Genomic DNA, 121896 nt, shown 5'->3' with positions numbered 1-121896 from the left:
TGGAAGGGGGAGCTATCATGTGTTATTAAAAGTAGTTTTTAAGCAACTTAGTGAGACCTTGTCTCAAAACAAAATAACAAAGACAACAACCCCCGCCACCACCAAAAAAAAAAAAAAAAAAAAAACAGGGCTGGGGAAGTAGTTCAGTTCTGGGTACCAGAGGGAGGGAAAAAAAGTTTTACACATAGCTAATGAATATTCTTCAAAATTACAGAGTTTTAAAGAACCTATTTTCTATCTTACAGGATCCCCACAAATCCCTTAATGTCTTAGCAGTATCTTTTGACCAAATGCAACAGCCTTTCCCTAAAATGTGATCAATTTACTGTTTTTCAGGATTCAAGATGCTTCTTAAAACTCGACCACTTACTAACTTCTTAAGCAAACACTTCCTCTCCAGATGGCCAGTTACCAAGATATTTTATTATGAAAAATTTCAAACACAAAAATAGATAATAGCATAATAAACCCAGGCTTCAATGGTTATTATCAACAGATGACACACAACTAGCTAATATTCTTTCATCTAAAAACCTCATCCCTAGATTCTTTGAAACAATTCCTAAATCAATCATTCTAAGACAGTTTTAACCACAAAATGGTTACCTAAACTCAAGGGGATCTTTTCCTGAAGCTACATTTCCCACATGCCCCTGAAAAGTATTACAGGGAAAATTTCCTTTGATAATTGAGCTAGAAGAGTGGACAAGGATTCTAAATCGGCATGCTTCTACCGAGGCTTAATATTATATGTAGGATTGGCAGAGGACAGGTTGTCTTTTGCTATATTAGTTCTCTTAAATTCTTAGCTATTATTATAACTGGAAATAAAATGGACTAAAACAGTCTGAGATTTAGGAAAGTCTAAATGGTAGTTCATGTCCTACCCTCCCCAATGGACTATTGTTATTCATGGATATTTTATTTGAGTGTCTGGTGTTCACATTTTTTTAAACCACCATGATTTGTTTATACAATTTCCAAAGCTTATTAAAAAGGTTATGCTTTGATTGTAGGCTCCAAGGAAATAAAAGATGTTTTAAATTCACAAGTCTCGAATTACAACAGATTCAATATTTTCATCTTCTCTTGATCAAGACTAAAGCCATAATTAGTTCTGAGAATAAATATATACAGCATGAAAATGAATTTCAATACCTTTTCCTTATAATGGAAATTATCCAGCTTTCTACATTTAGTGTGGACAGATTTATATCAGGAAGGGGATAAAAGTAAAGGATCCCAAACAAACCACAGCGCTTTTATATCTCCTGTTCCCAAAAAGTCCTAAGAGATGAAATTTGGTTACCAGTAAAGACCATTTTGTAACATCCAGGGAAACTAAAGAAGTAACATTGGAAAAAAAGCAGCCCATGACTGTTTCTGCTACATACTGATTAAAATGTCAACTTTGCATTTAATTACCAGAAAAGTTACTTGTGTTTTATCTGGCAGCTGCCTCTATTAACTATTGCAGACTTCTGCTGCAGTACAGGTTATTCTCAACCCACAACAGGAGGCCAGAGCTCACTCCTTCATTATTACTTGGAGAAGATGTATTATGATACATGTTATCATTTGAATATGAGGTGTCCCCCAATAGGCTCATGTGATAGACAATGCAGGAATATTCAGAAATGAAATTATTATGAGAGCTGTAGTCTAATCGGTGGATTAATCCATTAGGTGGATTAATAATTTCAAAGGCCTCATGTATTAGGTGGTAACAACTATAAGTAGATTGGGTGTGACTAAAGGAAGTTGGTCTCTGGGGGCAAGCCTGTAGGGATTTTATCTTGTCCCACAGGCTCCTCCCTGTCTCTCTCTGCTTCCTGGCTACCATGAGGTGAGCAGGATTTTTTTCACCATGTCTTTCTGCCATGATGCTCTGCCTCAATTTGGGCCAAGAGTCTGCTGACCATGGACTCAACCTCTAAAGTCATGAGCACAAAATAAACTTGTTTTCCTCTAAAGTTGTTCTTGTCAGGTTTTTGTTCACAGTGAAAAAAGCTAACACAAAACTAAGCAAAGGGAATCATATGGTTTTAAAAACCATAAATACTGTAGATTCATTTGATAACAATTAGGCCAATCTAGTACACATGTTGATTTCAGAGTTAAGATAATAACAGTCATCTAATTAAATTGCATCAATAATGAAATTTTTTATTTTATTAATTTTTTAAAATATGACAGTGGGATGCATTACAATTCATATTAAACCAAGAGACCCTGCGTCTAACAGAAGAAAAAGTAGGCCCTAATCTTCATCATGTCAGATTAGGCCTCAACTTCCTTAATAATAGTCCTATAGTGCAAGAATTAAAATCAAGAGTCAATAAATGGGATGGTTTGAAACTAAAAAGTCTCTTTTCAGCAAGAGAACCAATCTGTGAGGTGAACAGTGAGCCTACATCTAGGGAGCAAACTTTTATGCCTCACCTATCAGAGCACTAATCTCTAGGGCATATAAATAACCCAAAACCTTAACACCAAAAACCCAAATAACCCAATCAATAAATGGGCCAAGGACCTGAACAGACACTTCTCAGAAGAGAATATACAATCAACAAATAAAAAAAAATGATCATCATCTCTAGCAATTAGACAAATGCAAATAAAAACTAAGATTTCATCTCACTCCTGTCAGAATAGCAGCTATCATGAAGACAAACAACAGTAAGTGTTGGCAAAAATTTTGGGGAAAAGGTATACTCATACATTGCTGGTGGGACTGCAAATTGGTGCAGCCAATATGGAAAGCTGTATGGAGATTCCTTGGAAATCTGGGAATGGAACCACCATTTGACCTAGCTATCCCTCTCCTCGGCCTATACCCAAAGGTCTTAAAAACAGCATACTACAGGGACACAGCCACATCAATGTTTATAGCAGCACAATTCACAATAGCTAAACTGTGGAACCAACCTACATGCCCTTCAGTAGATGAACCAATGATGAAATTTAAGGCAAGGCAGCCACCTAAACCTTTGAAACAAAAACAAACAACTGGAAAGTTAAGGCAGAAGTGCTCGACTCAAAATCAAACACCAGACTCACATTCTCAAGAAAGACTAAAATCTTCTAAAACACCTCTTATACACTACTTAGTGAACCACTGACAGTTCAAAATAAAAGAAATTACTAGCTATACTTCAGAAATGTTAGCACATTGAAAAACGTTGGGAGAGCATTTGCTCCATGCTCGTAAGCTTGACTAAAACCTTTACACAAAACAATTTGTAGACTACACAAATTGAAAACCCACAAGATTAGCCGAGAAGCTTAAACATTAAAACATACACAGAGCAGACTATTGTAAAGATTGGTGCCCTGTCATCCATCTTTCTTTACTAAAGTTGTCACATGCCTACTTTTAGAGCAAGGCCTAAAGATCAAGGATACAAAACCAAAAAATTCAACCAATACCATGACTGATATGAAGCAGAAACCTTTAACTAGTACACTGGCTTATTTAGGATTCAGTAATATCAATCATCATAAGAATAGGACATTGAAGACAGAATCTCTTCTTGGCAATAGATTCCACTCTAGTACTAGTGAAGCACCTCAAGCCCTAATGCCTCAAATGGTTATTTTGCTGAGGTGCAGCTTTACGGGTCAAAGACAGACTGATTCACAAGCAAAAATTAACCTTTAAAGATGATGATATTTGTAAATAGGTTTTGTGGCAACCAAAGAAAACTTTAAATATCTGTGAGGTAAGATATACCAAAGCATTTTGGATGAAGTAGCCCTAAGAGAAGAATTGATCAATACAGATTTTGTGGCTTTTACACAGATGGAGGAAAGCAAAAAAGACTGATGAAACGTGTCTCACACAAAGTCAGAGAAAAGCTAGTCTTTGCAAGATAATCTAAAAACAAAAACTGGAAGATATGAAAACTATTAGAAGTACAGGACAATGAGAAAGCAATTCTACATGAAAGTTCCATTGGGGAGTTATAGTTTTTTTTGGAGGTTGGGTGGGGGTTTACCGGGGATTGAACACAGGAGCAGCTTAAAGCTACATCCCCAGCCATTTTTATTTTGAGACAGGGTCTCATTAAGTTGCTTAGGGCCTCAGTAAGTTGCTGGGGCTGACCTTGAACTTGTGTCTTCCTGTCTCAGCCTCCTTATAAGCATGTACCATACCACACTGAACTACAGATTTATTTAAAACCAGAAAAACAATTTAAAAATATACATTCCCAAGAGAAAAGAACTAGACAGTATGCACTGCAATGACCTGATATTAAATAACATTTCAAGTGGCCCTGCAACTGCACCCCACCAGCCCAAACTATAATTTCACATTCTTTGCAACTAAAATGCCAGAGGAAAACATGTTGAAACAATCAAATGTCTGGTACACTCTTCACTGTCATGAAAAAGAAAAAAAAAACACTCATTTTGGTAATTTTTAATGCTCATTTTTATTTACTGCTAACTGTGCAAAGGACACCAATTCAATACTGTGCAGTAAAACAGTTACATAAATCCAATATTAAACAATAACACATGAGAGAAATCTAAAGCAGAGCACCATGTGCCTTCAAAACTGATTAACATCACAGAACACAACTCAGGTCAGATTAAATTCTTAAGAAACCTGAAGAGCTCTCTCATTTAATACTAAGATTTTCAGAAACAAAAACTCTTGGGTTTGCCGTTTTACTTTCTAGAAAGTCGAAATTATTCCAATTTTGAACAGTTTTGTCTGAACCAAGGTATTAATATTAATATGTATGATACTTGTACCAAGGTTAATAGTTTGTACGATTACTCCTTTTATCAATTGGCACCATCAGCTAATACAAAGGTGACAAGCTGGCTGACAGGAAAACATCTGAATACAATGAACTATGCTCAACATGGGGCTAGTTGTACATCCATCTGGATTTCCTTATTCACAGCCCAAAGTAGTATTCCTTTAGAGGAATATTTTAAATCAAAAGATAAAATAATCTTAAAGACGGATACAAGAATGATGACTTTTACCACCTACATCACTTAAACAGTATCATAAAACACTCTTTGAAAACCAAACAGCAAGAAAACGGCAGTGCAATATTCTTCATATTGCTGCATCTTACATATTCTGAGGTACATAATGAGAAGCTGAAGAAGGTGAAGCAATATAGCCAACCGGCCCAGGATTTATAGCACCATGAATTTGAGAACCACCATATGCTATACCAACTGGATGCCAGGAGGCAACATAGGAATGATCTGGCACAACAGGAAGGCAGGAATCAAAACCTGGCAAAGGAGGCTGGCCATAGGGATCTGACATTACTGGATAACAGACTGCTCCACGAGGGATAGATCCAGGGTCAATATTCAGAAAAGTACCTGAAACAAAGAATGCATATAGTATGCTTTATATACAAAAATCCACTACAGCAGAACTCCAGTTATAAATGGTCTTTGTAATTTTATATTGATTTTATTTATTAATTTATTTTTATACAGTGTTAAGAACTGAACCCAGTGCCTAATACATTCTAGGCAATCACTCTGCCAATGACCTATAGCCCTAGCCCATAAATGGGTGGTATTAGAGGTGAAAAATATATTTAGTATAAGAAAGTTCACAGGAACTGTAGCAGGAGCATGTCAAATATAAACAATAGTGTCTGGGGCTGGGTTGTGGCTCAGTGGTAGTGCCCGCCCTTGCCTAGTATGTGTGAGGTACTAGGTTTGATCCTCAGCATCATATTAAAAAAATGGTATCATTTTTAAAACGACAGCTACCAAAAATTTATTCAAAACATTTCAAATAAAAAATTATACATACATTTAAAATGTGTCAAATCTATTCTTTCTGTAGATAGTGTTCTGGGATGATTTAAGTGTCAACAAGCTAAATACATAAACATTCTCTAGCATCCTTCCAGCTCTTATAAGAAGTGGTCATAATTAAATTTCCCAGCAGTTTTCCAGTATAATACGAATCATCTAAATAATCATTTTGTACCAATTTAGCAATGAAAAATGCAGGTGTCTGTACAGTCTGATGTATACTTAAAGGTATAATACTGAAGATCATTCTAAAAGTATCTTCTCATAAATGTTTTTTGGGATCCTAATATTATTTTACAACACTTCTGCTACTACACATCAGTTTCAGTGGAAATAGACAATGCTGCTCTGATCTTGCTACAGTGACTATACCTATGAGATACAAAGGAATCTAATTCCTTTGGTTATCTTAGCCTATTCTGTGAAATAAAGACTGCCACTGCCTCATGGTTTACTATAATTAAAAATAACCTTATAAAAGGTACATTGCACAAAAATGCAATGAAGAATGACATTTTTAAATAACTATGGGTCATATCACATCAACACACATAATGATAAGATTCTCTGGGACTAATCACATTTCAAAACGAAAAATATGCTTTATAAGGGAGAGAAAAGGAAATTAGCATTCCTAATATACACCAAACAGTATATGAACACATAAGGTGTTTATTAGTTCTTAGAACCCTGACAAGTTAGATATTTCCCATGATACAGAAAATCAGGCTTAGGGAGGTTAGGTAACTTAGAAGAGATCACAGCCACTGAGTAGCAGTGCTGGGATGTGAAACACATCTGGTAGGTTAGTTCACATCACTTCTCTACAGAGGTAGAGAAATTATTCTGATTCTGTCCAAGAAGGGTAGTCCAAAGATCCTAAATCCCCCTAAAATGCCTCCTTATCTGTATTATACTCTGAGCTCACACAGCGACTATACTTATGGTCTAACACAGTGGTTCTTAAACTTTTAGGTCTCAGGGACCCCTTATGCTTTTAAAAACTTGAGAACCCCAAACAGCTTTTTTATGTGGACTATAGCTATTGATATTTACTGTATTAGGAATTTAAATGAGAACATTTTAAATTATATATGAATGTGTAAAAATAAACTCATTACATGTTAACAAATAAGTTTGTCTAAAAAATAAGTACTTTCCCCAAAAAAACTTGCCAACAAAAAAAAAATGTAAGAGTGTCATTGTTCTGTACTTGTTCAAATTTCTAATGTATGGCTTAATAGATGACAGCTGGGTTCTCATATGCACTTCTGTATTTAATCTATTGCTATGTTGTCTTAGTTGAAGTATATGAAGAAGTCTGTCCTCACACAGACACGTAGGTAGAAAAGAGAAGTCCTTTAATGACAAGACTTCAGGTAATTATAGATATTCTTTGATGCCTCACCAAAACTATACTAAGGGGTAGTTTCTCAAAGATCACTGGCAATGTGGACTTTTCATACTGTTACATTAAAATTCACTGTTTTATCTTGCACTTTGGATAGCTCTTTTACAAAATAAGGCATGAGTAACATCATGAGTTAGTAATTGGGAAACTTTTACTTCACATGGTTATATTGGTCTCCCAAATGTGGATGTATTTCATTATACAATTTTGAAACTGCATTCACTAATAACTCCACTTATTAACAGAGTTGTAATTCCTGGAAAGCTGTTGAGCTTATGATAGCAGACCCAGGTTCTCTAATTTTTATTGGAAAGTTGGAATTTTCTTTGACAACAAATATTACCATGTTGTTTTTTCTTTAGTCATAGTCTGACTTTGTTCATTTGAGAAAATGTTGGGCAGATCAATCAAGTACCAACAGTCATAATTTGTCTGTCAGCTTTTCAAGTAAAAAGAACGTTCCATTAAAAAAATGTTAGCTGGGGGCTGGGTATGTAGTTCAGCAGCAGAATGACTGCCCAGCATGTGTGAGGCCCTGAGTTCTATCTCTAGAACCTCAAAAAAAAAAAAAAAGTAAGCTAGTTCAGCTAGTAACTCAATAGCACAAGCATCTTTTCCTTACTCGAATCAGCATACTTCGTTCAGTATGCACAGTGTTTTATAAGTAGTTCCCATTTTATCACAAAGACTATTAAATACAAAAGCAAAAAAGTTAGTAAAAATAACACCTTTGACCAAAACAAGAGAAAATTAGTACTTTTGTATAAATTGTATGGCAGTCAGAAGATACTGATCACTAGCAGAATTTGGTGCTAGTTATTTAGTTTGTGATTAGGTGCCAGCAATTTTACCCACCACTGATTTTTGCACCCTGAATGCAAATGTAATGCAATAAGACAAATAAAATCTTAGTATTGCTATTTTTGGCATCATGAATCCCTTGAAAGGTCCAGGGACCTCAAGGGGTCCACATATCCTACTTTCATAACTGCTGGTCTAGGTATATAGCTCCAATGAAACATCTAAAAGATTATAATTAAATTGTACACAATAAAATCCCATTATCTTTCTTGCAGGCAATCCCATTACAGACTCACCATGTGTTGATGCTTCTATGTGTGTACCACTTGCTCTCCCTACCTCACTGTAAAAGTGAGGAGCAGTTTGGTCTACCAGAGAAGGTGGTTCACAATACATTGGATAATTCTCTACATAAAGCTGCTGCTGTTGCATCTGTGGCGCACAGACCATGGAGTGCCAGTAGTTGTGGTGATAGCACTGGAGCAAGAAAGGGCAACAACAAGAAGAAATTTTACTATTCCCTTTTCTTAAAGTATTTTAGTTCATCACTTTAAAAAATGTGCCCATTTCCAGGTGGGGTAAGATTTGATATTTAGAAAATTTGTTCTCTTCTAGAACTAAGATTTTTGCAGTATCTCTTACCTCATATGTGGACCTATGAATTATAGAAAAGCTTGCTAAGGAAATCAGAGATATACAAAAATCTGAATACAAAGATTCAGATTCTTTTGTAGCATTATTTTAAAAAGCATTAATCATTGAATAACTTAAGTATTTAACAATAAGGTGCTGGGTGAATAAATTATTAGATGTTCATAAAGGAGTACTATACAGCAAAAAAGTCATGCTATTAAATATTTAAACACAAAGTTACTCATCTTAAATTAAACAATTAAAATTTTATATAGCATAATCTCTATTTTGTAACATAAAAATTAGAAAACTGTAAGGAAATGTTTCAAAATTCACAGTGGTTATAACAGGTAATGTTAGTTTTTTTATACCTCAGTATTTTCCAGATGTATTGTCATGAACATTACTATTTTTGAAAGTATTAAAGCATCTATTCTGCATTTCCTGGTATTCTCATGTTGTAAAAAGCAGGAAAATATTTTTTTTTCTGAGATACAGTCTCCCTATGTTGCCTAGGCTGCCTTGAACCCCATGGGCTCAAGTTATCCTTCCACCTCAGCTTCCCCAGAAGCTAAAACATAGGTGTGTATCATTGTGCTCATTGGGAAGAATATTTTCAAATGCCTCAGTCTTGCAGGACAGATAACAAGTTTCCACATGTGACCATAAAAAATATAATTAAAGGACAAGTAATTTATCAATTCTTAAAACTACATTTAGGGAAAAAAGTCTCAAAGGGTGGAAAAAACCACTATGCCATTCTTAATTTAGATGTATAATATGTATAAAGTTGTAAGGAAATCAGTGATAAAGAATATGAACTATATGAGAATCATCCAGGAGACTATATATTATTATTGTCTGCCAAATCTTAAGATGTCTTTTCAGAAAAATATGTCCTTTCAATAAACACACCATCTTGTTGTATCAGAAATAAAGTGTGTTTTATTATGATTGCTGTATGTATATAGGTGACTGTATGACCAGTGTGATTCTGCAATCTGTACAATTAAAAAAATGAGAAATTATACCCCAATGATACAATTGTATGAATTGCCAAGATCATTGTAATGTCATGTGTAGATAATAAAAAAAAATAAAATAAAATAAAGTACATCTGTAAAAATAAATAAATAAATAAAGTGTGTTTCAGGGGAAAATGATCCCTAAAGGAAAAAAATAAAAAGGAGCTCTCACCTCAAATCAGGGACACCTTCCAGTGATAAGACTTTTATCAGTACCCACCTTTATAACCCAGCAGAGTGGTGAAAACCAGTTTTTGACAAATATGTATGAATATATGAGTGTTTTTGGTTTTTAAAGTTCAAGTATCTGATTTTTCAAAACAGATATTTTGAATATAGAATTTATCAAAGCAATTTAAACATGACACTTACCTGCAATCCCAGATTGAAATAGTACTGCAAAACTTTTGTATCTAAAATGAAAAAGTTCTAATTTAGTGATAGATTGACATAAGCAATTAGAACTATCATTTAAAAGCTTTTCTCCTTGAGCATCATTAAAGTAGATATAAATGTATTCATTTGTAGTCAACTGTAGTCAATTATAGTCCACACTGACATAACCGTCAATTCTATCTCATAATAAGTGAACATTTACCTAAGACCATTTTTCTGATACAAGGTTTAATTACCAAATACAAATTATATTTGTATTCTTAATATTAGATACATGCTACAGGAATGCCATTCTGTATTTAAGAAGAAACAAAGTGACAAAATTTCTCCAGACATTATAGTACTTTTATTTCACAAATGAACAAAACTAGATGTATTGAGGAAGAGAGAATGTTAACATTCTGTGTGTTTTGCTACAATCCTGGGAACATGCTAAATATACTATTCTTACACTCTAACTGTATCTCCAAATATATTTTTACTGATTGACCTGACAGATAATTTCAGTTTATCCATAAAATGACATATTATTCAGCAACAGAAAAGAATGAAGTACTGATACATGCTATACAACATGGATAAACTTTGAAAACATTAAGGGAAAAAAGCCAGGCACAAAAGACTACATATTGTTATATTACATTTACATGAAATATTATAATAGGCAAAGCTATGGAAACAAAAAGTAGGCAGGGCCAGGAGGAATGGGGAGAAACTACTAATGGGGGCAGAGTGTCTTTTGGGGGTTAATAAGAAGTTAGAAGAATGCATGCAGAAAGAATGAATGCAATCATCACACAGAAAAGAGAAGTACAAATCTAGGTGCAGAGTTCACAGAAGAATCAAAGATTGGAATGAAGTAGACATGAGATAGTAGAAAGTCATAATTGTCATAGCTAACCCGTTGAACTTCACAGAAACTGAAGAATCACTGAAGGGTTCTGAACTAGGAAGAGATGCAAAGTGATACAGATACCAGATAAGTGAGAAGCTAATTAAATTGTTCAGGGATGAAGTCATAAAGGCATGACCTAGGATGGAGACAGTGGATAATTTTTAAAACATACTAGAAAAAGGAAAAGACAATTTTTTAATAAATCAGCCAAGGTTAACACACCACACAAAAATCAACCGCATTTTTTGTGTATTAGAGGGACAAAATTGGAAAATGAAAGTTTAATCTATCTACTACAACACCAAAACCTTAAATATATAGGACTACTTTTAACAAAAGATGTTATAAAAGATTGCTATATCAAAAAGATTGTTTAGAAACCAAAGAAGGTCTAAATAGATTACTATGATATTATGGTTCATGGATTCAAAGTGGCAATAAAATGGCAATTCTCCCCAAACTGAGTAATCCCAAATGACCAAGTGTTTTAGGGAGGTAGGGAAAGACATGGGGTAAAAACTGTCAGTCAAGGGGCTGGGATTGTGACTCAGTGGTAGAGCGCTCGCCTAGCACGAGCGGGACCCGGGTTCGATCCTCAGCACCACATAAAAAATAAAGGTATTGTGTCCATCTACACCTAAAAAATAAATATTAAAAAAAACTGTCAGTCAAATGGAAATGCAAATGACTCTGAATACCTAAAAAAGTGTTAGATAACTTACAGATAATTTATTATAAAAATTGTGTGGTACTAGCATAAGGATTGAAAAATAGATCAATTATTCAGACACAGACCAGCACTCTAAATAGTCATTTGATTTTTGGCCAAAACCAATGTGAAACAATGAGGAAGGTAAAATCTTTTTCATAAAGGTACTGCTAGAATACTGAAAAGTCAGCCATAAGGTAAAAAAAAAAATAAACTGACCTCAACCTCCATCTCACACCATAAATAAAAATTAATTTGAGATAATTACAGACCTAAACACAAAACTGAAAGCAAAATTTTTAGAGGAAAACATAGCAGAATATCTTGTGGGTGCGCAAAAATATCTTAGGTTAAAGAAAGCAAAGTGGATTTTATTACAATTAAAACTAAGGCTCACCAAAATACACCATGAAGAAAATAGTTAAGCCTAAGAAAGAAGAAAATATTCACAAAACATACCTGACAAAAGACTACTCAAATGGATCTCCACATGCAAAAAAAAAAAAAATCTATACAAAGACCTTATACTCTTCACAAAAATTGACTCAAAATGGATCCAGAAATGTAAATTAAAAACACAAAAGTATAAAACTCCTAGAAGATAACTCCTAGGAGAAAATCTAAATGACCTGATTTGGTGACGACTTTCAGAAACAAATGGCCTGGTTAGGTGATGACTTTTCAGATACAACACCATAGGCATGATCTACAAAAGAAGTAATTGATAAAGTGAACTTCATTACAATTTAAAACATCTGTGAAAGATGCCATCAAAAGAAATGAAAAGATAAGCCACAGACTGGAAGAAAAAATATGTGCAAAAAACATATCTGAATAAATGTTATCCAAAATACACAAAATTCTTAAAATTCAACTATAAGAAAACAACCTGATTTCAATATGAGCCAAAGACCTTAAAATATACCATATGAAAGAAGATATACAGATGGCAAAAGTACACCTGAAAAGATGCTCTATATCATATGCTCTAAGGGAAATGCAAATTAAAGTAATGAGATGCCATTCCACACCTATTAGAATGGCCAACATCCAGAACACTGGTAATGCCAGTGCTGATATGAATATGAAGCAGTAGGAATTCTCATTAATTGTTGGTGGGAATGCAAAAGGATAGTCACTTTTGGGCTGGGATTGTGGCTCAGCAGTAGAGCGCTCGCCTAGCATGGGCAAGACCCAGGTTTGATCCTCAGCATCACATAAAAATAAAAAGGAATTGTGTTGTGTTCGTGTACACCTAAAAAATAAATATTAAAAAAAAGAATAGTCACTTTTGGAAGATAGTTTGGCAGTTTCTTACAAAACTAAATATACTTTTACCATCTGACCCAGCAATCATGGTTCTTGGTATTTACTCAAAAACTGAAAATACTTCCAAACAAAATGTTGCCCTAGGATGTTTAAAGCGGCTTTACTTATTAATTGTCCAAATGTAGAAGCTACCAAGATATCCTTTACAGGGTAAATGGATATATAAACTGTGGTACCTCCAGACAATGGATTATTATTCAGTGTTCAAACAAAATGAGCTAAGAAGCCATAAAAATACATGGAGGAACCTTCAATACATATCACTGAGTGAAAGAAGGCAATCTGAAAGTGTTACATTCTATATGATCACAATTATATGGCCTTCTGAAAAAAGCAATATTATGAAGACAATAAAACGATCAGTGATTGCCAGAGGCTGGGGGAGGTGGTATGATTACATGGAGTACAGAGGTGTTTTATTAGTTAAAAAACAAAAACAAAGAGTGTGCTGGGAGCAGTGGTGCACGTCTGTAATCTCAGAGGCTCAGGAGGCTGAGACAGGAGGACAGAGAGTTCAAAGCCAGCCTCAGCAAAAGCAAAGCAGTAAATAACTCAGTAAGACCCTGTGTCTAAATAAAATACAAAATAGGGCTGGGGAGATGGCTCAGTCAGTAGTCCAATGACCCGAATTCAATCCCCAGTAACAACAACAAAACCAACTTATGTGTAATACTGTAATGGAGGAAATGTATTATATATTTGTCCAAACCAACATGTATAACAGCAAGTGTAAACTCTAAAGAAAACTATGAATACATCTTTGAAGGACAATAATGTGTTAATGTAGTTGCAACAATTATAACAAATGTACCAGTCTGGTGTGAGGATGTTGATAATATAGTAGGCTATGCACACTTGAAGATAGGAGGTATATGGAAAATTGCTGTACCTTCCTCTAAATTATGCTGTAAACAGAAAACTGCTCTACAAAATGGTCTGTTTTATTTTTTAAAGTAGTGAGGAGTGAACTCAGAGGTGTTCTATCACTGAGTTACATTCCTAGTCCTTTTATTATTTTTTTCTTTTAAGACAGGATCTCACTAAGTTGACAATGTTAGCTTCCAACTTGTGATCCTCCTGCCTCATCCTCCTGTAGCTAAGATTACAGATGTGCTCTACCAAGGTTGGGTGTGGAGGTTGGGGGTGGGATTAAAGTGTCCTCATTAATCACAATACTTAAGATAAAAGCAAGTGACAGCACTGATGTTTGTGAGGATAAGAAATTCTTGTGCTAGTGGGAGTTCAAAATAGTACAGCTTTGGCAAAATGTTTGGCAATTTCTTATAAAAGTAAACACAAATTTCTATGATCCAGCAATTCCACTGCTAGGTATTTGTTCAAAGGAAATGAAAACATTTATTCACAAAGACTTGAGCAAGAAAGTCTTTATTTGTAACAGCTTCAAATTGGAAATAGCCGAGATGTAAATCAACAGGAAAATGGATCAACTTTGGAATACTGATACAATGAACTATTGATCAGCAATAAAAGAAAATGGACTATCAATATATGCAGCATGGTTAAATATCAAAAACATTATGCTGAGTTTAAGAAGCTTACTATAAATACTATATACTCTATTGATGGAATTTTAAAACATACAAAACTAATCTACGGTAGAAAAAAAATCAGAACAGTGGCTGGCTTTGGGGGAAAATAGGGAGGGGCCCCAGGAAAGACATAAGAAAACACAGTGGGATGGTAATTTTTTGGGGGGGACACTGGAGCTTGAACCCACAGGTGATTTACCACTCAGTCACATCCCCAGAATTTTAGTTATTTTTTTTAATAGGATCTTGCTAAATTGCTGAGATTGGTCTTAAATGTCCAATCCCCCTGCCTCAGCCTCTCGAGTCACTGGGATAACAGGCGTGTGTCACCATGCCCAGCTTAATGATAATGTTTAATACCTTGAATGGGATTTAGGTAACACAGGTGCGTGCATTGTTTTGATTATAATCGATGCATAACTGTACATATTTATGAGGTATAACATGATATCCCATGTTGACACATGTATACATTACGTAATGATCTAATCAGAGTATTAAGCATATTCATCATCACAAACGTTTAACATTTCTTTGTGGTGAAACATTCAAAATATTTTCTTCTAGTCATTTTGAAATATACATTATTAACTATAGTAACCCTACTATGCAAATGGAATACCAGACATATTCCTCATATCCAACTATAATTTTGTACCCACTGACCAATCTTTACCCCATCCTCCTCTCCCCTCTACCCTTCCCAGCCTCCAATAATCACTCTTCTACTCAGTACTTCCATAAGATCAGTTTAAGATTCCAAATGAGTGAGATCAGGTGATATTTGTGTGCCTAACTTATTTCACTGAACATAATGTCCTCCAGGTTCATCCATGTTGCTACAAATGACAGGGTTTTATCCTTTTTACAGGTGAACAGCATTCCATTTTGGAAATTTATACCACATGTTCTTTACCTATTCTGGGAAGGTCTATTGATATCTATATAATTTTTTTCAATTCATAAAGATAAGATGGAGGGTTGGGGTTGGAGCTTCGTGACAGAGTGTTTGCCAAGCATGTGTGAGGCACTGGGTTTGATTCTTAGCACCACATAAAAATAATTAAAATAAATGTTTGTCAACAACTAAAAAATTTTTTTAAAAGATGGATTAATCAATTGACAGGGAGATAAATGGAGGGCAAGATGAACAAACATGTGACAAAGCTAGATAAACATTAAAGACAGAATCTTGATGATGAATATGTTACTACGCATTTGAAAATTCAACTACAAAAGCTGGGATGTGACTTAGTGGTAAGAGTGCTTGTCTGGCATGTCTGAGACTCTCGGTTTGATCCCCACCACTCTAAAAATTAAAAAAAAAAACTCTGATGTATGCTTGAATATTTTCATAATAATATGCTGAAAAAATGAAAATCAGCATTATGTGGTGACATCTTGGACACAGAGGGGGAAGAAGGGAGAGAGAATATAGAAATCAGGGTTTAGATATTGGGTAAATTAGATGGAAATTTAAGAAAATAAGAAGAATCAATATTTTGTGTGGCCTGGAATAAGAAAGGGAGATAAGATGAGGAATTTTATCACAGACATTTAAGTTTGAAATGGAAGTCTAAAAAGCTACAGGAAATACCTTGAAAGCAGCTGGAAAACAAGCTAACTGAAACTTTTGAGACTAATGCACAATTTGGGAATCACTACATAGACACAATGAAGTTTTAAGGTAGGGGAAAAAAACAGAATGGAGTTGGAGACAATTTTGATGATTGCCTTAAGGGCTAGGGAAAAACTCACAACAGAGTAGATAAGCAGCTAGAAAAAATCAAGAGAATGCTAAGCCAAAAATATAAGCAAGCTGCAAATCACCAACAAGTATAATTTTCCAGCAACTATAATTCTCTTGAGTAAGTACTGACAAATGGAGAGGTAACAAAAAACTTCCCATGGAAAATTACTCTTTAGAAACAGGAACACATAGCTGAAATCCAAGGCAGATCAGACCCTTAAGAGCCCTATTCAAAATTCAGTTGCACTCAAGATTGCAATAATTTCATAAGTTTATGCAAAGAATTTATAAGGAAAAATTCTGATACCAACTCCTGCTTTTCAAGAAAAATAACTGAGAAAAGCAAAGCTACTCATTTGAGAAACTTCAGGAGAGACAGGTTGCTACTAAAACAAACAAAAAACATCATGAGTTGTTGAAATGAACTACCCATTTATTATACAGAAGATATTCTCAGCTTTTAATTTATAATTGATCCTTTCCTTAATCAATTACCCAGCATTATGCTCTCAAGTCAATTTCCATTTGGTTCCCCACCCCATAGGTCAACCAAAGATAGCTCTTAAAAATTGCTCAGACATAAATAAACTTATACAAGTCTCAAAATCTACTTACCTTGAGGCAGATCACTGCCACTTGGATCACAGGAATAGGGTGGAGGTGGAGGTGGTAAGTTTGAAGCCTCCCCCATTTCAAGAGCAGAAGCAGGAAGTGGTAGTGGTGGTGGTGGAAGAGAGGACCCAGCAGCAGGAACAGAATGGTATGGATAGGATGGTGCTGCAATCACTAACAAACGAAACAAAGTGTCAGTGCACAAGAGTAACATCTTAAAAGTAATAGTTCATCTTCTGCTTTTCTTATTTCCTGAATATGATCAAAGAATTCTTAACTCATAGTTTGACTTAAAAACAAAAAGCTGGAAGGTTACTTAGCTTTATACCCAACACAAATTTAAAGATGTTTTCAGCAATCTGTCAGTCAAAATTACAAGATGTAGAAGTTCAGAAGAGACAGATTAAACAGCACAGATTAGAGATTTCAGAGTTTTCAGTTATGTCTGAAGAATTCTACTGGTAAGCATCTGAGGAATATTGGTAACTACAGCTTACCACAGTTTAATCTCTAAGGAGGGACAAAAATCTGAAACAAAGCAGGATATATGCAATATTTTATCCTTTCAACATTTCATGCTTGTTAAAACAGCTTAAAAACAATGCTCATTTATGACTTATAATTTTTGATATGTGAAATGAAAATATAATGCTTAAATATTCATCCTCTATTACGATAAAGGAAAAATTATGGTTCCAACATAGCAAAAACATACATACACATGTATAATATGCCAAAATAAATTTGTTCATTTTTTGATAAATGATCAATTAAACTAATTATTTTTGCCAAATTGGGAAATTCAAGTACCAAATTTCATTGCTGGATTACTGACACTATCATCTTAGCCCTAAGAGTATAGAAAGTTTCACTGCATCATTCAATAAAGGATTGAATATTTGGGTTCAAGTAGCCTGAGGTTAGTATAGGAACAATTTATGCAAGTTTATTATTTTGGTAATTTAGTAAGAACTAATCCACACTGTTTTCATTCAGTGACAAATACTAGTAACATACTCATCTGTACTTTTTACAAAGCTACAGGCTAATAGTAATAAGAGATTGTGTCTTAGGATGATCTAAAACTTGATGAAACAATTTTGGGGGGTGATAAAACAATTCTGTCTTCATTGTGGTGGCAATTATACAACTTTATGCATTTATCAAAAACTCACAGAACTGAGCATCAAAACAAGAATTTTACTGTATCTCAATTAAACAGTAAATTTTAAAATTTGCTCAATTATTTTAGAATTTTGACATATGATTAGAAATCTCCACTTTTGGGAAAAGAATTTAATTTTCAGAATATCCCCTAGTGCTCTAAATCTATGAACCAACCAAAAAATGGCTTATCCAAAAAAAAAAAAAAAAACACCTTTATTCCTTTAAAACTAGCACTCAAAACAAACCACACCATCTCTTTAAAAAAAAAAAAAGCAGCATGGAGTACTCAGTTGGAAAATAGCAGGCCAGTAGACAGAGGTAGTTTAATATATTCTCATAGGCCTAAATCAACAGTAAAAGAAATTTGAAGGTTACTGTCTGTACAGTAAGCCCTTTAAGAAAAAGGCTTTTGTTTTCAATTGCTCTAGAAATGCATAAGCATGACATCCTCAGACTTTGAGCTCCATAAGCTTAACAGGTATAATTCAAGGGATGGCTCCAGAAAAAGAGAAGTACTGTTTTCTCTGATATTAGTAGAAATCAACATAGGGCATTTTGCCCATCCATGTAGCTTTGGCTGCTTCAGGACATTTCAGAAGGGAATATAAATATATACAGTAAGGCTCCACTTCTCTAGAGATCAAAGAACAGGGCCAAGACTAAGGTATGGTGAGGTGCTCCAGCACAAAATTTAAGGGGTCACCAAAACTAATGCAAAAAAAAAAAATGACTGAAACATATTTGGGGTAAAAATTCAAACCTCATTCTCTATACACTATTGTGTGACACCTTTCTATGTGGGTACAAATATTCTGTGTTGTCCTATACCATAACTGCTAGCCACGTGTGGCTTTGAGCACTTAGCATGAAGCTTAAGTGACTGAAGAACTAAATATTTTATTGAATTGCAACTAATTTAAATTACCACATGTGATTGCCTTGCTTGACAGCATAGCAATAAGTTGCTGAGGCTGGACTCCAACTTGAGATCTTCCTGCCTCAGCCCCCCAAATAGAGGGGCTGGGATTATAGGCAGTCCCCACTATGCCTGGCCTCGTTTTTCTAGCTAGTATATATATTAGATCGGGCTCTTTATAGTTTGTCATTACTAAAATGATTGTCTTCTTTTTCTAAATCTTTCCCGAGTATTGTAGCCTCATGTGTTTTTCTAATTCTGACTTCTGTTATTCTTTAACATTCTGTAGTATTTTGTTAATTTCTTTACCTCATTTTGACTGTTACAATTTTAAGTTTGCCGAGCTTAATTTCTGGCATACTTTTGCCATCTGCAGGGATATTCATCTTTTTCTTTTCTATCAGGGATTGATTGAGCCCAGGGGCACTTAACCACCAAGTCATATCCCCAGACCTTTTATTTTGTGTGTGAAGGTTACCAGGGAGTGAACTCGGGCACTTGACCACTGAGCCATATCCCCAGCTCTCTTCTATATTTTATTTAGAGATATGGTCTCACTGAGTTGCTTAGTGCCTTGCCTTTGAACTCATTATCCTCCCGTCTTAGCCTTCCAAGCCACTGGTACTACAGGCATGTGTCACCACGCCTGGCAGGGATGTTATTCTAATATTTCTTAACATATCTTTGTATACCATTTTACCTTAATGCTTTTCTTTTTTTAGTTATATGCAAAATTAATTTTCATGAAATTTTACAATTGGGGAATAGTCTTCTGACTTCATTAAGCTCTGTTTTGTGGAGTATTCAAAATATAACTGGTTTCTAGGATTCCTTGGTTCTGTCCTCCCCAATTTTAGTCTGGACCTGGTCTTCTCCCCATCATGATCAATTCTGAATCCACTCCCAGAAACTTCTCCTCAGTGAGAAACAATACCCTAAAAGGGAGCACTGCAAGGTCAGGTCTGAGGGGCTAAACTGCTTTCTAAACCTTTCGGTTCTTCTATCAAGTGGCTCACACAGTCTCCTACTATTAGAAAGATCAAATCCCTTCCCAGTTTTAGCTACTTATTCCTAATTGGCCACTCTAATTTCTTTTGGGGTTATTCTATTCTTCAGTCTATATAACATCCTCAGTGCTTCAAGCTTCTTGCTCCCACACAAATCTGAGAGTATTCAAAAGTCCTGTGCTGATAGTTTCTCCCTACCTACTTCAATTTGAGGGTTTGTGTGGATACCATATCATCTAGTTTTGTTGCAGATTTTGTTTGTAGGTTTTTACTTGAGGACTCAGAAAAGCTATGCTGTTGTTGCCATGACCTTCTCAGAATTCTGAGAATTTTAATTTATATTAAATCATTCCCATTCCACAACTACTTCATGAATTAGTACTATCCATACTCCCAAGCACATAGATAAAAAAGGTTTAGTAACATGATCAAAATTACACACCTAATAAGCTGCAAAACTGGGATTTTAACCTAGATTCTTAAAATCTAGAGCCTAATATTCTTTATTATGATATTTATAGGAACATAATTCATTACACAGGAATGTATTTTATAGCAAACTTTTTAGAAATTTATCCAATAAAGTGAGAAACATAATAAAACAACTCAAAGTTTTAGAAACTAGTACAATTCTTCTAAGTAGTCAGCAGCATATGATAGGCACAGAATCTTACTGGAGCCAATTGAAACCCTAACTCTTAAATCTCATGGATTCCTGAATAGCACCACAAACTTAATAAGTTAAAATTCAAGATATTATAAAATTATCCTATCTAATAGCTAGAATACTCGTATGTACATGTTTATGAATAGGAAAAGAGCTTTCAAAGTAAGCAAACACTAAAAACCTACCTGATCTACCTCCTGTAGGTGGAGATACAAATAGAGGCTGAATAACATTCTGTGAGGAAACTGGCGAGGTATTACTAGCTTGATTAGCTGCTGTACAGTTAGATAAGACTGCAGCTGGAACATTATTGGCACAGGAAGCTGCAACTGCTGCAGAATTTCCCATCATCTGTAAGTATGGAAGAAAGTTCAGAATTCTTAAGTTTGGCTTCTTTAACAGCATTGGTTTCTTATCTGAACCTACATTATAGGAAATATTTTGTTTTGATAAGTAAAACACTGAAAAGTCAAACTTTGTATAAACCCTATATAGAAAGGTTACTTCTTTTAGAAGACACGTTATTTTGAAAGCTTTTTAATTTTGTTTTCCTGAGAAGGTAAACAAAATGATTCAATGAAACTTCAATGAAAAATTTCCTTCAAACTCCTGTCCTCCATATACTTAGTTGCCTTCTTCCCAACCAGCTCACTTCTGTGTTTCCTGCCAATCATTCCAGAGATTTATAATGCATATATGCATACACATTTCCCCACATAAACACTTTTTAAATATAAAAGGTGCTTTGCATTTTTTTAACTTCAAGACTTCATGAGATTGCAATTTTTGCTGTTTAGGAAAAAGCTCCTCAAGAGAACAGGTTACTTTCTCATAGCATCTATTACAGGGATGAGCATGAAGAGGTAATCAATGGTAACAGACTCCTCTTAAATACCGTCCTCATTGGCAGCCTCTATTTCAGAAACTTACCACTAACTGCAAGAGTGCCTGCTACCCACTCTGTTCCTCTGAAATTGCATTCAAAATCATCAGTGGTCTCTATGGCAAACTCTAGTAGACTCTCGTTAATCTTTATGTTGTTTGACCTCTTGGCAGCAAGTGACACTTGACTGTTCCTCAAAATTCTTCCCTCTTCAGAACTTCTACAATATGGAAGCATAATATGCTTTTCTTCCATCCTTGACTATTCATTTTCTATTCATTTTCTAAATTTTGTGAACAGCAGGCTCTGTTCTAGATTCTCAATCTCTTCCTTTTCCCAGACAATCCTATTCACTCTTTGATTTCAGCTTCCTTTCTTTATGCTGACTTTGAATTCCAGAGGACAGCCTTACATTTAAGTTTCAGTAAAACAAAGATAACTTTGTTAGGTAATTTAATATTAACACATTCATTATGTAAGAGTTTCATGGTAAAGTACGAGTAGTTTAACATGAACACATAGAACAGTGTCTGGAATACCATAGATGTTTAATCAATTTGTTGAATGAATTTATGAATCACTGTGCCAGGTGCCACAAGATTAAAATACTATTTAAAGAAACACAAGCAGATGCTTAGAAGTATGATGAAGGTAAAGAAAGAGAACTCATTTCCTCTATTCAGACCATGTAAATGAATGCTTGCTAACACTAAGAGATTACCTTCTGGGGGTAGCTGTATGAGGTAACTGTATCCTGAGGAGACAAAGAACATGGTCTTCTGTCCTGAAGAGACTTTAATGAATACAGAAATATAGTTGAACAAAGAGAAATCCAGAAGCCAACACATTAATAAAATATCTGCTTTGTTTCAATCTTTAAAACTAAATGAAAGTGATATGTCCTGAAATCATTCAAGTTTTCAAGTGACTACTAAGACAATGGTCCAAAAGGTATCACTCTGGTGACTGCTGTACTACCTATCCTCATCACAACCAACCAGTCCTCATGGATTGAAACACCTTCTTAGTAAGTCTTTCTTGCCCTAAAAGCTTCAAACACCAATAACAGTTTTCCTAAAAGAAAGCCTTTTATCTGAATATGTAGTTTGGGACAAGGATAGGTTCAGTGCTTGTTTAGCTACATCCTAATTAAGCAGGATGTTAACAGAGTAAGGATTCAAATACTATTTCCCTGTGGCCCAAGACCTTGTTTTTGTGAAAGTAAAGATCGTTTAAAAAGGCTTAGACTTATGCATAACAGATTACTGTGGCAGCAAAAATATAGCAGCAAAAATTACTTATAGGGCTGGGGATGTGGCTCAAGCGATAGCGCGCTCGCCTGGCATGCGTGCAGCCCAAGTTCGATACTCAGCACCACATACAGACAAAGATGTTGTGTCTGCCAAATACTAAAAAATAAATATTATAAAAAAAATTACTTATAAATTTGCTTTGGATTTGGGGGCTGGGAGTGGAACCTCTTATGAGATTCAAAGCTCTAGGGGCATATGATGAATTCAGAACAAAAAGGAACATGGAAAAAGTGAAATTAAAGGAACAATGAAGTGTCCCTTCCTGTCACCCATAATGATAAGATTTTTATTTACCTTTTCATTTGGATGGCTATTTCAAGAGATGGTATTGAAAGTATACTCAATATGAGAATAATAATAATGGGGTAGGGAAAACACTATTTTTCTAACAAGGGCAAAGTAGGGGAAGGAACAAGAAAGGGAAAATAATTATGCATCAGAATTTTCTTCTAATTTCTAAGATGTATAGAAAACTTAACAGTAAAACAAAAGTTTTAGTACCTGAAGATTCCAAGGTTAAAATTAATCATAATTAGATAATAGAAAATAATTATTCCAGTTCTCTTGGGTACATGGTAGGAATGCCTTTCTAGGTTCCATCTAAAATTAGGTATGGCCACGTGAGTTATTTGACCAATGAAATATGAGCAGAAATGTTAACAGTCAATGTTCAATTTCTGTATCTTTTGTCCTGCTGAACTGTGAAAGTATGAGCCCATCACTCCAGATCCCTGAGTGACAATGATGAACAGAAGGCCATAACCACCCTGCACTGGACATATAACATTAGCAAGGACAACTTTTCCTATGTGCAGTCAACTGAGTCTTTGGTGGGGCGGGTGGAAGAGTGTTAATGCAGCAAAACCTGAAACAGAAACTGGTAAGTAGAAGTAGGGTGCTGCCATAACAAAAACCTAACTGGGAAGGAGATAATGATTGGTGAAATGAGTTAGAAATGCAAATGTTAGTATGTTTTGATTATTATCAGCAGTTTAGCAAGGTCTTTTCAGAGATGTATGTAGGAAAAAGTTGGCAGTGTGTAGAAAGGAATGATAGTGAATAGACTAAACAGTCCTTGCATCTAGGGACTCATAAGATTGAAGAAAGCATGTTTCAACCCTAAACTATATAATATAAATGCTTTGGATGATGAAGACCAGTTAAAACTCAGCTTTGCAGCATTAAATAAAATCACTGTTAAAATCTTTGAGTGCATTAAGATGCCTCAAAGCAAGTGTTCAACTAGGGATATAATCTGTGTACTTAGACAAAACACCTCATGAAAAAGTGTCCAAAGGTATGTCCCTTCCATCAATCCTTGATGAGCTCAATGTACTTGCAATCAAGTAGAAAGAACTCAGGGATAAGAAACCAAAGAATTATAGCAAATCTAAGTCGTATATCTATAAAAAATGGAATTGTTAGTATAGCTTTTGGTACCAGAAACATAGGAATCAAAGAGGATCCAAATAAATTCAACTCAGAGCCAAAGAAACCATGAGCCAGGACTAAAACCATTCAAGGGAAATAAAACTCCTTGAGCCCCTATCTTCTCTATGAAGCAGGCTGAGAAAGTCACTCAGTTACCAAGGAAGGATTATCCTCCAGTGGCTACTTCAAATATGGCCAATAATAATAAATCAGAGAATAGTCCCTATGTGCAGCATGGTAGCCCTCACAATGTGTACCCATATAAATCTCAGAATTGCTACAGACCATTAACCATGTTTCTTATACTTTCCCCCTTTCTGAGTAGTAAGAACTTCACTGTAATTTTTACACTATCCCACCACTGTAAATTTGGGAGAGGGGTGTTAAACTTGGTGGTTTTGGGTTCAGGCCTCAAGATCAAGAGGAACTGTACCTGGACCCAATATATAGAATCTTACACATTACCCAGAAATCCTGTGCTTTGAGTTTGATTACACTGAATAGGACTTTTTAGGTTGTCTCTTTTGGGGTAGAAGTCAGTATTTTCCCTGCAGGAGGAAAATACATTTTTAAGTTGAATGTTGTAGTTCTTAGTGCTGTCGAAATATTTCCAAATTTTTGCCTTCCAGGCACACAGAGATTAGACTCTTTAGTGAGACCTTCTGCGGTCAACAAAATGAAAAAAGAAAGTAATGCGTCATCTCCAGTGAAAGCTTTAAGACCCAATGCACCATTTATCACCTTTTATTTCCTGCTTTGGCAAAAATGGATGGAGCATCCACAGCCGGAATACCTGAGCAAACCTTCCTATAGACCTTCGCTGGATATGTAGCATAATCAGAAAGTATACTTGCTAATAATATTGGAATTTAAAGCCCATTTTGATAAAAAAAATCATAATAAAATCTTCTAAATGATCATCACTACCAATGTTAGAATGTCCTCTCATACCACTTCATAAGGGATAGATCTAACCAGAATTAATTTCATAAAAGTGGTATGATGTTAGATGTATTACTTAATTTCTATGCTTCAATTTCATCTACAAAATGAGAATATAATTAATTGCCTCATAGGGCTATTCTGATTTAAATAATTTATATATATAGTTCTTAGAACAGTGGCCTAATACATAGTGGATATGAGTTTATTAGTATTTGATATTATTAAATACTTACCAAGTTTGCTGTAGACACAGTTGTGCTATATACACCTGAAGTTTCATAGTCTGGCTCTAGAGGATATAGACAAAGGGAAAAAAAGATAGCATTAATTTATAGTTTGAAATTCCATCAACATTGATAAATGTCAGATTACATCTCACTGACCTGAAGGATAAAGATACTCTTCATGATATTCCCCTAGAAAAAAAGGCAAGACAAAAGTGTGTTTACATAAGTCTTTTTAGCTCAGCAGATCCAAACGGACAACACTTGCTTTTTTTTTCTCTTAAGTTTTATGAATATATTTTCAAAACTAAAATGCATACATTCTTGAAAGTGATTGGAGTTTTTATAGTATTCAATAGACATTGAATCTAAGGATTAGCTACAAATAGTACAAATTTCTCTTCAAAATCCCCTCAGCTCTTAGCTCGGGTTTTTACATCTGTTTGAACGCTATGCCCACTTTTTCCATGTAAGAGTAGTATAGTGTGGCAATCAAGAACACAACTTTATCCAGTGACTTGGGAGGCTGAGGCAGGAGGATCACAAGTTCCAAGCCAGCCTCAACAACTTAGTGAGACTCTGTCACAAAATTTAAAAATAAAAATAAAAAATGGGCTAGGGATATGGCTCAGTGGTTGAATATCCCTAGGTTCAATCCCTAGTACACACACACACACACCAAAAAAAAAAAAAAACCATAACTTTAGGCCACTTATTTAATCTTTGTACTTCTTTATGGTAAAAATAGGGATAAAATACCTAGTTCATGGGGGTTTTGAGGAGTGTTAAGTTAAATGAAAATAAATTAGCATGGTGGTGACATACATAGTTAACACTCAAGTAGTGACTATGATGTAATCTGACTATACCCCATAGTTTTCTGAGGTCCACTATCTCAAGCCTTATTTGTTTTTCAGCCTATTTCATGCAATACTTGTAAAATCATTTTCTCCTCAAAAGATGACTCAATAAAATATGAAATATTTTACTTTAAGATCACTATAACAGGGCAGGGGGTGTGGGTCAGTGGTACAGCATTTGACTAGTATATATGAGGCACTGGGTTCAGACTTCAGTACCACATAAAAATATAAATAACAAAGTTATAAAAAAATATTAAGGGCCCAGCCAGACCGGAGGAGGAAGACGCACCAGGCGCCCAGCCAGACCGGAGGAGGAAGACACGCCAGGCGCCCAGCCAGACCGGAGAAGGAAGTCCGGCCCTGTCCCGAGTGCTAGTGCGGAGGAAGCCCATCAACCCTTAAAAACCATCAAAGGGGGTGTGGCTACCAGCACGGTTCTGTGGCTGATCCAGGTACCCGGTTTCCAATTCCCCCACCCTTAGCTGCGATAACTCAAAATATTTCCAACAACCTTTTGGGGGTTGTAGCAACGCAAAACAACAACTGTACAGGCACCTGGTTTCTACCTCAGAGACTAGAGTAGGGAAGATACAGGTGGAAGCTCATTTCCTTTCACACTGGCTATACCCACCCTGAATACAGAGGCTCAAGCTAGGAATAGACAACGCCACCTACTGGAAGCAAGGAAGACAGTGTTCTGAGAGACTTTTTTTTTTCGCTCTCTTTCTCTTTCCTTCTCTCTCTTCCACAACTTCAGCATATGTGAAACCAAGAACTGTGCATGAACAACCGAACTACCAAAGTAATATAATAGAGAGGAATTACATATACCCCACCTCCCCCCCATTTTTTTTCTTTATTTCTATCTTACTTCCCTTTCCCTTCTCTTATTTCTCTTTTCTTCCTTGTTATTTTTTTCTTTTCTTTTTAATTCGTATTCTCTCTATCCCACTTTCAATCTCCTAACTTTTGCTATCTATACATAGGGTAACTATCTAAATAGATAGGAGGTTGAGTCTATACATTCTTCCATAAATTACCAGTCTAGTGGTTAGAGTTCTCCAAAAGTGCTAAGTTAGTTTAACCTCATACCCTCACTCCTTTCCCTCTAAGTATAACATCCTTCGTCTCAAATTAAGTTTTCTGTATGCCACCAGATATGGTACACCTTTTATGAAACTAAGGAATATATTCTTAAGTAATAATTAAAGCCAATATATATAGTCTTAGAATCTAACTATAAATGTATTAATAATGAAAACTTGTGCTTAGATAATGTACTGTTGATATTGGGATCTGTTAACATTATCTTTCTCTGCAAAAGAGGGATTTTGGAGCTTTACAAGAACAATACAAATATATAAGGGGAAAAACATTAGCACAACAGTTTCACAAAGCTAGAAAGAATCATGAGCAGTATGAAAAGACAAGGAAAGAAAGGACCACAAACAATACAGGTCAATTCAACATTAGATGAAGTAATATCTGCAGCTGATGGAATGTTAGACAAAGAGTTCAGGATATACATGCTTCAGATGATCTGGAGTCTCAAGGAAGACATTATGCATCAAATTCAGACAATGAAAAATCACTTTGACAATGAATTACATAAACAAATCCAAGAAGCAAAAGATCAACTCTATAGGGAGATAGAGGATATAAAAAACAAACAGAAATCCTGGAAATGCAGGAAACAATAAACCAAATTAAAAGCTCAAATGAGAGTATTAGCAGCAGAGTAGAACACTTAGAAGATAGAACTTCAGACAACGAAGACAAAGTTTTTCAACTTGAAAAGAACATAGACAGCTCAGCGAGAATGTTAAGAAATCATGAGCAGAACATCCAAGAATTATGGGATAACATCAAGAAACAAAACCTAAGAGTTATTGGGATACAAGAGGGTACAGAGGTCCAAACCAAGGGAATGAGCGATCTATTCAATGAAATAATACTAGAAAACTTCCCAGACTTAAAGAATGAAAAAGAAATCCAAATACTAGAAGCCTACAGGACACCGAATATACAAAATCATAAGAGATCCACACCAAGACACATAATAATGAAGATGCCCAACATACAGAATAAGGAGAGAATCTTAAAAGCCACAAGAGAGAGGAAGCAGATTACATATAGGGGTAAACCAATCAGGATAACTGCTGATCTTTCAACACAGACTCTGAAAGCTAGAAGATCCTGGAACAACATATTTCAAACGCTGAAAGAAAAAGGGTTCCAACCAAGAATCATGTATCCAGTGAAATTAAGCTTCAGGATTGAAGATGAAAAAAAAATCTTCCACGATAAACAAAAGTTAAAAGAATTTGCAGCTAGAAAACCAGCTCTTCAAAACATCCTTGGCAAAACATTACAGGGAGAGGAAATGAAAAATAACGATGAAAACCAACAGCGGGAGGTAGTAAAGGAAAAACTAAGCATAGAGGAAAAACAAATCATGTTAAATATCGTACATAACCAAATATGGCTGGAAATACAAACCATATCTCAATAGTAACCCTAAATGTTAACGGCTTAAATGCACCAATCAAAAGACATAGGCTAGTAGAATGGATTAAAAAAAAGATCCAACAATATGCTGCCTACAGGAGACGCATCTGATAGGAAAAGACATACACAGACTGAAGGTGAAAGGTTAGGAAAAATCATATCACTCATATGGACCCCAGAAGCAAGCAGGGGTGTCCATACTTGTATCAAATAAAATAGACTTCAAGCCAAAGTTAATCAAAAGGGATAAACAAGGACATTACATACTGCTCAAGGGAACCATACACCAATAAGACTTGACGATCATTAATGTATATGCCCCAAACAATGGTGCAGCTACGTTCATCAAACAAACTCTTCTCAAGTTCAAGAGTCTAATAGACCACAACACAATAATCATGGGAGATTTTAACATACCTTTCTCACCACTGGACAGATCTTCCAAACAAAAGTTTACTAAAGAAACCAGAGAGCTCAATAATACAATTAATAACTTAGACTTAATTGATATATACAGAATATACCACCCAACATCAAGCAGATACACTTTCTTCTCAGCAGCACATGGATCCTTCTCAAAAACAGACCATATATTATGCCACAGGGCAAATCCTAGCAATTACAAAGGAACTGAGATACTACCATGCATTTTATCTGATCATAATGGAATGAAATTGGAAATCAATAACAAAATGAGAAAGGAAAAACCCTACATCACATGGAGATTAAACAATATGCTACTGAATGAACAAAGGGTTACAGAAGACATCAAAGAGGAAATTAAAAAATTCTTAGAGGTAAAGGAAAACTCAGACACAACATATCGAAATCTCTGGGACACTATGAAAGCAGTACTAAGAGGAAAATTCATTTCATGGAGTTCATTCCTTAAAAGAAAGAAAAGCCAACAAATAAATGACCTCACACTACACCTCAAAGCCTTAGAAAAAGAAGAACAAATCGGCAGCAAAAACAGAAGGCAAGAAATAATTAAAATTAGAGCTGAAATCAATGAAATCGAAACAAAAGAAACAATTGAAAAAATTGACAAAACCAAAAGTTGGTTCTTTGAAAAAATAAATAAGATTGATAGACCACAAGCCATGCTAACAAAGAGAAGAAGAGAGAGAACCCAAATTACTAGCATACAGGATGAAAAAGGCAACATCACAACAGACAATTCAGAAATATAGAAGATAATTAGAAATTATTTTGAAATCCTATACTCTAATAAGATAGAAGATAGTGAAGGCATCAATAAATTCCTTAAGACATATGAACTACCCAGATTGAGTCAGGAAGATATAAACAACCTAAACAGACCAATATCAAGTGAGGAAATAGAAGAAGCCATCAAAAGACTACCAACCAAGAAAAGCCCAGGACCAGATGGATATACAGCAGAGTTTTACAAGAACTTTAAAGAAGAACTAATACCAATACTCCAAAATCTATTTCAGGAGATAGAAAAAGAGGGAGAACTTCCAAATTCATTCTATGAGGCCAATATCACCCTGATTCCCAAATCAGATAAAGACACCTCAAAGAAAGAAAACTACAGACCAATATCCCTATGAATTTAGATGCAAATATCCTCAATAAAATTCTGGCAAATCGTATACAAAAACATATCAAAAAGATCGTGCACCATGATCAAGTAGGATTCATCTCTGGGATGCAAGGCTGGTTCAATATATGGAAATCAATAAACGTTATTCACCACATCAATAGACAAGATAAGAACCATATGATCATCTCGATAGATGCAGAAAAAGCATTTGACAAAGTACAGCATCCCTTTATGTTCAAAACATTAGAAAAACTAGGGATAACAGGAACTTACCTCAACATTGTAAAAGCTATATATGCTAAGCCTCAGGCTAGCATCATTCTAAATGGAAAAAAACTGAAGGCATTCCCTCTAAAATCTGGAACAAGACAGGGATGCCCTCTATCACCACTTCTATTCAATATAGTTCTCAAAATACTGGCCAGAACAATTAGACGAAAGAAATTAAAGGCATAAAAATAGGAAAAGAAGAACTTAAATTATCACTATTTGCGGATGATATAATTTTATACCTAGAAGACCCAAAAGGGTCTGCAAAGAAACTACTAGAACTAATAAATGAATTCAGCAAAGTAGCAGGATATAAAATCAACAGGCATAAATCAAAGGCATTACTGTATATCAGCAACAAATCTTCTGAACTGGAAATGAGGAAAATCACCCCATTCACAATATCCTCAAAAAAAAAAAAAAAATATTTGGGAATCAACCTAACAAAAGAGGTGAAAGATTTATACAATGAAAACTACAGAACCCTAAAGAGAGAAATAGAAGAAGATCTTAGAAGATGGAAAAATATACCCTGTTCATGGATAGGCAGAACTAACATCATCAAAATGGCGATATTACCAAAAGGTCTCTATAGGTTCAATGCAATGCCAATCAAAATCCCAACGGCATTTCTTGTAGAAATAGATAAAGCAATCATGAAATTCATATGGAAAAATAAAAGACCCAGAATAGCAAAAGCAATTCTAAGCAGGAAGCGTGAATCAGAAGGTATAGAGATACCAGACTTCAAACTATACTACAGAGCAATAGTAACAAAAACAGCATGGTACTGGTACCAAAACAGGCGGATGAACCAATGGTATAGAATAGAGGACACAGAGACCAATCCACAAAATTACAACTATCTTATATTTGATAAAGGGGCTAAAAGCATGCAATGGAGGAAGGATAGCCTCTTCAACAAATGGTGCTGGGAAAACTGGAAATCCATATGCAACAAAATGAAACTGAATCCCTTTCTCTCTCCATGCACAAAAGTTAACTCAAAATGGATCAAGGACCTTGATATCAAATCAGAGACTATGCGTCTGATAGAAGAAAAGTTTGGCTCCGATCTACATATTGTGGGGTCGGGCTCCAAATTCCTTAATAGGACACCTATAGCACAAGAGTTAATAACTAGAATCAACAAATGGGACTTACTTAAACTGAAAAGTTTTTTCTCAGCAAAAGAAACAATAAGAGAGGTAAATAGGGAGCCTACATCCTGGGAACAAATCTTTACTCTTCACACTTCAGATAGAGCCCTAATATCCAGAGTATATAAAGAACTCGAAAAATTAAACAATAAGAAAACAAATATCCCAGTGGCTAGGGAGGCTGAGACAATTCAAGGACAGCCTGGGCAAGACTCTGATTCAAAATAAAAAATAAAAACTGTTAGAGATGTAGGTCAGTGATAAGAGTGCTCCTGGATTTAATCCCCAGCACCACAAAGGAGAAAAAAAAATGACTTGATAGGGTTGAACTGTATGGTTAGTATATTGCAAATGTTGTCTTTTATGCTCATCCATTTTATGTATATAAGAAAACTAGAGTTCATAGTCACATGTAATAAGTGCAAGAGCCATAACTTAACCTTAGGTCCTGTGACCCCAATTTTTATTCCCTATGTAATATTGTGCCACAAAGCTATGACTGTATTCTGTGAAACAACATGTAAAAATACCCCACTTTAGCTATATCCTCTAAACTTTGACATTGTGACATAAAGGAAAGTCAAATAGATGGAAGTCTGTCACTATTAAACTCCTAGATGTCTTCCATCTGACCTTTGCATTCCCACTGTCATTGCCTGGCCCCCAAATTTCAGCTAGTGTTTTGTGTTCTTAACTAAACTATTAGGGCTGCCTATAATCCCAGTGACTTAGGAGGCTGAGGCAGGAGGATCATAAGTGAGGCCAGCCTCAGCAACTTAGTGAGCACTTGTCTTAAAATAAAAGGACTTGGATGTAGCTCAGGGGCAGAGCATCTCCAGGATCAATCCCCAGTACCACTAATAATGATAATAATAAATAAATAAAAATTAAAAATCCAAAAAAAAAAAAAAAAAAAAAAGAAAACAAATAACCCAATCAACAAATGGGCCAAGGACCTGAACAGACACTTCACAGAGGAGGACATACAATCAATCAACAAGTACATGAAAAAATGCTCACCATCTCTAGCAGTCAGAGAAATGCAAATCAAAACCACCCTAAGATACCATCTCACTCCAGTAAGATTGGCAGCCATTATGAAGTCAAACAACAACAAGTACTGGTGAGGATGTGGGGAAAAGGGTACTCTTGTACATTGCTGGTGGGACTGCCAATTGGTGCAGCCAATATGGAAAGCAGTATGGAGATTCCTGGGAAAGATGGGAATGGAACCACCATTTGACCCAGCTATTGCCCTTCTCGGACTATTCCCTGAAGACCTTAAAAGAGCGTACTACAGGGATACTGCCACATCGATGTTCATAGCAGCACAATTCACAATAGCTAGACTGTAGAACCAACCCAGATGCCCTTCAACAGATGAATGGATAAAAAAAAAATGTGGCATTTATACACCATGGAGTATTACGCAGCACTAAAAAATCACAAAATCATGGAATTTGCAGGGAAATGGATGGCACTAGAGCAGATTATGCTTAGTGAAGCTAGCCAATCCCTAAAAAATAAATACCAAATGTCTTCTTTGATATAATGAGAGCAACTAAGAACAGAGCAGGGAGGAAGAGCAGGAAGAAAAGATTAATATTAAACAGAGACATGAGGTGGGAGGGAAAGGGAGAGAAAAGAGAAATTGCATGGAAATGGAGGGAGACCCTCATTGTTATACAAAATTACATATAAGAGGTTGTGAGGGGAATGGGAAAATAAACAAGGAGAGAAATGAATTACAGTAGATGGGGTAGAGAGATAAGATGGGAGGGGTGGGGAGGGGGGATAGTAGAGGATAGGAAAGGTAGCAGAATACAACAGTTACTATTATGGCATTATGTAAAAATGTGGATGTGTAACCGATGTGATTCTGCAATCTTTGTAATGTTTTGAATAACCAATAAAAAAAATATTAAGGGCTGGGATTGTAGCTCAGTGGTAGAGTGCTTGCCTAGCATGTGTGAGGCCCTGGGTTTGATCCTCAGCACCACATATAGATAAATAAATAAAGGTTAAAAAAATCACTATAACATTGAAATGCAGAGAAAAATCAATCTTCAATTTGGCAGATTTCCACCAAATAAAACACCAGAAGTCTAAACTGGATTTGATTCTGAAACATCACTCATAAACCACACAGGCTTTCAACTCCTCTGGACAGCAGGGTTTAAGGTGAGAACAAAGATTAAGTTATTACAAATGTGCCACTATGGGTGAGAAAACTATTTAAAGCTACCCATGACAGCTAAAAGGAAAAGACAAGAGTCATCTGAATAAAAAAGCAAAATATGAGCGTTCTTAAGCGTATGTGTGTATAAATATTTTACAGATCACTCTTGTACTAAAGATTTTGCCCTCATTCAATTCCTAGAAATATCTACTCTTATTTTCCTAAATATTAGTAGCACAAAGAATATCACAAGAAGGAAGGAACCTAATTAATATAATCAAGTCATTCAAATACCACAAACCCCAATCATCCAGAATTCTTCCAGGAGACAGATATCACTTAATAGTAAATGGTAAAAAATAAACACAATCCACAGTGGAAGGTATGTTAAGGGTACAAATATACAACTTTAGACATGGACCCATCTCTGTCAATCACAAAGGACCACATATTATATGATTCTGTTTATATGAAATGTCCAGAATAGGTGAAATCCATAGAGATAGGAAACATTACTGGTGATAGTCAAGGGCTGAGGGTTTGGTAGTAAATGAGGAGTGGGCCCTAGTGAATATATAGATTCTATTGGGAATAATAAAAATGTCCTTTTTAACTTTGAAGTTTGAATATAGTAAAAATCATAGAACCTTACACTTTAAAAGGGTAACTGAATGGTATATAAATTATAAAGCTGTTACAAAAAGTTATATATCCGCCATTTAACAAAGGTATGACCTTGGCTATATCATTTACCTCTGAACCTCAATTTCCTCATATATAAAACAGGAATACCACATTCTTCAGGAGGATACAGTAAGAACTACATTAAATTATAAACATAATTACTTAATAAAATGAATGGCATCACTGTGTTTATACAGATATATTTCTATGGGTGAAGAAGTTATTTTGCAGTAGTCTTATAAAATAAAAACTAGTCAAATGAAAAGGCTAACATATACAAATGATGAGAACAACAATAAATAGCAATTTACTGGGCTGGAGCTATAGCTCAGTGGCAGAGTGCTTGCCTAGCACGCGTGAGGCACTGGATTCAATCCTCAGCACCACATAAAAATAAATAAATTTTAAAAATAGCACCTTACTAATAAGGAATAGATATTTTCCATTGATAACTCACCAAATCATAACTCTAAATCAAAGACCTATGCAGAAAGCTGAAAATGATTTATAACACTACAGTGGCTTAATTAAACAGAAGTCTGTTCTTTTGAGAAATAACACCTTTTGAGGACATCTTTGAAAAACCAGCAAGCTGAGATAAGAACTTTGAATTCTTTCAAAACAAGCTAACAGAGTGAGAACTCAAAACCAAACCTGTGGTCTACTTCATAGCCTTGATGTGCTAATGCCATAGAATCATCTTTTAAAAAGTATTTGACAATAATTGACTCACCACTGTCAGTCTGAACATTGCCCTCCTCTGAATTGAAAGTCTGTTTGCCTGAGCTATGTCCCCGTCTTGCAACACAGTACCCCGAAGCAGCAGGAACCATTGTAGCAGGACCTCCATGGTTCTATACCAAAGAAAGACATATACACATGTACTTTCATTAGTCAGAAAAAAAAAACTAGAGGGATATTTTTAAAGAAACTAATACTGTGAATTGCTGTTATAAAAAAGTCTCTAAGTAAATGTTTTAAAATTGTACTTTTCAGAATAAAAATATGTGAAGTAATGATGAAGGAAACAAAATATTGGAGCTGGGGTTGCAGCTCAGTGGTAGAGTGCTTGTCTAGCATGTGTAAGGCACTGGGTTCAACCCTCAGCAATGCTTATAAATAAATGAACAAAATAAAGGACCATCAATGTCTAAAAAATATTTTAAAACAACAATATTAGTCAATATATAGGGGTAAGATTGTCTACCTCTACCCCTTATTTAATAACAACTTTTTAAAAAGTTTCATCACACATCTTTAAAAACTCTAAGATGAGCCAGGCATGGTGGTGCATGCCTGTAATCCAGCTCGGGAGGCTGAGGCAAGAGGATTGAAAGTTCAAAGCCAGTCTTAGCAACAGCAAGATGCTAAGCAACTCAGTGAGTCTATGTTCCTAAATAAAATAAAATACAAAAAACAGAGCTGGGGAAGCAGCTCAGTGGTTGAGTGCCCCTGAGTGCAATCCTGGTACCAAAAAAAAAAGGCTCTAAGATGAAAGCTCATGGTTTTGAAGAAGGGGTTTATTGTTTATAGAAAAATGTTAAAATTTACACATTTGATTTACTTTTTTAAAAAAAAAGGAAAAGCCACAACCCCAACTAGTAATTAGCTTTTTAAGTGAAGCTTTGTTACTTACAGGTACAGTTGGATAAGCAGTCTCTCCTCCTTCTTCAACTTCATAAAATGTAATAGTTTCTTCCAAGCCACTGGGTATCTGCCCATTCACTGGGACAAAGGCATACTGGCACTCCTTATTCATACAATGCATCTGGCGGTGACTACGTCTAAATGAACTTGCGTAGTTCAGAAAATAAAAAAGGGAAATGTGATAAAATATGGTAGGTAATTTGTTCATGATTTCTAAGTAACAATCAAAACATTTCAAAGTTGACACTTAAAAATCAGTCCAAATTATCATTGCTCAGCAATGAAACTACACTTACCCATTTTTTCTGACTCCTAACACTTATAATACTTACCGAGATCTATAGGAGAAGTTATCATAGCTCTGGCAGCACCTTTTACCTGGGCCAGGGTAAAAACTAACTTTAGGGCCCAGCATGTTGTGCCTGTTTAGAAAGCGAGGTGAATCCCTAAAAATGAAGGGAAAGGAAAACAGAACTCTTTACTCTGACTCTTCAGTCTCTATTAAATAGAATCATCACACCTTTCTGAGAGCTTTGCTATTCTTTTTTTTTTTTAAAGGAAAACTTTTTTTAAGTAATTTTTTTAAAGAGAGAGAGAGAGAATTTTAATATTTATTTTTTAGTTTTCAGCAGACACAACATCTTTTTTTGTATGTGGTACTGAGGATGGAACCCGGGCCGCACGCATGCCAGGCGAGCGCGCTACCGCTTGAGCCACATCCCCAGCCCTGCTATTCTTAATACTGGTATCAGGCCTACCCAATATTAATAGATACAATACCATGTATCACATGGACACTCATTTTGATGGCATTCTATCTTTGAGCATCGATTCCTCTGCTTCACATTTCCTTAGACTATGAGAATGCAAATATGCAAATGAACTCATTTGACAAGAATTTAAGCATACATCAGTTCTATGCTCTTTAGGCAAAGAGTATAAAACATACTCAGACTACTAAGGAACTTTTCAATTCTATTGTGATTATGTCTAGTAATTATTTCCAAGATCTAAATAAAGACATTATCATGAAAGTCAGTTAAGTCTCACCTGGGCATCCCATATCCCCGACCTTGTCTCTGAGAGGAATTCGGAGAATGAAAATGTTCATCGGATAAACCATCGCCTCCTGTCTGTGAGTAGTGAAGTGGAGGTTCGTGCCCATAACGCATCTCATGCTGAAGCCTGGGTGCGATGAGGGAGCCTCCCTTGCTATACGCCATAGTCATATAAACCTCTTTCCCTCGAACTTTCTTGAACAATTTCTTCCGTTGCTTCATGTCCATCTCCGACATGGCTTTTAGGCAAAAAAAGTAACAAATTTCATAACCAAATCAAAAGGTCCAGGGTTCCCACACTGCCTTAAATTCTCAAAAGTTTTTCTTAACAAAGCAAATGGATTGCTGGGTATCACGGCACATGCCTGTATTCCCAGCCGCTCAGGAGGCTGAAGCAGGAGGAGCGTGAGTTCAAAATAGCCTCAGCAACTTAGTGAGAAACTCAGTGAGACCCTGTCTCTAAATAAAATACAAAAGGGCTGGAGATGTGCCTCAATGGTTAAGTGCCCCTGGGTTCAATCTCCAGTACCCCCCCCAAAATAGATGGAGAGAATTTTTGTATTTTACATGCATGTACTAGATACTCCACTTGGAAGAGCAAAACCAATAGATAATTTCTGTATCAATAGGTATTTGAGCACCTTTAGTACGGGTAGATTCTGTCATCAAAACATTAAATCATCTAGTCCCCTGCATCACTATTACTATTTTTAATTTTTTTTTTTAGCTGTAGATGGACACAGTGCCTTTATTTATTATTTTTATGTGGTGCTGAGGATCAAACCCAGTGCCTCACACTCATAAGATGAGTGCTCTATCACTGAGCCACAATCCCAGCCCCTTATTACTGTTTTCAAAGAAAGTATGCTTAATATCTCTAGCTGCTTTTTTTGGTGGGGGGGTGATACTGGGGATTGAACCAGGGCCTCATGCATGCTGGGTAAGAACTCTAAACTGAGCTATCCCTCCAATCCTTTCTATATTTTATTGTGAGACAGTCTCACTAAGCTGCCAAGGGTGGCCACAAAATTGTGATCCTCCTGCTACAGCCTCTCAAGTCACCAGGATTACAGGGATGTGCCACTCTGCCCAACTACTGGCTATTTAGGAGGTATTCTGCTCGTTCTTTGAAAAATATTTTCCCCTCAAGTTTTAGAGCCTAAAATCTATACCAGCTTATGGTTATACATTAGAATAGTGGTTTCTCATTCTGGGACAATTTTGTCACTCCCTTCCTCAGAATACATTTGGTAATGTCTGGAGACATTTTAATTGTCAGAAGTGCTACTGGCATCTAGTGAACAGAAGCTAGGGATCATCTTGCCATTCACAGGACAGACCCCTTTACACCATCCCAAAACACCAATAGTGAGGAGGTTACGAAACCCTATGCTACAACAGGACATATGATATACCTTTAAAAAAAGTACAACACAGGTAAGAGAAAAAAAGTACAACACAGGTAAGAGAAAAAAAGTGGGGGGAGGCTACAAAATGGGGGAAATAAAAGAAAACCTTAAGCATACAAACCCATTTCTGGGACAAAGCCTCCAGATATTTTCTGGTAACCTCTTCCTTTTCGAATGGCATTCCAGGAAGAAACAGGTGACACTTGTGTAACTGGTTTTAAGTCAGCCAGTGGAACAACATGCCTTAAAGTTAAAGATACCACCATGAAACCACTGCAACAGACTTAACTCTAATTCAGTATATAAACCCCACTCCTACTTCATTTTCAAGTATATTTTAAACCTGTTGATACTAGCTTCCCTACATAGGTTTGGTTGCTTTTCCCTTTTCGGTTAAAAAACCGAAGAGTAGTTTATAAAATTTCACAGCTATTTATATTATCATCACTGTCTATAAGACAAACTGGTAGACAGAATTAATTCACAAATATTTGCTACCCCTCCTTAAAGGAGGATCCAATTTCCCCACTCCATTGACTTACTTTGGTCATAAAATTGTAAGATGTTTTAAGGACCAGTAAGTGATCTGTCATGTTCTCACTATTTTCCCTGCCTGCAATTATGGATGTATGTGTCAAAACAGAGCCTTTGTGAGCCTGGGTCTTCCTTTATTGATTCATCATGGACATGCTAAATGAGAAAAATGAACTTTATTGTTTTCAGCTGCTGAGATTTTTTTGTTTGTTAGGTCAGCATCGTTTAAAGGCTCTTAAAGTTGACTAACAGCATCACCTGGAAACTTGTTAAAAGTTCCAATTTGGGGGCTCCACCCCAGACTTACTAAATCAGAAACTAAGGGGATTGGACTCAAATCTGTGTTTTCAGAAGTCCTCCAGGTAAAATTTGAAAAGGATTGGACTAGTTTATCTTGAATACCGGCAAAAACTTAGAAAACATATTTGAAAAATGGTTTGCTATCAAAACTGTTAAAAATTCTAGTAACAGGGCTAGGGATGTGGCTCAAGCAGTAGCACGCTCGCCTGGCAAGCGTGCGGCCCGGGTTCGATCCTCAGCACCACATACAAACAAAGATGTTGTGTCCGCCAAAAACTTAAAAAAAAAAATAAATAAATATTAAAAATTCTCTCTGTCTATCTCTCTCTCTCACCTCTCTCTTTAAAAAAAAAATTCTAGTAATAAGACAATGACATGATTTGGAAACTTTTACCCATAAGTGATACCTATATTGATTGGGATTTCACATTTCAGCAATGCTTTAAAGTTCAAGATAATAAGGGCAGTACCAGATATGAATCTGGTTCTCCTACTAACATCCTCATAACTTTCAATTTAATATTATAAAAAAGCTGAATCAGAAGCCAAAGATTTTAGTATTTAACAAATTATTATTTCTTACTTTTCTGCCAATTCTTCAATAAATACTGTTACAGAGTTGTTCTCATTTCCAACTTCTTGAATATGAGCATTATAATATTTCCCACTTGATTCCAAGCGAACCTGAAAGACAAAAGTCATGATAATACACCTAGTTCAGTGTTTGTTTATAGGTCTTGCTCCTGCAATACAAAATTATCACTTGTCCCCCAAACAGAATTCAATGTCTACATTTTTAAAAGAATTGACATTGACAATCTGGGACAATGAAGGCGGCACATAGAACATCATTTTATCTAATCACCACAAAAACCTATAATTAGAATTTAACACAAATATTTTTTTCTAGCATTGTGTAATAAATCTTATTTTGCTCATATTAATGACAATCTTAGAAGAATAAATCATTGATTCTTTAAAGATGAAACTAACCTGACACTTGTCTCCCAGATAATATTGTCTCCCAGCATACTCCATGTACTCAGATTTTTGAAGTTCTATTATTGAAAGAAAAAAAAAAGATCAAAACTCAACTGAACTGGTCTCTTTCCTACTTTATTTAACATCATTTAATGTCCTAATTCACTTTTACCATGGTGCTTTTGACAATGTTACCACTAAAAGGTAAAATCTAGGGGGAAAGTCCCCAAAAGCCATTTTATCAACCTTAATGGGTTATTCCTGTGGTAAATTTATAGCAACTCGGCCAGAAAACTTTTGTGATTTAAAACATAAGTAGGGGCTGGGGATGTGGCTCAACTGGTGGCGCGCTCGCCTGGCATGCGTGCGGCCTGGGTTCGATCCTCAGTGCCACATACGGATGGGGATGTTGTGTCTGCCGAGAACTGAAAAGTAAATATTGAGGTTCTCTCTCTCTCTCTCTCTCTTTAAAAAAAAATAAAATAAAACAAAACATAAGTAGGTGAACACTGGGAGTTTGTAATCTCATTGGTCAAACACTAAAAAGGTATAATCTGAAAGTAATACTATGCAGCTTTTCCCAAAAAAGTATTTTTTTAAACAACTTACTACATTAGGACCTAGGCTTAACCTCATTCTAATTAACTACACCTAGGATCACTGAGGTTCAATGAGTTCAATGTTAAAGGCTTATGCTGAAGTCAGTATTTTAAGTTTTAGTTTGATCAATTCAGTCACAAGGAGAGAGAACCAATTACCTATTTCAAGGGTTGGAGAATTTCTGTAAAGAGCCTAAGATTAACTATTTTAGATTTCATGGGCTATACAGACTGTTAGAACTACTCAAATCTGTTGTAGACCTAATTTATGTACAACCAAATTTAAATTTTATATAAGTTTCATGTGTAGCACAATATACTGTTTTTTTTCCTGCCATTTAAAAATGTAGGGGCTGGGGTTGTGGCTCAGTGGTAAAGCGCTTGCCTAGCATGTGTGAGGCAGTGGGTCCGATTCTCAGGACTGCATATAAATAAATGAAATAAAGGTCCATCAACATCTAAATTTTTTTTTAAATAATAAAAATGTAAAGACCCTCTGTATATATCCAAAGGACTTTAAAACAGCATACTACAGCAACCCTGCAACACCAATATTTATAGCGGCACAATTCACAATAGCTAACATATGGAACCAACCTAGATGCCCATCAAGATGACTGTATAAAGAAAATGTGGTTCATATTCACGATGGACTATTACTCAGCCATAGAAAAGAATTATTTTATGACATTTTGCCAGAAAAATGGATGTATCTAGAGACTATTATGCTAAGTGAATAAGCCAATCCCCAAAACCCAAAGATTAAATGGTCTGATATGTGGATGCTAACCCACAATAAGGCAAGGGTGAGGGGTGTCACAGAAGTTCAGTTGATTAGACAAAGGGGAATGAAGAGAAGGGAGGGAGGATAGGAATAGGAAAGACAGTGAAATGAATCTGAAATAACTTTACTGTGTACATGTATGAATATACCAGTGAATCTGAAAATCGTGTATATCTACAAGACTGGGATCCTAATAAGATATATTCCATGTTTGTTTAAATATTTCAAAATAGATTCTACTGTCATGTATAACTAAAAAGAACAAATAACATTTTTTTAAAAAATTTAAAAATTTAAATGCCATTCTTATTAGCTCATGGATCAAAAATAGCTGGTGAATCAGATCTGATATACAGGCCTGATCTATTCATCTTTCATTGAGGGTGGTTCTCAACTCTTTAAATTTCAGATGAGCTTACTCCCAGTCACTAAATGTTTCTGGTTCTCCTACAGGTTATCAAATATCTATCTCCAAATATTCTTTGCATGGTTTTAAGTTCCAGCTAAGCATTAGACCCTAAAAGATCCCGCCCCAAAGATCTAACCAACTTCTAAACCAATTTGTTTCCTCCTTGAGATTTAAATCATATATGAATAAGATTAAAGGTACCACACTGCGTTATTTTTAACAGTATGATGAAATGTCTCTTATAAGAAACAAATTGAAAATTATTCTCCTGAAGCAGTAATGAGTAAGTATTCTGTTGATGTTTCATTACCTTTTCTGCTGTCCAACCAAACATCAAATTCTACATTACGATAGATTTCTGGATCCAAGGCTTTGAGCACTTTATAGGGGAAGAGCATCTTCGATGGATTTTCTGGAGACTAAACCACAAATAATTAAGCTACAGACTCACCATCCTTAGCTTATATCCTCCTTCTGTGAAGAGGGAAGCTTCATTCTTCCCTCTTCATTTCTTCTTTTTTAAAACTATGCACATTGCCTCCCTTCCCTTCTTAATTAAAACAAGAGAAAAGACAATGAATTTCGCCATGCTTTTAATATCAGGAGTCTAACAGTTCAAATAATCTAAGTTTTAAGATGGCAAAAGGGAAATATTGTCTGGAACAGCCAACAACTCAGGACACTCATAAACCAATGCAATGTAGATCAGGATTAAAAAATTCAGTCTGGCTGGGCACAATGGCACACGCCTGTAAACCCAGTGGCTCAGGAGGCTGAGACAGGAGAATCGCCAGTTCAAAGCCAGCCTCAAAGTGAGGTGCTAAGCAACTCAGTGAGACCGTGTCTCTAAATAAAATACAAAACAGGGCCAGGGGTGTGGCTCAGTGATTGAATGCCACCGAGTTCAATCCCTGGTACCTCCCAACCCCCCAAAATCAGTCTGACATATTGCAAGGCTGTTAGTTGAAAATTACTATTCATGTTGCAAAAATCTAAAACTGCTTGAGAATCCAGTATTATTTAAAAGAAATGCTACATTAAAAAGTCTCTTTAAAAAAAAACTGTCCTGGGCTGGGATTGTACCTCAGTGGTAGAGTGAGTGCTTGCCCTACCATCTGTGAGGCACTGAGTTCAGTCCTCAGCATCACATAAAAATAAAGATATTTTGTCCATAAAAAAACTCAATCTGTGCTATTCAACAAATGTTATCTTGATATACAGAAATGTTTCTGTATCCTAAAAATCACATGCTAATGCCAAGTTTATTTTGGTCAACTTCTGTTAAAATTTCCAAAAGAATACCATTTTCTCCTGTTTTCCTAAGATTTCATCATATTAAAAAGTGTTCCAAAATTACCAGCATTTGAGGCACACACAGATTACTGTAACAGTATATGCCCTATTTAGCAAGTCTCAACTGAAAACTTACTTGAGGCCCATAGACCATAAAATTTGTTTCTCCAAATTAAGAGACTGATTAGCACCTAGTTTCAAGAATAGAAAAGGCATAATTTTCTTCAATGAAAACAAAAACTAAACTTTAGCATCAGAAGACTGATAATATATTGTTTGTAATATTGTTTTAGCTTTAAAACAAAAGCTTCTTAAGTTTTTCAAACATCCAGAGTTTGTTTTCAAAATTTTTAAATTTCATAATAAAAATTCAGAGAAAACACACATTTTATATTTTCAAATAGGTAGCACTTTCACGCAAGAAAACATGACCAACTCCTCTCTCAGCCCCATAATAATTAGAACAGATCATCTGATCTTAATAATTTTAGGTTACATTGACTAGATTATGAAAATTCTTTGCCTTAGTAAATATCAAACCTTTGATTCTTCTGTTTCTTGATTATGGCTCTCTAGTGTATTTTCAGCCTTGCAGGAGGCACCCCACTCATCAGTCCTAATTGAAAAGATTTAGAGCAAAGAGCTTTATATAAATGCAGCAGTTACTGGTCTCAAATCTAATGACTATACTACCACCTAGTGGTAAATCAGCTCAGTTCTAAAAAATGAAGCAAATAAGTTTTCATTCAATACCCACTTTATTTTCTAAACCCCATAGTTTTTGACTAAATTTATTTAATAACAGCTGCTTCCTCAGAAGTACATAATCTACACTCCTACTGTATACCAGAGGCAGACACTGAAAAACTCCTAAAACTTCCCTTAGCCCAGGAGATTTTTCTATGAGCTAGATGTATATGTGAACTAAGCATTCAACCTCAGTTATCATTTCGAAATAATGATCCACAGCCTACCTATACCAAAATATTTGGGTGTAATTATTTTTTGAAAACTAGATTCCTAGACCCTCTGACCTCAAATTTTGTGAAGTGAAGTTAGGTCCAGGAAATTGCATAATAAACACTCTGAATAATTCTTATACAATTAAAGTTTGAGAATCATATGCTAACTCTAAAGTCTCTTCCAGTAAAAAAAAAAAAAAAAGGATCATGGGCTGGGGTTGTGGCTCAGTGGTAGAGCACTTGCCTAGCACGTGCGAGGCCCAGGTTCAATCCTTAGCATCACATAAAAATAAATAAAGGTATTGTGTCTGACTACAACGGAAAAAAAAATATTTTTTAAAAAATGGATCATGACTTGAATAGAAACCCCAAAGTCTGAGCATCTAACAACGTTTATCTTTTTAGTAAAACTTCTCTCTCCTCATTAAAAGAAATGTATATCCTTAACATACATATACAGGTATGTTTGTGTACATATGTAATTTAAGTGATAAACTTGCCAGGTCCCTTCCACTTTCAAATCATGATGCACAGAAATCTGATTATTATGTAACAGTCCCTTTTCCATTATTACCTATCCTCAGTTGAATTCTTGTAATCAATACAGGCATTCTCACTTCCAGTCACAGCAATGTTTCTGTTCCTTTTGGAACCACTTCGAAATACCTCAACTGCAGTTTTCAATGCTTCTTCATCCACAACAAAGACATCTTTATAGAGAATTTCATACAATATAGCTAAAAAAAAGGACCAAAACTTCAATTGTCAAAATGTGACATTTTTTATAAGTGTGAAAAGTCACAATCCAGCATACAAATTCTATAGATACCAACAAGTTTTTTTTTTTTTTTTTTTTAAGCTATATGTAGTGGATCCCTCAAACTAAAGACTAACAACAGCCAGGCACAGTGGCGCATGCCTGTTATACCAGTGACTTGGGAGACTTAGGCAGGGAATTTTCAAGTTCAAAGTCAATCTCAGCAACTTAATTAAACCCAGACTCTAAAAAAGGACTGGGGATATCGCTCAGTGGTCAAGTGTCAAGTGTCCCATGGTTCAATCCCCAGTTAAACATAAACAACAAATCCAGCAACTTAAATACTAGCAACAAATTGTGTGAAATCACACCCAAATATTTATGAAGATTTCACATACCCTGACAAATGGCTGCACTTGATTGAAATTGTTTTGAGTACACAGAATCATAATGACCATTACTTGAAGAGCAGAGAAGAATCTGAAGAAAAACACATAACAAAGTTAAGGTTACATCTTACAGTTATGAAATTTACTTGATAACCAACCAGAAATTGTTTTATCAGTAATTGATAAACTAAATGAATATATTACTTTTTAAAATGACTTTTAAAATGAAAAAGTAAATGCTAGTTATTCCTAAAAGATATTTTCTTGACCGTGACTTTTAAATGTCAAAAATAAAATCACTAATGAAGTTCCACTGTGAGCCTTGGTCACATTCCTTTAATACACCAAATAAGTCCTGATCTGCACATTTTTAATAAGATGGTAACAATTACAAACTGAGTCACTGAAAATAACAAAATGCATTAAAAAAAATCAAAAATACCATCCTAACTTCTATGAATAACTAGAGAAATTACATCAAATCTCAAGTTCACACTTAAGGAGGAAAGGGACTTGATGGAATTCATTCAAAAGCTATCTACAACAGCAATATATCAATACATTATATAGGAGGAATACTGCTAGAGAAACTTTTTCATGTCTCTCTTGGAAAGACACTGAGATGACTACAAAAATTGAGGGGTTAACTTCTTAGCTAATTCTTTCAACCCTTGGTTTAAAAAAAAAACAAAAAACTCAAAAGTCATGCTTGTTTCCAGGTGGCAACACATGCCTATAATCCCTGCAGCTCGGAAAGAGGAGACAAAATTCCAAGTTTGAGACCAGCCTGGGCAATTCAGACAAACCCCATAGCAAAATAAAAATGGGCTGAGCATTACCTGGCAAAGATCTAAATATACAAATCTCACCTCAGGCAATTCTCTACACAATTGTTAAAATACAAAAACTAACACTCCTTTTTCTCAAACAACTCTGATTATATCACACCTTCCCCTAAAAACTTTCAACTAGGATTCACGGTTAAAAGTAGTGATATCAATTAGCATCTGCATATTAGAGAAAATTTTTGGCCTTTGGTTTTGTAGGATTGGCTTATTTCGCTTAGCATGATATTGTCCAACTTGAACCATTTACTGGCAAATTCCATAATTTTAGTCGTCTTTAAAGCTGAGTAATATCCCATTGATTGATTGTGTGTGTGTGTGTGTGTGTGTGTGTGTGTGTGTATATATTTCATTTTCTTTATCCATTCATCTATTGAGGGACACCTAGGTTGGTTCCATAGTTTAGCTATTTGAATTGAGCTTCTATAAACATTGATGTGGCTATGTCACTGTATGTTTTCTCTAATATGTGGTGCTAATTAATAATAAGGTGGGGGCACTAGAGAAGAATAGCATTACCTTAGATTAGGTAGAGGGAAGTGATGGGAAGGGAGGGGAGGAGATGTGGGGATAGGAAAGATAATAGAATGAAACTGTCATTATTACTGTATGTATATGTGTGACTGCATGACCAATGATTCTGCAACATGTACACTCAGAAAAATGAGAAATTATATACCATCTATGTATATCAAAGTGCCTAAATGCATTCTACTGTCATGTATAACTAATTAAAACAAATTTTAAAAATAAAAAGAGTAGTGATGTCTGAAATTTACTTAAAAGTGATCAAAAATTATTACTCAGCCATAAAGAATGAAATTATGGCATTTCCAGTAAATGAATGGAACAAGACTATCATGCAAGTGAAATAAGCCAATCCCCCCCCAAAACAAAGATACAATGTTCTCTCTGATATGAAGCTACTGTCTCACAATCGCAGGGGATGGGGGCAGTGGAGATTCACCGGATTGGACAGGGAGGCAACTGGGGGGGAAAAGTGGAGATGGGAATGGGAAAAACAGTAGAATGAATGTGACATAACTTTCCTATGTTCATATGTAAATACACGACCAAGGAAACTCCACATCATGTACAACCACAGGAATGGGAAGTATATTCCATGTATGTATGGTATGTCAAAATACATTCTACTGTCATGTATAACTAAAGAATTTTTAAAAATGATCAAAAAGTAAGCTGGATTGGTGAATGGACAGAGAGATGGATGTATGATAAAACAAGAATATTAAAATATCAAAAGGCTTTAGGGGATGGTAGGTATATGAATGTTCACTATAAAATTCTTTCAACTTATCTGAATGTTTGAAAATCTTCAAAACTTGAAAAGCTGTGTTGGAAAAAAGCTTCAATCAACTAGTTTTTAGAATGAAGAGACAAATTCTTTGGCATGGCTTACTCCACCCCTCAATACATAACTATAACCTATCTTTTCAGCATTGCCCTCCCCACAACTACTAAAGTCCCAAAGGGTCTCCTACTTCCTCCACGCCTTTGCATATGGAGTTTCCTCTGAATGGCCTATCCTTCACATTTGACGGAATCATTGTCTGAGTTCAACATGAAGCCTTCTAAACCCCTCTAGCAGAGAGAAGGTCTTTTTTATTTTGTGCCATTTTACATTTATTATAAATTATCACTTCACTGTAATTAATTATTTCCATGTCTGTCTTCATAGTCCCTTAAGCCCTTGAAAGACAAAGCCTTCATTACAGTTATTTTAGTTTTAGTATCCTTAAAAGTCAAAAATGTGGGCTGGGGTCATGGCTCAGAGGTAGAGCACTCTCCTAGCAAGCGCGAGACACTGGGTTTCCATCTCAGCACCACATAAAAATAAAATAAAGGTATTGTGTCCACCTATAATTAAAAAATACATATTTTTTTAAAAAGCCAAAAAAGTATTTGTTATATTCTAGGGCTTAATGTTTGCTAAACAAATTAGATAGTGGCTATTGGTAAAACAAGTTAATGTCCCATTTTATATTTATCTTCAAAGATATCTCCCACTATTCTTCTCTATTCCTAATAGCACTTAGTCCAGGTCTTTTGCCTAGATTACTGTAAAAGCATCCTTAAAATTCTTCCAGTGTCTAGTCTTTTCTTACCATCATCATAGTTAATATGTTGCATGAATTTTGCTTCATGGTATAAAATGAACTCAAATATTGGGTAGTCCTACACCCACTGATCAAATAATATAAAAGTTTTTTCCTAAAACCTTCTTGAAAGGAAATGTATAGGCTGAAAAAACAATTTATATATTGAGTGTTCTCAAACAAGAAAACTACCTCCTGCTATTTTCCATGTATTTTACTGGGCAGTAGAACCTTATCTCCACCCTCAAGAAATTTTTAGACTATATGAGAGAAATGGTATGAATACAAATAATACAGTAAATACTGGCAAAATGGCTAGGGGTACAAAAATGAAGAAAGTAACTCCAGGAGAGCTGGGGAAGTTATTAAAGGAACTGACACTTGAAGTACAAAGGAAAAGAAAGCATGAAAGCTAAATTATCTAGAAAAAATTGTATAACTAAGCATGGGAGACAATGGAATTGGAAATGAGGTTTGGTACCTTAAGACACTAAATGCCTACTTTCAGAATTTGAGCCTTATTCTGTGGTCCATAAGGAATCAGTTAGCGTTTTTAGAGTAACAAGAACAGATCAGCTTAGAATAGTAGCTAAAATCACTGGGGATGACTGATTGTCAAGGAAAAGGCTGAAGGCATAGAATTTTCTCATGTACATTGTATTTTTTCATTAATTAGGTTTAAAAAGATTATTTCTTAATATATCATAATCCAGCAGCATTATTCAATTTCTTTTGAGTTGACTTTTACTCATCTTTTTACCTTGTCTTCATAGCCATTTTCCGTGATACAAGTTGGTGGCTTTCCAGGATGGCGATAAAGAATGAAGTCCCGACTACATGGATAGAAAACAAAGACAGGTAAGATAATTTGGCATATAAAAGAGATAGTTATAAGAAAAAGGATTTGTGCTTTTAAACTGCCTACCTTATTCATATAAAATAATCCACATGTTCAGTTTGATTTTTAGGCTTTAAAATAATCCAAAAAGACTAAATGATGTTAATCCAAGGTAACCAGATAATCACACCTAAGGTCCTATGGGTTTTCCTAATTATATCTTAATTTTGGTGAGAAGAAGTAAATCAGGTGTATGTATGTGAACTTGGGGAGCTCTCCTTTATTTAAAAAGTGGGGTTAAACCAGGCATAGTGGCTCACACCCGTAATCCCAGCTACTCAGGAAGCAGAGGGAGGGGAATCCCAAGTGGGAAGATAACCTTGTCAATTTAGCAGACCCTGTGTGAACATAAAAATTAAATAAAAAGGGCTAAGGACAGGCTGGGCATGTGGCTCTGTGATAAGGTGCTTGCCTGGCAAGCCTGATGCCCTGGGTTTGATTCTCCAGCACAAAACACAACGAAGAAGGGCTAAAGATGTCTCTCATTGGTAGAGTGTCCCTGGGTTCATTCCTCATTACTGGAAAAAAAAGTGGGGGTTAAGAAATTTGGGGTATAAAAGGCCAAATAATAAAATATTTCAGCTTTTACATGCCATGTGCTTTATTCAACTTTGCTTTTGTAGCTATAATTAGCCAGAGGCAATGCACACGCGAATATGCATGACTGTTCCAATAGGCTTTATGTAACTTTGAATTTCATATAATTTCCGTATGCCTTGAAACATTCTTTTGATTTTTAATCATTTAAAATATCTTAACAATCATTCTTAGTTCATAGGACATACAAAATAAAAGAACAATTTAAAAGTGAACTTCTGATTTTAAAGTGACAAACAATTAACTACTTGCCCAATGCCTTCTCTATACTTTTCACTGGATTTAATTACAAATGAGCAGGCCACAAAACACTGACTTGAACAAGTCCTCATAAGAAGAGAATTCTGTTTCTACAAAAGAATATACCATGTTACCATCCTAAGAACTCTAAGAAGACTTACACAGATCAGACAAATGAACAAGATTTCCACTAGCAACTATCATACATTATATAGCTAGTTTTCAAAACCCTACAGCATTCTTAAATGGCATTTTTTGTAGTTTTAAAGACCAAAACAGAACTCCCAAAGGAATAGAACTGTGATTCTCAAGTTTTCCAGTACCACCAATAAGGAAAACTTTTTTTAAGATTTTTCTCAATTTCCACTTGAAATTGTAATAAAACAAAAGTACTGTGCATCTATGTACTGTGATGCTTTGAAAGACCACAAACTGTTGGAATAGCTAAGATGTCTTTGCTCCTACCAAAATCAATTTCGAGGCTATTGAGAACAATATTGCCCCACTGAGAATGCATGAAAAAGAGGCACAAAGCTAAACACCCAAGAAATCTCCTAAGATAAATATTCTGACTTTCTATAGGAAATACCAGCAATTTTAAAGTCCTTTATTTTTCCATTCAAATAGACAAAAATGCAGGACTGGGGATATAGCTCAGATGGTAGAGCGCTTGCCTTGCATGCACAAAGCCCTGGGTTCAATCCCCAGAACTAAAAAGAAAAAGAAGAAAAATGCTAGAGCTAAGGAGAGGATTTGTAACAAGATTCTCCACTCAAAATCTACACCAAAATGACTTCGCTTATATCTCTTCATTATATATTATCATCAAATCTCAAATTTCCCCAATCCTAGAGAAACTTTAACGGAAAACTTATATTCAAAAACACATTAAAAGGGATGTCACAATAGGTGACTGGATTAAGAAAATGTGACACCAGACACACACACACACACACACACACACACACACACACACACTGAAGTTCAACTCAGCTATAAAGAATGAAATTATAGCATCTGCTGGTAAATTTATGGAAATAGAGAAAAATATGCTAAGTGAAATAAGCCAGACTCAAACAAACAAAAAAAAATCAAGGGTTGAATGTTTTCTCTCATATACAGAAACTAAAGCAAAATAAGGGAAAGGGTGGAGGAATCAGGTTTCATAAAAACATAATGAAGATCAACAGAGTAAAAGAAGGAGCTCGAGAAGGAGGGAAGAGAAAGGGGAAGAAATTCGGAATAAATTTAACCCTATGTGTGCATATATATGTGTGTGTGTGTGTGTTTGTGTATGTACGCATGTATGTTATAGGGAATTCTACCTTTATGTACATTTAGAAAGCACCAATCAAAAATAAATAAATGAGGAAAAGGAAGATGAGTACAGGAAGGAAAATGGGGGAGTGAGGAGAAAAGGGGACTGAACTGGAGTAAATCAAATTCCATGCATGTATGATTTTATCAAAATGATCAACTACTATGTACAACTATAATGCTCTAACAAAAATGCAAAAAGAAAAAAAAATTCCATTCTTGAAATGACAAAATTAGAGAAGGGACTATGGAGGAGATAAGATCAAAAGGAAAGTAAAAGTAGTTATATAGAAAATTAACATGAGTGATAGAAAATATTCTGTATCTTGACTGCATTAACATCAATATTATGGTTATGATGCTATACTATAGTTTTTTCCAAGACGTTACCACTTAGGGAAATTGGGAAAAGGGTATAAGAAATTATTCTCTGATTTTTGTTTTTGTTTTTCATGAAAAACTTTGTGTTATGCTCTGTATGCAACTTTATGTGAACCTGTATCTCAAAATAAAAGGCTTAATTAGAAAAAATAGAAAAATGGATACAACTTACTTATAAATTAGAGAAAGAGCTCTTATTTCCAGCTGGCCAGCACTTTCCTAAACATAAATAGTACACAGTTTTAAAAACATTTTTGTAGCTAGGAAATAGAAGTTTTTGTAAGTGCATTTTTTTAGATAATCTGTAGAACACAATATAACTTGTTTTGAGGATTAGATTGTTACTCATTAACACAGACTTATACTGAAATCAATGGACCTAAAGCCCTTCTTAGATATCAATAATGACAGTTAATGAAAGATTTAAAAGGCAGAATAAAAGTTAGACTAATGTAAGAATACAAAGGTATCAGTATTTAGTAAATGAAGTTTTGGGAACAGAATAATGGAGTTAATTTTATCACAAAAATTAATTTTAAATAAAGTATGGGTTCATAGATGTTATTCCTACACAAAAGGAACACAACTTTAAATCAAGGTGAAATAATGACCTCTTAGTAACATTAATTACCAAACTCCTCCCCCATTAATGTGAAAAGGCTTTAATGTTTCCCAACACTATCCTGTTCCCCAGTCAGTTGTGTACTCACTAGACTATGGTTAATGAGATTGTTAACACACAGTTCTCAATATTCAACACAAACCAATACATCTACCTGAAAGTTCTAAACCTTTGGACTATTTGATTCAACATAGCTATCTACTTAAGAAATATTTTGGGTCTGGCTATAGTGACAACTGAATGTTTAGGTTATGATTCCAAATAACTCTGAAAATATTAAATTCCCATATTTGATCTTACCTTGGGATCTCCCAACCGTTCCAGGTATTTCTCAAAAGATCCCTCCACATACTTCAAAAATAAAACAAACTTGACTTAACCAAATACATAGCATTACTGAAATCTGATCATATTCTGCAACATTATCCTCCAAAGGGTTTTTGTTTGTTCAGCTTAATAATTATAGTACTAAATTACTAGTTAACATAGCACCTCAAGAAGATTTGTACATACACAAAAGTTATTTATAAGGGGAGAAAAGCTGGACTAGGAAAGTGTCTTAGGAATTGGTCCTGCCTTACCCACATACCAGTGAATTTCATCAAATGGTATGCCTTCAAGTAAGAATCTTTTGAAATGTCAACTTAAAGTAACTTGATAATTTTCATAAACCAAGAAAAGCCAATAACTGTAAGGACCTCAAGTATGACAGGAGACATGCATTTACAAAGTTAAATGGAGGAACTTCAAACAAAGAGAATTTCATTAATTTCAAAAAAACAGTGACAAGGGAACTTCCGGGTGTGATGGAACCAACACAATATTATGATTGTGATGGCAGTTACATAACTATATATGACTAATAAAACTAAAATAGTAAACTTAATATACCTAAAAATAAAATTGAATAATCAAGAAATAGATTTCTAGTTCCATGTACACAAACATCACCAGATTTTAAAAAGTAATCTTATTTTCTTTCACTTTATTTTTAAAGTTCTGAGATATACTCGACATACAACAAACCACACAATTTAAACAGTACAATCAAATTTTGACTTTTGTTTGCACCCATGAAACCATCATCATAAACTGAAATAATAAATATCTATCATTCTCCACAAGTTTCCTTATGCTCCTATATAACATCTGCAACCACTGATCCAGTTTTCTGTCTTTATTATAGAGTGGTTAGTATTTTATCTAAAGACAACCATACTTGTATAAACTTTTCTTGGAAGAAGGGTATGGCTTTTCTCAGTGTAATAACTTTGAGATTCACCTTGTTAGTTTTAAAAATTTGGACACATCTTCATTACTCAAAATGTGGTCTAGGAACCAACAACAAGCATCACTTGAGTTTCTTAGAAATGCAGATATCTTGGGCTTCAGCTCAGACCTAATGAATTAAATCTGCATTTTAACAAGATCCCCAGGTGATGAAAATGTATATAAATATTTCACGCACTGCTTTATACCATAGTCTTCCATTTGAATGTCGGGAACAGTCCTTTCCCAGGTGTGGAGAAGACTATAATCTACTTCAAGGTAACAAGCTTTAAAAGAAGCCTTTGCAGTATTTTAAACTTTATTAAAAACACTGTTGAGAAAATTAAGTGTATGGCTGGGGTTGTGGCTTAGTGGTAGAGCTCTCGCCTGACACGTGCGGCACGTGCCGCATGTGCAAGATGCAGGGTTCGATCCTCTGCACCACATAAGAATAAATAAACTAAAGGTATTGTGTTCAATTACAACTGAAACATAAATATTTAAAAAAAGTGTAAACCTCAAACAGAAGGCAGGCAAAAATCCATAACATAATAGTCAGAAGAAAACAAATAGTATCAAAGAGATAGACAATAAATAAAAAGCCACAATGGCATACTTCAAATCAGATCTTAGCAAAACCTTTAGTTTCCTTAACAAAATTCAAATACTTACAATGTATACAAAGAGAACTCCCAAACTTTCACTTAAAAATCAATTTTTAGGACTGGGGCTGTGGCTCAAGTGTTAGAACGCTTGCCTACCACATAAAAATAGGATATTGTGTCCACCTAAAACTAAAAAATATTTCAAAAAAAAAAAAAAAACAATGTTTAGTGGCAGAGCTCCAATTATTTCAATGTGACATGAAAAACTTTACAAGACACTTCAAATTGATGAGCTGAAGATTATTGTGCACATTAAAATATGAACTTAAGGGGTTCGGGTTGTAGCTCAGCAGTAGCGCGCTTGCCTAGCATGCATGAGGCTCTGGGTTTGATTCTCAGCACCACGTACAAATAAGTGAAAAATAAAAGTCCATTAACAACTAAAATATATTGAAAAAAATATGGACTTAAAAATATTAAGAGACAAACATTTGAATTATTGTTCAAAAAACAGTAGTATGGATAACACAAGACAGCAGGTCAAATTTTAACTTTTTAGGGTTTGGGAGTTTTTTGGAATGGGAGGAGGGAAAAAATAGTTTTTCTTTATTTTTAGAATACAAAACAACCTTAATTCTGGGAGGAGGTAGCATGATAGACTGTGGAAAGCCGGCCAGGAATTACATATTTGCTATTGAAACAAAGGAGATTGCATTGTTTAATTTTTGTATCTAAGTACTCAATTCTTTTATCCCACCCTACTAAATATATTACAAACAATTCTCCCTCAGGGTACGTATTCTACTTACAGACTCAAAATTTTGTTGATTTTCCTTCATATATGAAACACAAGCCTTCCTCACTTGCAGATGATGGACCTGGCTGCAAAACAACTAAAAGAAAAAAGACCAGTTTACTGCCAAAAGTCATTCGAAACAGAAACTTCTAAATTAAGACTACTGATAGGACAATTAAGTTTCCCTTATTTAGGACATATGTAGAACATAGGGAAATTCAGTCCTCATCATACTAAACAATATTTTAATCTTCAGTAAAACTGAGAAAGATGATTCTTTCATGCCCCCTTCCCCTTCCTACCACATAAATGTAATTTTTTTCCTATGCATACAACTTACAGGAAGCAAGGGATGCTTAGGAATGATCAAAATACATTTCAACGTTTTCTTTAACCCATTATCTTATCCCTCCAACATTATCAATGGGCATTTAAAAAACAGAAAATGTAGCAAAGGTACAGCAATGTATTTGGACTAATGAGCAAAGATACACACCTTTGCATTGTCTTGCACTAATAAGGAACAGATCGCCTGGATATTTTCACTAAAAAACAGAAAATGTTTGTTTCTTTGGTAGGCTACAGTTCTAGCTACAGGACCATGTCACATTTCAAAAACTGAAACTCAGTATGTGGCAACACATTTTTTCTTTTACCTGCTCCGAAATAGCCCGAAAGAGGCAAGAGGCATCCTTAGCGGTCAGCTTTCGAAACAGTCCTAAGGTGCCTAAATATTCATCCATTGATACCTCATTCAAAGACTTCTGACTGGCATGCTTTTTCCATCCTTTATGCATTGTGCCCAAGGTGGTGAGGGGATAAAAGGAACAGAAGCGTGGCGAGAAGGACAAAGCAGGGTATCGGTAGGAATCGGTAGCAATAACAAGGGCTTGCTTCTGCAAGTATTCGGAAAACAACTCAAAATCTAGACATAAGGCGGCAGTTGGAATCAGCACCACAGAATCTTGGGACTTCTCAAGAGCAGGAAAAGCAAAGCGTTGGGCTTCTTCAGGATAACTTGAGATCCTGTGAAGAGAGGAAACGCCAGTGTTCTAAGGAAGTGGGAACTTGAAAACGAAACACTCGAGGGAGAAGATACATAGCAGAAGGGTGGGATTAACCAAATTATCTCAGAGTTAAGAAAAGTATGCAGATGAAAAGAGTTTGCAGCTTAACTCAGGGCAGATGCTGAACAAGGCTGCAAAAGAAACTACAATAAGATTCAGGTGTGTAGGATGCAACCCATCAGCATTAAGATCTCTGCCTGAATTTTCAACTAGTCTCTGCCCAAAATTCCCTGCTCCCTTCCTAGTTTCAAGGAAATGTGATTAAAATCTTAAGTCTAGATAATAACAACAATCTGCTTAGGATACGGAAAATAAATCAACTAGCAATGCTAGAAAACCCTGATATAATTCTTGATGTGTACCTCTAAACTACTGTATAGCAGAAATAAAAAGGGAAAATGAAATGTATTTCTTAAAGATGGGGGAAAAATTTAACTGAACAGTTTAAAAATATTTCTCCCCAAAACTTTCTAATATAATGCATTTAGAATGCTGTGGCACAATATGAGAGGTGTTGGGACATTAGAGGTATGTTTCGATGTATTAGAGTACTTTCCAGAAAGACCACTCTGGATAAGAGGAAAGCAAAACATTAAGAATCAAAGGTGAGGACTATTCACTTGTGTTATTTTGATTCCACTATCAGTTATCTCATTTTTCTTTAAGTGCCCAAATCCAACTCCTTTCTTAAGTGCTAAAAATAATATAGGGGCTGTGTTTATAGCTCAGAGGTATGGCACTTGATTAGCCTGCATAATGCCCTGGGTTCAATTTCCAGCAACTCAAAAAATAATAATTTATTAGGTCAGAAGCCAGAAATGTAGCTCAGAGGTAGAGCACGTCTAGCATGTGAGAAGGCCCTGAGTCTAAGTCCTAGCAATGAAAAAAGGAAAAAAAAAAAAAGGTCAAATTCTAGCTTTGCAGAAGCTGCAACATTAAAATGGTTGCAAAATGGTTTTTATTGTGGAAAATTAAAAATTATCAGGAATGCCCCTACAGGAAAAACATCAATAATCACTTGAAATTTAGGAATGAAATACAAATTAGCATGGTAGAAAAATCAAATAAAATCTTGACTTAACTCTTAGCATGCCAATTTGAAATTACCTTGTGTCTTTCTTAAAGAAACCATAACAAAGGGGAAGTAATGCCTTTTGTGAAAGTTCTGAAGCATATTGTTTGAAGAAAAATTGACTTCTAAATTAAAAGGCTAATTTTTTGCACATTTTACAAATAAATATACAAATTCTTATCTATTGCATTTTAAAAATTAAAAATAAGATGTTTAAAACTTCAACTAATACAATTCATATACTTCACTTTCAGAAAAAGATCAGAAAAATTGGGACTAATACTACAAAGAGAGCTACAGGGAACAAGGAATAAAATAGCACACACAGGAAACACTCAAATATAGTCAACTGATTTTTGACAAAGGTGCCGGGGAAATTCAATACATTAAGAGTATTTTCACTAAATGGTACCAGATCAATTGATCAGTCGTATACAAAAATATGACCCTAGACCTATATGAGTTGGGAGGTTGAGACAGGAGGATCAAAAGTTCAAAGTCTGCCTCTGCAATTATCAAGGCACTAAGCAACTTAGCAAGACCATGTCTCTAAATATTAAAAAATGCTGTGTATGTGACACAGTGATTAAGCACCCCTGGGTTAAATCCCCTGTACCACCCCCCAAAAAAGGAAAATGCAAATTAAAATCACAATGGGACATCACTACACACTTACTAGAATGGTTATAATAAGTAATATAATAACAAATATTAGCAAGGATTTAGAGAAACTGGCCATACATAAAAGCCAGATACAAAAAAAATGTATGCATGATTCCAAGATATGGAAATATGCCCCAAAGCATCTATCTATGGAGATAAGAAGCAGATTGGCAGGCGAATGAAGGCTGTTCTGGGAATAATCACTGACTGAAAGAGGCACAAAGACTTTTTTTTTAGAGTGATAAAACTTTGGTTGTTTTTGTACCAGGGATTGAACCAGAGGGCTTAAACACTGTGCCATAACTGCAGGCCCCCCCCCCTTTTTTTTTAAATTTTGAGACAGGGTCTCAATACATTGGTGAGGCTAGCTTCGAACTTGTGCTCCTCCTGCCTCAACCTCCAGAACCACTGCACCCACCTTCATTGATAAAAATCTTCTAAAACGGTTTGTGGTGATATTTGCACAATTACTATATTCATTAAAATTACTGAATTGTATAGGTGGATTTTTTTAAAACAGCTTTGGGATGTCAGATACCACACAAGTCACCTACTTAAAGTACATAATTCAGTGGTTTTTCATATATTCACTTTTTCATCATCCATCACCATAATCAATTTTACAACATTATCATCCCAAAATGAAACTCCACATCCTATTATCATCAACATCCAATCTTCCTATTTCCATTAATCCCAGGCAACCACTAGTATACTTTCCAATGTACAGATTTACCTATTCTGGGCATTTCAAATAAGTGTAATTATACAATAGTCTTGTTTGACTAAATTCTTTCACTTAGTATTAACATTTTCAGGGTTCAGCCATGTTGTATTAGTTTTTCTATCCATTATATCATTAAACAATAATTTATTCACTAGTTAATACAAACTGAAATTGTTTCTACTTTTGGCATTTATGAATAATACTCCTGTAAACAGTCACATAAGGTTTTACTTGCACATGCTTTCAATTTCTTGGGTATATGTATAGTAGTGGAGTTCCTATATCACATAGTAATGCTATGTTTAACCATTTGAGGAACTATCAAACTGTTTCCATAGCAGCTACACCATTTTACATTTTCAGTCAGTAGTGAGAATAAGCATTTCAATTTCTCTACATTCTTACCAACACTTGTTATTGTATCTCTTTTAATTATAGCCATCCTACTAAATCTGAGGTAGATTTTCACTTTGATTTGCATTCCCCTCATGGATAATGATGTTGAGCATTTTTTCATGTACTTACCAGTCAATATGTACACAAGCATTTTCTCCCCTGCTGTGCTAGAGCTCAAACCCAGGGTATGTTGTATGATAGGCAAACACTCTACCACTCAGTTACATTTCCGTATATACTGGCTGACAAGCACATGAAAATATGTCCAATATCATTATCCATTAGAGAAATACAAATCAAAACCACAGTGAAATTCTACCTCACACCTACTAGGATACCTGTATTCAAAAGATGGAAAATGGCAAGTGTTGGTAAGAATGTAGAGAAATTAGAACCTTCATACCTTACTAGTTAGTAAGAATGTGAAATGGTGTAGCCGCTATAGAAAACTGTATATCTTTAATACCACTACACACATCTTAGAATGACAAAAATTTAACTGGCAATGCCAAGTGTAGACACAGGTGTAAAACATCTGGAATTCTGTTGGTAGTGAGAATATAAAAATAATATGGTCACTATGGAAAATAGTTGAAATTGAAAAATTAAGCAGTTTCTTAAAAATGTAAGCAGTTGCCATTTCATCTTCTAGGTAGCTACTCAAAAGAAATGTTCACACAAGAACCTATACATGAAATGTTTATAGGGTACTTGTCTATAATGTGCTCACCTGATCCCTCAAAATTGGAAACAATCTAAACATATTTCAACTGCTGAATGCACAACGTGTCCACACAAGAGACTACTTCTCAGCATTTAAAAACTGAAACATTGATTACATGCACTCATATTCTCTCTCTCTCTCTCTCTCTCTCTCTCTCTCTCTCTCTCTCTCTCTCTCTCTCTCTCTCTCTCACCCAAGGACTCCTGCATGCCAGGCAACCACTTTATCACTGAACTGTATTCCCAGCCCATATTGAAATTGGAAGAATCCATGAAGCAGCCAGAACAATAAAAAATGACCATCAGCCCTGAACATAACAGTAAGTCCTGAAGTCATGGGATAAAAAGAATATCCTGACTGGGGATGTAGTTCAGCTGATAGAGTGCTTGCCCCACATGTACATCGCCCTGGGGTTCAATCCCCAGCACCAAAAAATCCTAAAACTTTCAGAAAGGAAAAACAGATCATGTACAAAAAGAAAAATCACTTAACATGAATGCCAATAAACTTTTTAAATGGAAAACTCAGAATTAAGAAAATAATGGAATTCAAATTTGTTGGGAGCTGGGCATGGTGGCACATGCCTGTAATCCCAGCAGCTTGGGAGGTTGCAAGCTGGAGGTTCCTAAGTTCAAAGCCAGCCTCAGCAACTTAGCAAGGGCCTAAGCAACTCAGCAAGCCCCTGTCTCAAATAAAATATAAAAAAGGGCTGGGAATGTGGCTCAGTAGTTAAGCACCCCTGTTTCATTTCATAGTACCAAAAAGGAAAAAAAAATTGTTGGGAAATTACTCCCAACCTTGAATTCTATACCAAGTTATCAAACAAGAAGTAGAGCAAGGTGTTTTCAGACAAGAAAGATTCAAGGCACTGGAGATATAGTTCAGTTGGTATAGTGCTTGCCTTGCATGCACAAGGCCCTGGGTTCAATCCCCAGCACCACAAAAGAAAGACTCAAAAACCTTACCACCCTTTCTTAGGAAAATCAATAAACAAATGGACTGTCTTAGGAAGCTTACTAGAAGAAACTTGAAACCAAAATTAAAAAGTGAAACAAAAAGCAAGGTAGATATACAGTCCTATAAACAGGAAGTTCAACACAAAACAGAAGCAAAGAGATCTTCCAGGATAAAAGTGAAGAAGAAATTTCAGAAAGACAAGACACTCACCAGAACTAGAAAGCATGAATACTTCAAGTAAAAGGAGGGCATAGAACTACATTATAGTCACCTCAAAATAAATAAATAGGGGCTAAGAGTATGGCTCAGTGGTAGAGCACTTGTCTCGCAAAAAGCCCTGGTTTCAATCCCCAGCACTGAAAAAAAGTAATAAATATTTTAGATAACTTGATCTATTTGAATATACTACTAAGGGGAGATGTACACTTCAGTTAAAGGGTATGTAGCTATTTCTAATAGAAACCTGAACGAATTAAAAAATAAACAAAATAAGGTAAAATAAAGTTCCACAGAAGTGGAATCAAAACTGCATGGTTCAGATGTGAACAATATTGTTCTTAAGCAATATTAATGTCAACACTGAAAATGTATTTCACAAGAAGTGATAAAACTAGATTAGGAAAATGAAGAAAAGAGGGAAGGAGATAAAGTCTCCTTTTTGAGTCCTCAATACTCCACTTTCAACAACAATCACTCAGACAGAAAATAAAGAAATCAATGGACTTGAGCTTTCAGCAACAGCAAAATCTGGCTGTGCAGGAGGATGTCAGATTTAATTGTACATTTCAGCACTCCAGTATTCCTTAATATCTAATCCCATCAATAAAATGACTTGACCCCAGAAAAAAAATGGACTTGAATTAGACTTTATACAAACAGACCTCTCAGATATATACAGAACATTCTACCCAAGAGCTAAAGAATATACATTCTTCTCAAGCACACACCAGAATAGGTTAAATCTGCATATCACAATGGCATGAAATTAGAACAATAGGAGATATTTGGGGAAATACATAAATAGGCAGAAATTAAACAACATAATGCTGAGCAACCAATGATGTCAGAAGAAATCATAAAGGAAATCAAATACTTTGAGACAAATAAAAGTAGAAACACAACATACCAAAACTTACAGGATGTGGTTAAAAGGAGTCCTAGAAAGGGAAGTTATAGCAATAAATGCATACGTTAAAAAAGAAGACTGAAAAGACATCACAGACTTAAAGTAAGGAGATGGAGAAAGATATTCCATACAAATGGAGTAAAAAACAAAACAAAACATACAACCAGGAGAAGCTATTCTCATATCCAACAAAGAAGATATCATGCAAAAATTGATCAGAAGAGATGAAGGTTACTACATAGTAGTAAAGTGAACATTCCAATAAGATATAATGATAGTAAATATTTATGCCCCAAGCATTGGTGCACCTAATTAAACACTTACTGATGCTGTGTTTCAGACAGACTCCAATATAATAATACTGGGTGAATGCAACAGACCTCTTTAGTCAATAGATAGGTCATCCAGACATAAGGTCATCCAGACATAAGAATCAGCCTGGCAAGGTGGTGCATGCCTGTAATCCTAACAACTCAGACAACTGAGGCAAGAGGTTCACAACTTTGAGGCCAACTATAGCAAATAAGCAAGACCCTGTATAAAAATTTAAAAAAAAATAAAGAGGGCTAGGGACATAGCTAAGTGGTTAAGTGTTCCTGAGCTCAATCTCCAGTACCAAAACAAACAATGATAGACATTTCTGACCTAAATAATACCAAAATCAAATGGACCTAACAGACATCTATAGAATATTTCATCTGACAACAGTTAAATTCACTTTCTTCTCAGAACCTCATGGAATCTTCTACAACATAGACCATGAGGTCATGAAGCTTTTCTTAGCAAATAAAAAAAAAAGAATCAATAAAATCCCTTGAATGTTGTCATATTATAATAGAATGAAATTACAAAGCAACAGCAGATATAAAAACCACATAAACAGGGTTGGGGTTATGGCTCAGTGGTAGAGCACTTGCCTATCATGTTTGAGGCCCTGGGTTCCATACTTAGCACCACATAAAAATAAATAAAATATTTTTTCAACTAAAAAAGTTTTTTAAAAAGCACATAAACAGAGATTGAACAATACTCTTCCAAACAAGGAATACACCACAGAAGAAATGAAAAGAGAAAAAAATTCCTAAAATCAAACAAGAATAGTGATACAACAAACCAAAATCTCTGTGATACTATGAAAGTCGTTCTAAGAGAAATAGTCACTTCATTAAGAGTTCACATTAAAAAACAAAAACAAAAACAAAACGGCCAGGCGTGGTGGTGCATGCCTGTAATCCCAGGCAGCTCAGGAGGCTGAGGCATCAAGATCACAAGTTCAAAGCCAACCCTAGCAACTTAGTGAGACCCTGTCTCAAAAAAATAAAAAGGACCAAAGATCTATCTCAGTGGTTAATTCCCCTAGGTTCAACTCCCAGTATGAACACACACACACAGTTCCCAAATAAACAATCTAACGCTACATCCCAAGGCCTCAGCAAAGCAGGAACAAACTAATCCCAAAACCATTAGAAGATGGGAAATAATTAAAATCAGAGCTGAGATTAATGAAATAGAGAATAAAAATAGAAAAGATCAAAACAACGAAGAGTTGGTTCTCTGAAAACGTAAACAAGATTGATAAACCCTTTAGCCAAACTGAACAAAAAAGAGAGACACAATCAACAAAATTAGAGATTAAAAACAAGATGCTTCCAGAGACATTTCTGAAATCCAGAGGATCATTGGGGACGATTCTGAAAACGTGAATGTAAATAAACTGAAAAATATGAAGATATTAATAAATTTCTGGGAACATATGACCTACCCAAATTAAACAAAGAAGATAAAGAAAAACCTACGCAGACCAATATCAGCTTAAGACTGAAGCAGTAATAAAAAGAAAAAAAGAAAAAAAAAAGCTTTCCAACAAAGAAAAGCCCAGGACCAGATAGAGTCAAAGTTCTACAAAACCTTTAAAGTTAGAACAAATGTCAATCCTCCTCAAATTATTCCATGATATAGGGAGGAAAACTCGTAAATCCATTCTATGAAGCCAGCATCACCCTGATATCAAAACCAGATAAAGAAATAGCAAGGAAAGAAAATTAGAGACCAATATCCCTGATGAGCATATACACAAAAATCCTTCATGTTAGTAAGCTACATTCAAAAACATGTTTAAACATTGTGTACGATGATCAAGGTGGTTTCATCACAGGGATTTATGCCTGGTTCAACATATGCAAATTAATATATAAAATTCATCCCAAAGAAAATTCATGTGATCAACTTAATGAGGAAAAAACCTTCCAACAAAATCCAACACCAATTCACATTAAAAACACTGAAGAAACTAGTGATAAAAGAACCTTACTTGGGGCTGGGGTTGTGGCGCAGTGGCAGAGTGCTTGCCTGGCATGTTTGAGGCACTGGGTTCAATTCTCAGCACTGCATATAATAAATGAACAAAATAAAGTCTATCAACATCTTACAAAAACGTTTAAAAAAAACAACCTTACCTCACATCATCAAGACTATCTATATAGGACAAACACAAAGCCAAAATCATAATGAATGGAGGAAAAACTGAAAGCATTTCCTCTAAAATCAGGAACCAGACAAGGATGAACATTCTCACCACTCCTATTCAATATAGTTCTTGAAACTCTAGCTAGAGCAATCAGACAAGAAGGAAATCAAATGGACACAAATAGGTAAAGAAGTTAAATTATCTGTTTGCTAATGGCATACTATAAAAGATCCAAAAAACTTCCACCAGAAGTCTTCTAGAGCTGATAAATTCAGCAAAGTAGCAAGATACAATATCAACATTCATAAATCAATATTTTCTATACTCTAATAATAAATTCACTGACAAAGAAATCAGGAAAACAATTCTACTCACAATACCCTCAATAAAAATACTTGAGACTAAAGCTAAGGAGGTGAAACACCTCTACAGTAAAAATTATAAAACACTGAAACACGAAATTGAAGAAGACCCTAAAGGATGGAAAGACCTCCCACGCCCTTGAATAGGCAGAATAATATCAAAATAGTCATATTACCAAAAGTGATCTACAGATTCAATGTGATCACCATCAAGTTACCATCTAGTTCTTCAAAGAACTAGACCAGAGTCCTAAAAAGTCCTAAAAGAGGCAGAATAGGGAAAGCAACACCAAGCAATAAGAAGAACGATGAAGGCATCACATTACCCAATTTCAAATTATACTATAGGGCTACAGTAACAAAAATAGCATAGTTCTTGCATAAAAACAGACACAAAGAACTGGGGTTGTGGATCAGTGGTAGAGTGCTTGCCTAGCATGTGTGAGGTACTGGGTTAAATTCTCAGCACCACATATAAATAAATAAAATAAAGATCCATCAACAACTAAAAATTACATATAAAAAAGACACAAAGGCCACTAGAATAGAAGACACCTAGACAAATCCACATAGATATATTTATTCAATCCTTGACAATAGTGCCAAAAATATGTTGGAGAAGATACCTTTCTAACCAATGGTGCTGGGGAAACTAAATATCCATATAGTGGCACATGCCTATAACTTTAGCCACTTGGGAAGCTGAGGCAGGAGGATCTCAAGTTGAAGGCCTGCCTCCACAATTTAGGAAGACCCTCAGCTACTTAGATTCTAAATTCTTTTTTAAATAATGAAACTAGATCCTTGTCTCTCACCCTGCACAAAAACCAACTCAAAGTAGATCAAGGGCCTAAGATTTAGACCAGAAAAACTCCAACCAATAAAAGAAAACATATGGTCAATAATCCAACATACTGGTACAGGTACAAACTTTTAAAATAAGAATCCTAAAGTTCAAAGAAATAAAACCAAGAATCAATAAGTGAGATGGTATCAATTAAAAAGCTTCTGCACAGCAAAGGAGATGAAAAGGATATGAAAAGAGTTCATCTAGGAAAGAGGAGAAAATCTTTGCAAGCTATTCTTCCAACAGGGGATTAATATCCAGAATACATAAAAAACTCAAAAAACACCAAAAAATTATAACTCCATCAACAAATGGGCAAATGAACTAAACAGACATTTCTCAAAAGAAATACAGATGGCCATCAAATATGTTAAAAATTTTAACATCCTTAGAAATCTGGGAAATGAAACTCAAAACTACATTGAGATTTCATCTCTGGCTAGAATGGCAATCAACCAAAAATACAAAGAATAGGGGCTGGGGTTATAGCTAAATGGTAGAGCACTTACTTAGCATGTGTGAGGCACTGGGTTCAATCCACAGCACCACATAAAAATAAACAAAATAAAGGTATTGTGTCCACCTACAACTACACACACACACACACACACACACACACATAAAGCACAATAAATGCTGGCAAGGACATGGGGGGAAAGGGACACTTAGACATTGTTGGTGGAACTACAGATTAGAATGATCACGGAATAAACCTCTATTGTTTGTAGAAGACAATCCTTAAATTTTTATAGAACTACAAAAGATCATAAACAGCTAAAACAATCTTGAACAAAATGAACAAATCTGGCAATATCTTCCTGCTTTCAATACATATTATAAAGTGATTATACTCAAAACAAGATGCTAGTGGCATAAAACTGATAACTGACCAAAGAAACTAGGGACAAAGCCTAAAAATGAATCCACACATTTACATTAAACTGATTTCTACAGAGGTTCAAAGCATATACAAAGGGAAAAGGATATTCTCTTCAATAAATGGTTATTAAGAAAATTGTCTATCTAGATGCATTAGAATAAAAAGAGATACTTATCTCATACCACCTACAAAAATCAACTCCAAGTGGATTAAAGATTTAAATATAAAACTCGGGGGGCTAGGGATGTGGCTCAAGCGGTAGCGAGCTTGCCTGGCATGCGTGCGGCCCAGGTTCGATCCTCAGCACCGCATACAGACAAAGATGTTGTGTCTGCCGAAAACTAAAAAATAAATATTAAAAAAAATAAATATAAAACTTGAAAGTATAAATCTACTACTAGAAGGAAACATGGGAAGAGCTCGATGACATTGGTCTGGGCAACATTTTTTAATGACCCCAAAGTACAGACAAAGGCAGAAACAGACAGGTATGGCATCACACTAAAAAGGTATCTGCAAAGCAAAGGAAGCAATCAACAAAATGAAGAGACAACCCACAGAAAAGGAGAAAATATCTTGAACCATAAATCTGATTACAAGTTAATATCTAAAGTACATAAGGAAATAAAATAATATCAAGAAAACAAATGAGCAAGTAACAAGTGACCTTAACAGAAATTTCTCAAATGCAGGCATACAAATTGTAAACAGGTACATAAAAGATGCTCACCATCATTAATCATAAGAAAAATATAAATTTAAAGAGTGATGCCACAATGAAGTACCACTTCACATGATTAGAATGACTTTTATTGAAAAGATGAATGAGGGGCCAGAGTTGTGGCTCAGTGGTAGAGCTCTTGCCTAGCGTGAGGCACTGGATTCAATCCTCAGCACTGCATAAAAATAAACAAAAAAGTTATCATATCCACCAACAACTAAAAGAATTTAAAAAAAGAGAGATGAATGATTGGGAGTCTGAGGCAGGAGAATATCAAGTGTGAGACAGGAGAATCTCAAGTTCAAAGCCAGCCTCAGCAACTTAGAGAGCCATGCCTCAAAATAAAAAATAAAAATAAAAAAAGGGCTAGAGATGTGGCTTAGTGGCTAAGTGTCCCTGAGTTCAATCCCCAGTACAAAAAACAAACAAAAACCAAAAAAAAACTACTACTAGGGGCTGGGGTTGTGGCTCAGTGGTAGAGCACTCACCTAGCACGTGCAAGGCCCTGGGTTCAATCCTCAGCACCACATAAAAATAAATAAAGGTATTGTGTCCAACTACAACTAAAAAATAAATATTTTTTAAAAAAAACTACCACCATATAATCCAGAAATCCCATTTCTGTCTACATCTATCTATATATAAATATATATATCTGTCTATCTATATATATACACATATATATCTACATATATTATATATATATAGATATATACACAAAGAAAAGAAAATCGATGTGAAAGGATTATCTGAATTTCCATATTTATTGAAGCACTATTCACAGTAATCAAGATATGAATTCAATCTTAATGTCCACAATCAGATAAATGAATAAACAAAATGCTATATAAACAATGGAATACTACTCAGTCTTAAAAAAGGAAATCCTGTCATTTGTGATAACATGGGTGAACCTGGAAGACATTATTCTATGATGTATAAACCAGATATAGAAAGACCAATACTGTATGATTTATATACGGAATCTAAAAAAGTCGGACTCAATAAGTAGAAAGTAAAACAATGGTTACCAGAGGCTAGGAGAGGTGGGGGTTTGTGGGAAAAGGGTAGCTGATAAAAGGGTACAAAGTTACAGGTAGATAGGAGATTTGTTTTCAGATCTATTGTATAGCAGAGTGTTAGTCATTAATAATATATTGTATATTTCAATATAACTGAGTAAATCTTAAATGTCTCACCATAAAAATTATATGTAAAACTATTGAAATGTTAATTTAATCATTGATACATGTTTGCATGTATCAAAACAACATAATGCAGAATTATATACATAAATGTATACAATTATGCTTTGTCCATTAAGAATATCAATTTTTCAAGTCTCCTATGTTGAAAGCCTATAAATGATATTCAAATTTAAAAAATAAAAACCAAAACCAATTTCAATATACTATTTATAAAAATATGATCACTTAAAAGAAGCAGGATTCAGAGATGGCAAAAATTGGGATATAAGTCTTCTGTTTCTATTATAACCCTTATAGAACTAGTTAATAAACTATTTACATGCATTACCTTAATTTAAAAATTAAATTTAAACATTTTATTGTTAGCAAAGAATAGAATAGCATTATCAACCATAATACTTATTTTACAGATAAGCAGGCTTTGAATAATTACAAGATTTGTTCAATATTTGCATCAAACAATAACAGTCCTCGAACTAAAACTATAATATTCTGATGTTTGCATCAATTATTACAAAGAAACACACACCAAAGCAGAAAAAAAAAATGTGAACAAGGGCTCAGAGTGGTTATGGACAGGTTACATTTTCCAACTTAGTACAATAGGATTTTATTTTTAAAAGACCTGCGGGAAAATGTTACATTTCATCTTGTATATATAATAGAAAGCAATTTTCAGGGTATTTAATGTTATCCTTTGAAATATCCATTGCACTTGAAATCCCAAATGACTATTTTCCATGGCAAACTACTTAAATCCCATACACCTCTAGAACAGTAGTTCTCAAGTGAAGGACTAGTTAAAACATGCTGCCTCTTTTCCACAGGTTATGATTTCAGCAGATCTGCAATAGATCCCAAGAATCTGCATTCCTAACAAGTTTCTAGGGGATGCTGATGCTCCTAGTCTAGGGAATGCGCTTTGAGAACTACTGCTCTAGAACTGATATGTCCCACAATTCACTAATCATTGCTCCTAAAAATAAAATTTCAAAGACAAAATTTCAATAAATAGTGCACACCATAATCTTATCTTTGACATTCAAAATGCAAATTTCAAAGTTTGAGAAATGTTGCTTTAGACATTTTCTGTGATCTAAACCTAGGGTTATGGCATAATTACAAAAGATACTACAAATTCATCCATTAGCAACTAAGTGTCTAATTGATTATTAATTGCTGTTAGCTGCTGACAAATAAAGCAATTCACTAAATTATTAGAGAAAATTAACATATCTGACCTATCATACTAATGGGGTTCTTTAATTGTATTACTACAGTTTATACAAGTTAGCTAGAAAACGTGACATATGCTTTAATTTCTCTAGAACTGTTTATTTCCTTTTTTAAGGATCAAATGAGAAAACTCTTTGTAGTACAACATAAATACTTACGGTTTTAATTCTAACATTCCATGTCTCAACTGAGGTATGTACCTACAATCATTTTTTAAACCACATATTATCTGTGATGTACAAGTTATAGTTGTAACATATCCTAATGAAAAGGCAATTTAAAAATTTAGTCCTAAAAATTTATTTCAATTATTTTAGTACCCAAAAACATGGGGCCAATTGAGGAAATCAACCCTGTAGAACCTCTTACTGTTCATTACTGAAATGGCAACAGTAAACATTTTTTAAAACATTGTGAAAAAAAATTTTTAAGCATTGATGGACCTTTATTTGTTTATTTATATTCAGTGCTGAGAATTGAACCCAGTGCCTCACACACGCTAGCCAAGCACTCTACCACCTGGCCACAACCCCGGCTCCTTAAAACATTTTTTAACAACACCCTTAAAGTCTCGCATGGTGGCACATGCCTGTGATGCCAGTGTGTGGGATGCTGGGGCAGTTCCAAGGCCAGCCTCAGCAACTTGGCTAGACCCCATCTTAAAAAAAGGACTAGGGATGGGGCTGGGGCTGTAGCCCAGTGGCAAAGCACTTGCCTAGCATGTATGAGGCACTAGGTTTGACCCTCAGCACCACATTAAAAAATAAATTAAGGGCATGTTATCCATCTACAACTATTAAAAAAAAAAGGACTAGGGATGTAACTCAGTGGTAGAATACCCTGGGTTCAATCCTTGATATAAAACAAACAAATAATCAGCACCCTTGAACTAGAGCCTGCCACTTTTCATGGTGGACTTTCAAACAGTAAAGCAGGATTTGAAGAAAGGGAACACCAAAACACAGCTTCACATCTCTGTTCAACAAACACCTTTCTCAAGTTTTAGGGAGAAAATAATGACAAAAATAAGAATAGATTTCCCAGCACTGTGATCCCAGTTCAGAAATGCAAAACAGAACAAATATTACCCAGACCAGTTGCTTTCATTCCCTTCTCTTCCCCATTTCGCCTGAAGCATCAAATATAGATTTGAAAAAAAAAAACAGAAAATAATACGTTATATATTTATATTAAGTTTTATATCACTGACACTGAAACACTGAGGGTTGGTTTTTGTTTGATGTAGGATCAGTCTACAGACAGGGGTTTTAGGGCAAGGAGGAATACAGATCAGAACCTTTTCTTTGAAGCACTTGGAAAGACTCATTCCTAGATAAACTTAAATTTTCTAACTATAACCCCAATTAGAGACTGAATATAAATTTTAAAATGGATTACAATGAAGATCCTGCTTTCTGTATCATTTAGGATTATTTACTTTGCATTCTTAGGAAATATCACTAAGCCTAGTACTAATTCTTAAAACAAAACAAGAGAAAACTATTTTAACTTTCAAACATGCCACATGACTGATGTCTTAGAAATCACATATTAGGGAAGTTAAACTGTCATGTAGAAAATTACTTAAGACACAGGATCTAAGAATGGTTTTTGCTTATAAATTTGGAGAACATATTAGCCACCTACTTCACACTGGCAGTAGAAAATAACCAGTATATTATCCTGTATAAAAGTAGAAATGAAAAAGAATGAATGTATACCTTCTCACAGACATTACTCCAACAGTGATAGTTTAAAAACAAGTATTTACAGATGGACACTTGACAGTAAATAATACAATGCTTCACTGGTCACCTACTCTAAAGAGCCTAATATTTATCCGAAAATAATTACTATGAATAAAATATATTCCATTCAATCCTTCTTACAATTAGAAACAGTGCTACACAAGACATTATGGGATATAGACAATGAATTAATAGTCAAGACTATTAGTTTCAAAATGTGCCACTTGGGTAAGTTTTAAACTTTAGAAATTTATGGCTTGTGTTACATTATAGAAACTGGAAATTACTAAACTTGGATGTATTTAATTGGAAGAGTTTAATTATAAAGGAGTATAATAGCTACCACCAAAACACTATCAACAATGCCTAAGGAATAATATCACAAATATCAAAGTTGGCTTCAGTCTAGAGATTTGTAACCTGGTGACTACAATTTTCCTGAAAGTCACGTCAAAGTTGTATATGTGTGTAAGTACACAGAGAAGCAATGGTTATACTTTAAAGTGTTCCACCACCAAATAAAGCTTAAAAACCATTGCCTCAAAGAATAAAACTGCAGCAGCCAAGAACAAAATCATGTCCAAAGCTATATGTATAAATCAAAACAATTTTAGCAAAATTTATGAAAATAAAATTCTAGACATGAAAGACCAAGAAAGACAGTCTACTATCTATACATAATGGCATATAAAGTCCTTCAAAACGTTTTTCAAATATTGACATCAGCTGAGCATGGTGGTGCACATCTGTAATCCCAGTGGCTCAGGAGGAGGATCATGAGTTCAAAGCCAGCTTCAGCAATGGCAAATGCTAAGCAACTCAATGAAACCCTGTCTCTAAATACAATACAAAATAGGGCTAGGGAAGTGGCTTAGTAGTTGAGTGCCCCCAAGTTCAATCCTCAATACCAAAAAAATAATATATATATATATTTTAAATATATATATATATATTAAATATATACATCAATGTTGAAAAGCATACATTTTGCATTCCTATTTATCTATTTTTTTCTTGCCCACCTACAAAATTCTAAGAATTAAAAGAACAATATAAATATTATTCTAGAATATTCATGTAGGGAATTATCAATCTAAAAATTAACAATAATTTGGTGGTATTCTAATTTTTCTCCACATAATCTTTTACTGGAAAATACTATAACTATAGCTACTGCTTTTCATATACCTGATTTTTAAATATCATGTTTTGCCACAAATCCTCAACAAGCACCATTATTTGACAAATTCCATCAGAATATTTCAAAGGATCATTAATGATATTTGGGATGCTGTTCCTATAAATATTTGGCCCTGTGAACTTCACCATACAGTGTGATGGACACATCTTTGGAACAAGAGAAAGACTAGATTAAACTTAAAGTCAATAGGAAATAAATGTAAGATGACTGTTCCCTAGAACCAATATCAAATCCTACTTGATATCAGAAAAAAAGTACTAAATACAGAAGTACATTCAACATTAATGGAGCCTAGTCCATTTCAGGAAGAGGACTCAAGAATGTATAAGACATAGTTCTTCCCCAACTAGACTATTAAAAGCTCCTCCAGAGCAAGAATCATGTCTTGAATCCTGCTGATACAGAAGTAGACTCTCAACATGTATTTGTATTACAAGATTGAATATACAAATAAGTTTTAGATATTTAGGAAGTAAAAAAAAATCTGATCAATTACCTATAAAGGGTTGGAGGTATGAGTTAAAGACTGGAGGACTGACTAAATAGGGTACCAGTAATGAAGATAAGGACCTCAGGTAATATGAAAAGAGAAATATGACTTTAGTTTGGAGCATATCATGTTTGAAATGCTTTCAGAATTAACAAACTGGAAACTGGAAATCATTCAGCAACTCTAATCAGAGTTAGGAGATATATATACAAGACTCAATAGAAGGAGAGGCTGTAGGAGTTATGAAAGTAGCAAGAAAAAAACTACAAAGCAAAGAGGATCCCAAAAAAAGCACCTTAAAACACAAACATTTAAGGAAAAAATATTTTAAATAACTTGCAATCACATAAACTAGGAAAAAATATCTATAAATAGCCATCAGTGTGCTATAAAGTAGCCATGTAAAAACTCAAATAGGTTATACATGTATCTGTAGCCAACACACAATCTGAATATCAGGGAAGAGTCAACTGAATTCAAATATTCTGTCACAAATATTGTCTTCATTTGTCCTCACAAATCAAGGAAATATACCAGAATTCAGTGCTTCAATTACAATTTCCAGACCTCCTTTCACCTCTGCAAGACATATAGATGGCATAAAACTCCCAAGTTCAATTTCCTCATCTGCAAAATGGGGCAATATCAACTATTTCATAGTGTTACTAGAAAAATTAAATGAGTATGTTAAGTGTTCTGAATAGTGCCTGATATGTACTAAGTACTCAGCAAGTGTTAACTGTTATTTCATTCAAATATGGTACAACTTTTAGAGCAAAAATTGATCACCACACAGCTATCATAATCACCTATTCCAAATCTTTCCAAAAAATTCCATATAATCTGTCCACATACCTCATCTTTCAAACTCTATGCAGATTCAGTCACCTCTGCAAATTAACATTATGAAATCAATGGGATTTAGTGTTTACATCATAATAAAAGGCAAAAAAATACCTACATTACTGTATCATTCCTGACTTTAGTCTCAATCTTTTTATATTATCCTTTGTATCTGTATGATTTACCTTTAAAGCATACATAGTAGAGCTCTAAAGGGTCTCAAGTCAAAACTCCTGATAGTACTTTCAGATAATGATTACTTTAAATCTTACAGTACCCTACCATCAGGTTCATTGGGAACCTTTCAGCTCTCTTTCCTCCAAACTATGTCATTATGTAAAATTCGTAATTCTCAAGGTCATCTCAAAACATTATATTACTTCATCTTCTCCAACATCTATTAGCTTTCACCTCTGAACCTATCCATGGTATGAATTTCCCAATCAACTCTTTTGCTTCCTTATCCCTGGAATGTAAACACCTGCTAAATTAACAGCATTCTACTTTTTGACTGACTCTTAAGAACCGGAACCTATCATGTAGTGATATCAAACTTTGAGAAAAATATCAAATAGAATTTTCCCCCCCGAAAAAAAATCTTAGCCTGTTTCCTCATTTGTAGTTAATGATGTGCACTGTTACCTAAATTTTCTTGTCTCCAACTGCCTTAAAGTTTTAATTCAATCTAGCATAAATCCTACATAGATCCTTTTGGTAGATTCCAAAAAAAAATCAGGAATCACAGGCTGCTAAGTTTCAGTTGGAAAACCCGGTTAAGTGTGAGATTCCTTATCAAATAAAGAACTTCTGGAAATAAATCTTCCTCAAAGGGGATGAAAGTTAACTAAATAATGAGCAAACAACTATAAACAAAAAGCTTACAACATATTACAGTATAGTAGAAAATGAATAGAACAGGGTCTTGGAACTGCTACTAGGCAAACTAATCTCTGACCTCTTGCCTCATCTGACAAGCCATGGGAATGCACTGGATCATCTTGAGGATCACTACCAAATTAGGATTTGAAAGTATACTTTGATTTAAAACCCCACAACATAAAATTCCGAAACAGTGTAGTCAGAGACATTACTATACACAATGGACACCACTGACATATGCCTCTATTGAATGAAATAATGAAATCTAGGTTGTTCATTATTGCAGGGAAGTAGAAGAGATTTAGGGACCCAATGTTTGGTTGTCTGATGTATGAGTAAACACTTTCATTCCTGATTCTCTAAGGTTAGTACTTCATGCCATAAAACAACTATAAGACTGAGTGACCAATACAGCCTTATGCCAACAACTTTTTCCTTGAACAAGAAAAACTTTAAGAGGGCCCAGAAAACACTAAGTCTCTTCCTGTATTTGAATAAGACCTTTTCTATAACATACATTAATATACAAGTATTATGGTTCTGTGAATTCTCAACTATGTACATGTGGATTACTCACTTTTTAGATTATTCTCAGCAAAATTTTAATCGAAGCTGGCTTCCTCCTGCTACCCAGAGTACTTCTCAGCAACCACCTTTTCTACCATTAGCAAGAATTTATTTTATTATTAGCCAAAGAAAAATAATCAGAAAAATAAATCTACAAAAAACATTATTAATGCATCCCAAGTAAAATGCTTGGAGCTTTGAACATTTTGGCATAGTAATATAACAAGGTCTGTATATTAAATGTTCTGTTTTCATGGATAAACTTTCTATCAGAGAATTATTGGAACTTAGGGATGATCTAATGTATCTTAAAAGGTTGAGACCACTTTCTCTAATCAGAAAGAATTTCACAATGTACCTATCTCAAGTTTTAATATGAATTTTAAAACCATATATTTAAGCCATTATACAATATCATTCACTATTCACTTGCAAGACTAATTTTATAATGACATACACTGTTCATTTCTATACTATAGTAAATGTTTAGTTACCACTGTAGAGGGTGGCCTTAAAAATTAACATAAATCCTACTAACATAAGTTCTTTTTGATTTATTATTCTCAATCCTTTAAAATTTTGACATTGAGCAAGATATTTTATCACATTTTATGTTAGAGGAAAATAAAGTGAATATATTCCTTTTATTCTATTCATCAGAATAAAAGTAATCTCTCCAAACATGCTAAGTAACTTAATCATCTTTTTAAGGCAATTATCAAGCTTTTTATTCCACAGAGCACAACCCAGAATGTTTTTGTTTCCTTAGATTATGAAGCTAATTGTCATGCAAAAAAAAAAAGTGACTTGTTACTGTTTCGGTTTTTACTCAAAGGAACACCAAACTATATTTATGGTTTTAGTCAGTTTCCAAATTTCATTCATTTTTTTTCCCACAATACCAAATGCATTTGAGATTTTAGGACAAAAACCTGTGAATTCTCACTATATAATGAAGAATAGGGAAATCTCAATTGCAATTAGGATTTGAACCCAAATGCAATGTTCACACCACAAAATTTCCTATATGTTCTATAAATGTAGGAAGTTTATTAGTTTATATTATTCTATAAATGTTTTATGTATTTAATTTGACTTAATCACATCAACAGGTTGGATTTATGGGTGTTTTATGTTTTTAAAGTGATGAAAGTTTAATGTTTATTTTTTAATCCAACAACTTTATCCAAAAATGCAGAAAATTTTTCTGGCTGGCCAGGAGGATAACATTTCAGTGTTGATAAGTCCATTGACTGTAACAGCCCCGGAAGCGTGCTAAAACAAAAGAAGAAAAATATTAGGTAATGGGAGAAAATTCCATAATTCATCTGCTGCCCACTTGATGACTTACTAACTTCCAAGAATACAACAATCCTTAAACTGTAAATGTGAGTCTTAATGCACTTTAATATTATAGGTATACATACTAAGATTAATATCATAATAAAAAGAGTAGTATAAAATGTCGATATGAATTCAACAAATATTTTCTCTCAAGTCAACCGAAATAGTTCAGAACTGTTACATTATGAATAATGTGTTCACATAGGTTCACAATACTTCTTAGGACTGTGGGGTTATAAAATGAAACAATATATAAAAACAGAATAAATGATACCAAAAGTAATAACTGCCAGACAAAAAGGTAAGCTAGACCATGCATGAAGATTGTGATACAACATTTTTACAGGTAACTTACTATTGATAATATATAATTAAGCAATATACAATCACCATGCATGCTGGCAATAAGGATATGAACAATATAAAACTATTACCTCTGAAATGTATTTATATCATGTATTTATATCCTAAAATTAGAACAAATATATCACCACCCAGCCTAGGTTTGGAGGAAGAAATTATTTACCTAAAATGAAAACACAACCAATTATTGATTCTTAATGCTTTCATGTGTGGGATTTTCCTGACATTAATATAAAAAGACTTCTATAATTTTATAATAGAAGACTTGTATAGTTTCCTTTTCAGCATGAGTAAAACATCAGGATGTATTCATGAAATCAGTGCTTTCCCTTTTATAATAAACTAACAAAAAAATCAAAGCTGATTTAACATTTTGAATAAAAATACTCATCAAAAGCATCTGGGAACACTGCCTTGAATAAAGCAGTTAGGAAGATGAAAATTTCTCTTTCGGGTTGGGGATATAGCTCAGTTGGTAGAGTGCTTGCCTCACACGCACAAGGCCCTGTGTTCCACAGCACCACAAAAACAAAGCAAAAATAATGTTAATTAATTTATGTATGATGTGTCAAAATGTATTCTACTATCATGTATAACTAATTAGAATTTTTAAAAGGGAATGCAAGGGCTGGGAAAAAAATGATGCTAATCCCTAATATCAACTACCCAAGGGAAAACTGTGCCCATTATCTGAAGCATACATAATTTTAATTACCTTCTGACTGGCTTCTATATTACAAAGCCACTCTGACATCCTCCCTCCTCTCCATCATTAAAGGTAAGATGACACCAACAATTTTACTCCTGAAACAATCAATGAATCTGTTTCCTCCCAATGAGAGCAGTAATCTTTGTTTTGTTCACTGGTTGTATATACCAACTGCCTAGAAAAATGCCTGGCATAGAATAGGTACTCAAAAAACATTTTATGAAGTATTCACTGAGTGTGTAAGATACAGAAGCAGGAAAATTAAAAGGTTTTTATGTTCTAGCTAATTTCTTCTAGTATTCTTTATTTTAAATCCAACATCAATTTAACTATAATATAGTATAAAATACTTTAATACTTCCAATAAGAATAGGTTTTAAGTCAAACAATTGGAAATTACTGACCTGGCCCTCTGACAAGCTTCTAGTGTCAAGGAAGAACTAACACAAAACAAATCAGCAACTTTCTTCATCCTTCTATTTGATGTTGATCAGTTCTTGTTGAATTCTAATATACTTCTAGAAAATAATACTTCTCACCATAAAGTAATTCCTCTGATTAAAAAGCTCCAATGGTTTCCCATTAAACTCAGAATAAAATCAGAGCTCTTACAGAAACTTTCCCCTCCCAGCGTCATACTACTCTCTCCCTTGCACACTATATTCATGCACACTAACCTTCCTGTTTCTCAAGCACATCAGCTTCCAAGTTCACTTCTCACTTAGGGCTTTTGCAATTGCTGTTCCTTGGTATCTATAGTTTCCCATGACTGGTTCATCCCTGAACTTAGGTCTCACCTCAAATGTCTTATACTTTGTCAAGCCTTATCTGAGGATTCTATCTAATTAGTCTTCAGCCCAACTCTATAGCATCATCCTGTTTTACTTCCCCTGTAGTGTATTTCATCATGTGAAATTCTACCACTAGAATTTAAGTACCATGAGAACATGGACTTTTATCTGTTTACCACTGTATCCCTAGCATTTAAAACAGTGCCCACTGCATATTAGGTATAACTGAATAAATTAAATACTTTTAATGTAGGGATTCCAGTGGACTCAGTAAAGTCAAAATCTTAACTGAAAAAAGCAAATGTCTTCCTGGAATACTGAAAATGTAAATAATGAACTAAAAATCAGATTCACGAAAACTTACACACCAACGAGCATATACTCATACACTCTCAAATATTTACATGCAAAGAAATGGCCACAGATACAGAATAAAACACAACACAGATCAAAGTTAAAAGGAGAGACAAATGAGAAGGTTTTATAGATAAGAAAATTAAAGTATGTTTGGTAAGCGTGAGAAGGTAAGAGGTGAAACAGACAGATGGGTTAGATAAGAACAGCTAAGGAAAATATTAGAGATCAAATAATCAGTCTCTAGTATACCTGCAGGTGCAATAGAAAAGATGCCCCTCTTTGTGTAGCTTCCTTGCCAATTCCAGCTGATGATTGTTCATTAACTTTTCATTTATAACTACCACAAGTGGCTTGCCTTTTTCCAGAGTCTCCAAACAGCTTCCTGCACCTACAAAAATAAAATTTGTTAATATGATTTTGAAAAAGTTAAGGTGGTTAGAACTCTTAAGCTGAATAACTTAAATTGACAGATCATTAAACCAGACCTTTCAATTATATATTGAAAATGACAAACATATACTTAACAGTTACTGTTAATAAACCTGAATTTAAAAAATACATTTTATTACTGCCGATGATAGTACGGCCTATGACTTAGTGCTGTTACCTGCTCTCTAGTATTACATCTTGGAATGGCCTTGAATCCAAGTTAAGATTCAAGTTCAACACATTGTATGTGAAACTATACAACAGACTCTCTATATCTTCAAGTTCTGCATCCTTAGATCAATAGAACATGTAGACTTAACCACTGCTCCATTAAATATAGCATAACTTCTACTCATAAGTAATTTAGACAGGACTTAAGGTATACAGAAGGATGTGCATAGGCTATATGTAAGTAATAGGTCATTTTATGTAAGGGACATGAGAGCAGCTCAGATTTTAGTATCCTCAGGGGTTCTGGAACCAATCCCTGGTGGACACCAAGGGATAACTGTACTTCACTTCTATTCAACCACAAGTAGTAAAAGTAAGACTAAAATAATGACAGGCACAATAAAGAAAAACTCTTAATACCATTTGAGTTTACCTGTGAAGTGTCATCCTGAAGACAGTCAAGGCTAAACCTCTATGAATGTGTGTGTATGGAAGAATTCAACTTCAACTAATTTTTAATTGTTTTTTTAGTTATACATGACAATATACTATAATTATAAAAGCATGGCATATAATTTGCTCCAATTCAGTCCCCAGTATTTCTCATTCCCCTTCCTTCTTCCCACTTCCCATTTCCTTTCCTCTACTGTTCTTTCTACTGTTTTTTTTTTAATTAATATTTTGTGGTGGTACGTAATTGTGAGATTCACTGTGGTATATTCATATATACACACAGGAAAGTTAGGTCAGATTCAACCCACAGATTTTCCTTATCCCAACCCTCCTCCCTCCCTTTCATTCCCCTTTGTCTATTCCTCTGATCATACTTCTATTCTTTTTGTAAACACCTCCCCGCTTATTTTGGATAGCTTTGGCATATCAGAAAAACATTCAACCTGACTTTTTGGGACTGGTTTATTTCACTTGGCATGATAGTCTCCAGTTCCATTTTTAAGCCAATGCCATAAAGTTGTTTTTATTTATAACTAATACTCCATTGTATATACATATTTTCCTTATTCATTCAACTACTGAAGGGCACCTAGGTTGATTCCATAGATTAGCTACTGTGACTTGTGCTGCTATAAACATTAACGTGGCCATGTAACTGCAGAATGCTCATTTTAACTCCCTTGGATATATACCAAGGAATGGGATACTTGAGTCATATGGTGGTTCTATACCTAGTTTTTTGAGGAACCTCTACATTGCTTTCCAGAGTGGTTGTACTAATTACAGTCCCACCAATAAGGTATGAGTGTGCCCCTTTCCCCCATGTCCTCACCAACACTGTTACTTGTATTTTTTTTATATTTTTGGTTGTAGATAGATACCTTTTTTTATGTGATGCTGAGGATCCAACCCAGTGCCCCACACATGCCTGGCAAGTGCTCTACTACTAAGCACCCCAGACCTGTCACTTGTATTCTTGATAATTGCCATTCTGATTGGAATAAGATGGAATCTCAGTGTACTTTTAATTTGCAGTTCTCTTTTGTTGACCATTTGTAGTTCTTCTTCTTAAGGGTCTGTTTAGTTCCTTTACTCATTTATTGATGGGATTGGTTTTTCTGGTATTAAGGTTTTTGAGGTCTTCATATATCCTGGATATTAATGTCCTATTTGAGGAGATGGTGACAAAGAGAACAACTCAAAAAGAACTTTGAAATCTAAAATCATCTAGGAGATGTGAGTATACATAGGATATGTATATATCCTATGCCAGGGTAGAATTTAAGAACAGATACCAAGCCAGGTGCAGTGGTACACACTTGTAATGTCAGAGACTCAAGAGGCTGAGATAGGAGGATCACAAGGTGGAGGCTAGCCAAAGCAATTTAGCAAACCCTAAGAAACTTAGGGACACAGTGTCTCAAAATAAAAAGAGCTATAGCCATGCCAAAAGTTCTATTGGCTATTATGCTATACATTTTTAATTACCAATGTCACTAACATCTATTTCTAATAACTTTTCTCTCCTCAAACTAGACTTTTTAAAACCAACCTTTCTCACAGCAGTCAAAACTGTAGTGCTACCCAAAAGCAATTCTCCTAAATGTACTGAAAGTCTCATCAACAAGATCATCAAGATGGTTATTCTAAAGAAATGACTTACACAAAGAATAAGTAGTTGTTAAAGAATATTTTTGTCATATTGTGTGCATGTACAAATATTTAACAATAAATCCCACCCATCATGTACAACTAGAATGTACTAATAAAAATAAGGGGAAAAGAATATTTTAACTGTTATGTATTTCACACTCACACTTAATAAAAATGTGCAAAAAAAAAAAAAACAAAACACCTTTCAAAGCCAATTTCTCCAACACCAATCCAGCCAATGAGCAGGATGAACAGTCCTTCAGATCTAAGCCCTAGTACTAATTTTAGGTTGATAATTCATAGCACATCATTGAATAAATTATTTTGCTTCTTTGTGCTTAGGGTTTTTTATTAACGTTGTGCTACAGTAATTAATTTCCCATCCTTCTTGGACCCAGAAACACTAAATTCTGTGAGTCAAAGTTCTCAATTATTATATTCAAGTATTCAAGTAATTATCATATCCAACCAGGCTACAGTGAATATATTCTGCGTAACAATTCATTAAGTGGTTTTACTTTTGCCAGGAAAATGGTTGCATAAGTTACTTAATTACTGTTTATCAAAGACTGAATGCTGAGACTCTAAGACACTTTACCTGCGTGACTAATAACAAGATCTGCTTTCTGCAGGTCTTCTTTCAAGGACTCCTTGTACCTGTAAACATCCAGGGTAAATGACTCAGTACTGAACGGTTCTGGTACCACCGTTCCTCTACCAATTTGGAGGATAAGTCGGTTGTAACCAAGGCTCTTGATGATCTAAAACAGGAAATAAGAAAACGCGGGCGTTTTAAATTGGCTACTGTTAGAGCAGTGACAACAACAATCCCTGAGGTCGGCGTTCAGACCCGCGCACGCATTGCCAAACAGCCTGCCTGTGGCCAATTTTCCCCATCCTGAAACCAAAAGGGGAGCCCTAATCTAATTCCCAGTTCACCGACCTGATCCCGATAAAATACGAACAGGGAAAGACTTTGATAAAGGCACTGCAAACTAGGGGGGAGGGGCAACCAAGGTACAGTCCAGTTCTGCCTCACTGCTTGGGCAGTCTAGAACGGTGAGCCCAAATAAGACGGGCAACCGACACGCCGCGCTGGCAGGGTCTCGATCCTGCAGGGCGCCTGCAGGAAAAGACTCGGGCTGAGCCGGGCGAGGGCCGCACAACCGAAATTCCCGCACGGCGGGCTCAAAGGGCCGCACCACTTGCCACGGATCCCCGGACCCACAGGCGACCGGGAAACCAGAGGCAAGCGGACACCCTCCCGCGAACCCAGCTCGGCGGGGGTCCCAGTTCCAAGAAACAGAACCGCTGGAAAGAGGGGCGGAGGCGACTCGAAAGGGGAAAGCAGGGGAAAGCTGGGGAAAGGAGACCAGAGGGAGGAGGAGGAGGAGGAGGGGCCGGGGAAGGCTGCGGGAAAGGGGAAGGCTGCGGGAGAGGTGAAACCGCAAACGGAAGACGCCAAGGTGCTGGTGAGGCGGAGGAGGGCCCAGTCGGGCACTGGGGAGGAGCCAGCAAAGGGGCGGAGGCACCTGAGGTAAAGCTGCGAAGGTTTCTTTCCGAACGTTTCGGTCAGGCAAGGTTACGAAGGCTAGTAGTAAAGCTAAAGGCGGCTAGCGACAAGCGAAGCTAGGCGAAGCGAAGGGAGGCGAGGCAAGCCGCCGCCGGCCTGCCTCCCCCACTCACTTGTAAGCTGTCGTGCGCCGACACACAAGCAATGAGGTCGTCAAAGCTGGTGGTCCCTACAGTAACAAACAGACACTTCATCTCGCGGATTCGAAGTCCCGAATCGCAAAGGCCGGATGTGACGTAGCAAAGCCACGCGGCCGTAGCATTCTAAGCAAATGGCGGAAGTTCGTAACAGCCTCCCTTAGGCGGTTAGACAGGAGCTATGTCACCAGTAGGGTGGGGCCAGCGACTTAACGGTCTACGTGCCAGCCTAGGTTCTAAATTCTTGACGTATAGGATCACGAGTCCTCCACCATGATTTGGGAAATTGCCGAATATAATTTTTTTTTTCAGAAAATGGAAGTTTAGAAAAATCCGAATACTGTCCTTAAGTGTTGAGTAGGCATCCTTGTTTGGGAATCACAAATTTTTTCATGGTGTTATTTGCAATGAAACTTTGCTCAATATGGTTACCATGAATGTGCATTTTTGCTCTTGCCTACCCTTTCCATTTAAGGAAAAGGGGGAAAAGCACTTAAGGTTTTCCAGGCAAATATTACCATATCCTTAAAATGTATTCCTAAAAAGACATAAACCAGAGGGCTAGGCACGTTAGCACACACCTGTGATCCCAGCTACTAGAGAGACTGAGGCAGAAGTCTGAGGCCTATCTCTGCAATTTTATTTTACAAATTAAAAAGACTGGGGAAACGGCTCAGTAGTAACGTGCCCCTGGGCTCAATCCCCAGTACCGCCTAAATAAAATAAAATAAAAAGACATAAACCCAGAGTGGTGGTACACACTTGTAATTCCAACTACTGTGGAAACTGAAGCAGGAGGATGGCAAGTTCAAGACAACCTGGGAAAATTAATAATACCCTGTCTCAAAATATAAAAATGGGGCAGGGGTTGGGAATGGCTGGGGAGATGTTGTACTTTAGTGGTAAAGCACTTGCTGCACAAGACCCTGGTTTCAATCCCTAGCATACCTGCCCCCCTCCCTCAAAGAAGTCATAAATCCCTTTGGTTACAATTTTAACGTTTGTACTACTGGCAAGCACTAAAATACATAATACATCTATTACAAAATTGTCCTTTGACTCAGGAGGAAAATATTAGTTCAAATTGTTTAAATCATTTTATTGTTTAAATCTTTATTACAGGGTAGCCATTCATAATCCCTTCTTCCCCCATAGAAGGCTTTTGATCTCCTGTTTTGTAAGGACTGTTTAACATTTTTTCTCTAAGAAGACAAACTGGTGATAATGTGGCCAGGCACAATGGCGCTCACCTGTAATCCCAGCGACTGTGGAGGCTGAGGCAAGAGGATCACAAGTTCAAAGCCAGCCTCAGCACCTTAGTGAGGCCCTAGCAACTCCTGTCTCAAAATAAAATTTTTTAAAAAGCAAGAAAAGGAGCTCAGATTGTGGCTGAGTGGTAGAGCACTTGCCTAGCAGGTGTGAAGTACTGGGTTCCATCCTCATCACCACATGAAAACAAATAAAGTTACAAAAAATAAAATTGCTGTCCTTTAAAAAAGAAAAAAAAGAAGAAAGAAAGAGCTAGGGATGTGACTCAGTGGTAAAAGGCCAAACCCATTTGTATGGACTAAACTTTATTTTGTTAAGATAAAATTGGAAAAAAAAATAAAAATAAATTTTAAAAAAGATAAAATTGGAAGTACCTTGGATTTGGATAGGGTGGTGTTTTTCTTTATCCCTTTGTATAGACTTTGGTTCTTATTTTAGTTGCTCTCCTGTGAATTTTTTATGTACTTCTAGTCATTTGCTTAGGTATGCCTTTGGTTTAAAGCTTTGGTTTATATTTAGTGATAACAATTGTTTGTTTTACTCTTTTTCCAGAGTGAAAATGGAACTACAAACTCAAATGAAACACTTTATTGAAACATTTCCAAGAGAAACCACTCTAAATCCAGAATAAAGAAATCTTTTTGGTTTCCATCTTAGCTAAAAATCTGCTCCCTGATATTAAAGAACAACTAAAGATAATGCAGGTTTTTTATGGACAAGCCAGACCCTTGATATCACTCAGGCTATATAACACAATTCTTAAAGGAATTAAATGCAACAGTCTTTTTCTAAAAAACTGGGGAAAATGAGACTCATTACAAATATATACCTCTAAAAACCAAAGCCACCTATTTATCTTAGAAAACCTACAGGTATTTTACAAAATAAGAATGTTGGAAAGGATACTGTCCTGCCCTTGTAAAAGAAAAATCTAAATAATGACTTAATAGGCAAATAATATCTCCCAAAATTTTTTTTATGAAAACTTACAGTATTTTTCTGTCTTTAAGATGTAAATTCTCTTCTACTTTGTTTTATTTTGTGGTGCTGAGGATGGAACCCAAAGCTTTCCTATGCTAGGCAAGTAAGTGCTCTACCACTGAGCAGTATCCACAATCCTCACTTTCAGTCTTCCTTGAAAAATTACTTCTGTTAAAAGCAAACTTTAGGGAGAATGATTTAGAGAGAGAGAGAAAGGGAAATAAAAGAGCAAAAATGCCTAAAGTTTTTGGGGTCTGTCCCAGATTAAACCCGATGAGAGACTATTTTTCTTAATAGGTGTATTCAGTTTAACTAAAAGTTGGTATCTAGGATATATATATATATATATATATATATATATATATATATATATATATACACACACACACATACATATATAGTGAACCCTATTTTCTTTTTTGGATCAAATTGTCTTTAAAAATTATTGACTTTTTCATCTGTTTCATGACTTTTCAAAATGAAAACTATGAAATTTTTATTTCTGTATTTTTATGTACTCATGTGCACATGAGGGTGGTATATTGTGTCAGCATGTATGTTTATACCTATACAAGTATTCGCATATTATCTACATGTATCAAATCCACAGCTCTCAAATCATTCACCCAAGTATTTTTATGGTATTTTAGTAAACTTTAGTAAATGAAAATATTATTGGTTTAATTACACAATAACACATCTATTAACATTAAATAGAAGTTGTTTAAGATCTAAAAATTATGGGTTTGACTTAAAAATGAAAAAAGTATACATAAATAAGATAAGACAAATATATGTATATGTATATATATTTTTTTAAAGAGAGAGAATTTTTTTAATATTTATTTTTTATATATTTTTTAATATTTATTTTTTAGTTTTCGATGGACACAACATCATTTATTTTATTTTTTTTTAATGTGGTGCTGAGGATCGAACCCAGCACCTCACGCATGCCAGTCGAGCGCCTTACCACTTGAGCCACATCCCCAGCCCAACTTAAATATAATTTTAACAATAAATGCTTTGAAATATGTATAATAGATTTCACAAACCTTTTTTTTAATATTTATTTTTTCGGTGTAGATGGACACAACACAATGCCTTTATTTTTATATGGTGCTGAGGATCGAACCCGGGCCCGCACGTGCTCTACCACTGAGCCACAATCCCAGCCCCACAAATCTTTTTGATGAATACATCTTTAGAGTTTTGTTAAGCTAAATTAAATGATGGATAGTCATCAAATATGTAGATCATTTCCAAATAATTAAAACATTAATTGCTCAACATAGGTTTTGAGTTTATCAACTTTTGACTTCTTTTTACAAAAGAATTAAATATATTTGTGTTTGTTAAAAATTTAAAAATTAGGGGCTAGGGTTGTGGCTTAGTGGTAGAACACTTGGCTAGCACACATAAGGCACTGGGTTCTATCCTTAGCACTACATAAAAATAAAATAAAGGTATTGTGTTCACTTACAACTAATGTGTATGTGTATGTGTGTGTGTGTCTCTGTGTGTGTGTATGTGTGTGTGTGTGTGTGTGTGTGTGTATATATATATATATATTTAGTATTTAAAAATTTGAAAATTATATTTTTCAGAAAACTTTCTTAAAAAGTTACAAAATGATATTAATCTGCAGAATGCTGGCCCACAATTTTAACAATTGTTAAAATTAGTATGTGTGATAAAATTACTGAAAAATCAAGATTAAAAACCCTGTTTGAAACGTATTCAAGATAAATGATGTATTTTTTAAGAAAATTTTAGAATATGAAGATGTGAGTTTTGTTAAAGGAAAAATAATTTTGTCTAACTTAGAGGGTTTTAAAATTTTTTTACCAGACATTGGGTATTCTAGGTATGCACAATACCACTGAGCGAGATCTCTAGGCCTACTTTGGAAGTTATTTAAATTTATAAGAGAATTATAAAGTGTTCTTTAAAGTTTATAAATGATAAACCTTCAAAGAGGAATTTTATGTGTTTAAGTTGACCAAAAATGTGTACATTTTTCTAACAAGTACACTGAGACAAAACTAAAATTTGGTTGTTTCCTTTATGCAAGAATTTTCTATAGTATTGATAAAAAATAACAAGTTTTTTTCAACTTTTCAGTAAATTGCAAAAAAAAGTGGGAAGAGAGACAAATTCTGTGTGCTACTTGTTGTCTTTATAGTTATGTCCTTTGATGCTTGAGAAAATAGTCTTCTCTTCTAAAAGGGTTAAGGGTTTTTGTTTGTTTTCAGTTCCCTCACTTCCTGTACTTATTGTTAAATCCTTTCATTGTCACTCTGATTAAAGAGTACTATTATCTTACTGTGACCTATGATCCTGTTTTTAAGAGGTAGGGTCTTACTATGTTGCTCAGGCTAGCTCCAATCTCTTGGCCAGCCTCCTGCTTTAGCCTCCAAGACTATAAACACAGGGCCACTACATCCAGCTTGTAATCTTATTTTTCATCAGGTGTTTTAAAACCATTTATATTTGATAAACTCGCCAAAATCAAATTCTAAATTAGATATTTTTGATCTCAAACTAACTTGGGACATTCCGGATGACCCCAGAAGTCAAAGGAGACATATTTAACTAGGTTTATTTGATATGTTAAAATGTTTCCAGAGCATTTTCACAAGAAATTATGTTTTACCTTCTTTGAGTTATTTATATATAAATGTGTTATTAATATGTATTCCAAAATTGTATGATTCCTAGAAACCTAATATGTCTTGGCATATTTATCAGTCATAATTCTGATATTATACTTTTTGTAAATATTTTTTAGTTGTCAATGGACCTTTATTTATTTCTTTTATTTATTTATATATGGTGCTGAGAATCGAACCAGTGCCTCACACATGATAGGCAAACGCTCCACCACTGAGCCACAACCCCAGCCCCTGATGTTATATTTTTGAATACCAAAAGAATAAAAAAATTTCCTTGTCTGTCATTATGGACTCTCACCAGAGTTTTAACTCTGGCCATTTTAAGTTTTTGTCATCTATGGGCAATTATTATATTGTTTTCATACTTCTCTAAAAATAGTTGCAACCAGTCTAAATTGTTACTAAGAAATTCATGGAAAATGACTTTGACAAGCAGTTTTGAACATAGATCTCTGATGACTTTAGAATACCATTGAACTGGGTAAAAATAGCCAAAACTTTAATGAAAAACTAGACTCATAAAACCAATAATTTCATTAATCAGAACGTGAACTGATTAATGAAAATGAACTTATGAAGAGTTATGATTTTTAAAGACATTTTGTTTAAAATATTGCTGGTTCTTTTACATTTTGTTTCCTAGTTTTAAAAAAGAAAAAAAAATCTTTTAAGCTACATATCTTACAATAATTTAGTGAAGTACACTTTTGTAAACAAATTCAATCATTTAATTTTCTCCTTACTTGATCTGCCCCAAAATTTTAAACCTATCAATGAATATTCTTGTTATGCTAGGCTCAGTGGCATATGCCTGTAATCCCAGAAACTGAGGAGGCTGAAACAGGAAGATTCCAAGTTCAACGCCAGCCTTGGAAATTTAGCAAGATCCTGTCTCAGAATAAAAAATAAAAAAAGATGAGGATGAAGCTCAGTGATGAAGTGACCCTGGTTTCAATCCCTAGTGCCAAAGTAAATAAATAAAATAAAATAAAGAGCTGGGGATGTGCTCAGTGAGAGAGTGTCCCTGGTTTCAATTCCCAGTACCACAAAAAGAAAGAGATTAATAGATTAATAATTAACTAAAGCCACCCACTCCCACCCACCCCCCCAAAAAAGCAGCCTGGTACTTTGTCTACAGGATTCCTTTACTGGGTTCCTGGCTTTGAAGTAGGTAAAAAAAATGTCACTTCTTTTTTTTGGTACTAGGGATTGAACACAGGGTGATGCACAGCAAAGCTTTGTCCACAGCTCTTTTTATTTTTGAGATAGGGCCTCATTAAGTTGATGAGTCTGACCTCAAACATGAATTATTCCTGCCTTAGGCTCCCAAGTCACTGGGATTACAGGTTTGTGCCACAGAGCTCTGCTTGAACTGATTTATTCCTTGGAATAGCTGTTCAATGATTTCTCCTCACTCTTTACACTGAAAATCTTTTTTGCCTCTCTCAATTGAATCTTGCTTTCTGGCCCCTTTGTTTCCTTCACTTCTGGTTTAACCTCTCATTGTAGTAAACAAATATCATCCGGTAAACTCATGGAAAAAAAGATGGTAAATATTTTGAGATCTTAAATGTGTGAAAACAACTTGTTCTAATTTTTCATCTGATTATTAACTCAACTGATATAGAATTCTAGGTTGGTGTATTATTTCCCTATTACTTTGGTAACAAATTACCACAAACTCAGGGTTCAAAACAACACAAATAGCCTGGGGTGTAGCTCAGTGTTAGAATGCCTACCTAACATGCATGAGACCCTGGGTTGTACATTCAGCACTGCAAACAAAACAACACATGGACACACACACAATTTATTGTCTTTCTGTCATAAATCTAAACTCAATTTAAATGGTCTAAAATCAAGGTGGTTCCTTCTAGAAGCTCTAACGTAGAATTGTTTTCCTTGCCTGTTACAGTCTCTAGAAACTACCTACTTTCTTTCGTACATGCCCCTTCTAACATCTTCAAAGCATATTAATCCAATCTGTGACTCAGTCTTTGCATCTCCAATATGTTTTACTTTGGCCCTCCTGCCTCCCTATTTTTAGGACCCTTGTTATAAAGACCCAGATAGTCCACGTTAATCTCCCCATCTCAGTATCCTTAATTTAATGCCACCTACAAAATTATTTTTGCCATTTAATAAAACATATTCGTAGGCCCATGGGACATTTTTGTGGAGGGGGTCATTGTTTAGCCTATTACATTTAGAATTTATTTTTCCCTCAAAATTTGTCTCCAAGATTTTAGTATTCGGTTGAAAAGTATTGTTCCTAATATTATTTGTGATCCTTTGTATACAATGTGGTTTTTTCTCTCTGGAAGCTTTTAGAATCTTCCCTATTCTATCTTCTGAAATTTCATTGTGATATACATTACTAAATTTCATTTTCTCTTTCATCATTCTAGGTAACTGACGAAACTTTTCAATCTGTATATTCATATCCTACAGTGCTAGGAATTAGTCTTATAGTATTTATTTAATTTCTCATTTTTATTTTCTCATTCTCCAGAACTTTTGTTGCTGATCCCTAGCTCTGCAAAGAAAAATATATAAATAGAACTATTTTAGCCTATTTTGGCCCTCCAGTACTGAGCCCTTTAATTTTCTTCTCATCTTTTTTCTATTTTTTACACATCATTTTCTTTTACTGTCTTGGAGATCCTCTGAATTTTAAATTTTTGTTCTATTGACTTAACTTTAACCTTACATCCAGCACAGTGGCCCATACCTTTAATCCCAGAGACTCATGAGACTGAGGCAGGAGGATTGCAAGTGTGAGGCCAGCCTCAGCAACTTAGCAAGACCTTGTCTCAAAATTTAAAAAAAAATAAAAAAGGGTTGGGCATGTGGCTCAGTGGTTGAGTGCCCCTAGATTCAATCTCTGGTATTAAATAAATTTAATATTAAATAGATAAATAAAATTTACCCTACAGTATTTTGAGCTTTTCCTCATTCCTTGGAAGTTTTGATTTAATCAATTGTCATGCCTTCTAAGGGACAAATATCATACTTTAATACATGGAGATTACCACTAGAGTTCCATTAGAGAAAATGAGACAAAGGAAAACCAGAAATAGTGGGTAGTGATGTTTGAATCAATGGTCAAGCTATATTAAAGCATATTAGAGACTGAGCCATTTATATTCCTTGGCATGTATCTGACTCTGAATCCACATGGCAAGGCTATCATACAAAGGCATTTATGACACCAAAAGTCACTTTAACATTTGAAACAGCGCAGGTGATGTCATAGATCTTACTTCTAAACACTTTTAGAATGAATATAACCAAATTTTATCTAGAGGATCTTTGTAGATTTTTTAAAATAGTCATATTTATTATCTTTTAAATCTGAAGCTTCTGTATACTCATTTTTCTTATACTTCAGTTATAAAGAACAGGGACTCATTCTGTACAAATCATGAAATGGATACTCAATAAATGTTTAAAGAAACACTTTCTAAAATGTGTTTTCTAAAAGTGGCAGCATTGGCCCACCTACCAGAAGATTCTATGCTTTTATCTATAAATGTTATTAGTTTTTATTTAAGAGAAAATCCACCAGATGGCAACCTCACCTTCATGTGAAACATGATGTGCAATCCTCTGCAACCCATTACAGGTTCCTTGAGGCAGATATTCCCTGATTAGTGGCTGATTTCTATAGTGATCCGAGTAAATGGATATTAGGTAGTCACTTGGGAGTGATTGTTGGAAGGTGGAGGATGGGCAGTTGGCACATATTTAGCATCAAGGATGAATTTTTTTTAATTTTTTTAATATTTATTTTTTAGTTGGACATAATATATATATTTATTTATTTTTATGTGGTGCTGAGGATCAAACCCAGGGCCTTGCAAGTGCTAGGCAAGAGCTCTACCTCTGAGCCACAACCCCAGCCCCAAGGATGAAATGTTTTAGTAGAATTTTTTATAAATATTGAGAACAAAAATAAAGCATATTTCCATGTTGCCCTCTAAATACATTTCTGATTTTAAGCTAAAAAGGAATGATGGATCCCAGATTCTTCTAGTTGGTTCCCTTGTACTTAATGGCAATGTGGTAACTAGGTACTAATGCTTAAAATGCAAACTGTCTTCCCAATTTCTAAACCTGATAGTATGAAGAGTACTGCTGGGGATATTTAACATGTCCCTTATTGTTTTCTGTTTATGAATAACCTGCCCTGAGGTACTAATTAAGCAGAAGACATTATAAATGTTTAGCAAATACTGCTGTGTTTTTCCATACAAATAAATTTGTGGTCAAGGTGAAAAGTTGTTTCTGGGTTGGTTATATGAGTTCCGAATTACTAAATGTATGTGTGACAGTAAATACTCCAGAAAAATAAAATATAATAAATTTTAGATTTTTATTCCTTAATAGCTACACACCTACAGTTCCAATGGCATCTGACATTTCATTAATAAATTCATTCCCAAAGTGGCATGTTTCATCCATATTAAAGGATGTCTGTGTAAGAAATTTGTTTGAATTAAATATCTGTGATATTTTACAGATTACCTATTTTAAAATTTTTACTGTATTTGACTTTTACATCAGATGATCCTCAATGTATAATGGAGCTATATCCCAATAAACCCACTGTAAATTGAAAATATCGTATGTTGAAAAAGCATTTAATCTACTGTACATTGTAGCTTAGCAACTTAGTACTCTACAGTTTGGGTTGTTTCCCCTGATGATTGCATGGCTCATCTAGGAGTTGTGGCTCACTGTCATAGCCCAGCACCATAGGACAACGTAGGACTAAATAAATACTGTTAACCTGGGGATTCATCAAAATCAAAATTTAAACTTCAGTTTTTACTGAATGTGTATGGCTTTTTGCACCACTACAAAGTTGAAAAATCATAATTCAGACCATTATAAGTTGGAGACTATATTTTCTAAAATGCATATGACTTGAGGAGCTGGGATTGTGGCTCAGAGGAAAAGTGCTCGCCTAGCATGCATGAGGCACTGAGTTTGATCCCCAGGACCATATAAAAATTAAATAAAGGTATTATGTCCACCTACAATTAAAAAATAAATATTTTTTAAAATAAAATGCATATGAATTGAAAAATGTGGATATTCTTCTGTCTTCTGGATATTTTCAAATAACTTCATTTAGGTATATTTTGTATATAATGCAGTTCACCCGTTTCCCGTGTGCAATTCAATGGTTTTCAATAGATTTAAATCTGGATGTTTTTTTAAAATGGCATAGTTTTGCTTCTTACATGCTGTTCCTCATTACATGACAAGTGCTCTGAATTTTGGTAGCCCATTTATCTTTGGTTTCTAATGTGCCTGCTTTTAGATGTTATTTACATAAATGAAAGTCAGAAAACCTGACTCTTTTGTGACTAAGTTCTGTTAGTGTCAGTTTAACAGTGCCCCATCCTTTAGATTGCTGTGGGAGGAATGGGACAGACTCCAGTATCACATCACATTGCAGAGCTGGAATTTTGCCTTCATTTTCTTTCCTTTTTTTGTTTTGTTTTGGTTTTGTACTGGGGAATGAACCCAGGGGCGCTTAACCACTAAGCCACATACCCAGCCCTTTTTATATTTTAGAAAAAGGATCTCGCTAAATTGCTTAAGGCCTCACTAAATTGCTGAGGCTGGCTTTGAACTCACAATTCTCCTGCCCCAGCCTCCTGAGCTGCTGGGATTACAGACAAGTGCCATTGCCTCAGGCTTGGCTTCCTATTTTCAAATAATAAATCTAACCTTCAATACTGCTCACATTATTGGAGCTATCAATTATTATTTTAATACATGCAGAACTGACATTACATTGAAACATTTCATACTACATAAAAGATTGTTCTTGTTGTTGAAGGAACTAAAAAGTAATTCAAAAAATTGATCTAAAGTAGAAAGAGGCCTTCTGAAAAGTCACTAAATTCCCTTCACATTTTCTTCTATCCCTTTCATTCCTAACTAATTTTCCTGCCACCTAGATTTCTCCTTGTGGCTCAAAGTTCATATCACATCAGCAGAGGGTACCAAACATTTAAAGTACTAATACAAATGCTTCTCAAAATCTTGGCAGGGTGAGGGGCTGGATAGAAGTACTTGAAAATTGGGTGACTTTAACACATTTCTCTCACTACTGGATAGATCTTCCAAACAAACAAAAAACCCTAAACAAAGAAACCCTAGAACCAAATAATATAATCAATAATTTAGACTTAATAGACATATGTAGAATATTTCACCCATCAGTGAATATACTTTTTTCGTAGCAGCACATGGATCCTTCTCTAAAATAGACCATATTTTATGCCATAAAGCAACTCTCAGCAAATACAAAAAAAATACAGATAATACCCTGCATCCTATCAGAACTTATAGATCATAATGGAATAAAATTAGAAATCAATGATAGAATAAAAAAATAGAAGCTACTATAACAACTGGAGACTAAATAATACAGTATTGAATGACAAATGGATAACTGAAGAAATCAGGGATGAACTAAAAAGATACATAGAGGTGAATGAGAATAATGATACAACATATCAACATCTGAGGCACCACGAAGGCAGTGCTAAGAGGAAAGTTCATTGCATTGAGCTCATTCATTAAAAGAATACAAAGTCAACAAATAAATGACCTAATATTACATCTTAAAGCCCTATAAAAAGAACAAATCAACACTAAAAACAGTGGAAGACAGAAAATAATTCAAATCAGAGGTGAAATCAAGAGTTTTATTTTTATTATTTTTTTTAATTTTTTATTTATTCTTTTTAGTTATACATGACAGTAGAATGTATTTTGACATATCACAAATACATACAATGGAGTTTAACTTCCCATTTTTGTGGTTGTACATGATGGGGAGTTACACTAGTCCATGTATTCATACATGAAAATAAGAAAATCATGTCTGATTCATTCTATTGCCTTTCCTATTTCTGTCCCTTCTCCCTTCCCCTTTGTCTAATCCAAATTTCCAAAGCCAGCCTCAGCAAGGCATAAGCAACTTAGTGAGACCCTGTCTCAAAATAAGTTGCTTCAGACCTGGCTATGTTGCTGAAAACTGAGCTAAAGATGAAATTTTAAATAAACAAAGAACCAGAACCTAAAGATTTGTAAATTTCTCAATATAGTCCTAAAGAATGACAAATATGAAGGGTTTGGCTGAGCTAAACTTTGATAAGGAGTTATTATAGATTGGTGGAAGCCAGGTGCTATTCATTAAGAAAATGACAGACTGACCCCAAAAGCATTCAGATTAACAGGGCTGCCATCCCTAAAACCGGCCAAGAGTGTCAAGACCTGGGGAATAGAACCATGTCAAAAGAAGGGCCTCAGGTACCCCTAGGACCTTTGCACTCACTGCCCACACTACCTCAAGTCTCTTCTCCCTGAATTCTGACACAACACTTCTCAGTCACCCCAGGTGCAACTTCACAGGGCCTAGGTGTGGTGAGGGCCACAGTGGCCCCTCTGGAGGGCATAAGTGGTAAACCTTAGTAATGCCCTTATGGTGTCATCTCCATCAGAGAGCAAGAGGTGTGGGGGCCTGGCTTACTCCATCTGATTTCAAAGAATGAAGCCACCTGGAGTCTCAAACACATAGGTTCCAAGCAGAGGGGCAATGGAAGGGTGAGACTGCCAGAGATTACCACTAGGGCAAGGTCCAGTGGAGTCATGGGTCTCTATAATTCTGGGGTCTCTGGGGTGTTCCAGCATCCTTGGTTATACAGTGTCTTGCCTAGTGGAGACTCTGTGATTGCCCTGACTGCCAAGGTTTACTGTGTATGCCTTGGTCATTAATTCTTGTTTCAATTGTGTCCATGGCACCTTCAATAAGCATTCTCCCTTCATGAACTATATCTATTTCCAGACCATAAGAAATCCTGGAGGGCTGTGGTTGTAGCACACCAGTAGAGTGCTTGCCTAGCATGTGTGCAGTGTGGGTTCGATCCTCAGCACCACATATAATAAAAAAATAAAATAAAGGTATTGTGTCCAACTACAACTAAAAAATATTTTTAAAAAAAAGGGGGGGGGGAGTTGGGGATGTGGCTCAAGCGGTAGCACGCTCGCCTGGCACGCATGTGGCCCGGGTTCGATCCTCAGCACCACATACAAACAAAGATGTTGTGTCCATAGAAAACTAAAAAAAAAATAAATATTAAAAAATTCTCTCTAAAAAAAAAAAGAAATCCTGGAAACTCCATTCATTCAAATTGAAACATATCAAAGCACTGCCAACTCAGAAGCCTGTAGCCTAGAGTTTATTCCTAAAATATAGAGCACCTGATATAATTGTATATACAAGCCTCTGGGACTATGCTCCTTTGTTTTGGACACAAATTCCAGGCATCAGAATAGCGACACACCAAGAAGTAGAAACCTATTTGATAATGAGATAGAGAAGCTATCTCAATTTAGCATAATCACCAATATTAGAGTGGCAGAGTAAATTCTTCATTGGCATTTAGTACAGGAAAATTTCATAACAGTTTCATCAATGTTTTCCCCTGAGTATAAGAGCATATTTAACAGTGAAAGCATTGAGAAGTCTCAGTGGTCTTTCATAAATTATGCAACTTATGAAATATTTACATTAATCCCATGTTATCTACACAAATTTTGCTTAGGAATAGCCATGCATCTTTTCTGAATTTACAGTTCTTCCCATTCAGCCTTACAATAATGTTGAGTTAATTATGAAACATGAAAAAAGTTTCCTGAGATTTTTTTTCTATATTTAGGATCCTACCTTGGGAAGACAAAATCAAAACAATTTGTCGGAAGAGATTAAGATAGAATCGTGAGGGCTGGGGATGTGGCGCGCTCGCCTGGCATGCGTGCGGCCCGGGTTCGATCCTCAGCACCACATACAAACAAAGATGTTGTGTCCGCCGAAAACTAGAAAATGAATATTAAAGAATTCTCTCTCTCTCTCTCTCTCTCTCTCTCAAAAAAAAAAAAAAAGATAGAATCGTGAAACAAATAAGTAAATAAAATATAGGTATTGTATCCATCTACAACTAAAATTAATTTTTTTTAAAGATAGAACCATGAGTATTTTGAGAACAATACGTGGGCTGGGCACGGTGGTACATGCCTGTAATCCCAGTGACTCTAGAAGCTGAGACAGGAGGATCAAGAGTTCAAAGTCTGCCTCAGCAACTTAGCAAGGCACTAAGTAACTCAGTAATACCCTGTCTCTAAATAAAATACAAAAAAAGGTCTGGGGGATGTGGCTCAGTGGTTAAGTGCCCCTGAGTTCAACCCCCAGAACAACAACAAAATCAAAAACAATACTCGACTACGTATTTTTATCAAAAAGATAATAAAATATTTGTAAATAACCATAGAGAAAATAACAGGTTATTAAAAATTTCATTCTTTCACTTTTGTTCTTTGTTTGCACCTTTGGATGTATTGTACTTTTAAAAAATAAGTACACAGGGGCTGGGGTTGTGGCTCAGCAGTAGAGCGCTCACCTAGCACATGCGAGGCCCTGGGTTCAATCCTTAGAACCACATAAAAATAAATAAAATGAAGGTATTGTGTCCAACTACAACTAAAAAATAAATATTAAAAAAATTAAGGGATTAGGATTGTGGCTCAGCTTGCCTTGAGTGCTTGCCTTGCACATGTGAGGCACTGGTTCGATCCTCATTACCACATAAAAATGAATACACAAAATAAAGATATTGCATCCATCTATAACTAAAAAAATTACTAAAAAAATTAAGGACTCAACAAAGGTGTTAAAATTATTCTTGTTATATATGAAATGTCTGCTGTCAGGCATATTACACAGAAGGTAAATATAATCTCTTATAATCCTTTGCTGAGAGCTTAAAGATGAATTTCTAATTGTTTTGTTTTATTTTAAAGTAGTAACAGATTAACAGGAAATTGCAAAAATAATTGAAACAAATTATAGAGAAGTTCTACATAGTCTTCTCCATCCTTCCTCAATATTGACATTAACCATTAACCAGGAGCTGGGGTTACAGCTCAGTGGCAGAGCGATTGCCTAGCAAGTGTGAGGTACTGAGTTTGATCCTTAACACTGCATAAAAACAAACAAACAAAATAAAAACATGCTGTCCATCCACAACTACAAAAAATTAAAAACAAAACAATTAACCAAACTATACAACACTATCAAAACCAAAAAACTGAACCCATAGAGCTTATTCAGATTTCAACAATTATGTATGCATTCGGTGTGTTTCTATGCAACTCTTATCACATGAGTAGACCTGCACAACCACCAGAGAAAACAACATACTGAACTGTACAATCACCACAGACCCCTTCAAATTACTCATCCATAGCACCAATCTCCTCTCCCATAGGCAACCATGAATCTCTTCTCCATCTCTATAGTTATTCTATTTCATGAATGTTACATAAATAAAATCACGCATGAGTTCTTCAGATTGGCTTTTTTTCCCTCCACTCAATTCAATGCCCTTGAGAGCCATTTAAGTTGTTGCATGTATCAATAATTCATTCTTAATTTTTTCATTGTTTTTACCAGTGAGTGGTTTACTTATCCATCCACCCACTGAAGGGCATTTGGATAGTTTGCAATTTGTTATTATTATGAATAAAACTGCTGGGAATATTCATATACAAGTTCCTGTGTGAAAATAAGTCTTTATTTCTCTGGGATAAATTCCAAAAGTGCAATTGTCAGATCATAGAATCATATGGCAAGTCTATTTTTAGATTTGAAAATAACTGGCAAAGTATTTATCCAGCGTGGCTATATCATTTTATGTTCCTACCAGCAGTGTATGAATAATGCAGTTTCTCCACATTCTCATAAGTATTTGGAGTTAGCACCATTTTTCATTAGCCACCCCCTACACACACACCAAGGATGAAATCCTGGGGCAGGTAACAACTGAGCCCTGTCCCCAGTCCCCGACCCCCCAGCTTTTTTTTGGTACCCAGGATTGAACTCAGGGAGGCTTAACCACTGGCCACATACATCCCTATCCCTTTTTATTTTTATTTTGAGACAAGGTCTCACTAAACTCAGTGCTCAAGTGGCCCTGAGTTCAATCCCCAGTAACCCCCTCCCCCACCATCATGCAAAGAAACCAAAAACACTTTATCTGGGACTGAAATCCTGAAAACACCCAGTTCCATAGGACCCCTCCACAAGGACACCCCCTCCTGTCCCCGCCCTCCCCCCAGGAAAACCCACTCCCAACAGCCTAATCCTCCCCTCCCTCATTCCCCTATATCTACCTCAGGCTGTAAACTGAAGACTTGTCTCAGTTTCCTCTGGGCCAAGCTTTGCAGATTTGTCTGGAATAAACCTGCATTACTGTTGAGCAGTCTATCTGGCATTGTGTCCTTCCTGCACTTCTTTCCTTACAAGTTGATGCAGAAACTTGAGGTTCCCACCAAGGACAGCCTCTCCAGGCCTTCCCCTGACCTCAACTAGGTCTCTGTCTTTCCCTCTCTCATTCTCCCTCCTCTCTACCCCCCGCCCCCACGCAGGCAGTTCCTGTAAAGACCATTGCTAGATTTTGCATCCACCACAAACCATTGCTGCTGATGAGTAAACTCCCTCTGATTCCTGTGGATTCCTTTCACTTTCTGAGGATACTGTTCCCCTGACAAATCCCATCACTGGGTCAGAGAAAACCCTGCCACCACTGGGTGGCAACGACTTACTTTCTTTGGGGATGCCCAAATTGCCTGTCATTCTAAGAAACCAAAATTCTTTGTGGGCTGCCCCTTGATTTTGACTTTTCTCTGCCAGAGTCCCTCGTGGCCCTCTTCAACCCATCTTGTCCAGCAGGGGTTAGACCCCATCAAAGCCTCCACAAGACCCCCCCACACACACTGGGGTGCCTTCTCAAACATATAGAGACCCTGGGTCTCTAAGACAGTCAAACTTGAAAGATTGGTGTTCCTTTTTAATACTGCCTGGCCCCAATATAAGCTGGACAGTAACAGTTACTGGCCAGATAATGGCACCTTTGAGTTTCAAATTCTCTGATCTTGAAAACTTTCTCCACCTCAATAACAAATAGTCCAAGGTTCCCTTCTGTTACCTCAGCTCCAGGCCTTCTGTCAGAATTGCTCAGCTTTCCACATTCTTCTCTATGAAACATGCCTTCCAGTTATCCATAACTCTCCTCCCTCTGTTCCCTCTTCCTCTGATTTTTTGACTCTGTGGATGAATCACTTCCACCTCAGCCTCATAATCAACCTCCTCCTTCTTACACACATCCTCATCCACCTTCACCCCTTCACTCCTGGCCCACACTCTCTCCCCACACTCACTCCTGCAGGCTTCCCCCAACGGAGCCCTCTGCTTCCTCCAAAGTCCTCCCCTTCTGTGAAGCAACAGGAACCGAAGGCATTCCACATGTCCATGCCTCATTTTCCCTAGGTGACCTCTCACGGGAAAACATTTAGGCTCTTTTTCCTCAGATCCTACCACCTTTAGGAAGGAATTCCTACACATCATCCACTCTTAGGACCTTATCTGGCATGACATTTATGTCATCCTTTCCACAACCTTTTGCCCCCTTATGGACAAATTCATCAAAACCAAGTCAAACTTGGGCGAAATTTTAACACATTTCATTATTCCTAAATCTACTATTACAGAGTAAGACTCACCTGCAGAGTCAAAATGCCAGTTCTTTGCTATCCCCTAGGAAGGATTTAAGATGAGTGCCTCCTAATAGTAGGCAGGAGTCTAACACAGGGGAAAGAAAAAAGGAAAGGACATTTTCAAGAGTGAAACAGAGAGTGAAGGAGAGCGGAGAGTGTGGGTCCACTCAGAAAGAAGAAGGATGATGCACCCACCTTGCCCTCCAGTTTCATTGGGGGTTCCAGGGGAGTTTACAGAGTATCATGCAGTGGTCAACTTCTGGACTTTTGACTGACAATAGGATTGCATTCGACTTTCAAGCCTGGGGAGGGGGCGGGGGGAATTGCATTCTAAAGATCAAAAGGCGGGGCTGAGGATGTGGCTCAAGCGGTAGTGCTCGCCTGGCATGCATGCTGCCTGGGTTAGATCCTCAGCACCACATACAGACAAAGATGTTGTGTCCGATGACGATAACTAAAAAAAAAAATAAATAAATATTGAAAAAATATTTTAAAAAATAAAGATCAAAAGGCAACTCTGAGTCACCTTGGCCCCCTGGGCTTTGTTCTTATAGGTTTCCTGGTGGGTGGGCTGCGGTTCTAATTATGTGGGCTTTCCAGAGAGGAGTCTGTGGGTCTACATTCCACCCTCAGACAATGCATTGTTTTCTGAAGAATACAACATTCTGTTGACTTAAGCTAGGGCAGGGTCAAAGAGGCTCCAGGTAAATTGCTTTCTAAATAAAGCATGTGGGAGGTCAGACTACAGAATAATCCCCCAGCCCCATGCTCCTGCTGCTCATTTCTCTCTGCTACCTATCATGTCTATTCACATTCTCTTTTATAATCTGAAACAATCAGATGCTGTAAAAAAATGCAGTCTTTTTACCTTTATAAACAAAAACATAAGCATTACCTTATATAACCAGGTTTATTTCTCTTTTACTATTATTGCTGATAAGTAGCAGACGTGAGCAATGGGAACAGCAGGTTAAGGAGATAATTCTATACACCAGGCAGGCTTACTGTGCTGAACCCCCATCCCTACCCACACACAAGCTTTCCTTTAAAAGAAATCTACCTAGGGTTGATCTGACCCTGCCCTGGCTTAAGGTCAGAGGATATGTTACCACTCCTCCACAACAACCAATCATCTGTGGGAGACATGGTACAAAGAACAAAAGTTACACTACTGGAATGAACTTTATGACTTTTAGGCAGACCAGATTCTAAGACCCAAATAGAAAGGGTGATTAGAAGCAAAGCCCATCAGTCAGAAAGTCTATAAGAACAAGTTCCAGTTAGAACTGGTCAGAAAGGGCCAAGGTGACCCAGAGTTTTCTTTAGATTTTTAGCACATCATTATAATAGTAAATTTTCCCCTACATGGAATACAACTATTGACAGTGGGCACTTGAAAATCTGATGCAACCCTGCTGTCAGTCAAAGGTCCAGAGGTTGACTTGGACAGGACTCTGGAAAGTTCCCTAAGACCCTCCCAGTAAAACTGGAGGGCAAGGGCTAGGGATACAGCCCAGATGGTACAGTGCTTACTTCATATGCACAAGGTCCTGGGTTCCATCCCTAGTACCACCAAAAAAAAAAAAAAATGGAGGGTAGGATGGGCACCCATCCCTCTACTCTCTTGAGAGTACCCACTTTCCTCCCTTGAGAGTTTTCCATTTTCCCTTTTAATAATTTTTTGCCTGCTGCTATGTACGACTCACTTGAAATTCTTCAGGCAAGTTTGCAAGAATCAGTGGTTGCAGACCCCCATGCTTCAGCTTTGTAGACAGATCTTATAACTCTTATGGTTTCAACCACTTGCATTAATTTTACCTTTTAATCAATGTAGATAACTCTATTTCACAGAAAAAAAACTGGGAGGTAAATAACTGAGAAATGTCATACACTAGAATTTTAGCAGACTAACAAAATTTATAAATACACCATTTTCTATGGCCACACATTTCTCTTTTATACTTTAAGATGTCCAAAAAATCCATTCACATGGCCAAGGACTTAGCCATCCTATAATGTATTCAAAAAAAGAAAAAGAAACAAATGTGTGTCAGTTTCAAATTATGCCTAGCAATCTTTTTTCAGTATTGCATTATTACTTAGATAGCCAAGAAAAATATACTTGGCCTTATACAAACTATGAGGTGCAGTTTTCTGGTAAAGCACTTTTCTTGTCTCTATTACATGAGTTGATTTGGGCATTGCCATGGACCCTCCAAAACAGTTCAAGTATAATTTTAAAATAAGTAAAATCCTCAAACTCAGAAAATGGAAAATGAACACATGTCAAAGATTTGAGTAAGATGTCATAACTAGACTCTTGAGGTATATGTAGTTCAGTAGTACAGTGCCTGTCTAACATGAGCAAGGACCTGGATTAGATTTCCAGCTCCACAGACCAAACAAAAAGTTGTCATTACTTGGTCAAACACCATTTGAAAACATAGAATATTGATAGGAAGACAACAATGTTGGATTAGATACAAACCGAACAATGTCCAACAAGGACATTAAACTTTGGGGGTCATTTACTCATCAGACAGAAATTGTTTAAGACTTGACAAAAAGTATGTATGCAACTTCACTAAAGTGAAGACCTTAAATAAGAGTGAATTGAATGAATTATCAATCTGGGTCCCCAGCTTAAAGCTCAGCAAATTACAGCCTGTGGGCTAACCTGGCCACTCTTATTAGTATATGGCTTATGATTGTTTTCATGCTATAATTGCAAAGTTGAGTATTTGTGACAGAGACAATATGATCCACAAAGGCAAAAATATTTATTTTTTGGCTCTTTACTCTCTGAATCCATACAGAAAAGTTTTCTAAAGATCATTGTAATCAAAATGTGAAATATGATATATCAAGAACTATGTAATGTTTTGAACAACCAACAATAAAAATTAATTTAAAAAAATAAATAAAGATCATTGTAGACAATCCTTGGGTTTCTTATGAAGTTGAAAATTTGTGACCCCATTTTTTTGCATTATATCTATATTTGGGATATTTTCCAATACTGCTCTGATTCTGCTATGTTTATATATTTTGTTTTTAAATCTGTTATAACATCATAATATAATATTATAATCTTTTCCCTACTAGTGTAGCAGGAAATGAAGATCAGAATGAAGTGGCACCCCCTTTCTCCACAGAAAAGTCTTAACTGGGCTTCTCCAGATCTTCGCCATGGCTGCTTTTAGGACTGTCAGCAAAAGAGTCTCTGCAAAAGAGTTCAATGTAGATAAACTTCCTATTTTCATGCCGCCCTGTTTTACTTGGCCACTGGCCGGGAAGATACCAACACTCCAGGTGCTGGACACCCCCTTACTAGTTTCTCACAAACATGTATCCAGTATAGTAGTTTGTAGAAATGTGCAAACAAGGCCTCCGGCCTTGAGCTGGGCTTCACAGAGATGTCTACATTTTTAAGATAAGTTACCAATTTGGCTCCATGGTAACAGCTGGCAGGGGAAGGAAAGAAAGGGGACAAGAAACTCTCCCCTTCTCAGGTGTTGTCCTTGAAGGGTTAACTTACCCAAAACAGTGAAAGAAAAAGCTGCTTTTATGTGAACTTCTGAGCCCCTGCCCTTACATGCTGGGTATAAAACTTTGAAACTCCCTGAACTCGGGGTTCAGGGGATTAATTGATTACAGCAAAAGCTGTGCCCTCTGAACCTGGCTGCAGCCAAATAAAAGTGTTTCCTGCTATGTTCAGTGCCTTGCCTCATTTATCCCTACAACAAGAACACCAAAATTGGGATGCACAACTTTATTAGTGGCACCACAGCCCAGAGGGATAATTCACGAAGTCTGAGCCCTGAGCACCCTGGTACTTTTACTTTTATACAAAAGCAAGTTTGGGGTACATCAAGGCAAGTGATTTATACAATTCTACTGGAGGGTACAAGCTTGTCAACAGCCGAGGAACTCTTAGCTCATATAGCTTAGGAACTTTTACTACACTAAGCCTAAAAGGGGATTGTTCTGTCCCCACTAATTTGTTTCCTGCCTTCTGCTACTGTGGTTATTATAGGTATCTGTTAACTGCTGCAAGTCTATGGTTAAATGTAAGTAAGCAGAGCTGCTGTGTGTCAGGGGGAAAAACCACAGCCTGTCAGCTCTTAAACTGCTAAAGTTACATTATTTCCTACCACACTAGATTTAAACTTATTGAAAACATCTTATTCATCTTTATATCTGCTATAGCACTTAGAACAATGTCTTGCAAATAATAGCTGTTGAATAAATCTATGTTAAAGTGAATTATATTAAGACTAAAATGTTAATATAAAGTCTCAGGGAGGGGATGGGGATGTGGCTCAAGCGGTAGCGCACTTGCCTGGCATGCGTTCGGCCCGGGTTTGATCCTCAGCACCACATACAAACAAAGATGTTGTGTCCGCCGAAAACTAAAAAAAAAATAAATATTAAAAAAACTCTCTCTCTCTCTCTCTCTCTCTCTCTCTCTCTCTCTCTCCCTCTCTCTCTTTAAAAAAAAAAAAGTCTCAGGGAAACCTGCAGTTTCATATTGCTTAGGAAGAACTGGGTGGCCGAAAGGTGAATGAAATCCTATGTAAAATTATATAAATGCAAAGTATTATAAATACTTTGGCTGAATTTTTATCTCAAAGCATCTGATAATCTATAATATACCACAGTTTCTCTATATGAGATGAATAGTACTTACCAGTTAATCTAACTATTCAGAATATTCATAGACTCAGGGTAGTTTGCATTTCATTAGCATTTTGTTTCTTTGTTTTGTGGCAGGAAAGATTAAATCCAGGAGCACGCTACCACTGACTTATATCACCAGCCTGTTTTATTTTTTATTTTGAGACAAACTTGCCATCCTCATGCCTCAGCTTCCCAAGTAGCTGGGACTACAGGTACCTACTTAGCACTTGTTCTTTCTAAAATTTAACATATTTAGTTCATAAATGTTTATTCAGTATTGACAGTGGGAAAATTACTGCAAACCAGTTGATGTAATAATATATTATAATTCATTAAAAATTTTGGAAATAGCCAAACACAATGGTACATGCGTATAATCCCAGCAATTTTGGAAGACTAAGATAGAAGAATCACAAATTCCAGGTCAGCCTTAGCAACTCAGCAAAACATTGTGTCTAAACAAAAAAACAAAGGGGCTGGGGTTGTGGCTCAGAAGTAGAGCACTTGCCTAGCACATGCAAGGCCCTGGGTTCAATCCTCAGCACCACATAAAAAAATAAAAATAAAGATGTTGTGTCCACTGAAAACTGAAAAATAAATATTAAAAAAATTCTCTCTCTCTCTCTCTTTCTCTCTCTCTCTCTCCTTTCCTCTCTCTCTCTCTTTAAAAATAAAGAATATAAGTAATGTGCCTGGGGATATTGCTCAGCGGTAGAGCACTTGCCTAGTACGTGCGAGGCCCTGGGTTTGATCTTCAGCAACCCATAAAAATAAATTAAAAAATAAAGGCTTTGTGTCCAACTACAACTAAAAAAAATAAATATATATAGTTTAAAAAAGAGTATAAGTAACAATAAATGATGAAGAGGATGTGGAGAAAAAGGAACACTTTTACACTGCTGGTAGGACTGTAAGTTAGCATAGCCACTATGGAAATTCATGTGTCGGTTCCACAAAAGACTGGGGATGGGCTGCTGCATGTGGTGGCCCACACCAATAATCTCAGCAACTCTGGGAGGCCAAGGCAAGAGGATCACAAGTTTAAGGCTAGCCTCAGCAACTTAGTGAGGCCCTTTCTCAAAACAAAACAAAAAAGACTGGGGATGTGGTTCAGTGGTAAAGCACTCCTGGGTTCAATCCTCAGTACCAAAAAAAAAAAAAAAGAGCAGGACTGAGTTTCCCAAACAAGAAGCAAAATAATAATAGTAGTAGTAATAATAATAATAATAATAATAATAATAATAATAATAATAAATATAAAATATACTATTTCAGCATGAGATGTTTGCCAATACATATACATTTTGGGGTTGTATATGGAAACAATACATTTATTTTATTTATTTATTTTGATGTGGTGCTGAGAAACAAATCCAGTGCCTCACATGTGCCAGACAAGTGCTCTACCACTGAGCTACAACCCCAGCTCAAATATGCATTTTTAAAATAACTTTAAGCACACTTAAATTATTCTACTGCTTCTCCAAGTTTACCTGAGCCTAAATTTTTAAATTAATTATTTATTTGTTTTTGCATTACAATTCTTAACTGAGCCTAAATTTTTATACAAAGGGTTTTTAAAAATTTTTTTCCAAAAGGATTATTTAGTTAATGTCTGATGAATTCTTTTTTAAAAACTACCTAAATGGGTCAATCATTTTAGACATGTGAGAATGTGATTTAGCTGTCAGTTAACAATTCAACTTCAATAAAAAGCAGCTCCTAGTTTTCTCCATGGACTTTCTAACACAAATTAATACCAATTAAAGTACAATCTTTCCACTAGGGTATGGGCTATCTTTTTTCTAATTATGGCATAAATCCCTCAATGGAAAAAAAAAAAAAAAACTTCATCTGTTAAGAAGTAATTCCCAAGAGAAACCTTAAATCTAGAAGAACACCACTTATTATATATTTTTCAATACCTTTGCCAAAGGAGGCATGCATCAGTCATTACATGAAAATGATGGAGGATAAGGACAAGATGAACTGCATTTGAACCAAGTAAAAGCACTGCGTAGGGATGGGGCTCCATGGTAACAGCTGGCAGGGGGAGGAAAGAAAGGGGAGAGCTTGGAATGGAACCACCATTTGACTGCTTCTCAGGTGTTGTCCTTGAAGGGTTTACTTGCCCAAAACAGTGAAAGAAAAAGCTGCTTTTATGTAAACTTCTGCAGACTGTGAACTTCTGAGCCCCTCCCCTTACATGCTGAGTATAAAACTCTGAAATACCTGAACTCGGGATTCAAGGGATTAATTGATTACAGCAAAAGCTGTGCCCTCTGAACCTGGCTGCAGCCAAATAAAACTTTTTCCTGCTATCTTGCCTCATCTGTCCCTACAACACTAGTGGTATCTAAATAAAGGTCTTAAGATTTTTTTAGATACATGTAACATACTTTAACTTATTATTATTTATGATTATGCACTGAGATTCTAATTGTAAATATAAATAAACAATGTTTCCAGGAGGTAAAGAGCTGATCTTGCTATAAAGTGAAGAAAAGCTACCCGATTGAAATCTACCTTTAATTCTGAAATATTCTTAGTCTCACAGAGATCTAAGATCCATTGTTTAAGACTTGCTTTCCAATAGTTGCTAACTTCTCCCAGAGAGGGACCAAACAATTTACAAAGGACCTACTAATTACTAAATACTCTTACATATTTCAATTAATGCTAACAAAAGTGTGAGGAAGACTTTTATTACTGCTACATAAATGAAAATAGTTCAAAGTTACAAAGGCAACATAGAAAAATAAATGTAGACATAAACATGATTTTTCTGAATTCAACATTTTTTTTATACCAGGGATTGAAGAGGCACTTTACCACTGAGCTACATCCCCTTAACAGGGCCTTTGTGTTTTGTCTGGAGTTGGATCTTACTACAGCAGCTCTAATACTGAACTCCAAGACAAAATCCTGTGCTAGTTTTTGTGCCCAGCTTCCCAGTAATGGAGTCTTGCTCTCTGTTCATTTGCCCATGTTTAGGTAAGGAACGGTAGAGGCATTTAGCTGCCTGGCTAAACAGTTCTAGCAGCTCAGTCCATATAGTCCATATTGGCCTGGGGATAGCAATCCTGGGGCTGCCTGACACCTGGTTTCACTGTGATTGTTGAGAGCCACAGCTGAAGGGGCCCCAGCAAACTTTCAGACTGCCAGCTGATGAGCTGAAGGGGCCCCAGCAAACTTTCAGACTGCCAGCTGATGATTGGCTCACAGCGGCCCCAGCAACATCTAGCTGATTGGCTCCTCTGCGGTGATGCTCATTGGGCTGTTTCCCTGCCCTTCCAGACCACGGAGCTGCTCATTGGGGGACTTTTTTGGCTCCGCCCATGCGACCCAGCCAATGAGCCTCAAGAGCAGGAGGATTGTGGGAGGAAGAGGTTGTTGGGGTGTGTGGCTTGTGGGAAGCCGGTGGTGGCAGTTGGGCTCTGAGGGTTTTTTCCTGAGGAGCTGTTTTTTCCAACTCGGCAAAAGAGAAAAACTAATTTTTCTTTTGAACCCATAGCTCAAGATGTAATCATTAGATGTTAAATATCTGCTCCTTCATTTTTTGATCATGAAAAGTGATTCAATTTGTTATACATTCAAATCAAAATTATAACTAGCTAACTTACAATGAGATTTTACTACTATTTCTTAGCAATGTAATCTTTGGATGTTATGCAAGTTACAATTTTTTAATGAAATTATTTTCATTTAATCCATTCAAATGGATGAAGCATCTACTTAATAATAGATGGGCATTTAATCTGTAAACTCTGCAGTGTAGCTATTAACAGCTCCATTTTATTATTGAAGAAACTGGCTTAAAAGAGAGACTTGTCCCTTATATCTATTTCCTTCAAAAAATGAAGGAGCAGATATTTTAATAAACTTTATATAAATAGAATTCTGACCATTTAATCTCTAGTTAACTTGACATACTTCCCTGGGCATAACTCTGAGAACTGGAAAATATCACATAAGGCAAAAAGTCAGCATTTGGCTGGGCACAATTCAGGAGCCACTTGTCAAAAGAAAGTAACTTTATTTTTAGAACCACACACGATAAACAAAACAGCTCCTCAGGAAAAAACCCTCAGAGCCCAACTGCCACCACCGGCTTCCCACAAGCCACACACCCCAACAACCTCTTCCTCCCACAATCCTCCTGCTCTTGAGGCTCATTGACTGGGTCGCATGGGCAGAGCCAAAAAAGTCCCCCAATGAGCAGCTCCGTGGTCTGAAAGGGCAGGGAAACAGCCCAATGAGCATCACCGCAGAGGAGCCAATCAGCTAGATGTTGCTGGGGCCGCTGTGAGCCAATCATCAGCTGGCAGTCTGAAAGTTTGCTGGGGCCCCTTCAGCTCATCAGCTGGCAGTCTGAAAGTTTGCTGGGGCCCCTTCGGCTGTGGCTCTCAACATCTCCCCCTCTCTGTTTAAACAAGAAGCATGTGGCTTAGGGACCGTGTCTGCCTTAGGTTGTCCAATAGTACATATGGTCCTTACCCGCTATTGGATGAGCTGACCTCAAGGCGTCAGCCTCCTGTCTTAGGTTGGTACCATAGTAATTGGATCTTACCCGTCATTGACTACCAGTCCAGTATACAGCCACACCTGTGTAGAGGTCTTCATACCAGCGGGGGGGTGAGGTTCTTTGCCTCACCTCTGTTGGCCCCCAAATTTTAGCTGAACGATCATGACAAACAGAAGGGAGGAAGATACACCAAGCCAGCTGACGGCTCCTTTTGGAAAAATTGTACCACCGATGACACCATCAGCATGTATACCCCAACACTACCAGAAGTTGCTGCACCAACAGATAGTTCACAATGCATACAAGTGAGTTCACAATGCATATAAGTGATACATAGTCCAGGCAAGTTCTGCAAGCAGTTCAGTGATGGCTATTGCAGAAGCTGTAGATTGGTTTTATCTTTGTCTTCATGCACTGGGATGAAGATAGGAATTCTGACAATAATAGCTAAAGAAAAATTATATAACATTATATAACATTCCAGAAGGCACTAAAAGAAAACAATTTTCTTAACAATTTACATTGTCTTCACTGAAGATAGGAATTCTGGCAATAATGGCTAAAGAAAAAATTATGTAACATTCCAGAAGGCACTAAAAGAAAACAATTTTCTTAACAATTTACATTGTCTTCACCGGCACTGGGATGAAGATAGGAATTTTGGCAATAATGGCTAAAGAAAAAATTATGTAACGTTCCAGAAGGCATTAAAAGAAAACAATTTTCTTAACAATTTACATTATCTTTAAGAGAATTATTAAATATAATGAAAAGGAAAGGTGAAAGTAAACAAACAGATCTGTTAACCTCCTTTTTTGTTCACATTTTAAAACAATCTTCAACAGCTGTTTACCCAATTTAAATTAAACCATTTAAATCACTTGAATAAAAAAAAAAATTATTTGGATCCATTTTTTCATGAGCGCTCATCATATATGACATATGGACATATGTACATTCAAACACAAAACACAAGTGTGCACACATAATACATACAACACATAACATAATAGTAAAGGCCTTATAACTTTTTACAGGTGAAATCTCCATTGCAATGTTTAAAAACTCTATAGTCAAAAAATAGAACTGATCAGCAAAACATTTGAGCAGGTCCCATAATAACCATCTCATTATTAATGGCTCTTAAATCTTGCAATAATCTCCATTTACCAGATTTCTTTTTGATGTCAAAAATGGGAGTATTATGGGGAGATACAGAAGGTTGTATATGTCCTTCTGCTAATTGTTGTTTGACCAGATCATGGGCTGCTAGTATCTTTTCTTTAGTCAGGGGCCACTGAGGAACCCATACTGGTCTTTCTGATTTCCAAGTAATTTTTATTGTCTCAGTGGCCCTTTCTGAAAATCCAACCCATGTCTGTCTGTTCCTTGATCTATTTGTATTGGTGCTGCTATACCTTGTTCTTGTTTTCCTAATCTTTTTCCTTTCCTAAAACCTTGTCTAGTCATAATAGTGGGTGCATTTTGGTTGATGTTATTTGTTAATGTCAAACCTAATTGATCTAGGACATCTCGTCCCCATAAATTTATAGGAAGATGATCCAATACATATGGCTGTATAGTTCCTTCACATCCTTCAGGATCCTTCCAATCTAATACCATTGCACTTCTATGGGGATTAGTCGCCACTCCTAGGCCTCGAAGCGTTTGAGTGGCTTGTTGTAATGGCCAATGTTTTGGCCATTCTTGACGAGAGATGATGCTAAGGTCTGCACCTGTATCCAGTAGCCCATTAAATTCATGTCCTTGAATATTTAGTTTTAGCATGGGGCGAGAATCTAAATTTAAAGACAGCATAGCCCAATCTACACCTGTGGAGCCTAATCCCTTGGAACCTCTTTCTATAGCACGACTGGAAAATTTATCATGTAGGCTTGGTATTATTAGTAACTGTGCTATTCTATCTCCTGGTGAAATTACTGATATACCATTTGGAGAACTGGCTATAATTTTTATTTCACCTTCATAATCGGGATCAATTACCCCAGGACTTATCATAAGTCCTTTTAGAGTAGAAGAGCTGCGTCCCAATAATAAGCTTACTGTTCCTTTGGGAAGAGGTCCTTTCACCCCTGTGGGAATGATTTGAACTCCCATCTCTGGAGTTAGTACTGCTCTGGCGGAGGCGCAGATGTCCAACCCTGCGCTCCCTCTGGTTTGTCTGATGAGGGATCTGATGGACAATGTGTCCTGGGCACTACCCTGATGGGGTTGCTGGGTTCCTCCAGTGCTCCGTATATTCGTGGTTTTGGGCCCCGGAGCATTGGGCCCCCCTGTCCATTTTTTGGCAATGGAGCCCAATGCCTTTCTCCACGATATCGTGGATAAATACTTGGTCCTTGTTCGTTTTTTGATAATGGAGTACCCTCTATGGTGGTACGGGCCACCAAATGCCGCAGTCTGGCTGGGCACAATTTAGGAGCCACTTGTCAAAAGAAACTAACTTTATTTTTAGAACCACACACGATAAACAAAACAGCTCCTCAGGAAAAAACCCTCAGAGCCCAACTGCCACCACCGGCTTCCCACAAGCCACACACCCCAACAACCTCTTCCTCCCACAATCCTCCTGCTCTTGAGGCTCATTGGCTGGGTCGCATGGGCGGAGCCAAAAAAGTCCCCCAATGAGCAGCTCCGTGGTCTGAAAGGGCAGGGAAACAGCCCAATGAGCATCACCGCAGAGGAGCCAATCAGCTAGATGTTGCTGGGGCCGCTGTGAGCCAATCATCAGCTGGCAGTCTGAAAGTTTGCTGGGGCCCCTTCAGCTCATCAGCTGGCAGTCTGAAAGTTTGCTGGGGCCCCTTCGGCTGTGGCTCTCAACATGTGATGATTCTGGTATTGGGTTAAGGCCTGGACTTAATTCCCATTTTCTCCTTCAAGCAGGAAGTCTCGCTCCCCTTGCTGGTTAAAGTTGGGAGAGAGACACCAGCAGCTCTCTCCTTCCTTCCTTCTTGAATGAATTTTAAAAAATTATACTAAACTCCCTATTGTGATCTCTTACCAGGCTTTCTAAGCTCTTAAGAATGTAGTTTGGCCTTTGAGTAACTACTCAAACTGGTTTGTTTGTAGGGAGACAGTCGCTATAGGATTTTACTCACTTTTTTTTTTCTTTTGGCACCAGGGATTGAATCCAAAAGCACTTAACCCCTGAGCCAATCCCCAGCAAACCCTCCCCCCCCTTTTTGAGACAGGGTCTCACTAGGTTGCTTACAGCCTTGCTAAATTTCTGAGGCTGGCTTTGAACTTGTGATCCTCTGCCTCAGCTTTTGCTGGGTTTATAGGGGTGGTGCCACCATGCCTGCCCTTTTTTTCAACCTTTTTTGAGAAAAATTGAGATTCTCAAAGAATAATCAACTCAGCCTCAAGACTGCGACTTTCTGAAAACAATTAAACTAAAGGTATAAGCATACTAATAATTTCTGTTGATGACTGAATAAGTGTTTTTTAAATCTTTTTCAGCTTTTTGAAAAATGGTAAAGTCTGGAGACAATGAGGTTTTCACTTTCAGGCTGTAAGGTACTAATGAAGGAAAACAAACAAAAGGCCCATATAACAAACACCTAGAATAAAGGATGATTGGGCAATCTTTTGTTTTCTTGATCCTCATAAGTTGGCATTCAGCAATATGGTGTTGCTGTCAGCTTCATCAAGGCTGCTTTGTGTGCCTCTGCTGGCTAATGCCAGTGTTCATAAATCAGGAAGTGTTATTGTTGCTAGGGAACATTGTAGTTACCTTCTACTAACCCAATAAATTTTGAAAAAATAATCCAATAGCAAATTTCATTTGTGAGTATGTGTTCTGAACATTCCAAGCTGAATAAAATCATAATAAATAATATGTAAGACATTATGATCATGACTAGTATATGTTAAGGATGTGTAAGTCTGTATTACGCAGATGCCACTCTAATTTATTAATGCATTATGCTATGGGAGAGGTCAACCAGGGTCTTTTAAAATCCACGTGGTCAGCCAATTCTAATACTTTCAAGTGCTTTGCTCTTTTCCTTTGTGAGGATACATCAGCTTAGCTTAATAGGCCTGCTTTCCAAAGGGCTATTTGATTTATTTCTTTTGGCAATTCAGCTTTCAGTCTGAGTAAATAAAATAAATAAATGCTTGTATTTAAATAGCCAGATTTTCCACACCAAAATGATAAGTGAAATTCTGGAATGAGAAAAGATTTATCTTAGGGGCTGATTACTGAAGTAAATTTGAAACAATGAAGAAGATTTAACACTTTCCCCCATTATCCACTATTAGGAGGTGAAGATACAGAATCTTCATTACAAAATCAATACTCTCCCCTCTATTATGACTTGATCCTCTAGATATGATGTGTAAATGAATTTTTGCTGATGTAATTTAGGTCCTAATTAGTTGCTTTGCAGTTTAACAAAAAGAGATTATCCTGGGTAGACCTGAACTAATCAGCTGAGCCCTTTAAAAGAAGACACCAGCCAGGGGTAGTGGTGCAGGCCTGCAATCCCCAGGGGCTCAGGAGGCTGAGGAGCATGAAAAGGATAGAGAATTCAAAAACAGTCTCAGCAAAACCGAGATGCTAAGCAACTCAGAGAGACCCTGACTCTAAATAAAATACAAAATAGTGCTGGTGATGTGGCTCAGTGGTCGAGTGCCCCTGAGTTCAAACCCTGGTACAAAAAAAAAAAAAAAAAAAAAGATACCAGGCGGCAGTAGACACACTCCTGCTTGGCTTTGAAGACAGCCACTGTGAGTTCAGCAGTTGCAAGGAAATGAACCCTGCTTACAACCACAGGATCTAGGAAGAGAACCCAGGCCTCAAAAGAGATCTCAGCCCTGGGACAGCACTTTGATTACAATGTAGTAAGATAAAGATCAGAGATCCAGCTAATCCATGCCCAGGCTCCTAAGCAACTGGAATTAAATATATATGACTAAGAATGGCCAGCAATTAGCACCAATTGAGGTCTTGTTCAAATGCAGAAACTACACCTGGAGGCTAATCCATAAAAATACTAAAGAGCACCAACAAGGCCTATTTCAAATATAAAAAAACTAAGAGGCTCACCTGTGGAACTCTCCAGCCAACTCCTTTTTCCCATTGGCAGGAGTGAACCCAGAAGGAAGTTAAGGGAAGGATTAAAACTCAGGCTAAAGGACACAGCTAATACTTTTTCAATGCTTTTTTGTTGTTGTTTTTAAAATATTTTTTTAGTTGTAAATGGATCTTTTATTTTATTATTTATTCATTAATATGCGGTGCTGAGGATCAAACACCAGGGTCTACACACACATGCCAGGCATGCGCTCTACCACTAAGCCACAACTCCAGCCCCTTCAATGCCTTTTTAACATAAATTTTGCTCCCTGCTCTACCAAAACCAACAACAAGCATACCAAAAGGGGTTTTTCTGCAATCTCACATGGAGGGAGTTCTCTCTGTTCTTGCTCAAATGAATCCTGCTCTATTTACTATTCCCTTCTGTTATCATCCATGGATTTTATTCTAATTTTGTCAGACATGAACCCAGAAGGAAATTGGTGAAGCAGGGAATCTAATTTCATCTCAAAATCCTTGTTTCATATATAAGTATATATATTTAGGCTGATAGATTTGTGGTGTTCTCTTACAGAGCAATGGAAAATTAATGTATCCTCCTCTCCTCCAAGAAGAATTGCCCTCCCACATAAACGGATAAACTGATATTTAATTAAATGAGTAAGGAAGGGAACAAACACAAAACCCCACAGGAATAGTTTATGGTCTAGGTTAGGATAACTGGTTAGGCATATTTTGAATAATAGCTGACGGTCTGGGGATATAGCTCAGTTGGTAGAGTGCTCCCCTCTTATGCATAGGCCTTGGGTTCAATCCCCAGCTCCACACACAAAAAAAATGTGTGAGTAATAATTGATGCTCTTCTAATCAAAAATAATAATGACATCTTAAATAAATATGATATCCTTTTGGGTTTGTGTTTTTTTTTTTTTTTTGGTTTTGCATTTACCAAAGAAATACATATTCCTTTTAGAAAAATTGGAAGCCACAGAAAGGCACACCATTAATATTCGAGGAATTCACATTAGTTTTGTCTGTATGCATATTTTTCATATACTATCATCATCCTTGCCTACCACTGATCACCAGTTCCTAGAATGGTGCTTGTTACATGATAGATGCTAAGATAATATTTACTGAGCATAGAAGGATGAATAGATAAACAATTTTGGTTTTTGTTGTTCTTTATGGATATTATGTAGCCCTAATTCTTGTAAGTTTTTCCACATCAAGAATGGCTAATGTAATTCCTAAAGAAGGGGCAAGCAATGCACAATATCCTATGTATAATAGAATACCTGTGACAAGTAACACAATTGGAAAACAGAAGGTTACTAAAGAATGATCTAGCCATTGGTTCATTCCAGTTTACAACTTGTCAGGAGTAGCAGAGCACACCTGTAATACCAGTAGCTCAGGCGGCTGAGTCAAGGAGGATTGCCAGCCCCAGCAAAAACGAGCCACTAAATAACTCAGTGAGACTCTGTCTCTAAATAAAAGACAAAATAGGGCTGAGGATGTGACTCAGTGGTTGAGTACCCCAAGTTCAATCCCTGGTACCCCCAAAAGTTTACAACTATCCAGATCTTTAATGACTTTGAAGAAGGAAATAAGTCTTTCTAATTACTCTCAGACAGTGATTATGGTAACTAAAAGAAACTCTTTTTGCTACTAAAGTTAAAGATATTTGGCATAGAAAATTTCAAATTTTTACAGTGCATTCATACATGTATGTATTTTTTAAAACAAAGGAGCATATGGTCTATAGTGTTTTGTAACTGGTTTTCTTTTACATAACAATGTATCATAAAATTGTCATATGTTAAATATTTATATAGAACAGGGAGCACACATAGTATATATATATATATATATATATATATATATATATATATATATATATATATATATATATATATATTCATATATATATATATATATATTCATGAACCAGGACAACCCTCTAAGATCTGGTATAAAACAAGAGTGCTCACTTTTACTACTCTATTTGACATTATACTATAGGTTCTGTCCAGTGAAATCAGACAAGTAATGGAAATAAAAGGCTCCGTATTTGAAAGGAAAAAACAAAACTATCTTTATTCTCAGGGAATGTGAGTGTCCATATAGAAAATACGATGGAATCCACTAAGAAGCTACTAGAACTAATACATGAGTCTATGAATTTTTCAGCTTATAAAATCAATATACAAAAATCAATTGTATTTTTATATATTAGCAATGAACTGACAAGAATTGAAATTGCAAAAGCAAGGCCATTTATAATAGTACTTAGGAATCAAAAATTCCTAGAGACACTTAGGGATAAATACATAAGGACAAAGCTAATGAAAGATATGCAAGACCTATACATTAAAAACTATGAATCATTGCTGAAAAAAATGAAAGAAGACATAAATGGAACAAAATAACTTGTTTATTTATCAAATGACTCAATATTGCTAAAATGTTGATTTTAACAAATAAATCTGTAAATCCAATGCAATCTCAAATAAATCCTGTTTTTTTTTTTTAATAAGAAATTGAGAAGTTGGTTCTAAAATGTATGTGAAAATTCAAAGGACCTAGACAAGGCAGAACCAGTCTGAAAAGGAAGAACAAATTTGGAGGCCAATACCACCTGATTTGAAATCTTATTATAAAGCTACAGTAATCAAGTCAATGTGATAGTGTTATCCAGACAGACAAATAGAGCAGTGGAACAGAATAAATTCCAAATATAGACTCACATATATAGACAACTGACTTTTTTTCTCTATTCTTTTTTTCTGTCTTTTTTTAAGTACTGGGTACTAAACCCAGGAGCACTCTACCACTGAGCCACATACCCAACCATTTTTATTTTGAGACAGGCTCTTGCTAAATTGCTAAGGATGGCCTCAGACTTGTGATCATCCTGCCTCAGCCTGTTGAAGAGCTAGGATTACAGGAATGTGCCACCATACCCCACTGGACAACTGATTTTTGACATGGGCACAAAAGCAGTTCAACAAAAAAGATTGTATTTTTAATAAATGCTGCTAAAACAAGTGGCCAGCCATATACAAACATAACAAATATGTCATCTAAACCTCACATCTAAATGCATGTATGAATATATCAAAATGAATTTCACTTTTATATATAATTATAATGCACCAATTAAAAATACATAAATGGAGGGGAGAGGGGATAGGAAGGGCAGCACAATACAATAGACACTAGTATGGCCCTATGTATAAACGTGGCTGTATAACCAATGTGATCCTGCAATCTGTACACGTGGAAAATAAGATTATGTACCCAATTTGAATCAAATGTATGATATGTCAAGATCATTGGAATGTTTTGAGCAACTAATAAAAAAATTTTTTTTTAAATAAAAAATACATAAATGTAAGGAAGACCAATAGAGTAGAGAGGGGATGAGGGAAGGAGGAGGGGAGGGAAAGGAAAAGTACTGGGGATTTAAATGGAGCATGTTCACATGAAACTTTTTTAACAAGGCAGTTATGAAAATAAATTTAAAAGAGGCAAACTAGTTTTATAATTTTGGGATGACTGATTGAAGATACAAACAGATGGATAATTTTTGAAAGCACTGCTAGGATTTATGATAAACTCCATAATATTTAGCTCATTATAATGAAGTCATTCCAGAAATTAGAAATAAAAACTGTACATAGGTAATTAGCATTTTAAGTCATCTTTTATTTCCTTTGGCCTGTCTCAGTTCTGAGACAAAGAAAGCATTGGCTCACTTGCAATTTTCCATATTTATTTAACATTTAATATTTTAAATAAACCATGAATGTCACATATAGATATAAGCATCACACATTTATTAAAAGAAAACAACATTTCTGGCATATGAAAAGCCTAAGACTTCTATCTCTGAATTTCGGTTTCCTTGTAAAAACAAAACTATAGAACATCTACATTTCAGCCAGGTGCAATGGCACATGCCTATGATCCCAGCAGCTGGGTGGAGGGGGAGGCTGAGACAGGAGGATCCAGAATTCAATGCCAGCCTCAGTAATGATGAGGCACTAAGCAACTCAGTAAGACCCTGTCTCTAAATAAAGCACAAAGTAGGACTGGGGATGTGGCTCAGTGGTTGAGTACCCCTGAGTTCAATCCCTCATACTCCCCCCAAAAAATAAAAAATAAAAAAACTACATTTCTAAGAATTCCAAATACTTATTCAATATATTTATTTAATTTATTCATTTTTATAGTCATCTTTTGATTACCTATTTTACCTAGTTAAGTTATTTTGGTTATTGTTTTTGCCAAAAATATCCCAAGAAACCAGGTGCAGTTGCACATGCCTGTAATCCCAGGGGCTCTTAGGAGTTCAAAGCCAGCCTCATCAACGTCTCAAGGTCCTCAGCAATTTAACAACAGCTTGTCTCAAAATACAGACTAAAAAGAGCTGGGGATGTGGTTCAGTCTCTGGTAACAACAACAAAAGTCCAAATGTAACAGTGGTTCATTTTATGCTTTGAATACAGCCCTTGATGCTCTGCCACTGCGACTTATTTTTAAAAAGACATGTTTCCTCATTTTTCTCCCTCTACCTCCCTAAACTCTCCCCCTCACTAACCTCAGGGAAAATAGAATTACCATTCTTCTGCCTCATCTAGGTCCCAGAGCAGTAGAATTGGCCATCAGTGGATTGTTATCCGAAACTGTGAGCCAAAAGAAACTTTTCCTTTGCTCGTTGATCCTGTCAGTTCTTTTGGTGATAGCAATGAAAAGACTGACTAAAACAGAAATTGATACTGAGAAGTGTGGTTGTTGCTGTGACTGGTCTGACCATATGGTTCAAAAGCCTTTGGAACTGGTTTATAGGTGGCAGGAATTTTGAGACATTTAAAAATACAAGCTGGAAAAGTTTTAGAATGTTGTAAACAGAGCTTAATGGGTGATTCTGGTGGGAGCTCAGTAGACAAGAATGCTGATAGGGACTGGGGACAGTAAATACTGGATTCATAAGGATTCAGAGATGAACTCCACTGGAAATTTGACTAGAGGTCGTTCATGTTGTATTTTGGCAAAGGAGTTGTCTACATTATTCCTATGTTTTGAGACTTTCTGAGACTCAATGTAAAGGTGATGGACTAATTAATCTGGTGGATGAACTTTTAAGGCAGCATAGCTTTCAGGGGGTGGCATGGATACCTCTGGTGGCTTTTAGCCAAGTTTGCTATGATAATCAGGAGCAGAAAGCAAAGCAGAAAACTTTGCAAAACTTGCAGTTCGGCCAGAAATGTGAGAGTAAAATTGGGGCTAAGGAAGTTTTGGTTGTTAAAGACATTCTAGCCACTTACAGGATGTCAAATACTTTACTCAGACAACATAGAACCTCAGGAATTGACTGGACCACACCCATCTCAGGCTCAAGGATATAAAAGTAAAATCACCTTTTTTAAAAAAAAAATAGTTGTAGATGGATACCTTTATTTTGTTTATTTATTTTTATGTGGTGCTGAAAATTGAACCTAATGTCTCACACATGCCATGCAAGCACTCTTCCACTAAGCCACAAACCCAGACCTGTAAAATCTTCTTTGATAAGAGACCTCGGGGGCACTTTGCTTGAATGAGGAACCTAGGAAGTTGTTTTGCCATGTTCAGCTGCCCAGGCACTCAGAGGCTGCTGTATCCAGAGTCCCAGGAACCTTGGCTACTGCTTGAGATGATAACAGACCTTGGAATCAACCAGGTGGTGCTGGTTCTAAAGCAAGTTAGGGTTAGGATTAGGGTAAAACAAAAATACCTCAGTCTAAACTTCCCATATGTGTGCATGTATGAATATATCACAATGAATTCCACTTTTATATATAATTATAATGCACCAATTAAAAAATAAATAAATGGTAGAAAGACCAATAGAATAGAGGAAGGGGACTGGGGTAAGGAGGAGGCTTGAAGAGCTAAGCATCTGGCTCTAGGTGAACAAGGACCTGTGGGGTGGGAGATGGGGAGAACCTGATTCCTGGGACAGGGCTCTCATTCCTGCATCCCAGCCTGATCCAGAACTTGTCCAGGCTTCCTGGCCTTGCAGATCCTGATCATCCAGAGAGTCCCAGAAGAAATGCTGCAGGAATGCAGGATGCTGGAGTTAGGCAGTCATGGAGGCTTCCACCAAGATTTCAAAGGAAGGCCTGGGAGACCAGACAAAATGTAGCAGGGTTGAAGTCCCTAGTGGTTGCCCTCCAGAGTGTGATGCATGAAGATGTGTGAAGGAAGCTTAAGCTGCAGTGGAGACCTTTGAGATTCAGAGGTGCCAGTACCATGGGACATCTGTCTAGGAAAGCTGCATGAATTGAACAGAAACAAACCAAGAGGGAGGCCATGCCAGCTGCAACCAGCAAGGATATAGGAGCAGA

General features: G+C 35.8%; 1 protein-coding gene across 3 annotated transcripts; it reads right to left on the bottom strand.

Annotated features, from left to right (window-relative positions):
- Nucleotides 1–4435: 4435 nt before the first annotated feature.
- Alg13 (ALG13 UDP-N-acetylglucosaminyltransferase subunit) lies at nt 4436–83760 on the bottom strand. Of its 3 annotated transcripts, XM_077106990.1 has the most exons (27): nt 83650–83760; nt 82562–82724; nt 79507–79645; nt 56169–56538; nt 55526–55609; nt 53143–53193; nt 52393–52439; nt 49548–49620; nt 45835–45916; nt 45254–45416; nt 44258–44333; nt 42735–42843; nt 40645–40709; nt 40235–40335; nt 38939–39060; nt 37401–37647; nt 36683–36796; nt 36340–36496; nt 35437–35557; nt 25629–25661; nt 25479–25534; nt 22278–22349; nt 20859–21024; nt 16920–17090; nt 10048–10088; nt 8314–8494; nt 4436–5355 (listed from the first exon to the last, which is right to left on the bottom strand). In XM_077106990.1, the coding sequence occupies exons 1-27, from the start codon at nt 83728–83730 to the stop codon at nt 5093–5095; spliced, it is 3348 nt and encodes a 1115-aa protein (XP_076963105.1). In that variant the 5' UTR covers nt 83731–83760; the 3' UTR covers nt 4436–5092. The 3 variants fall into 3 exon arrangements, 2 of the variants coding, with proteins under 2 accessions (XP_076963105.1, XP_076963106.1); XM_077106991.1 differs by lacking the exon at nt 22278–22349; XR_013154650.1 differs by lacking the exons at nt 4436–5355; nt 8314–8494; nt 10048–10088; ... (18 more) ...; nt 53143–53193; nt 55526–55609 and adding an exon at nt 75704–76968 and having other exon boundaries at nt 56455–56538.
- Nucleotides 83761–121896: the final 38136 nt, after the last annotated feature.

The sequence above is a fragment of the Callospermophilus lateralis genome, chromosome X (assembly GCF_048772815.1).
Source record: "Callospermophilus lateralis isolate mCalLat2 chromosome X, mCalLat2.hap1, whole genome shotgun sequence".
Lineage (NCBI taxonomy): Eukaryota > Metazoa > Chordata > Mammalia > Rodentia > Sciuridae > Callospermophilus > Callospermophilus lateralis.
The sequence above is the reverse complement of the archived record's forward strand: the minus strand, read 5'-3'. Positions and strand labels throughout refer to the sequence as shown.

Excerpts from the sequence above, each read along its gene's own strand:
- Alg13 (XM_077106990.1), bottom strand. The coding sequence starts at position 83,730 with ATGAAGTGTCTGTTTGTTACTGTAGGGACCACCAGCTTTGACGACCTC. Across the intron at positions 79,646-82,561 it reads TCTTGTTATTAGTCACGCAG|GTGCAGGAAGCTGTTTGGAG; the intron begins GTAAAGTGTCTT and ends TTATTTTTGTAG. Across the intron at positions 52,440-53,142 it reads AACGGTTGGGAGATCCCAAG|GAAAGTGCTGGCCAGCTGGA; the intron begins GTAAGATCAAAT and ends ATTTATGTTTAG.